At 35.4% G+C, this 144,179-nt stretch overlaps 5 protein-coding genes across 5 annotated transcripts in view; 2 read left to right on the plus strand and 3 right to left on the minus strand.

The window, feature by feature from the left end:
* The window catches only part of LOC113494454 (rhophilin-2), a 103,350-nt gene extending 78,701 nt beyond the window's left edge, over window positions 1–24,649 (minus strand). Inside the window, exon 1 of the mRNA XM_026872792.1 lies at window positions 24,398–24,649. The gene's annotated coding sequence lies outside the window, so the exon portion shown is untranslated. The remainder of the gene's footprint in view (window positions 1–24,397) is intronic.
* Window positions 24,650–27,527: 2,878 nt separating this feature from the next.
* LOC113494456 lies at window positions 27,528–119,818 on the minus strand. The gene is made up of 31 exons (XM_026872794.1): window positions 119,665–119,818; window positions 74,512–74,675; window positions 73,988–74,090; window positions 43,495–43,567; window positions 43,080–43,186; window positions 41,873–42,064; window positions 41,336–41,512; window positions 39,932–40,114; window positions 39,543–39,722; window positions 39,302–39,424; window positions 39,100–39,211; window positions 38,795–38,964; window positions 38,419–38,510; window positions 38,223–38,335; window positions 37,033–38,145; window positions 36,321–36,541; window positions 36,006–36,119; window positions 35,620–35,791; window positions 35,379–35,458; window positions 35,068–35,250; window positions 34,679–34,805; window positions 32,345–32,523; window positions 32,058–32,202; window positions 31,713–31,831; window positions 31,153–31,315; window positions 30,605–30,765; window positions 30,089–30,262; window positions 29,699–29,893; window positions 29,185–29,355; window positions 28,637–28,781; window positions 27,528–28,423 (listed from the first exon to the last, which is right to left on the minus strand). Exons 1-31 carry the CDS (start codon window positions 119,717–119,719, stop codon window positions 28,138–28,140), a joined length of 5,592 nt encoding a protein of 1,863 aa, XP_026728595.1. The 5' UTR covers window positions 119,720–119,818; the 3' UTR covers window positions 27,528–28,137.
* A 3,939-nt stretch (window positions 119,819–123,757) lies between these two features.
* On the minus strand, window positions 123,758–130,588 carry LOC113494457 (cathepsin K-like). The gene is made up of 12 exons (XM_026872795.1): window positions 130,265–130,588; window positions 129,881–129,977; window positions 129,489–129,579; window positions 129,052–129,163; window positions 128,448–128,577; window positions 127,809–127,921; window positions 127,128–127,305; window positions 126,403–126,632; window positions 125,437–125,563; window positions 125,030–125,135; window positions 124,429–124,613; window positions 123,758–123,974 (listed from the first exon to the last, which is right to left on the minus strand). The coding sequence occupies exons 1-12, from the start codon at window positions 130,332–130,334 to the stop codon at window positions 123,791–123,793; spliced, it is 1,623 nt and encodes a 540-aa protein (XP_026728596.1). The 5' UTR covers window positions 130,335–130,588; the 3' UTR covers window positions 123,758–123,790.
* Window positions 130,589–135,435: 4,847 nt separating this feature from the next.
* On the plus strand, window positions 135,436–138,077 carry LOC113493856. The gene is made up of 2 exons (XM_026871888.1): window positions 135,436–135,634; window positions 137,446–138,077. Exons 1-2 carry the CDS (start codon window positions 135,500–135,502, stop codon window positions 137,650–137,652), a joined length of 342 nt encoding a protein of 113 aa, XP_026727689.1. The 5' UTR covers window positions 135,436–135,499; the 3' UTR covers window positions 137,653–138,077.
* Window positions 138,078–138,924: 847 nt separating this feature from the next.
* LOC113493854 (lipase member H-A-like) lies at window positions 138,925–143,522 on the plus strand. The gene is made up of 4 exons (XM_026871886.1): window positions 138,925–139,034; window positions 141,623–141,770; window positions 141,924–142,064; window positions 142,263–143,522. Exons 1-4 carry the CDS (start codon window positions 138,986–138,988, stop codon window positions 142,942–142,944), a joined length of 1,020 nt encoding a protein of 339 aa, XP_026727687.1. The 5' UTR covers window positions 138,925–138,985; the 3' UTR covers window positions 142,945–143,522.
* Window positions 143,523–144,179: the final 657 nt, after the last annotated feature.

The following is a 144,179-nucleotide window of genomic DNA, read 5'->3' on the forward strand; positions in this document are numbered from 1 at the left end:
AGAGTAACTTGGATATTCTGGATTTGTTGTTATGTGTAGTATTTTCATTGTATATTTGAAAATTATGATAGAATGAAGATATATTTGACAAAAAAATCTGATAAGTCTGTCAGACGGATAAAAAAAAGTAATGGATACGTATTTGTCATTTATCTTTAAAACAAAAAATGAAGGGGATACAGTGTATTTGAATCTGGTGTGACGTCACTTACAAGTACGCTTTTACTAGCAAGTGATGTTACTACCATAAATTTCGGCATACTAAGTGCTTTTAATGATGTGATAAAATGGAAAATAGGTAAGTATTCAATAATTTTGGTAAAAATGTCTGACGGGCTACTTAGCTTAATATGTATTGAATTAAAATAATCAGTTTTGTCCCAAATTTACTATAAGGGTAATGTAGATATTTGCCTATTTAGGTAGATACATTGAAAATAATTTTTAAAGAGAAAATAAAATAAATTCCCATTACAATTCTTGTTAGTAAATTAACACCGAGCTTTGGCTTTTTCCAGACTGTCATCATGATGATCTTTTTACATTTTAGTTCCAAAGAGAAATCTTTAGAGACAAAACACAACACAAAAACTTAGTTATCTTTATAAAACATCCGCTGGTCATTGAAAGAACATCAAACGAAGGTTAAAAACAAGGAAACATCGGTATAAACAATTAAACAGGTTTGTCTTTGGCAAGCGATCCGTCCGGTACACTGGCACACAACAGCGTTATCCTGTGTTGTCACCGCGCAATCAAGAAACAGTAAAACAACTCTGACTGTCAACAGAAACCGCGCGACTTACTGGTAACTATAGATAAAGGGTGTTTGTTTTAAGTTGCTGTTGGCTTTTTTTGTTAATTTTTGCCTTTTTCCGTGTCTACATCAAAATATTTCACTTTGTATTTTTTCATTTCTTCTTCTTACCCAGTTTGTGACAGTTTAAAAAATCTAGTAGATGGTGATTTTATTCTAGTACCTCAAGTGTATGGAATTCATAAGCGAATTATAGATGCATATATAGTTTTTCTTTCGGAGTTTTTAGAAAGCTTTGGCAGCTTAGCAGACATTGGCAGACTTGAAGGTTAAGGCAACGAAAAATCAATTCCAATTAAGTACAACGAAAATGACTGTAATTTCTTAATTATAACTGTTCGAATATTTTTTGTTAGTAAGTGGGTGCACTTCTGAGAAAATCTGTTACAATGTATCAATCATCAATGATCATATAGTAAAAGCATTCTTATTACAAAGCACTAAGGTTCATTTTCGTAGTTTCAACTGTCATGCGGTCCAGGGTACGTTGTCCCGGCTAATGAAAGGGTAGTCATATTCCAAACACGCGATGTTTTCGGTATAAGTCACCTGTGACTCATAATTATTCAACAGTAAGTAGATGACACATGAAAGATAAGAGTAATAAAAATCATGAATGAGTAAATCAGATAAAACCGGTCAAGTGCGAGTCGGGCTCGCGACTATGAGGATTCCGTACAAATAAGCTCAAGAAACACAAATGACCAAAAAAATTGTGACCGTAACATAACCGTCGCTCAACTTCGATTTATTTTTAGTAGTAATTTCAACTTTTTAGCTGTCAAATTTCATGATATACAGCCTAGAGACTTACAGACGGAGGACTCTCAGTAATCGGGTATTTCCATTTTTACCCTTTAGGTACAGAATCCTAAAAAGCCGTGTGAATCAATAGTTCATAGAACTTGGTATCTGCACGAATCCAATTTCAAAGAATCCTCTACTTAACTGATTAGCTATTGTGCATATTATCCAAAGCGGAAGAAATCTTAGCGCAATCTACGAATGTATAAATTTAAGCAAAGTCCAGAATCAGGAAACAACACACAGACAGCAAAAGAATACAAAAACAGTCAATCACAGTGAGCCAAATAAAAAATAATGATTTTATTGCGGTGTTTTACAGTTAGCTCAGAGTTAGACATTAATTCATGCGGCCATTCATACATATTAACTTACTAGTGTAGCTCATAAGAACATATGCTTAGTTACGCCGAACAACTGGAGAAAGACTCTTATTATGTTACCGTGTGGTGTGAAAATGGGTATTAGGCGAAACGGCTAAAGAATATGTGCTTTTAAGAGTGTCAAATAAGTTAAATGACAGTTGTAAGAGATCTGCATTGAATGTAATGTCGAGGCCCTTTTGGTTACCTAATCACAGGTTTCTCAGGTTTCTCAGTAGTTTTCTGGATTTGGGCTCACAAAAAGTATGTAAGACCTTAAAATTATATTCGGAAATAAGCTTTATCTACTCTGATATCAGATTTTAATTAAGGAGAAAATCCTTAATTAAAATCTGAAAGCACAAACAAAAAAAAATTGACAAAAGGTTACGCTACTTAAACTACCAGCATATCATCAACATTTACGTTCTTGCAATTACCTATGTTTTCCCCAGTAACTTTCGAACTGTCGTATTTCCAACGTGCACAGCGACACCACGCTCTGATTGAGCGCATTTCTACACGAGGTCGCGCCGCACTGGTTCAAGGCTGTATAATTACAATTAAACGGATTTGTACGCACCGTGTGCGCGTGCGCACCCATTGACATAAGGAAAGTTATGACGACGTTTCGAATGTACGTAGAAAATTAAATTAAAAACCGAGTAGAGATTGTGCTGGTAAATTAAACTACCATAATCGTGTGTATGTGGTAGTGAAAATGGTATATTTTTACTCTAGTACTATTCTAATGCAAAATGCGTCATAACACTCTTTGGTGTTACATATCTATGTAGAAGCAGTAAGTACGATAGAAGATTACACATCTTAATCCTAAGTACTATAGTAAAAGTATGTATTTGATTCAATCTTTTAAGCAATAGACACATTTTGACGAATCAATCAAAAAGTTTTTATTTCAAATAGGCCGTATCTCAGGCACTTTTAAAACGTTACATTACTGACTCTAGTTGCACAGTTCCAAAGTGTCATTCTTATGGAGAAGAACCGGCAAGAAACTCCATAATACTCCGGAATAAACACATAAATGGCATATATACATTGTTGTTAAGTATCTATTACTTAGTTCGTAAACAACCACGTCTTGTATGAATGACAATCAATGAGTGTTCAGTGATTTTAGCCACCAAGATCTTGGCTCAAGATAATGTTGGTGGCGCTGGCGTTGTGACCACAAGGCGGTCAAAAGTATCATGAATAAATTTGACTTCAGTAATACCCAGCCCAAGGCGTTGAATTTCACCAATCGGCAATTAAAAAATCTTCCAAGTTTAGGAGAGGCATTTTCTGGGTAATTTGAAACACAGTGTTTATAAACATAAGGACATTTTCCGAGACAAAAATAAGGGAGTATATGAAGATAATTGAAGATTCATATGAAAGCATTTTTAAAACTATTTTCTATTACTATCTCTAGTTCATGTACTTTCAGGAATAAGTATCAGTTTTTAATGCCGTAACACATTTTACATATTTCAGTCAGTGTATATGAATTCAAAGTTATTTTTAAATCAGGAGGCTTCGTGCGCCTCAGTTTAGTAGTGCGTGACGAAATACAACACTAAAAAGATATCTTTTTGAATCGAAGTTTTTTAAAACGACCTCAGAGTCGCTTCAGTGTTCCGTGCTTACTTGCCTTCCGAAAACGGAATCATGACTCATTTTACTTTTCAGCACATTTTACTTTTTCATGAATTATAATAAAAACTTTTCAAAGCATCAAAAATATAAAATTTAGACTTGATGAAAGTAGTTTTTTTTTCGAATAAAATATTTATTCTGTGTTCTATAGGCCCTTTTAATGCTCGTTCAAATCCTTGAAATGACTTAAGTTGTACATTTATTACAATACATTAAGCTAAACTAATATTTACATTTTTAAAACTATATCAATATAAAAAGAAAAATATGCATTATTTACAAAGCGTCAAAAAAGACATCCTCATCCCTGCCAAAGTAGGGAAACGTGCCCAGAAGGCTGGCTGCATTGCCACGTTGTATGGCAATGCTAATTCTTTGGGCAAAATATAGACCAGCCTTCTGATCACGTGTAGAGTCGACCAAACGCTTTACGAGTTCTTTATATAGAAAATTGAATATTTGAAGAATGTTATGAATATGATAATGTGTGAATTTACTTCTAGGTCTAAAAGCCCAGTTAGTTAAGCTTAGTTAGACCTTCAGAAACTTAAAAAAAAATACAATGACTAAGTAGGAGACATTTAATAAAGAAACGTAAATCCTAAATTTCGCACTTCAAGCAAAAAAATTATCTAAGAAAACTACAATACTCCATTTCCATACCTTCCATCTTTACGAAAGCTAAATATATTCTAGACACGTATTTCTTTCAGCGATCCAAGGTCGTCACACTAGATGCAGCCTTGCGCCTTATCTGTGACGTCACGACCTTGGAACCCCGTGATAACGCCAGAATTTTGAACGGCTATTATATATGCTAATGGCTTGACAAGAGACGGTCGTATTGTTTGGTCGACGTTTATGAAGTAGTTAGTATCTGTGTTCGTGTTACATGCTATCTGACTTGCTGTGCTGTGTTTAAGACCGTCCTTCTAAGTTATTTTGATTGTAGCGCACTGTTAACTAGTCTATGGCCAATCTCGAAATAAGTTTTCATATTTATAGTAATTTACATACACATAAAGTAGAAAGGACAACAAAATGAAAACATTAATAAAAAAACCTCCCTTCCTCAATTTTAAACAGTTTTTGAGATTATTTCGTCTTACCAAGTAAAATATTGAGCTTTATAATATTAAAATCATTGTAAAATTCAACGGTTCCAGGGACAACACCCTTATCGTATAAACCACCTTCATTTTTTAGTGGGCACTAAGGGCAAAGAAAGTAACAAGGGCGGGTTCTAATCACTGAAAATCTGACACCCCCTTTCAGTCAACCCAAAACGGTGTCATAATAATATGATGATTTCCCGTCCAGAAGAAAAGAGGAATCAAATCGATTGCAATCGATTGAAAAATAAGTGAAGTCTGTCGGGAGTACAAGACCGAGATCAGGAACCCGATCATAAAGCCTGTGCTTCAAGGATAAAGACAAGGTCGTTATTAATTGTAGATACTATTTTTTATAGCTAATCAACTATAAATATTTTATTTATTCCTTGAATACCTATTCTTCTAATATATAAAATTCCCGTGTCACGATGTTAGTTACCGTACTCCTTCGAAACGGCTTTACCGATTTTTACCAAATTTTATATGCGTATTCAGTAGGTCTGAGAATCGACTAACATCTATTTTTCATACCCTTAAGTGTTAAGGGTTGCTCACACTAAAAAAAATATTTTTATTTTTTGGACGAAATTGTTTGTTTTAATTTTTTTTTATAATGTGGCATTAAAAATACATATAACTAGAAAAAAAAAAATTCGGCAAAACAAAGTTTGCTGGGTCAGCTAGTATACTGTAAGGATGCAATAACCGTAGTAATAAAACGCTTGGAATATTTAAATCATTCAGCTAAAGTCCGCGACAGTTTCCTTTAAGGATGGTTTTTCCATTTTCCTTAAGATTTTCCGTCTGTAACCTTTTAAAGAATCTTGTTTGACCTTCTCTGTCCTTCGCTGTTTAATTTCGTGATATATTTTCCGTAGGTGATAATGAACTATGTAATCTTTGATACTTGTGAAGTGTATTTCCAGTGTTAAGAGACCCTCGGCATGATCATCATGACTGAGACTAGAAATAGCGAAGCTATAATGCGTAGAGTTTTCTTAGACTCATATTATTTAGGTTTTTGTATCCATCATCATCGGCCTAGCCTTTTCCAAACTATGTTGGGGTCGGCTATCAAACCAACCGGTTTCAGCTAAGTACCAGTGTTTTACAATGACCGACTGCCTATCTGACCTCCTCAACCCAGTTACCTGGGCAACACGATACCCCTTGGCTAGTCTGGTTGTCAGACTTTTCAATCTTCTGACTACCTGTAACGACTGTCAAAGATATAGGAATGACAGCCGGGATCCACAATTTAATGTGCCTTCCGAAACACGGAACACGGTTTCTGTACCCAAAGACTTAAAATTATCAAGTCTATTACTAAGCCCCCGCGATTAACAAAACTCTACGCATTATACATAGTTTCATGGTTCGTTCATCTTAAGGGCATTTAAGGTTACATTAAAACGATTCTGAGACACGATTACAATTTACAATTTATCCTAAGAAACGATTGCGTATAATTTGTATAATTGTTATTCTCAGCCGAATCATTTAACATTCAATTACCCCCATTAGGGACCTCCATTACATCTGTTTACAGTAATTAGGGATCTACTAATTGGTGATTAAAATGTAGTCCAATGTCAGACACAAGGCTTCGTTTGAACCGTTTTATTCGATTACACTCGGCGTTTTGAATCGATACTTTTAATATCGAGAAGACTTACAATGTCGGAGGATATGGTTTCCCCTCAGTGGTAGGCGACTTGCATTTGTTATGTTTCTTAAAATTAAAATAGAAGACAGGAGGCTTAAGAATTACAATTATGAAGAAATATTCCGTCTACTTTCATAAATTTTGAAACATAAGATTACGTAATAAGATTTTTCTATTACGAGCAGCTAAGCTGCAAGTGAACAAGTTAATCGATCGGTTAAGCTACGCTTGATACGGCTGATTCGTGGAAGGGTTACCATCTATGCCTATATCTACTAAGTGGTTGGTACGTGTTGCCCAGGTTGACTGGACAGGACTGGATTGAGGTGTAAGGATTTGCAGTCGCTCCTTGTAAAATATTGGTACTTAGCTGCCAGCATATTAGGAAAAAAGCTAGGATGATGATTTTGATGGATGACTAGTTTCAATATCAAGAAGAAGATGCGAATCATAGTTTTTGCATGCGGCTACGTTTCATTGTAGTGGCAATTACAATATTAGAATGACAAACACAGCTCGCGTGTCTAAGACTTTAACTTCAATACATCATGAGAACTTCTTAAAAAAGCTAAAACATTTGCTGATCTAATGCTGTTATCGGTTCTTTGCCACAATGCGTAAAGACACAACAGCGTAAGGAATTCCAAAGGAGTTAACCCATTGATTGATCAGCCTCTGTTTGTACATTCCATCGCATTATGGTGAACAAGATCCACTCTAAACAGTAATGACTAATGCTAACTGCCATTATCCAGTATTGGAGTCTTCATTTATTCCATCTCAGTATCATTGACGAGGCTTGAAGCAGCAAACTATTCGACTGCAAGAACAGGTCTGCGTGCTGAATTTAGCAGCATCGCTTTGATACTACTTAGATCCTTAGAGCTATTATTTTTTGTGTTGATGTATTTTAGAGTCAAAGTCCTAAAATCGCCTACAAACCTCTGGCGTTTTAAGCAAATGATCATTACTGAATAATTTAGACATGAATTCAGAAAGGCATCAGTGCGAGCCGAAGTTCGAACTTACCACCTATACGTTTAAGTGCGACTGTATTACAAACCATCTACAAAACTTTCACTTATAAAACTTATTGCTGTCATTGCCTGCCTTTAGGAGTCCAAATCTCAATGGACGTTTTTATCATTCATAAGTACCAGTTTGTGTTAAGCCAGTAGCTGCTACTGCTCGACTGAGCACGTGTCACATCGCTCATAAATTACCAGAGAGCGCACGTGCTGACGTAGTTGTATGCCTCATATTATTAACTGATTGTCATTCCGCGGTAGATCGCCGATTACCGCGCTTTTATAATTGTTTTACAATCAGGTTTTTTTCTTCCTCATCGTACAAGATAATTTGTCGTGAAATCGACTTGAGTTAAGATCCGATCGGTAAGTAGTTTGAGAGGACTTTTTTTGTGAGTTGGTAAAGGTTGACAACTTAGCGTACGTCAGACGTATGTTTTTAATCAATAAAAATGATCAGACATTTTAATTTACTTCACTTCATTCTGACTTTTTGACACACGAGTCACAGCAAAAGATACAAATTTATTTCGATAATAGGAAAAAGGTAAAAGGAAAAATAAATTACCTTCTCAATGCGTCTTTACAAATATTGATCAACTTAAATAGGTAAAAGGAGGTTACATAACTACACGATCATACAGTTGCCAACCTAACAAAACAAAACACCACTTATGTCTGAACCCTACATTTAAAATGAGGCCTTTAGACACTAAAACCATAAGTAACCATAACCCCAAGAATGTCCATTGCCCGCACGAGCCACAATGGCCCATTATAAGGAGCAACCATAAGTGTCATGTCTGGTCATATTGACACCATCACATGATACTTTCATTCCATTATGGTACTTGGAAATGAAGTGGTATCTCCGTAGTAACAATCAGGGAATGCGATATTCAATTTCAAATCTTAAGTATTTTTATAGTAGGTTTACTCACGCGTATTTATCGGGACTTCCCGACTAGTTTCGGACCCAACCGGAGTCCTTTATCATGAGCAGACGCGGCGGGATCGCGAGTCGAACTGACTGAGATTAAAATTTAATAAGAATTACGTATTTAAATCCGCCGTCGTTTTAAGCGACTCTGAGAAAAAGAGGTTCTCAATTTGACAGAATGTTTTATTATTAAGTTTGTCAAGTATCACAGACCTAAAAACATAGCAGCCAGATAAAAAAAACAAAAAATATTTTGAGACTCATTTAGTTTTAGAATACAAACTTTTATTCGAATAGGTTTAAATAACTCTTTGAAGTTTTATTTTTATTGTTATGGGTGACCTTAAATTGCATGTAAGCACGTTATGATACCGAAACCTCTCCCATAACATATTTAATGGCGGACTGTTGTTTCTAATCATCCCCAAAAGGCGTTTAAACCGAGAATCACGAACATCCATCACGGTCTCGGCTAACTGTATGCAGGCCACAGTTAGGTGCGAAAGGGACGGCGATACGGATAACTCGCAGGGAAGACAAGGATAGAGATATAAGCGATCAATTTGTGCATGCGCAAGTGGAGTGTGACGTTTCGTTAGGGTTGGTACGTTTAAGTTATTGGTTTCATTTATTTTTATGTTTAAGAATAAATTATAAATTATTGTGACTATCGTTTTATTAGTTAGTATCTATATTAAAAATCGAAACTAAGGTGAAAAATGATTTTTCTAATATGTAAGTGGGCTATTTCTCACCGTCAACACAAAAATGTGTTGTCTTGTTCTTGCCTTGTTCCTATTTTTTGGCGATCTTACTTCATAGGTAAAGAAATCGCAGATACTATAAAGCTATACAGGAGATTTTTATTTGAAAAAAATGCACAGGCTTAAACTTATAAGATCCACAATCCCCAACCATGAGAACACAATTTCGATTCGCACGTCGTCTATCTTCAACAAAAACAAATCAAAAAACCTCGCACGTGACAGCCCTCACGACACTTGATCGTGCATGACGCATCGCGACATACACGCACACAGACACACACACACGCACGACTTCCTGTACATTCTGTGTCCCCTTATACACCTCTTGTTTTATAGGACTTGCTTGAACATCTACAGAACCGAATTAAATCAATACATACGAAAATGGACCTTATGTCTTCAATCATAAGACGGTTGGTAAAATTGCTTGTAGTATGTGGATTGTACTTTAGTTTCTTTGGAAATTACTCGTTTCCTTACAAATTTGTGTATGGATTTTTTTGTGGAGAACCTCAGGAGGTTGTGTTTTGTTTTTTTTAACGGCTGATTTTTATTTTACTTTTGTTTTACCCTATACTTTATTATACTTGTAGATTAACGGTCTTAGAGAACCTTCTCAAATTTCAAGAGTATGGTAACAGACAAATTTTCGAAACAAAAACTATATCAAGTATTTTTGCTGGCAAAAATTATGTTTTAACGTTTAATCGATAAAATTATCGATACTCCGAACAAAAATCGATAACTGAAGTATCAATATCGGGGTTCCAATTCACTGGCTGTTTACTCTTTGTGGAAAACATCAGCATGTTCAGCTGACAATGAAAGTCGGTGCTAATGTCAACAGCTTTCCACACACACAATGCATCGCTTCCCATAATAGACGGTTTATAACTGTTGTTAGTCGCCGAGCTGATCTGTCTGGTTATTGGAAACTTTTCAACTGAGGCTCAAACAAGACGTCTTTTAAGTACCTTTTGATACCTTTGACTGAAATCTCTGAGTACACGTGCCTTCAAACTAGCTTAAAGGTTTTTTGTTTGAACCCTTGTAGATGTCTTCATAACAATTAGTAGTAACAAAATCTTGAAAGTTGTTTCAATTTTTTTTTTTATTTATCAACAAAAACAGACAAAAAACCTCAAATAAGAACTACTGAGCAAAACTTGATGAAATTTTAATCGGATTTAACGATAGCTCTATCACCTTAAATGAAAAAAAAAATCAACAATATCGGTTAAGTCAGTACGAAGCTTTGATGTAACACAAAAAAGACCAATTGAGAAACTGTTACTTTTTAAAAGTTGAAAACAATGGCTGCTTTAGATACTTAACACCATGTTAAATAGAATGCGGAAGAGACACGCCTTTCATGAAGCCGTCTCTTTTTTACAATAACAAAACTTGAGCCGAGAAAACTGATGCCCTTTACCCTACCTATTTTTAATGTAAATACCTAGTTACCTCATTGTATAACCCTCAGAAGAACGTCTTCAGGAAAGTACTCGGTGTTACGTACCGTGGCTGAATCGGCACTGACCCGCCAAGGTCACAGTAAGGTCGCAGACCAACCGTGAAGCGGCGAGACGCGACGAACCTCCTTCGAAAATGTTGTAGAGTTAAAACAGAGACCTCTACTGTGTATATAATTAGTTAAACTTGCGTAATTATTTGATCTTCTTAGGGGATGTCTACTTTTGAAAGTTATTGATTGGGCACAAATATGAAGGCTGTGCTCAAGGTCCATACTTTGAGCACAGCCCTCGTTTTGTTTTAGGTACTAATAAGTGCATTTTCTTACATTTTATGGAACAGCTGACTTTTTACATAGTATTCAAGTCTGTTATGTTGGTAGATACGATTTTTGTTAGTATTTACCCAATAAAATTTACGTAAAGATCTTTAGCTCTCTTGATAATCAGAAGAATATCCAATCAGTCATCTGCAATTTTCGAATGAATATTTTATCGGCAAATCGGTAGTGCATGAGCAGTTTTGTGAATCCCCTACACTACAATCTAATCTAAAAATAGCTTTATCAAACTTAAGTACTGATCACATAACCTTGCAATATTTCAGCCCAAACCTGTCCAAATATCTTCACACGTTCAAGATTGAATGAAGTTCAAAGTTCGAAACAACTGACTGCGTACATCATATGACTTTATGACAATAATAAGTCGGGGCTGTCACGCTCGGCCGCGTCCAATCATGGCGGCCTTGTCAAGCACACGCCATGTTGACAACAGAACTTGGTTATGGGGAAAATATAGTGTCGCGTGACTACTTTAAAGGGAATAAGAAGTTTATGGCAGATAAAAAGTCCGTGTTTCGGAAGGCACGTTAACTTGTAGGTCCCGGCTGTTATTCATACATCTTTGACAGTCGTTACAGGTAGTCAGAACTAGTCTAACTATGGGGTATCGTGTTGCCCAGGTAACTGGGTTGAGGAGGTCAGATAGGCAGTACTTAGTCGAAACCGGTTAGACTGGCCGACCCCAACATAGTTGGGCAAAGGCTAGGCCGATGATAATGGGAAAAAAAATATAGCAAATGTGGTTTCTGCCTGTAGTTAGGATTCAAACACAGTTACACAACAAATTTTGATGCGTGTTAATTCTACAACAAGATTTTATTGTTATGTATTATTACCCTATTTTCGACATGCATACAATTTTATAGTACATGAAAAACCTATAATGTTATTCAGTACACAGTGATTTTATGATTGAGTATTGGAACTTTTACAAGATGACCGTTAAGATAAAAAAAGATTCGTGATAAAAGGACTCATGAAGAGATTAAAAAGTCCAAGTGATTAATTCACATGCTAACTTATTAAATGTGAAGACGTCACTATATTTACTTACTTCGCTTCACGTGGTAAGAGTTATGCAAATGAACATCCTTCGACCTTTGACCATTGGCACACATAATTAAATCTATGTAAATAAATTAATATTTACTGTGATAATAATTATAAAGGTGTTACGCAGAACCCTTGAGCTTTGCCCTGATATAAGAGGAGTGCCTCTATCAGAAATATAATGACAAAGTGTTCAGTATTTTAGTTACCTTTGGAGAGTTTTTATTAAAAAATAACTGAAACAAAAAAACACATACTGTACACTCTTTGAATAAAAGAAGTAAAACTGTTTTAATAAGATGTAGGTTCGTTCCCAACGCAGGCATTTCCCAATGCGCTTTTTATACAAGACAGAGTTATAATATGTATTTTCACTTTCTAAGACACCACTGACAAACGTTGAAGGAAAACATCTTGAGGAAACCTGGATTCCGAATATTTCAGTCTGAAATCGCCAACCCGCAGTGAGCTAACGTGGTGATTAATGCTCAAAACTTTCCCTACACGGGAAGAGGCCTGTGCCCAGACATAGGACGTATTTTTTATTGTTAAGTAAAACCAAACAGATCTCTCTTATATCATAAAACGCTAAGACAGTACAAAAATCAGTAGTTTACTACTGGGACATTTCTATACACAATCTACTCGTTATTTGTAACAAAATTCTCAAATTAGGAGATACGGTCGACTGTTTACAATTTCCCGGGTAACTTTCCAAGATCATTTCTTTTTGCACGTAAACACCCCTAACCACGACAGCATTAACCTTAAAGTAAGTTTATATTGTGGGAGAGAGAGGCCGCTCTACGAAGTGTATAGCGCTATCTCGCTTCGACATTACAAATTCAAATGGTACTTACCTTTTTATTAGTACCTCAGATAAAGATTGCGGAGTTTGGAAGTTGTGTTAACTGGAGCGAGTTTTACCAAATTAGTTGTATGGCCGACGGTTTGTCTAACAACTTAATTAAGGTGCGCGATAACTTGCGTTGATATTTGATTTTGAGGAACAAATTACAAACGTGTTTTATTATATTTTGCAGCTTTTTTTTAAAGCATTCTTATTTATTGGAAGTATTTTAGTTATTATTTGGAGATACTTTACACATATGACTTTGGCAACATTATAACGTTGTGACAGTATTTTGGACAGTCGCCTAATGAGAAATAACACTTATTTCTCAAAACTGTTTAATAAAAAGCAATTATGAAGAGTAAGTCTTGAATTTGCAATATAAAGTAATTAAACAGAAACAAAGAAAAAATAACGATTAAAAACCCTAACCACGTATTTTAGTACTTGGCAAACAAATGCCGTGTCAACACAAAAAATCTCATTAAAATTAAACTTTAATAACAATAACAAGACAGCTCAATAAAAACGTCTTGCAAAATAATAAAAATATGCTAATTCAACAAAATAATCAGTAAAATGCCACTTAAATATGTATGGAGCCATCTTGAAGTTCGTTAATACAAAGAACGTGGTTGAAACTTTTAAATTGTGTTCAAATGATGAACAAAAACTGTGGATCACATCCGCGACCGAGCGAGCATCGGCATCGTTCATAGTTTTTACCTTCCTACTTATGAGTTTTTTTCAGATGTTGATAGCACCTGATAGTTCAAGGATGTGTGACGTCATTTGTCATGTTGCGGAGTTGCCATGTTTAGCAGTTGAAAGATATATTAATTAATAATATAATGATGAGTGAGAGACAGTAAGAAGTAATGACTCTGACTCTGGCCAGTGATTGCGATTGTTTACAAATTCGCTTTAAGAAAAGTTAAGAGAAAAAAAGTATTTTTGTTACCCTTTACAGTCCCAAATCGACATTTTTTTTTCATTTAATCTCAATCCAGTTTTACCCAGCTTTCGACGTTGTGTAAGTAATTCCCCTCACTTTGAGAGCAGCCCGCATCGATGTCCCATCTAACACGATTCTAAACAGTATTTATATCATAGTTTTTTCCCTAAGTTTTGTCGTATTTGAAGGGATGCTACGGCCGACAACTACCTTCTGAAATAAGGCCACCACTGGAATGTATACACTCGACGCGGACTGATATCAGCAACGACAATAGATTTGCTTTAAACGGTGATGGTAGGCTCCCGGTGTCATGGCCACACGTAGCCTTAAAATGCCTTAATTTTCCAGTCATCGATCAAAGCCTATCTAGGTTACGGAGCCATTAAGATGATTATAATAATGAGTAGTAAATGATTCGATTAGAATTTAATTTTCTATTGTTTACGCTTTCGATTGGGTGTCCTATTATCCAGTTTGTAAAGTAACCTCAAAGTTATTAATAAACATTGTCTGAGAAGCTGTTAGGTAATTTTAATAATCAGTTGTTCTAGAACGTAGTAATAATATGAATGTTTTTATCCATACAAATGACATGAAAATGTTTGTATGTTTGTGACGTGGTATTCTCAGGAAGAACTAAACTGATTTAAGACATTGTTTTACCAATAAAAGGCAAAAAAAATATAAGTGTCCTAAGGTTTATTATCCAGAAGTACCATTGAAAGATCTAAGCACGTATTATTTATAGGTAGGTACTTCGATGAAACTTTGACGATTCCTAAAATAAATATTGTTATACCTATTGTATACCGAAAGTATTGCACCAAACACGGTCACGTTTGTGATAATTTATGTTTTGTAACTTATACGATTTTTTTGTTCTTTGCAAACCGCACAACTGTTACCTTGGCAAACGTTCTTACTCAAGTCCAAATATTTAAGGTAAGAAAAGTTGGAACTTTAGAAAAATAGTGTACATACGTATCATTGGATCATTGATTGGCGGAGGCATGAGTCAAGTTACATTATTTTGCCCTCTAACCTGAGAGACCTGATCCGCTTAAACACGTCAAATTGGCAAAAATAATTGTCACTCCTTTATATAAAGTTGTCTAATCGTATGTACTCGTTTTGCTTAAACTATTATTTTCTTTTTTTTTTTGTATTCCGTCGATAACGGAGTTACGCGTTTGAATTGTGCATTTGTTTTAATGCTAAGTAAAGTATCTAGGCCCAGAATACAACAAATTAAAAGGTTTATCAGCTATGTCTTGCCATAATATTGTGCCACAGTGTATTACGAATCTACAATTTTAATTAAATGGCCGACTTCTATGAGAAGTGTTGCCCTACAATGCACAATAAGAGGGTGTTGTTACATAACTATGTGATCTAGTATCGGAGCGTATCTGCAACAATCTCGGTCAACAGTTTCCATCTATTGTAAGTTATCGTACATTTGTATTCGCTTACGTAACTTCCATTGTTGTGTTATGTAATATTAATTTTATGAATTGCTTTGTTGGTGAAAATAAATTTATATTTTTGACTTTAATTTTCTTTTTATATTTTTGTTTAATTTTTTTCTCATCATGTTTGATATTATTTTCTTTTGCAAAGCCCATCTTTATAGGTACATTTTGAATAAAATAATTAAAATATTATTATATCAAATTATCGATTGTCACACATGATTTTGAAAATGGTTTTATTGGAAGCAACTAAATATACAACAAATATTTTAAGCATCGTTTTCTTAAATGAGTAATTTAATTAATTATTTTAATATAGAAAGGGTGTATTAATTAAGATCCATTAAATATAGTAATTATTTTGCGATTGCTAAGAAGATATTTTCTATTTGGACACAGCAGTCAGACATACTTTATTGCTGAGAAAGTACATTTCACATTCCATAAGTCATATTACTGCTTTAAGTACGCCAATAAAATATCATAATAAAATTAATAAATTACATTAATTAGAGAAATTTATAGCCCAGACAACAGTGGTCTTCACTGTAGTGAAAATTGTATGAATCGTGGGGTCAATGGGTTGTGCTGGAGAAAACGGTGACAAACGTGTATAGTCTCGCTGCACCTGTATTTTGAACTTGAAGAAGGATTGTTGGCGATGTGGGAGGGAGATGAAGCACTACCTAGCATAGTTGCGTCTCGGTCGCACAACGATAATTCTCGCTTTAATAGGATTCAGCGAGTTGAGTTGACCCAGCTGAAGGCTGTTCTTAGATACAGTCGTAATATTTTAAAACAATTATTGTGTGTTTGCTTACTAGCTTTCGTTCTCAAATCTTGGTGCTTATTAATACACCATAAAATTGAGGTACCCTTTTTGGGTTAAGAGGTCTTAAACCTATGACTTTATTAGTATTACTATAAAAAAATATTACTTTTGACTTTGACATGAATGAAGATAATTTTTTTGACGTTTTGCAAATTATATTTAGTAAATTAATACTTGTATAAGTCTAGTAATAGTCTACATTTTTGGGTTCGACATCGACATAACAATAACCACTGCTATTTTTTTTTTTCAATGTACAGACAGCACTTTTCTACAATTTTATTATATGTATAGATAATTCCATGCATAATATTTAAAAAATTGTGTACCAACCGTTGTTAGCTCCCGTTATTATCTTCCTCTTTGGTCAGTCTTTCCACAGGTGTAATAAAGTTTATTTATCTTTAATCAAGCGCTATTAAGTTAGGATAAGGTTTGTAAGGAAGCGTGCAGGCTTTGGAAACAATGGCGTCGTGCCGGATGCAACGTATTGTGTTTACAAATCAATCGAGTGAGCGATTACGGTGAACATCTGTGTTATACGAGGGGCTTTGGCTAGTTTTAAACACACCTTTTTATAATAGAAAGATGCAACGCGGCCAAAACATAGAAAGATGGCGCTTTTTTTCGTGAGTCGAATTAAACAACAACTATGATTAAGGACTCTAGTTGGTTCCGAAACTAGTCAAGAAATTCTGATATATATGCTTACTTTATACCAAAGCCCAGTCGAGAAAATGTACATCATTAGATTATATTCTTGTATAATCTAATGATCTACTTGTAATAATAATAATAATAATAATAAATCGTTTATTTGCATTAAACATGGTATACAAAGGTGTTAAATAGGTATATAGTAGGTACAAGCATGTTTAGCTAAGATGAACATAGCACGCAAATTTTTTAGGAAACTAAACTATTTATACATTAACATTTGTAATCCATAAATTCTTTTAAACTATAAAAATTACAATCACTTAACCATTTATATAATGCAATCTTTAATAATCTTATATTTAATACTTTGAATTTACTTGGCATCTTGTTATATATCCGCACACATGTTGCAAGACAATTTTTATTATATTTGGTCAGTCTTGGTAGATCACTCTGTGCTAATCTAAAAGGATCTCGTCTGTTGCGTGGACATATTTCATTTGCAGTTTTAAACAGCTGTATATGCTTAACTACGAATACGCATATTTCGTAAATGTAGATACACGGGAGCGGTAACAAGCCAAGTCTTTTAAACAGTGGTCGACATGTCGGGTTTTAGTCCACAAATTGATCGTATGCACTTTTTTTGAGCAATGAATGCTCTGGTCATGTCGGTGCTATTGCCCCACATTATAACACCGTATCGTAATATCGATTCAACATAGGCGTGATATGATATAAAGGCAGTCTTCATATTGGTAACATTTTTAACTTGCTTGAGTGCGTATACGAATTTATTAATTTTAGTGCTAATATTATCTACATGTAATTTCCAATTAATATCTTTATCTATTATTATACCTAAGAACTTTGTATGCGTTACCTCATTGAGTTTATTTATATTAAGTTTAATGTTATTTTTATTATTATTTGTATTATTGAATTGGATATAGACGGATTTGTTTAGGTTTATTTTTAAACGGTTAACGTCAAGCCAATGTATTAATTTATTGATAGTATTATTAATTTCACGCTCATGATCTGTAATGGTATTTTGTTTTTTATCAGTTGCTACTACAATAGATATGTCATCAGCAAAGAGGATGCATTTGTGTTTGGTTATTTCTGTAATGTCATTTATGTATATAAGGAATAATACTGGGCCAAGCACACTTCCTTGTGGCACGCCGTATTTATTATGTCTATATTCTGAACAGCTACTTGTATTCTAATAATTGTTTGGTTTTCAGACCTCCGAGTTTATTCGACATCATTTCACAAGGTTGTTTGATTGGATTGTCGAATCCAGCGAGCTCAGAAACAAAAGATGATGATGATGATGATGATGATGCCTTTATCCTATTTGCAGAATAAATTATTTCATTTCATTATCTACCCACTGAATTATCGAGAGTCATTGCACGTAGGCACAGAGAATGTAATATTATCCTAAACATTTAAATAACGAATTTCACAAATAAATAATTTAAAGCTCTTCTATAAGCACCTTAGTACTAAAATACTTGTAATTTGTATGTTTTTAAACGTATGCCTTTAAGATAATAATTAATTCTTTTCATGAATTTACACATACCTACATCGCATAAATCGATAACAAAACGTCATTCGTTTTTTGTTAAGTAGAAAAACCAGTAATAAACAATTTTTTGTCTGGATAACATAATTTAAACTATTTGCAACAATTCAAATATAACAAAAAATATACCCTTTATAAAGAAGGCAATATAAACACATGAAATATCCATTTAAAATCATTAATTCAACCTACTACCTACATAATATTATTTTCTATTCTTAGAAAAATCTTAAAGAATAAAATTATAATTTAATGACTTAATTAACTTTTTGTTTGAATTTTGATTGACGGTTATACAACGTTAGTTAGACTACAATCAGATTATAATAATCAACTATGACTGACCAACGTACGACGTCTTAAAACGTTGAATAACATCTTTAAGTCATTATAACAACGTAAATACATTGCTAATTTATTTAATAAACAAAAAGATCAGAAGGTTAGTTTTATTATGTATGTACTGATCGCTTAAAAAACTTTGATGTCCTTTAGATGTAAGATGTAATGCTTAGTAGGCGTACGCGATGGTGTATAAGACAGAACGATAAAATGATGGTTCGTAGCATTATTCATAGCATTTGCTAAATCAAAACTGTTAAGTCGATCAGATAGATTTCCCAAAAATATGAAATAGTTATTTTACATTTTATTATTAAAAAGTTCAAAAGTTAAGATTAAAAGCCCTTAAGATGATAAAATGTATAGTAGGCTCTAGTAATATCACTTGCTGTTAAAAAGCGTACTGGTAAGTGACGTCACACGAAATTTTAAATCAATTCATTTTTGTTTACGAGATCAAAGAAAAAAATACGAAATTTTTTAATTTGTCTGACAGACTAATCAGTTTTCGCCTAAAGAAGCAGCCTGATTGTAGTAGAACTTTTGTCATCTATCTCTGGTATGTCGTCTGCATGTTCGCCAAGTGGTACAAGTCTCTATGCCAAGGTCAGCCGGTTCTACGGCTCTAAGCATTGTTTAATATCACTATAATTGTTTTACTTAACGAACGTTAACTACACATTTAATTTAAAGAGTTTTGATTTGATTTGCCGCCAGGCTAAATGATTGTGTTATTGCTACAGTCAAATGAAGGGCGATTGAAAAAACTTATTTGTTTCTGTTTTTATTTTGGAGGTTTGTTTAGTATTGAAGAAATTAATCCTTATATCGCGGGGGTTTTTACAAACATTTAAGTTATATCCACAAAGACACCCAGACTCAGAATAAGCATTAGTGGATCACACAAGTACTTGTACTACGCGGGGATCGAATCTGCGACACATCATCGAAACGCTTGAAGCGGTAGTCGCTTTTATAGCCAAAAAAAAGTTGACTTTGCCTTAACGAAGTTCCTTAGAATATTCCTCAATTAAATAGAAAACTGTTTATCTTACTTAAGAAAACAGGTTCTTAATAATCAAGTTTTATTGCTTTACTGAAACTTTCTAAAATTTTACACGATATTGACAAAATACGACACCACAGTGTATGAAACATTATTAGTGAACGTTTTTCCCAAGTTATGTGCCGACGTTGCTTGGTCGCGGTGCAATTGTTTTTCATTTCTATTTGCGCAGGAAGATAAGAGGCTTGTTAACTTTTGTTTTTCAGTTTTACATTGACGTAGGTATAATTATCAGGATATTTGCATATTTAGTATTAATCTGGTGTTTATGAATGATTGCAAGCAGAAAATATTGGATAAGTAAATTACTTTTGCAACGATTCCCATGAAATCAGGATAGGTCGTTAAAGAAGTTTGGGATGTTGCAATTGTGATGACAATATTTTCTTTGAAAAGTTGAATTTCCCATTATTTAAAAAAATGAAATGAATGAGTGTTGAAATGAATTTCGTTCCTTTTGATATCATTGAACTCACATTATCTTAAGGTTTACTGTAAGCGTTTACGTTCTAAGAACAATTCGTTATCTGCTGAAAAAAGTATTCTCCAAAATTTCTAGTTCTCTACGTATTCTCAGAGATTCTACTGCAATGTTTTCAGTATTCAAATAAAATTGTTGACTTTCGATCATAAACTGTCACATCGCAGTCTGGTAAAAGTAGTCTGCCTGAAACCACAGACTATCTACGACCACATGTAAGATTAAGATGTAGAACCTAATGCCTTAGAAACTGTGGTCACTTCGCGTGGTCTCCATAATCACTGTGACCACAATTCACCTGACTGTCTTACAATTTAATATTTAAGAAGACTGCATGATTGATAGCTATCCGAGATGTTGGGGTCACTATACCAAAGTTACAGAGTGCGATGTGTCACGGTTTCGATCCCCGCATAGGACAAAATTTGTGTGATTCACGAATGTTTGTCCTAAGTCTGGGTGACTTTCAGCATGTCACTAGAACATTTTTAGCAACCACCGCGTTACAAGGATCAAACTACCAAAAAGTGCACGTGTGACCGAATGATCGGCGCTCTGTTCAGTTTTTCGCATCACCCGCTTTGCTGAAAGGCTCAATGAAATGTTCAGTACGTAAAATATTAAATCAAAGAACATTCAATCAAGTGGCTTGTATGCTCTATTAGATAGCAGCTGTACTCAACTTTTAATCTGGCTATTTTATTGTCTGACGTGGAGTTGAGACCATTAAATAGGTTTTGGCTGAAAGTCGGTAAAATGTTTTTGTAATGCAGCAGTGTATTTTCAATATTAAAGAAGTGATACTTCTACAATCATCAACGCTGAAAGAATTGCTCACAGATATGGGAATGACAAATCAAATTAACGTGACGTTCATCATGAATACCTTTACATATGTCAGTTGTATACCTACTGGTGCTAAGATGTGTGTAGGTTACTATAGGTGAGGAATTACATGCCAATGGTCTGTTTAATAAATGTAGGCCGGTATTTTCCTTGGAATTTTCCAAGATTATATCTATTATAAGTACTTATGAATATTAATCTAGGTATAGCTAAAGAAGACCTGAAAACAGGGAGGACGCATGGGTATGGTTGTATTTGCAGGTATGTAGAATATGGCTAGAAGTATTGTTATTTAAATCAACCGCAAATTTGGAGGCAAGCGACAATGCTTAGTCAGAGCCATGTATTTTTTGAAAATACAACATCAAATAGCAAATACATTATCCTTCACTGAAGTCAGATAACATAGCCTTCGTGTTAATCTACGATGCTACATCCATACCAAATTTCATCATAATCGATCCTCCCGTTTTCGCGTAATAAGACAACAAATATACACATAATTTATAATAGTATTAGTGTAACAACCAAGTACCACGTACGCAGAAAAATGTTGAATAGTTTACGGTGTATCTACTTCGGATACGTACAAGAGAACATAATATTGACAGAGATTTTTAATAACGACGCATTAGACTTCGTTCGACCTGTCTCACCTCTACTGCCACGTGATTCAGATCAACAGCTATACAATCTTTGTATCTATACTAATATTATAAAGCTGAAAAGTTAATTTGTTCGTTTGTTTACTTGAACGCGTAAATCTCGAGAACTACTGATCCGATTTGAAAAATTATTTCATTCTTTGATAGACGAAAACTATTTCACCGATTGTTAAAAATATTGCCTTGTACCTTCATAACCGCGCGGATGAAGTCGCGCGCGATAGCTAGTATGTTATATATCTACTATATATGTATCTCCACGTATGTTTACACAGTAACACGTGTATGCTAAGTGCCTGCTTATAAGCCCTTTGTAAACGAGGCGAGTGATAATCTTGTACGAGATGTGTTAATTAGCACTTGCTATGTGCTGTTTTTTGTGCTTGCCTTGGACCCATAAACAGGACATGTTTTGATACCAAGTATGGTGTTTGGAGGTCGTTGTATTCATGTTTTTTAAGCTTGGGTTTTAGTTGTTTCCAAGGAGGATGTCAGCGAGGCAGATCCAGAGGCGGTGATGGTGGGAAGACATAGATTCGTTCTCAAACCTTATGAGAGAGGCCGGTAAAAGAAGAGTGGCCTTTGCCCGATTGTGACACATTCCAATATTATTATAATAGACAAAAACTTAAGCTAGTTATTCTTCTTTAGACTTCATATGGTTGATGTATTACGTGGTGTCAGAGTTTAGCTGTTAGCTTTTGAAGTGGTATTCACCCTTCAATCAGTCTCACGTGAGTTGGTATCCAAATTGACTGATAGCCGAGTGGTTGAGGTCATCACGCCTAACTCACCACGCGTCGTGTCGCGGGTCCGATCCTCATGTAGGACAAGCGTATGTGTGATCAACGAAAACTTGTTCCGAGTCTGGGTGTCTTTGTGCATGTGAATTGTATGTTTGTGAAACCCCCCAAGGATTAAATTCCTTAGTGGGGCAGTTGCCAAATTATGCCTTTCTTTACTCAAAAACTCTTAGAGAGTTGAACGATACTCAAAAATAGAGAATTTAACCTGTAATTCTAAGATAGACAGTGAAAAAACTAAAACGGAATATATCACAATAGCTCAGCTTATCTCACAGCAATTTAAAGAAACCAATTAAATAAAAATCTAGTTTAGAATCTAGGAAGCTGTGGAAACGTGTTTAATGTTTAAAATGTTGTAACAATTCCATAACGCTGTCTCGATCACGCAAACAAACTATTTACAATTATTTATAGTCCAGTTCGATACATTCTCGTTAAAATCGGCAGATGTTGTTTGCCGGTTTATACCTCGTAAGATTGGCTGAGATTTGGACTTTGGAAATTGTTACTTTAGATGTGATATAGGGGAAGAGGGCGACCAAAGAAATGATGGATGGATATGGCTGTAAAGAGTGTTGCTTGTGAGATGACGGCCGATAGGAAGTTATTGAAGAAGATGACATGTTGCGCCGACCCCAAATAAAATAATTGGGATAAGGGCAGGGGAATGATGATGATGATGATGATGATGATGTGAGTGGTTATTACTCTTAAACTAGAACTAGACTTAAAAAAGAGGAGGCTTGCATTTTTTATGCCTGTTACCTCAGAATTTCGGACTGTATGAACCGATGCTGTAAATTATTTTTAATTTAACGTGAAATAGCTGTCGTTTGTTCCCACAAATTTCATTAAATTGACAAAGATTTTCTATTCAGTAAACAATATTGAGCATTGTTGTGAATAGGAAATCAATTTTGTGAAATAAAATTAACTGTTGAACGCATGACCGAAACAGGCTTTGGGATATACCTTATTGTTTTTTTTTATTGTGGCATTCTATATAAGGTTTGAATTATATGTACTGTACACTAATAAATAATATAAGGTTTATTTATTTATATTTATTTAATTTGGTATTTATCTTTTTATAGTTATATTTCAGACTCCCAGTATTACATAACGTACTGGCCATACTATAATGTGGATAATGATAAAATTGATTATAATTATTTTTAATTATCGGGATAATTTGTTTAAATACACGTAGGTACAGGTTTCAGAAATATTTTGACGTTTTAATAGACTGACTAGATATTTAGTTAAAACTAATTTTCACGTTGAACCTTGATTAGAATTACCGGAATTTAATTGCTTAATAAACGTCTATCACATTCGTAGTGTTTTCGTACAAAAGAATACGAAATTGAATTTACGATATGATCATAATAAAATGAGTTTTTTTTCGTAATACAATGTAAATTACAATAACGGCCATGTTTAATTCATCGAAGGTGTAAGTAAAATGGAAAATTTAAGGTGAATAATAAAATTTTGGATTTATCTCAAAAAAATAATCTATCAGAGACGAAATTAAGTTAAGTCTTTCAGTTATTTCTCAAGACTCGAAGCTGAATACTTCAGCATAAAAAGCCAGTCAAAATATTTTAAATGCCGACATCATTAGGTCCTATTAAGAAGTCGGTTTCAAATAATGATCATAATACAAAATGCTATTAAGTGAGATAAGTAAATAAGTAATGTTTTCAAAAGAGGGTAGGCAGAGGTATGCAGGTCACGCTATCTTAATTACGAGTCATATTAACATAAGCACTGAATCGCTTTAACTTACCAACAGTTATCGCTATTGCCTTCTACTGCGCCATAGCAAACCATGCATTGGGAAAAACACTTCACATCAACACACACGACATCTTTTAGAAACTAAAAAAACATCTAAAACACCACCATTTTGAATAAAAGAAAATAAAAAAACAATTTTCGTGTTTCGAAGTATTTTGACAGTCGAGAAGTAACACGCGTTTTGGCGCGAAAACGCGCGACTCGATACACGTCCGTTGCTGAGCGCAGCGCGCGCTTGACTGAATTGAAAATCTTCGGTTTTCGAACACCTACTGCGATCTTAAGTAAGCATCTCTTTTTATGCATTCGATTGCCGTGTACGGTTTCCATTCCTGGGTTAACAAAGACGCTTCATAATTCTATAGTAAAAAAAACTGTAATGTATATTAATTCTGTTGGAATATTGTTCTGAAATAAAAGTGCAAATCAATCTTGATTGAATCATGGACAAGCGTAGTTCATTGCGTCATTTGCTAGTTTGATAAATGAGTTTTCGCTAAGCTCATGTGTAATGTAATTTGTTTTATAAATATTATAATGTTGGGTAATATCTTGTGACCGTTATGATGAACACTTATTCAAGAAAAGTTGAAGATCTTTAGACAAATGTAGAAATACTTACTTCCCGTAAATTACACAAATACACAGTTTGTCTTTTACTAATGTTCTAAATAAGAAGTATTTGTTATTTGACTATTCAGTTTGTGTCAACTTTTAGTCAGAAAGAATATGGCGAAACCTAAGTATGTTTATAGCTTATACTCATAAACAAAATCAAAAATTTGATTTAATTTATCTAACTTAAAATAGAACCTCTAAATTTATGAAGGTGTGAGTGAAACGTAGAATAAAACAAAGTTGTCTGTTCACAATTTATTTATTAATTTATTTTTGTTTAATGGGACAGAGTAATGTATTTCTTAGGTTTGAAAAAACTATTCGAAGTATCTGATATTTTTAGTATTTTTATTAATATACAATAAGATATGCAATTTTGTTTTTTGATATGCTTAAAATACTTTTTATGCGAATTTAAGGCCATGCTACACCACAACTTGAGTACTAAGTTCAGTAAAACTTGGGTTAACTGTTAGATTGAAATATGGTGCAACTTGACCAAAGGCTGTTCTACACAGGTGCAATTTAAAAATATAACTAATAAAATTTGTATGACAGCTTTAAAAAAAAAATGCAGTTTAAACGCATGATATTTTTATGCAGTAATAATTAAAATTAATTATAAACTAGTCCAGTATTTATATATTACAAAAACACCATCTCTTTCCGCAAAATTGAAAACGAATCCAGTCTCACTTGTAAGTATTTTAAACAAAATTTATATATGTTCAGAATTTACATATTTTGTAAGGCTTCTAACGTTACTCCAGACATCAAAATCGATTTAGTAATTTAGGAGATATAATCGAATTAAACAGAACACCTTTTTCGACAGCGATACGAAATATCCTTCTTATCTTTCTTTAAATTCTACAGAAACTGTAAATTAATTAATGCTAAGACTTCTGTTATCAATTAACTAATTTCCAAACCAATTAATGCAATAAACTAGGAAGACAGTTAAATGTCTGCTCGTTACCTAAACGAGAGTTAAACGCGTGTGAAACGGCAATATGTCTGTCTGTTACTGGCACATTTAATTTCGATATTTTGGTGTCGAATAACATTTAAAACATGCGATACTATTAAACGTAAAAAACGTAACAATTTTCAAATTAAATGTTACAACTATAGGTACTCAGGTTTTAGAAAGTAAACCTTATGATTAAAGACGTAAAGTACTAAATCACTTGGCTTTAGTTTTCCACGGAATCCATATAGTATACAATTTATTCAATATTGAGCTCTATGTTTTTGAGATAAGGTTTTTATTTCCTTTTTTAAGTGAAGTAAATAATATTTTTCAGTAGTTCTCGTATTGGGAGTACGAACATGATTTCAATACAAATTCAAATTAATTTCAAATATGCTTACTTTTTTGTATTACACCTATGTAGTTGATATCCTTTTAATTTAAGTATAGCCAATAATATAAGTTATTTATTAGAGTTATAAGTATTGTTTGAATTTAAAGGTTATGTTATATTTACATAGCTGTATAATATTAAGGTAACTATTTTACTGTTTTTAACCAATGGGAAAAGTGGTAGATTATTTTCAGCTATACTTAAATTGAATCCGCATAAAAAGTGGCCAAAAGGTTTTTCCAAATATTTGTGCGTCATATTAATCTAGCGCAATATTTAAAATCACTTACAATTAGAATTACGACTTTTAAAAATCTAAAATGTACCGACAAACAACTTGACAATCGACTATTTCATAATCGATTAGTTTCGTCAAATTTATTGTAAACGAAAAGAAATGAATAGAAGGTAGTTGATTTGAGCTTGTTCTTTGCTCATGATATTGTGGAAGCAATACGGTGTTATACACAACGAGGCACCAACCCGCTCACACGGCTACTGTTAAAAGGAACTGTCAAGGAAATTGATATAATAAACATAATTGTTATAACAACAAGAAAAAAAAGTACTTAGCCAATCGTGATGACAGTTTATGGAACAAATGACAGCTATTTCAAGTGCGAAGGAAGAAACAGAAAAAAGTCAGACGTTTAAAAACCTCCTCCATTTTGTAGTCGCTTGATATTTACTAAATAAATATGCTATACGCATCGATATTAATATTTTAGCTTTATTTATGGAGCTTAGTAGGTACTCCGTCCATCTTTTTCCGATCTCTCAAGAGGATGCTTTACTTTCTAGAAGTTCAATAAGTTGTCAAAATCGGTACATTTTCCTAATAAACTTACAACTACGCTATTACAATAATAGTTTATCTACATAAAATAACTATTATTTATAAGAGTACTCTAAATTTCTTTGGCGAAGCAATTTTTATTTACAAATTGTAAAAACGGTTTAAAAAAATAATATTTTGAAATTAATCAAAGTGAAGTTTGGCAACGTTTCGAATGCTTTTACTATAATTAAACAGTCTTCAAAGGAAAAAAAATATAAATAAATTATAATTTACTACGACATCTAATTAACAATACATTTTAAAGTCTCATTATTTGTTTTCAAATCCATATTTATATCAATTAATTTTAGTAATTGAGATCGAATTTTATCTTTTTCTTTTACACAAAATCATACTCGCACCATCTCCTCAACAAGTGACATCTACAGGCGAGGACGAATGGCTCACATGCATGGACGACAAACTTTAAGTCACGTGACCATTTAAGTGGTTGCTGTCATCGTTGAAGTAAGTAGAAATGTCACTTGTCTCCACTGCAATTCATATTCTCTGGCCATCTTTTAGTTAATAACAAATATAATACATAATTATTAATAATCGCATGTAAAATAAAACCTTTTTGCATGCGGTAATGTGTAGGTCAATAAAATTGGTAACTCACGCAGCAAAAAAACTGATCGCATTCTTGATAATGCTCCAAAATTTTCATAATCACTCATCAATTCTTACACCCACTTCTCTTTAAAAACTTTTAATAATACTTGACAAACTTGAAGTTCTCTTTTACCATAAAACTTCTAAAATAAGTATAAACAAACATACAACAATGGCCTAACATCCTCTCCCATACACCTCAAATTAGAACTAAAATCATATCACCTCCAGACACCCATTCTCCCCTCCCAAAAGATTACCGCACACAAAAAACCGAAAAATACCCAAAAATTATCTTTCAGTGTCTCTCCTTAGCAACCGATTTACTCGATAAACCCTATTTCTATAATTTTCGATGGGTCCTCTTCGCAGTAGACGTGACACGGCGGCCCTGGTGACAGCTACCTTGTAGCTCTCAGGAGACAAGATGGCGGGCGTCTCGCGCGTGCGTAGGAAGTCTGACGGCTGGTCTGACAACATGGCGTCGATGTCGCCGTTCAACATGGCGACCGTGTCAGACGACGTGTAGTTTGTAACCGGCGTGCACAGGGGAATGGCGTTCGACCATTTTCTGTTTCTGTAACAATATTGATTAATTCGATGAAATTATAAAGTTGTTTACCGGAGTTTCGGTAACCCTTTCGGACAATCCCACTTGACCGGGAGGCAACGCAGCCTCCTGACATCCTTATTATTTCTAAATTGTGTTTTTTCACAAAATAATTCATAGAAAGTAGTACAAATGGCATTGTTACATTTGTTACAATTTAAGAAGAGTCAGTGTACTTACTTCAGGCACCGGAGCATAGGAGCTCCCTTCAGCCGGTACCCTGGCTCGCAGGTGAACGTGATGGTCTCCCCGATCTTGTAGTAGAACTTCACGGACGACATCCTCCCCGATATTGTGGTGCCAGGGTACGTGCACGCTTGAGCACCTGCAAGACAACGTGACGGCGGTCAACTTTAAGGCCTGTATAAGAATAGTATTAATTGAAATAGAAACAAAAGTGTTTGATTTGGCGATCGTGAGTATTATTGTATTATTAGCTAAGTGTTTCTTGTGAGATGACGTCAGATGGAAAGGTATGGACGAAGACGACATATTGTTGTGCCGACCTCAAATAATAATTGGGATTAGGGCATGGGAATGATGATGACGATGATGAGATTCAAGAAGTCAGGTGTTTTGTTTTCAAAAAGTCTCACTATCAAATATAACCAGACATTCTTCCTTATCTGAGAGTCATCTACTTCAAAATTAACTGACTAAGCGTATATACTGAATATTTTCCCATTAGGTTGGATAGTTAGGAGCTGAAACTAAGGTCAGGTACTAACAAGTGGGAGGTTTGTCGCTCCAGCGGCCGCTGTCCTGGCACACGAGTATGGGGCGGCCGTGCAGCGTGTGCTCGGGGTTGCAGTGGAACTGCAGCACGTCGCCCGCGCGGTACGGCGCGCGGCCCAGCACGTAGCCTGACGCGGGCGGCGGCAGCGCCGGACACGACACCTCTGAGGATAGGCACGTAGTGTCAATAGCTGAATATGGTAGATAGAGACGAGAATAATTCGGAATATCGATTGTAGTAATCTGAACTGAATACTTTGATAGCTTCTACCTTAATTTGAGTAACAATATTTTTTTGTTTTGCTTTTGTTTCCCTTTTTTCGCATAGCGAATTGAGAAGTTTTGTGTTAAAATATTGCAGTCTATTTGCGTGTTGTACGGTATCGTAGAGAAGGATACGAAGTTCTTCGATAAAGTCATATCTTATCTATTTCTTAGGAAAAAAAAACTTCACCTATTAGTATTTTTGGCCAGCTTGTAGTTGCAGACATTTTAAATGCCACCTACCTCTACAGACGGGGAAAGGCTTGGCCCACTCGGCGGCGGGCAGGCACACGGTCTCGGGCGCCCCGCGTAGCGCCCAGCCCGGCGCGCACGAGAATGCTGCGCGGCCGCCCACGCCCCGCGACACCACGGCCACGCGTGGGCGACGCTCACCCTCGCCTAGTGCTGTGTCGTGGATCACCTCGCCGCATTCGACACCTGCTCACATAGGAATGTAGGTTCTCAGGACATACCCAGGCGAAGGAAGCAGGCAGAAAAAAAAGAGACTCGGTATTCTATAGTGGATGGTTTTAGATTACTAGAATTGTTGTTAAGACAAAAATTTAAGAACGAAGAGTTGTGATGGAAACTCATCCCTAAACAAGGTATTCCAGAACATTTTGTTACACTTACTTTCACAGACCGGCAGCGGCGCGCTCCAGTTGCCTGACGCCCTGCAGAACAGCGTGTGCGCACCGAGCAGCGCGTTGCCGTTGGCGCAGTGGAAGCGGATCTCTGTGCCCAGCCGAGTGCCCAGACCGCTCGCCACCAAGCCACGACGTATTGGTAGAGGAGGGCAGTGGACGTCTGTCACAGGAAATGATAACAGCATAGCATAAGAATTAATGGGATATCAATGATTTTGGCGGTATGTTTTGTGGTCTTAGAAACAAAGCGTACTTATAAGCTTAGACTTAATAAACCTGGGGAACCTGGTAATAAAATGACTTTACAGAAAATCTTATTTTGCCTGTTAACTACTACATCATCATCAGCCTAGCCTTTCCATTGCTTTCCGAAACTCGGAGGAACTCGTTATATCGTACAGCACGAATCGTTACAAGCATAGCTTAACTTGTGATTGATCATCTTGTACAGTTTTAGCTTACTCCAAGAAATAACATAAACAATACATGTTCACCAGCTCACCTTCCACAATAATTTCGACCTGATGGCTCTGCCTGGCCGGCGTCTCGCACCGGTATATACCGGAGTCTTCCTTGATGGCGTTAATGATGCTGAGCCGGAACTCCAGCGCGCTGTCTCGTCCAGGGTCCGTCGTCCAGCCTTCAGGGTACTTTCGATCCGATCTGAATATAAAAAATGACGCTAAGTGTCAATTATATGTATGTTTTAATATTGTTGGTCCGGTTTCTTAACTTCGGCAATACTTCAAATGTGAGGTTTTCCTATAAATTTATCTCTTAAACTTCGTTATTCGTGAGGTTATTAACCGATTTAGACATAAAATACTTTTAATTTTAGTAGTTTACAGCTGACTTGAAACTTCGTAGCTGTTTTGAAAAAAGTTAGTAATTCGTAGGAATTTCACCGACCTGGACATTCGAAGCAATTCTCAATCTAAGAGGGCATTCGTAGCATTTTGAAGTGGCATTGTCATTAGTAGCATTGTGAAACGAATTCGTCGTTCATGGCATTTTTGGACCGACCTGGACATTCAAATTATAGAAACTTACTCAGGGTCGTTATGTGTGACGTTCCACTTGGGGTTCCCGAACCTCCTCATCCACAAGCACTCCATATGAAGCACAGTCCCGGGGTACACCAACAGCTTACCATCATTCGTCTGCGCGATCGGACCCTGCGAGTGCCTGAATAATATGGTTGGCGGCTTTTCCACTGCAAACGAATTATTTATATTTAACCTATAATACATCGGTTCATTTTATAATACGAAAAGGAAACGTAAGATGAAAGGTACGAAAACCAAGAATGAGGATGTAATAAGTCAAATATTTCTTACGGGATAGAATCGTAAAAAAACTGAGATTATATATCTCAGTTTATAGAAGTATCTTCTAGTAGTGTCTGCATAGATAGCCGAGTGGTATAAGTCACTACGCCCAACCTACTGTGCGCAAAATGGTAACAGTTTGATTCCTGATCCATGGTGATCCTCTTGATCATTGCTGCTTTTACTGAGTAAGCTTCTTTGTCTAAATGTCTTAAATATTGACTAAACTCCGTAGAACCATGAGTAAATGTTTTCGCTAGGTAATATCTTAAAAATACTTACTAGCATAGTCGTTCTGCTGATTGAGGCCAAAGCATGAAGGTTTGACTCCGTCCCAGGAGCCACCGATACACTTTCGAGTCTGTGATCCTATCATTGCATATTTACCGATGTCACTACATCTATAACGATATAAAAATGACGTCAACATATTAAGTAAACATACAGAAATCTTGGAGATAAGGAAAATATTGGATTTAAGGCAAGGAGGAACACAAATATTATTTTATGGTGCTATATGAAATAAAATTCTTCGCTATTAACGTTATAACAAGCCGAAGCCAACCCCAACATAGTTGGGAAAAGGCTAGGCCAATGATGATGGAGGTTATCATTATAAGAACGTACCTCGACGTGATCATAGCTCCAGCGGGAAAGTCGACGACCTCTGTGATCTGCATATCATTATGAAACGCCACGACGTTTGGCTCGTCATTCTCGAAGGTACAGCTGTTATTGTTCATCAACTCTTCGTTTTGGGCTTCTAATTCTTCTGCAATGTAAACCAGAAAAAGGACTAGAAGTTGAATGTGGGACAATTAAATTTACATTGATATATGGAAAACGTTTTTCATGAATTTTGTTATACCTAATAGAAAGACGAGACTTGAAAAGCATGTTACTTTAATGCTTACCGCAGTTAAAACTCTTGCCAACCCAGTTCCCTTGCTCGCAGATCAGTTTCCAAGTCGTCTTCTCTCCCATAATGGAGGCTATGCATCGGAACGTGATCTCCGTGCCATGAGGGTAGCCTTCGACCCCTAGGGAGCTGTTCACTTCAGCCCCGTCCCGGTATATCAGCGTACCCTGGACCCTTCAAGCAATTATTCCACGATACTGAAGTATCGGACAAGTATTTGGAGGTTTTGGCCACTGATAACCATAATTTTAAAGGTTATAGTTATCATGTATTTTTTTTTAATTGCATCGTTATTTATTATTAGGAAAATCTTATAGTAATAATTGAAAAAAAGTATTTTTAATGGTGTAATTATAAGTATTATTTTTACTTCATCAGTGGCCAGCTTAAAAGCTATAAATGTAAGTCGTAAATAATTCCCAAACATTTAAATCCAAAAAGTATTTTCGTTTTTAACACAATAAAACATGCACTATTATTTGAAATCTCAAACAATTAGCAACCAAACTGAAGCTTGGCCAAGACATAAGAAGCCAGGTTACGGCCATACAAATAGCGTTCTTATTAACATATAGTAAAAGTATATTTTTGAACGTTAACTAAGCCCTGCCTTCCGAGGATTTGTACCATGATAATGACCTTAGATCGTCGAAAAATGAGGAAAGTAGTGATGAGCTGGGAGTGACTAAGATCCAATAGATCAGCTGAGAAATAGCCATCGAACGCTGAGTACCCTCTACTTGCTAGAAGAAGTTTTTGAAATAATTAATATTCTGGAAAAGGTATCAAATGGTTCGATCTGAATAACAACACTTTTGTCTAATTCTTTAATCTAGAATAGATAGGGAGATCAACCATCATTATATGAAAGAAAGTTCTAGCATGGACTTTGCATCACCCCAAAATTGGCTACAACATTTCTTGGAGTATATCTTAGTCAAACCCATACCCTGGCCATCAGACATCACCGAAAAATGTTAAAACATGAAGTATTAGTTGATGAGCATGATCATCGATGAAACGAGGTGACGTGAGGAAGTTAAAGAAGCAAAATTTCGAACCTATAAGGCTCTCACCAGGGCTTGGCATCCCTGAACGCCTGGGTTCCCTTCAGTCTTCAGCGAGCAAATAAGAAACGCATATCTTTGCAAACACATTACTTCTTTTTTATCGCGGCTCCGATCATCCTCATGGGATGACAGTGATCTTATGAAGCAAGTTCAGTTTCATTCTTATTTAAAAGTTTTGCATATTTTTGGGGTAGAAACTAAACTTACTTCATGATTTGCTTATCACATTGTACAAGAGCAAACTAAAATAGAAACAAAAACAAAAGAAATTAAATTAATTAAACAACTGCTCCAAAGCGCAAGGATCGAACATGCTGGGTTTATACATTATTAACAGTGACATTATCATTACTTTTAATTCGTTCTGTTGGATCCTTAAACGTGATTTGGATGAGTGAGAAAATAAATAGTAATGCCATGTCTATACATCATATTTTATATTTCAATAATTTTAGTTTTTTTCGCTCTTTTAAGCTCTGTAGGGTCTACTCTAAAATTTACCAAACTTCATTTATGACATTGGGCTTTCAAATTACCCAAATTTTCGTCTAAAGTAATGGAACAATTAATTTGCCTTGAGGTATGCTGAACAAATCTGCTACATTTCATCAAAGATATTATGGTGGATCAATATTTTTGAATTTGCTACGATATTATATGAAGTAACCAATGCAGTACCAACTAACAAGTACAAATATCTATTTACAATCGCTAAATATGACGTAAACTGACATGGCGTTAAACAAAATCACATTGAAGCTACAATGAAAGCGTTTGGACAACTCAAAACAAAAGAAACGCGAATTCCACAAACTAGTGTCATCATAAGATCTCAGCATTATTCATTCAGAGCTAAACACACATTACCTGACTTCTTGAGGATTCCTGCACAAAAAATTACATCATTTAAAACCTTCACAACTGCCATTTAACTAAACTCTTAGTAAACGAGGGTATTACAATTAGGAACTTATTTAAGTCACTCTAGCTTCAAAATGATTCAGATATTTGCTTTTCTACCCGGTCTTCACCGGAGTCACCTTATTCGAAAATTGTCTCATCTAATGTATTTGCTGGTTTACCGCTGTCCTATCTAACATGAAAACGTAATGCTACAGAGTACATATCATAATTAAAAATCCCTATATTTTAAATCTCAAATGGATTGACTTCCTAAAGCTCTACCAAATGATCTATATTATTCTGATAACATGTGCTTAGCTCTTTCTTCTAGTGAATAATCATCATTTCCATGTTACCTCGCAGGTGGTCCGCAGTCGGTGCTGGTGCTGCCGTCTATATCTGGCTCCAGTTCAGAGATGTCCTCACGAACGATGTCTGACCCGCTTTGGAATTCTGAAGTTGGTCGAGGACGGGAAAGGTTTGCTGAAAGTAGAAATGACAGATGCTAAATATCGTAATTTCTCTTGTTTAATTAGTTTTCTTTTTATCCTGAAATACCTAAAAGAACTCTTCATTTTTATCTATTGTCCATTCATAAGATCCTTGTCTACAACTCAATATAACAGTTAGATTCAAGTCTGTTTGACTTCCCTGTAATCAGCCAGTAGTTTTCATTTAATTAAAATACATTTTACCAAGGTTTCTGAAGTAGATGGTTTATCAATCAAAAAGTTATTATACTGACCTAATGGTCTACAGAAATCATGGACGGTTGGCTGCAGTCTTCCTAGGTGGCAGTTCAAAGTGGCTGGCGGTGATCTCCCCATATCACAGGCTATGTTGACCGAAGACGCGTGTGCTACCGTCAGCCCTGCGCGGTAACCAGCCTCGTAGGTAGCGCCGTGAAGCAGTGGAAGTTCGCAAGGTGCTGTAACATTTATATTCCTGGTTTTACAAAAGCTACGAGTACCTTTATTCGTTTTCTTCTGCCGATTCTTTTGCCGAATCGATTCTTCGAGTCAATTCGTAGAAGTGTTTGAATATACTTGGTCTTACCCGCCACACATTCAGGCATGCTTGTGACTGCCCACTCTCCAAGCCAGCAGCGTAAATTGGTCGGTCCTTGCACGTTGTAACTGCGGAAGCAATAACGGAATAATGATAAATCATCAACCTAGCATGTCACAAAAGGTAAGAGGCTAGCCTCTTCCTTAAAATTTTGGGGTCAAGTCCAATCAAATAAACCTTACAGATAAATAGTTCTGATCATATTTTTGTTACTGTAGATGATCTTTACCCATATTCACAGGAGAAGTGGACCACCTGTCCGTTGGGCACGGGGTCGGTCTCGTTCAGCTCCTTCTCGTCCTGCAGGTTGGATCCGAGGACTTGGCTGGCCGTCATCGGATGACCAGCGTCTGCCGCCATGGTATAGATGCCGTACTCAGTGGATGGCACGTGACAGGGTACTGTGGAGGATTTTGATTAAATATTGAAAAATTTCAAGCGGTTTGCCTTGAAAAATACTCTTTTATATAGCCCAGGATGAATTTGCGAGCCTATTTGTTAATTCCATAGTGTAGACTGCAGATAGTTTTAGGCCTGCAGATTCAATGAGGAGACTACGAGCAGAATTTTAACATTTCTTCTAATGAATATGTAGATTTAAACTTCTTTACTTACGTATTTCACATTTAGGTTTCTCTGGTTTCCATCTCCCCCTTACACATTTGGCGGTAGCATTTGGTTCCAAGTTGAGGCCGTAGCCTTTACCACAGGCGACCCGTACTATTGTTCCTAAAATACATTCTCTTTTTTAATATATGTCTCAACTAGATACCATAGTAGCATAAACATGACAATTATGCCAACATATTAACTGTTTAATATTTAGATGCTGGCAATAAAAATATATGAATAAATTTCATATCACTAGGACACTATTTTACCACCATATTATGATGCCATATATGGTCAGTGTAGGTATGTTTTAATTACCTGAACTAAAAGTATTGTTGGGATCCCGTCCATACTTGACAATTTCGATATTAACGTAGGGCTCACTTTCTATAGGCTCACAAGGGCTTTTAGGTCGACCCTTCTTGCCCTTCTCGGTGGTATTCTGTGGACTAGATCCTTCAGCTAAGTCCTTGGCGTCTGTGTCTTGATCATCTCCAGTTGAGGATTGTTGACGTCTTCCACCTTTACCTTCTCTGCCTCTGTAAATGGTAGCTTAAGTTTAAAGACAAGGAGAGTAAAGTTTGCTTTACGGAGCAGCGATTTTTGCAAAATGTCATAACGCCTTTGCGTTTGTTTTTATGCAAGAGAAGTAATTTGATCCTTTACAGGCAAGTGATAATGCAACAAGTTTTAGTACTTCCTCTATCATTATAGACACCACTGTCTGTGTGACAGCGGTCAAAAAAGTAAGAAGTTAGGGAACAGAGGAAAGTAATAACAACTTTTTATTGTATTTGCTCCCTCATTTTTCTACATTATACGCTAGTAGAGTATAACGTCTTTGAAGTGATGAAGTATAAAAAAACCATTTTGAGGGCCTGGATATGAAAACAATATTTATGTTCATACGTGGCGCTATAATGGTGACTCATTAATGATGTCACCATGGAAACGCCACGCTTTAGAAGTATGCTGGAATTTTTTATTTATATACGTAGTAATTGATACTAAATCGATTGTTGTTACTTACGTTTTAGGAATAGTAGCTGTTGTCTGGTTCAGTCTATCAGTTTTCCTGCTTGTCCTCTTTTCGCGTTTGTCCAAAATATTATCGACTTCCGTAGAGTTTGTGTTAGTGTACTGTAAAGGTACCACTGCCATTTCCTTGTTATAATCCTTCACATCTCCTTCATAAATTGATTTAATTGGTATAACTGTCATTTCTTTGCTTTCTTCACTATCTTCTTTACTACGTTTAGTTGTAAGAGGTATTACTTTAAGATTTTCATGTATTTCATTATTTAAATCTCGATTTTCCACTGTTGGTTTAAACGTCCAATTATTTGTATCGAATTCTTCGTTATTTACTCCACGTTTGATTCTCGCTTTAGTTGTCGTTTCTAATGGTATTTTCGTTACTAGATCGACTTTACTTTCATCTCCTTCTAACTCTAAATCCATCTCTTTCTTTAAATCATCATCTTCCATTTCGGAATCGTCATCTTTCTTCATATCCTCATCCGACTCTAAACTAAGGACTTTAAGGGAACCATCTAAGTTTTTACTTGAGAATCGTTTTCTTCGTTTGTCGACATATCTTTCGAAGTATTCATGTTTTAACTTGTTAATGTTTTCTGCGTTATTATCCGTGCTAAGACTGTGGTCTGGAAACATTCCTCCTTTGAGGACAGTAACATGAGATAGTTCATCTTCTCCGTCACCAGAATCTTCATATTCCGATGTCTCCTCATGCCCAACTATATCGTCTTCTTCGGGTTCGTACACGGGTTGGTAGGAATACAACCTATGTCCGACTGGTTCTCCATGCACATTATAAATTGTATACACAGCAGTTGGGAAATTTTCCCCATTATTTTCCCCACTGGTTGCTGGTTCTACTTCTTCATCGAAGTCAAATTTCTTCATGATCTTAAAGTTAGCATGTCTTAGCGTAGGTTTTGATGTTCCATGATTATATTTGTTGTAGAGTTGGTCTAAATATTGTTGGGACGGATCAGTGTGACGACGGAGTCCGTTGTAGTATTGGCGGAGATAAGTCGATCTGCGGTGTCGGATCTCCGGATCTGCGATGGAACGACGTCTGCGGCTCCATCGGATTCGCGGATGTTGATAAAGTGTGCATCTGGAAATTAACAAAGATAATTAATGTTTCATTTAGATATGCTTATTTCTTCCTTGCATTAAATGTAATGGACTCACTTGGGTAGTTCTCTGGGGCTCCAATGTCCACCGACGCACGTAGCTCCTGGTGGGCCCTCAGACAAAACGTATCCCTTTTCACATTCGTACATAATTTGTTTATTATTCACGACCTGTAAATTATTTCATAAAATTTTAACAAAGACTATTAGTCAACGTAGAATGTGAGTTACTGGTAATCGATTTTCGTTATTACCTTCTTAACATAAGGTCGATAATCGTACAAGCCCATGTTGCCAACGAGCAAGACTTTCCCGTTTTCTATGTACCCCGGGAAGGGACAGAACACTGAAACAAATGTACCTAAATTGTAAAAAAAGTGTATTTAATGATCTTTTATCAATTTTAGAATAGAGAATTTACCGTAGCGTAAAACGAAAAAAAAATGATAAGACTACAATTGCAAAAACTTTTTTTCTACTTAGTAAAACCTTTCAGAGTAAGACCATTTTAAATTCTTGACGAAAGAGGAAATCAGTTAAACGAGACTAGTTCAATCTTACAGTAATCCAAAAAATTTCATTGGTTACTATGACGATTCAAGAAATAAAACAAATATAAAATGTTTCTACCTTCGTCGCATTTAGGTGTCTCGCCACTCCACACGCCAAACGAACACACCACGATGGGGTTCCCCTTCAGTTCAAACCCATCCTTACAGCGGAACCTGGCCTTCATACCGTGCTCAGTCTTAGGAGCTATAACCATACCGTTACGAGGAAACTTTGGCATTTTCTTGCACCTGTAAACGAGAATTAAATGATTAAAGTAGAGGCATAGGCAAGAGTATTAAAGCCCTTGTATGTGGTTAGATAAATTCTTGAGCAAATTCAAACAGTCTTACAACGTAGCTGTTTGCTACAAATAATTCTCTCACCTGGCCGGCTGGCACCTCGGGATTTGAGTCCAAGTGCCATTATTGCAAGTTACAGCAGCATTATTAGATGGAAACTCGTAATTCTTCTCACAATCCACCATTATTATTTCACCTGTAATACAAAGACAAAATAATACATTGCAAACTTGAAAACACACTACGTACTTTTATTTCTTGGTATTCCTAAATCATCACGTCTTACCATGCTGCACCATGGTAGAGCTGCCAACAATCTGGGTGTTGGGTTCCTCAGTCGTGTTGTCTCCCGGTTTGGTCTCCACCAGCACCACTCGGCCTTGGGATACGTGGGGCACCACACATGGCGCTGTACAAAGGAAACATTATATTGAGTAGTGCAAGTGCAAAAAAGACGGGTAGTGCACCACCTTGCTTATTTCCACAAGTCTCTTTGAATTTGTGTTTACACTAGTACAGTTACTTACCCAAACACATTGGTAGGGGATGACTCCAAGTGCCATCACTCTGGCATATGGCAGAGCCGTTGCCTTCCATTTTCATCCCATCCTGACATCGGAAGATAATGGACGCGCCGAGCCCAGTGCCAGACGATATGTTCTCTAGCCAACCGTTCCAGAGCTGGCCAGGATGGCCGCAGTTGATTTCTGAAAGACAGGTGAATGCTTAAAGAATTCAGGATATCATTGCAGCGACAGCGTGTTTTAAATGTTTCAGCCACTAGCCATCCTGTTTTAAGACTTAATATATAATTTGTCAAAATTTACTTTTCAACTATGTAAATTAAAGTTTTAAACTTTTGTAAAGTAGGCTATTGAGGTGGGTGACATTATAAAACAAAGTCTTATTACATTACCTTTACACATAGGCTGTGTCCCGGACCACTTCTTGTCGGCGCCGCAGCGCCTCGTAGCGTCGCCCACCAGCCGGTAGCCGTACTTGCACTCGTACGACACGACGGAGTTGTATGCGCATGACGTGTACACCGCCTTGCCGTGGCGCGGCGCCTCCGGCGGCGGGCACTGCACCTGTGTTACCACTAGATGGCGACACGCGTCGCTTTAACAATACCCCACCAAAACATAGATGGCGCTGTTATCAAGATCCAAAATACATACGTGCAAAAACATGCAAAAATAAAACAAAGTTCATTTTTGTTGTACATTTATTTCACTACAGCGTTTAAAGATAGAAATTTACAATAAACATCGACTACTAACATTGCTATATCATCTAATAGTCAGATAGGCAGTTAACGACAATTTTTATCATGGCCACAGAAAGAAACAACTTTTGAAGTTGCGGAAAACGATAGCTTCATAGAATTTGAAGGTGACAACGTTTCTATAATAACATTACTTTTGATATACTACGTAATGTAATGGATGCTCAAACTGTCCCGGCATCTCCTTCTAAGCAGCATTAAAAGGAGAAAAAACAATCAGATTTATCCATTTTTGGGCAAATTTCAGAGGAATTCCCACTTTTGATAAATAACCATCCCATTCGTCCCAAACATTTTACTAAAATTTAGCAAACAATTGAGAACCTCAACTTAAAATAAACTTTCACATAAATTCTCAAATAACCCCAAAAAACTAAACCAAATTGTAAATAATTTCCCAAAACTATCCAATATTGTCTAAACTGCATAAAAATCAATACAAAAAGTGGGATTTCCATATTTTGCGTCATGACAATGAAATTGCTCCGATGATAGCCATGATAATCATTTGTTCAAGCGACATGCGAACTATACCGATGATGTTAGATCAGATCGAGGACCGGTACCATGCAACATTCCAAAATGAAGGACAACACTGAAATCGGCAACTACATTGTCACGAAGCAAGAACACACGAGAATTTGGAAAATTATCTGGATCTTGATGATGAGTCCCTGTTAAATAGTCTATTCATTAAAATATAAATATACATAGAGTTAGAAAGTCATCATAAGTGCATACAGCTAGACGCACATCTTAATTTTTTTTCAATAACACTCGATTTTAAAATAATTAAAAGACGTCCGGTACACCTGTATACCCTTATAATTATTAAACTACGATTTTAAATAGTATCTTAAGCCTTATCGACACATTACAATAGTCTAAAGTTACTGAATCAAGTTGACTGTTTAGCCTGAACCTTCCATCATTACAGTCCACAATTTTTGCCCCATTGAGTTAATTCTTTATCAATTTCAAAACCTAAAAGCGACTCATCATCAAAACGCCTTACAAATATTGTGTTGTACTTACGGACGCAGGTTGGGAGTTCCTTGGGTGCCCATGCGCCGTCGGCCTGGCAGTAGCGTTCTGCCTTGCCCACGAGCTCGAACCCTTGCCCGCATTGGACCACAGCTCGGCAGCCGAAGGTGTGGCAGTCGGCTGTCACCCAGCCGTGGGGGACGTCGCCGGGCTCGCCGCAGGATCGAGCTGGATGAGGAAGGAGGTTTTGTATGTTTATCAATCAGGAAATTCTTGAGATGTATAGAATTTGGTAGTGGACAAAACAATTTAATTAAGTTGTCGACAGATAGATTTAGTTCTACGGCGCAAACAAAAAATTTACGTGATAAATTAAGTGGAAGGTCGTCGAACATCTTCGTTATTAGCACTACTTTGTCAAAAAGTCTATTTTGTCTTAAAAAGTCAAGTTATAATATTCGGAAAGTCTAAATCATCGTTTAAGAAACAGCCTGTCCCAAATTCCGTAACAACACTCGTTCCACACCAAATCAACTACCTTATCCAAGGCATTAATTCTTGCTACCAAATCAAATATGAAGTACTCACGTTCGCAGCTAATATCAGGCCCATACCAGGACGCTTGCCCATCGATAGCCAGGCACTTGGCTCTGGGGAACCCGTTGGTGACGTAGCCAGTATGACAGTTGTACTGAACAGTAGCGTCGAGGTCAAACGTGGCCTGTTCGGGGAGGGCCGAGTGACGAGCGTGTTCAATAGTCGGAGGCTGGAGGCAGTAGACTGTAGGAATAAGATGATAAGTTAGAAAATGATGACGTAGCATCGTGAATTAGTAATGGAAAATTTATTATTAAGTGATGCAAGGGTTTGCTCACGCGTATTTATCGGGATTACCTTAGAAAACAGGCGTGAGTAAATCTTTGCATCAGGGTAGTCAGATAGGAAATGTGGAATCCATCGTTTTTAAAAAATGACAGATGAAAGTGATGGTATATCGTATTTGCAGATTGAAAGATTTCATTTCCACATTTAATATTGGAAACGGAAAAGAACATAATTTAATTAATATTATTGCGAAGAAATAAAAAATACTCAGTTAATAATACCACTAAATCATCAAACATTATTGAGTTTCTCATTTTGTAGTTAGACATTAAAAGTATTACTGAAAACTACGAAAATATTTCAAACTAATAAAATAGACCGCTCGTCGAGTGTAACAGTTTTAATTTTCAGTTATTGGCTACAAGTGACCTCTACAGCCGAAAGCTCTCTCTGGCTGATGAAAAAGTTTTAGGTCAAACAAATATATTGATTGCATGTGAAAAAAGATCGGCTGTTGACCTAACGCAGAGTGCTTTGCAAACTAGCCGAACTTTAGCGATAGAAAAGTGATACATTTTTTATACAACTAAATTGGCTTTGATGTTTTGCTTTCCTGTTCTCTCAGTTAGATGAATTAATATCTGTTGCTTTTGGAAGGAGATACGTGTGCTTTATTTTTATACTTCTTTGCGTTTCTATAAAGGGTTATCTGACTAATTTTGATGGTTGGTACTTTAAGACCGTTTAAGTCCAAAGCGTTGTCAAGTGAAGCAATGGGCATGCAACTTGCAGATTAACTAAGATTTAGAGCTAATTAGTAAGTAGACTATAGTTAAGTCAGATAAAATTCGGACGAGTCGAATTACGAACTCTTTAAGATCTTATCACCAAAATGATAGAGGATATATCACTTTCTTATGGTTAGATGGATAGTGATGGATGTATGGATTATGTATGTATGAATACGTACTGTTCTCCTTGCACGCTGGCGGCTGTCCTGCCCACTTGCCGTCCGCCTGGCAGCTCCGGCTCTGCAGCCCCACCACGTGGTACCCGTGGGGGCAGGAGTACACCGCTCTGAGGGTGAGAGGCAACATTGAGGGGATAAAAGAAATTGATTTTTGGTATTTGATGTCAGCAACCATATTGGTTCGACTAGTGTAAAATTTGTACATTGCGATGTGATACGGCTAATAGTGGGAAATAAATATAGTACCAAATGGAATTTACAAACTTTTAGTTGACTTCGTTTTTACTTCTTTGGTAAATCCTTACGAAAATTAGCCAAGAATTTGAGTGTAAGAGTTCTCGTTCGAGATTCTATATTCCCGTAGGCGGCCGTAAGTGAACTCCTTTGCCCCATCTTTAACTGCATGTGTACTTACTTATCGCCGAAAAGCCTTCCCGTGAGCGTCACCTGTCCGTTATCAGGCTGCGTTAGTTCAGGGCACTCGCGATCTGAAACAAATAAAACACTCATTAGGAAAAAAGAAAAAACCTCTCAACGAGGATTGGACGTGTCATCATAATTTTATAGGTGACCAACTTTTTTACAATTTGTGTTTCCTTGAAAGCTCTACTACTACTCACACTGGGCCGGTTCTCTATTGTAGTACTCTTTAAATAAAAAAAGTATTTCCATTTTACAGGAACACATGCACAGATAGCAGAGTCGCTTTGATCCCCGCGTAAGACAAACGTTTGTGTGATCCAAGAATGCATGTCTTGAGTTTGGGTACCTTTGTGCATGTGACTTCAATATTTTGAAACTCCCCGCGACACAAGGATTAAATCCATTACTGCGGGAGTCGTTAAAAAAACACATAGCACATTAGATTTTTATACATAGCAGATGCTCTCCTCACTAACTTTCAACACAATTAGTATTTGGTAACAGTTAATTCTGGCTTCATCTTCGTAATACTAATTATATTTGAGCATTAATTAATGCCTAAAAGGTATTCGGGATTGATGCGGTCCTTGTCTGGGGGTATTACGACTTAATGGTAACTTGGGAACAATCATTAATTTAGAATCGCATTTATTTGATAATAGGCTTATGGACCATGGATATTACAAAGAAGGCAGGGACGTTAAGATCGTCTTGTATTTTTTTAAACAGAAAGATTTACCCCAATAGTGGTACTATGAATTGAAATATCCCAGCTGGAGTATCTAAGATACTCGTAGTTAAGATCTCAGACAAATACGCGAAAGATATATAAGTAGCAACTGCGCTAGATGTAGCTTAGTCGCATGTGTTTTAATAAATAATGAACGAAATGAGCAAACACAGATTTCAGACTTGCTGTTAAGGGTTCGGTACTCAAAGTGTGAAACGGAATCCTATAAATAAGGTACTATCATTAGACCATTTGTCAAAAACCTGTTTCTCATCAACTATGCTATGATTTTTTTTTACAGATGATATATTTCTGTTGCCACTATAACATCAAAAATCTTAATCGAGGTTAAGCAACCGTAGGTCCACTTCTTTAAAAATCTTATTTTGTTTTTTTTTCGACGGAGACTTCAGTGTCTCGCCTCAAGCGTATTTTGCTACAACTAAAAGAATGTATTCTCTACTCCATTCCAATTGTATCTCACTCTACATCAGCACATTCAATTCGAATGAAACTATTCAATTAAACGGCCACTATACAGGTATTACAGCTCGACAGATTACCGGCTGTTCCAATTTACGTATAATTAATCAGCCAAGCATCAAAGCGTGAAACAATGGGGTGATTAAGGCCCAAATCGGTGACGAACAGCCTCCCGTAATGGACGCCAAGGTATTTACTTATCGCACGGATTTAGATTATCTGGCTTCAATCCAAACTGCTTCAGATCTGAGTAGTCATGTTGTTTTTAATGGATTGTTATAATTAACATCGTACTCAAAGTAATTTAATAAAAACGTTTGCAATAGCTGAATAAATTGTTGATGTCAGAGCTTGCTGGTTTTAGTTTGGTTGATTCAGGTTTATTCAAGAAGAGTCTGACTCTACCCACTTCCACCCCTGAAGAGGCGAGTCCATAGGATTGATCTGCTCTATATTATACAATGTATGTTTGTCACTTTAGAAGGTCTACCAGCACAACTTAAAGTTATATCACCAGAAACATTACTGTAAGAAACTGTGTTAGACACCTAAGACTTCATTTATTTAAAATTTGCAATTATGTATGACTATCAAGTATCATGTCCTCTCATGTGCAAGTGACAAATGTAAGTACATTTTAGTTTTAGCGCCTTTCTAAAGAAGCATGTCAACCGCGTGGCTTACTTTCTGCTATTCACTTATAGTAGGCATCAGTAGTGTTTCATCAGTGAGGCACATTATAATAATTTAACTTCCTTTTAAATAATACACAGTAATAGGTATGCAGTAAGAGGAGCTCGTGGCTAAGGGAGGAGCTCGTGGCTAAGCTATAACCGCATAAGTGATTCGATCACAGGTTAAGCTATGCTTGACGCGGTTGGTCCGTGGATGGGTGACCATCTTTGTCATAACGAGTTCCTCCGTGTTTCGGAAGGCACGTTAAATTGTGGGTCCCGGCTGTTATTCCTACATCTTTGACAGTCGTTACAGATAGTCAGAAGCTGAAAAAAGTCTGACAGCTAGACTAGTCTAACCAAGGGGTATCGTGTTGCCCAGGTAACTGGGTTGAGGAGGTCAGATAGGCAGTCGCTCCTTGTAAAACACTGGTACTTAGCTGAAACCGGTTGGACTGGTAGCCGACCCCAAAATAGTTGGGAAAAGGCTAGGCCGATGATGAATAGGTATGTAGTAAATTGCTGTATTACATTCCAATTTCACGAAAATGAATAAGACTACAGTCATTCAAAAAATAAAAAGTACAATCTGTCATACGCCAAAACACCAAATTACTCTACAAATCTAATTACGAGGGATCATAAAACACAAGAGTCCATTACAGAAAGCGAATAGCTCAGAAACAACAATATAATAACTCAACAGTTGCAGGCAATAAAAAGTTATTTTTCAAAACGCTGCCAGTCCAACTTAAATTATTACGAACACTTGATAATAATTCCACAACGGGTAACACGGCACGAATAAAAACTGACGACCGGGGAAGCTTTAACTAGCTTTTAAAGTTAAACTGCTGTAGTTGTGAGGGAGATAGCGCTATCTACGATGTAGCGCGACGTCTCGCTTTAACAACTACAGAGTTCTTAGTTCAAGATGATATGGTAGAGGATTGTCATAAAAAGTACTTGCAGTGCGAAAATAGAAACGGAGGTAAACTATAAGAGCTTTTTATTCTTAGTTAGAAATGAGGTAGAGTTCACAAGTGAAACCTGCTTTTATTGTGTTGAAGATAAAAGGTGCTTTGTTTTTTTTTAATTGTCTATAGAGAACTTTTTGGTTTAAGAATAATTGTCGGTTGTTGAGATGTAGTAGTTTTTGAATTGAGTACAAATAAAGAGGAAAAAAACAGTTAGTGTTGTATGCTAAAGTATCAAAGGTATGTTTAATTTAAGTCTTCAGACACCATGTTTAATTGGACTCCAGCAAATTGACCCTAATTAACCAATCAAAGAAACAAATTCAATGGCAATATTCGAACACGATTCAGTGTAAATTTTTGATTTTGTGACGAGCATAAAACAATCGAAGACAAAATCTCTGTCAAAACGAAACGAAAACTTAAGCAAGAACTGATGTTTACGGAATGAATAAAATCCTAGGAGCTTGGGTTAAATAGATAGGAAAAGAGCACGAGGATTACTATAAAACGAACGTGAGCATTCAGCCATAAGCTGCTCATGAATAAAACTTAATTTATTCCAATAAATGTGGCAAGACTCCTTTGGACCGTTCACAGTTTATTGAATTCAATTTTAGCATTTCTCTATGAAATCGCATTTCAAATTACTTTAAAGGTGCATTTCGCATGGCTATCGTTTATAACCTTATGCTATTTTGTATAAAGAAAAAAGGCTATTGTTTACAAGGTACAAACTTTGAGCGCTAACGCTGACGAATCACTCAAATGTATTGAAATGGTTCGTCAAAGTCACCTTAATTGAAAAGGAATGTCATTTCCAGAAATTTGAAGTTTTCATATCAAATGATTGTAACATTGTCCAGGCTCTATAGTTGCTTGTATGATACTATGAGCAGAATTTCCATAGTGCAAGGATATTTTAAAACACCGTTTTCCATGGGAAATATCGTTCGATACGTCGCTCTTGTAGAGACAGCTCATATTATAAGGTAGAGTGAAGATCTAAATCCCACGTAGTTTTTCCCTCCTGGTACCAGCGGGGAGCGCCGCCCTGACGAAAGCTCAAGGGATATTAATAGGAGCTTTTAGTATCAAGTGCTTCGAAGCCTATCGCATTTGTATGGGGATCAATAGAAAATCCTTAAATCTAAGGAAACAAAATGTATTTGGATCGAATTTTCCTGGTAGAAAGGGGCAAACCCCCTTCATCTCCATATCATGATTTAAACTTAGGAATTTGCAAAGTATCCCTATTTCGTACCCACAGGGAAGTACCTAACCTTTGCAATTAGAATTAGGTTTTGCCTTAATACAATGTTGTATGGTCGCCATACAACACGTCACGGTAAGATGAAGAAAACTATATTCTTAGTCAGTGACCTCGGAAGCTTAGTTGGAGAAGGAATTAAAGCGTTGAACCAAGAGTTGCAGTTTAAGTCTTGTCTGAGGTTAAAATTGCGCTCTTGTTTAAAAAGAAAAGACTTCCGCACATCGCAATTTAATCCTTGTATCCTGTATGTCGTATTGAATTGCTTACCATTAATTTTTGTGCGCGATAGATTGTCAAAAAATGAATTCACCCAATTCAGTTTAATTTCATAAATACGATTATTTATAGTGACTACTAAAGCGGAAGAGATTTAGTTTGATTAAATGGGCTAATCTCCGCAAAGTATGAACCGAGTTTAATGAGAATTTTGGCAGCCAGGGCAGCTAGTAAATTATAAATTAAACTACGTAACTGTCACACTTCGCGAGAATAATCCCACGTGATTTATGATGGACGGCAAATAAACAACAATATTGTAATACTTTTGATACAAATACAGTTTATGTCATCTAATTTTCCCTTAAAACAAGACAGACAGCTTCAAGTTATTAGATGTTTAATCTAAAACAACTAACAGATATTAATTTTCGCTCCATCATCCATCTCTCGTTTTGCACTCAAATCAGAATGGATCCACGCGGAGTCGCGGCGAGGACTCGAAACAAAGATTTTAATTAAATTGACTGATGGATGGTGAAACATGAAATACTCGTTTATCAACATCCGAATGATGGTATTTCATTTCGTCAGTATTTGTGACTTTGTGTGATTTGTATTTAATACAAGAGAATTTATAAGTTGCCTAGGTAACTCGGTTGAGGAGGTCAGATAGGCAGTCGCTCCTTGTAAAACACTGGTACTCAGCTGAAACCGATTGGACTGGAAGCCGACCCCAACACAGTTGGGAACAGGCCGATAATGATGACAAGAGGATTTACAACTAAATGATTGGAACTTTGATAGTCACATAATAAAAGTAATTAAAAATATCTCAGTTGTTTTGGCTCCAGCCGATGACACCAGCAATGGTATTCGGCATTCAAAATAATACTTAACTTCACATTTTGTCTTTGTCTCTGCTTTTCTATGGTACGAAAAACAAAATTTGAATATACCACGAGAACTCGACAAACAAAGAAAAATAATACCGGAACTCTTAACGGAAACTTGAAAAGATAATTTTGTTTCCTCTAGAAACATTTTCCTCAAAACGAAAAAAAAATGCGTGCCACCCCTAACAACATCATTTTACCGCGGAACCCGAATAAAGTGTTCGTCTTTTTGAAATCTTAAAAATGTTTCAGTAATAGGGCTGCCTCTTATTAATTATCTTGTTTCTGAAAAAAGCTTTTTGGAGTTATACCTTGATATTTATCAAAGAGCCTTCTAAATATATTTATACGTGGGTAGCACTGAAAATAGAACGTGCAAATGAATGGGATTGATTCTAATTGCTTGGTGTATATTTGTGTTGGTTTTAACCTTTTAATGTAAATCGAAAAATATTTGATTTGGACACTTCAGAGGCATTTAGTATCAACTTCGTATTTATGTGATTTTGGGTATGATATTATTATACTTAAAAAGTAATATTATATATAAAACTAGCTGTTGCCCGCGATTTCGTTCCCGTGGGTAGAAGAAGATATAAGTTATGATTTATACCCGTCCTGTTTTTTTCACATTTTCCATTGTATCTTCGCTCCTATTAGTCGCAGCGTGATGGTTTATAGCCTAAAACCTTCCTCGATTAATGGTCTATTCAACATAAAATTGAAAATATTTTTTCAATTTGGACCAGTAGTTCCTGAAACTAGCGCGTTCAAACAAACAAACTCTTCAGCTTTATATATTAGTATAGATATAGATAGATTAGTATAGATATAGAAGTATAGATATAGATGATAGAATTGGTGCATTATCATACACAAATCTTTATTACTAGAACAAAACGGCTTTTAAAATTTAAATCTCATATACTCGTACATATTCCAGTGTCACTGTGTACGTAATCAAACTCTTCCGAAACAGTTCGACTGATTCTCATGAAATTTTGTGTGCATATTGGCTAGGTGTGAGAATCAAACATCTATTTTTCATACTCCCATATTTTAAACATTCCTTAGAACTTATTATGGCAAAACAAGTTTACTGGGACAGTTACTTTCACATATAATTGTACCAAAAACATTGCACAATAAACAAACCACCAGCCCCTCATCCAATCGAGCCTTCTATATAAAAGCATTTGACCCAAAAACAGGTCTGCACAACTCTCCACGCGTTGCTTCACAGACAGTAACAATACAATATCCACTTCAAAATCACGAGTTTTCAAGCTTTAAAAAGGTTTGAACTAGCATTTTTCAGCCTCTGGTCTTGACCTTGGTTTCAAAGGGAGCTCGAGAGCCCTCGGCGCCGGTGTAATGGTACTTGACAGCCTTTTGCTCTACCAGAAGTGTTTTCATGCCGAGTTTTTGGTGGCAGCGCAATAACTGGGACGCTTTCACTTTTTACGTAATTTTTGGGTGGTTATGAGTAGCTTTTTTCGGTATATGGGTCAGAGGGTACTCTATTTTGATTTTATTTTTGGTACTAGGATTTCTGAAGATGGGCTTTTTTAAAAGATTCATGGGATTTTTTCATTCTCGGGTTATGTAGCGGTCTCATTCGTACTAAGATCGGTACACAACACTTGCAAAGTAGATGAAATATTGGAAAGTATTATGATTAACCACGATATTAAAATAGTGTACGTTTCAAAGTCAAATTTTTGCGTAGATAATAATTACAATTTAATAAAATAGAGTCACGAAAACATGTGTGTCAACATTTATCTAAAAAAATATCTGTCAAGTCTAACCAGGAACAACGTTGTCCCATCAAAACCATACCGCATCCGTTATTACATCACTATTTTTCCAAAGTCTAAAACCCTGTGACACAATTTCACACGGCACAAACAGAACCACATTTCATAGGTTTATGCGGACAAAGCCGTGTGGTAAACTAGTTTTAGACGTTACATACATAGGTGTGACGTATTGATGTTCTACCACTGACCTACTGCGATATTTTGCATTGCCTGGGTGAGCTGCCCGCTTTCAGCTTACGAGAGAGCCACGAAACTGGAGACAGGCTTTAAAATGTTTTTGTGTTATTACTTAATAGTTAGAGATGTTGTAACCTGAATTTGCAGGGACAAAATGAAAGATTGAAAAAAAACGAGAGAAATCGAAAATAATTTAACTGTATTTAAATTATCAGATACTTATGGCATTTTTCTATTCACGTTATTTTTTTTGGAAACGAGATATTATTTTTACGTACGTATTTTTTGTTTCAAAAAAATATGCAATTATGCAATTATACACAAAGAGTGAAAGAACTTAACTTAAACGTGACGTAATTTCTAGACTTTAAATATATTTTAAAATTATACATATTTTCCTAAATGTTCAGTTGATTACAAAGATTAACTAATAATATTTTAATCCGACGGATCCGCTATCCAACGGACTGAATAGATTTATTCATTTAAAGATAATCGTCATCCTAATCTAAATAACACAAAAAACTTGTTGACGTTGACGCAATCAGTTTCAATACTCGCATTAATTCCCCTCACTTTTTAGTTATCGCATTCAATTTATGCAACGTCTAGTTTTAAACTTATAAAGTAGTCAGTTAGTTTGAAGTAGACGATGCTAATGGCTCTTTGATTTTGAATAACGAGTTCGGATTTGTGCAACAACTTGAAAACGCTGGAACCGTTGCCACGAAGCAGGTATCTAAGTATTTTTAAATTATGACAAATTGAACATTTCCTGCCAACACTTTTCTCTAAGGCGTAAAACTAAGATGAATCACGTAAATAGAGGACATTAAATCACTCAGTTCAAAGTATCTTGGAAATAAGTTTTATATTGGTTTTTAATTGCAAGCTTATATTATAAGTTATAAAAACACATACAAATTAAGAGCTTCCTTTTACGGAAGTCAGATTGGAAAACCGCAAACTTCGTGAGATTGAGTCGTTTTATTAAGACGCTCCTATGGCCAAATGCAATGGCCATAAGTGCTTCTTATGGTCTTTGGGCCAAGAATTCCAATTCCAGCTGCAAATCAGCAAAACAAAAGAAGGTAGGACTGTTTAAAGGTCAGACCACATCTCTTTCACACATCATCATCATCACTTTTTTATGATTGATACACTAAGAGCCAATAATATTATAGCAAGCATCAAAACTATCTTAAAGAGAAGGTATTTAATCAAAGTTTCTTCAAGACTTGAATGACTTGCTTCTCCTGCGCTAGTTTCGTGGCCCCACCGGACAGCCTTTTAGACCGAGCGCTGAATACAAGCTGACTTTATCCATTCACATGTGTTTTCGCTCCGCCGCCGAGAGTTAGCTCAAAAACTTTTCATAGCACAGTTTTGTCAAGTGACTTATTTTGTGGGAGTTTCATACTCTTTAGAAGCCTATGAGATGAGTTGTATAAGTCAATCTTTCAATCTCGGATGAGGATGGAAAGTCTGGAATCACGACTGTTTATGGAGTTTCTTGAGTATCGGTATCATAGGATACTTTGAAATGTAAATCTTTGATTTATAGTTTTTAAGACGTTTATTTGGAGTACATAAAGATTTTTTACTTTTACTGAACGTTCATAGGTCATTGTGATTGAATGATTTACTATAATTGCATCTGTTAAGGTTTTTTTCACAATTGTATAGGGATTTGTCCTCGAAAAAATTTGCCAATTTTTTAAATTAGGTCATTTTTAAACCTATTTCAAGCCAATACAATTGTCATTTACGAGAAGTAAACGCAAACAAACAATAAACATTATAGATGAAGGCAATCACAATTATTAGGTACAATATACAAAAGTTTTCAAGACGAAATCAAGTACGGAGTCCTTACCAATAATAATAGAATATTGGAAAATAATCCAGTTTTACGATATCAATAAGAACTTTTGTTTCTCATCCAGACAAACTGTCAAACGTCAGTCAAACTTCTGTAGTTACACGTGCTACTGAATTCCTGATAGAATTACAATTCTTTCTTATTTGTAATCGTGTCTCGAACGCAAAACGAACGTTTGTATTTCGCTGACTTAGTATTAGTGTTAAATATTCAAGTCGATACACTTCATTCCGTGTCAAGGGCTTTATTTAATGAGATCTTATCAGCCCGAAATAGACAAATCTTTTGATCTTGAATCGATCTCTTTTAAGTCTGCTGTGATGTTGACTTAGTGAACACAAGTGGAGGATTAATAATTTAGGCAAAACCGCAGTTATACTATCAATTTGACTAGGATCAATCAGTCAGCTATTGTTTAACCTGAGACACACCGAGTTCAATTGTTTTGGCGGGATTTCTTGGTTTCGTTTTCGACGGGAATATGTAGGGGGCTAGTTATTAATTCAAAAAGCATTTACAAATCACTTTTCTAACACTTCAGTCCAGTAGCAATGCTAGATACAACGTCTATCAAAAACTTGATGTTATTATACAAGAGATTCTAATAAAATAAAAATCGCACATGAAACATGTAGATCACATGGAGCATGTGTGATTCAAATCACGTACATCAGGGAATTCAGGATGTCCCCAAAGGGTCGGACACGTGACATTGTTTTTATATTTATTAGCGACGCTCGTGATGGATGGCGCAGGCATGACGCGCGCAGATTCATGTTAGTGCGTAGAAAGAGAAATAAATCCGTGATTCTTTGTGTTTTTGGAGTAATGGAATCCTTTTAGATTTGGAGCAGGCTGCCCGCCGGCAACAGCTAGACATAGTTTCGGAATGTATTAATTAAACAGTGATGAATTTTAGCTGGGCCGAAGATAAGGTATAATATTTCTAGGACTAAGTGAAGAAATTTAAAGAAAATTAAGGGTTTTAATCCAAATAAGAAATATGCATTCATAATATTTGTTACACAAGGATAGGGATTTTGTTATTTGTGATAGATCTGTATTACTACGATGCAGGTACAGAAATCCTGGCCAACTCTCTTCTCTTTACCTGTTCCAAGCAAAGTTAGTGTCGGCTTCTAGTCGCACCTTATACTTGATACTTACCTTAGCATTAAATAAATAAACAAGAAAAAATAAATAAACCAAATTCCTATTTTCCTTTCCGTGAGTAAACACTCAATCAATTCAACCTATCGGGGTCCACTGCTGGACATAGACCTCCCTCAAGCTAATTGAAACGCTCACTTCAATGATAATATCATGACATATTACAACTTGAAATCAATTAAATCTCATATCTCGTAGCGTGACAATCAATCACGGTGTAGCCGTGTTGAGACGTGCAAGTGTTAATGCTGGGCGAGACGGATCCGGCGTCACGTCACCTACGTGTCACGCCCCTCGCGAACGCGTGACGACAAATGACCCCGTGGGGGAGAAACTTCATGACAATTTTGACAAGTTTGATGAAACTTATGATTCTATTGACTTCGTTTGGGTAAAGTTTTTGATTTAGTAGAGGTATACCGTGAGTACTGAGATTAGAGCGATATTTTTGGAGCATTATATAAATTTGCATGATGTCAGAAAGATAAGTAGTTTTATATTATCTTACGTTCTCTTTCTATACTATATGTATGTTAGAATATTGATTAATAGTTTTTTTCCTGTTTATTATAAATCAAATATGTATTGTGATGTAACTAGGAGAGACATATGTTTAGGAATAGTGATTGTTCAAATAACAATAAAAAAGCACTTCTATTTCACCAAGTGGTATTTAATACGTTTAGAAATCTATTTTCTCTACCGACGTCAAATACAATACCACATAAATCAGGCTCTTTATCTAAAACAAAGCCGACATAATCCAGTCCACTAAAGAGCGGTCAACTACAAATCTAGTTAGAACAGGTCCCTAGCCTCAAAGAGGGAAATTTCTAAATGACTACATTTGTAGATCTGTCCCTTAAGCTTCGTTAATCATGTTCGTTTGTAGCGTGTCTCGCGTCACGTACTGTCACTCCGACACGGGTTGTGTCCCCGGACACTAATACTTGGGCTACGGTCGCTACGTACGGCCGCTACGAATGGCTACGAACGGCTACGAACCGGGGCTACGTAGAGGGTCGATCTGCTGACGGTCCCGTAGCTAATCGTGTCGGATTAGACTCAATTACGAGGGATATAAGTTATCTTATTTTCTTTGATGTAAGGATGGAAATAGGTTTGAGTTTTTAAATGGTTTCTACATGTAGGTGTGTGAAAATAAACAAGATTACAAGTGTTTTGTCAAAGAAACAAAGATTTTATTACAAAAATCTGAAGTTATAATATATTTTTAATCTGTACCTAAGTTTTACGTAAACTTATAAACATGGAGCGTCCTGCTACCGACATTAAAAGTTGTAACGTTTGGTGTTAGACCCAAATCTCTTGCGGCTGAAACTTTCAGTTTTAAGATATACATATTTTTGTTTGAATAGCCTGAAAAAATAAACAAAACAAAATAAAGGCTTTCTTATAAAACTAAAACTAAATGGCTTCGTCCAAGAATCCGTAAGGGAATAGACTCCCAGACCTACGTCGACCTACTAGTCTAGACTAGTCTGACTAGTCTGTCTAACTACTGTGCACTGACTAACACAAAAAATTCTGTGAGTGGTGTGTCACTACCGGCTTCATTGATCTGATGAAATATACTGAGTGAAGATTAGTATCATGCTGTCTTTGTTACTGCCATATGGAAAAAAGAGATAAAGAGACATTTTTCAGAATGTCACTTAGGTACTACGGCTCATGCTTTTAACCACAAACCAAACCAAATATAATGTGATGGTAACTTTAATTTTTGTTAAAATTATTATTGTTTCTATAAAGTTTAGGCTGTAACAGCCTTGTAGATCCCTCGACTGAAAAGTCAAAGGTTTCGAGATCCCAAGTTATGCATCGACTTTGTGAAGTTGTATGCGTTTTAGAAATATAAATCACAGCTTCTGCGTTTCGGGAGGCAAGTATAAATGTGTGCATCATCTCTATTCCAATCGGATTGCCGTCCCATGGGGCTATCAGAGTTAGGAAACAGAGAGTGCACCTGTTTTGGCGCATAGGTTTGTCCATTATGATATGTTCTGAGCAGTTGCCTCCTGCGACACTAGCCGCCGTGGCATGGAATCACTCAGGACATTTCTATTAATTCTATAAAGACCAGTTAAGTTAAACAACAAAATGCAAAAGAGAAAAGAATATCTATTTTCAATCCTTAATCTCACTCCGAACACTATATTTACCTTTTAAAACCCTACCAAGGGATTCGTTGCATAAATAAAACAGAAATACGGCTTGTCCCTAAAGGCTAATATACAGAAGGCTGTGCAAAAACACGGGGATATATTGGTAGCGAGCCCGCAGCCGACAGCGCTAACGTAACTGCGAATAATTTATCGAGTAATGCATGCTTAAAAAGATATTAAACGTTGTTTTTAATGTTGCATGCGATTTAAAATGAGGTAATTTTTACCTGTATTTATGAACGGTACAATTATAAATATTTTTCTGAGTTGGACTTCACCTTTTTATTCCATGCTGACTATAAGATTGTATAGGACTTTTTGTAGGCCTTTCTACTTTTCTCTGTTTTTCGGATTATTCTCCGTAAGATTGTTATTTTTGAACCGTACACAATTGGAAGGTTTAGTAACTACTGCTAAATGATATTAACGATTACAAATAAACATTTTGATTTTGAATTGGGACTTGGATCTACGAAATTAAACATCAAATGTGATTGATGCAAGAAGTAGAAGATATACTATGATGTCGACTTACGCTTAAAATTCTCCTATTGTTATTTCTAAAAAATACTTTATTAGGAGACATTTAGACTCAGAACAAGAATTTTTAGATCTTACAAATTTATTTGCCGTGTGAGACAAACTGTCTCTCTGTATGTTTCCGTCACCAAAAAAAGGAGCAAATAGTGAATAGATTCCAGAGCTGCTATCCATTTAGTTTACATGAAAAACTTGGCCAAGTTCGAATGGAATCCAAAGAGGGGTTCCGTATCGGTACGTAGAACAGTTATTGTTACAAAGAAGGTATTATTTTTCCCTGTTTTGGAGAAAATGGTATCGAGAGAGCATTTCACTGCCTTATCTGACTGTATTGGCCAGAAGACCCGGCTTTTGTTCTGATTTCTGGTATACAGATTAAGCAAGAAAAGAACTGACTAATAACCTTTTATTTATTCTTAAGACCGTACTTTTAGCATTTCTAGTTACAACTCCCAGAAACTAGACCTAGTTGTAACATCAGAAATCTAATTTAAATGCTTTTCAATAAACTCTCCGCCATCAGTCGAACAACTAGCAGCCTACCGCCTCGTCTGAAAGTAAAATGAATGCTAGTGATGAAGAGAGCCGCTCTAAACAGCTCTTTCACACTTGCACTAATATTAAAATAATATTTTAAGAACTTTACTATGTTTACTATTTAATAATAATGTTTAAAATTCAAAGTCCTCTTGGAACACGAAAACTAACGTCCTATTAACACCGTGACACTCTTTCAACAACCAACCTTTGAAAGGTTTCCTTATTTCACCAAGGTACCCTAAAACCAAATCTCCTAGTGATTTGTTTCGTAAAAATTTCAAGGTAATGCCTTAAAAGGTTCTCTCATAAGATGGCTTCCAGGAATCTTTCTCTTTGTGTTTTATTTCAGATCTTACAAGTTTTGATGCTATTTGATTATTGAGAAAACTGTATTGGCAACGGACAGGAATTTTTAAAACGGCTGATGTCGGTGAACGACGAAACAGTGAGTATAAAATGGTCAAAAGTGTTTAACGTGCTAACGTCAAAGTGCGGTTACGTAGGTCAAATGCATTTTAATGTATAATTTATTTTAATAATTGTTTTGGACTGTGTGACTGAACACCATTTTGACTCTTACCATAACTTCATGTACTAGGTTTACTCAAAACTCTTTTTAAATTAACTTCATAATATAATAATACATTATGCGGATATGTTTTTAAATTTGACTCCGCCAAAAACACATACATCCTCAAAAATCCTTATCTAGTTATTAAACTAGACAAGTCCAAACATAAGTACTTCGATCTACATGTCGGAGTAATATGTCTAGACATCGACCTACATACAAGAGATTCCATCACCTCCTATCCAAGAATAGAGTCAGGAAGTCCACCCCGGCAAGGGTTGAAAAGGGTCGAAGCATTCCGATCCAATGGCTCGGAGTTTCCAATAAATATCTTTATTCATGGAAAATCTATAAATAAAGGGTATTGGCTCCCATACTTGTGATATTGGAAAGAATAGAGACGGGATTCGCTGTTTGGTTGTTGTTTATCGGTATAAAAGTAGGTTTTATTTACAAACTAGCTTGAGTTTTTATATCAATTGTTTTTGATTCTAAATCTTTCCAAGTCAAAGTTCTTACATCAGGGCTAATTCCACCTCTTACAATTTGTTTGTTGGTATATTTTCCTTATATAGGTTTAGTTAGCCTCTAAAACAAATTTCATTTTTTTTCGATCCTCTAAAGAACACGTCGAGATAGTGTTAATGCAACGATGATGTCATTTCGACGTAAGATCCCCAAAAATTTTGTATACGTATTTTTGATTGGAAAAGATAATGACTTTTCTTTGAATTCTCGTGACAAGAGAACTCATAAGGGGAAGTGGAAAAAGAAAACAAAGAGTTTAAAAAAGTGCAAAAAGAACCGAAACCTCAACTGTTTAAGGAAAAATCTTTCTTTTTATTGAGAAAACTTTTATAGCCGTTCCATTTTAAATCTCAGCGACTTGGCAGCACTTGGCCACTTTGCCAAGTTCGCAACTTGCCCGTACCGAACTTGGCGATACAACATTCTTGCTAAACTTTAACTTTAAAACTCCACTTGCGATCCGAACAGGTGAATTAAGTTTTTATTTTGCTTTTCAAGTTATTTAAGTATTTTCCCGCTAATGAAGTCATACATTTTAATGAACTTTTAAGTAAGTTCTTTCATTAACTGTGATGTTTTTTTACACAATTACCTGAAAAGTAGTTTTATATTTTTCAAGATTCATCTATATTTTTAGGTAAGTTTCTGAATTTCATATAAGTCTTAAGTGTCGATTTTTTTTGTCTTATTTTTGTCTCGGAGTTTCTTTCAATTCTAGCAACACTGTGAGTAACAAAAGTTTTTTTGAAACATATATAAAAATAGCTACCAATTAATTTTACACACTTAAAAGAATCACTTAACCATACCTGTCGCTTTTCCATGTATGGTCCTAGTCTGAGCACCCATTTAGCAAAAGGAGTATGATATAAAATGCAATTTCAGAGAAATGTGTATAATAATAATTATGTTACAACTTAATATTTCGTTGTTTCCAAGTTGCTTCGAGAGGAGAAAATTCACTTTAATTAAATCAAAGAATTTTCTGCCGATTAGATACTAATTATAAAGAGAAATGCAATGAAATACCTGCGAAAAATATTCCAAAAGGGAGAGAAGAAAATGAACCAGAAATATCAAGTTGCATTGCTAATTATTTCCTTAATAAATTCTTGGTGTTTGTTATTAAGACTTTCCTGTGCCAAGCTTACTCTGCGAGTTCTGTTTGCTCTTAATTTGAATTAACAACTCTATTTATTCTTATTTTCCTTCTCCTTTCCGTTCCGTCCCAGTTTTTTGTGGTTTGTGTCTAGTCGGGAATAGTTTCATCCATTTTCTTTTTTTGGAATTCATTTCTACTTCTTTTTTTATACGGCTACAAAATTGCTACAAATTCAGACTCATTTCAGGCAGATGAACTATCCTTTACTGCACCAGAACCACTGTTAGAACACGGTTAGGTTAGGTTAGCCCGGAGCCCTTTTCCATACAAGCTTAAGATAAGATGGAATATGAAGAGGGTATAGACAATGCTACATTAGAAAATAAAACTTTAAAAGTTTAAATGGTTGATAACGCACGTAGAGTCAGTAGAGTCTTTTGGTATGATTTTAAACTACCTGAAAAATGTTTTTTTTTTATTCTGGCACAGCTATGGCATAACTTTTTGACTAGTGACGAGACTTTGACTCGTCATTTTAATTAAGTTTGAGTAATGCGTTAGCACTCGAATAAATAGAACACATCGTCATGGCTATCAAAGAATTTAGTCTAAGAAATAAGTTCCTATAAATTGTTATAATTACGTAACATTAGTCCTCAAACCATTCGCGTTCGTGTTAACATATAAGCTACTTATATTTATATGTGCTGAGCATTCTCTGTAATGAAATACAAGCGAACTCTTGATGCGAGCGACGAAAACTGAGGGCGCCATGATTTGGGATGTCAACAGGATAAAATGGAATATAAATTATATCATTGGAAGTTTTTTTTACATTTTGTTAAGATAAATTATATAATTTGATATCGAATATTTTTTCAGTATGATGGAGTTCTGGCTCCGAAGAGGAATGAAAACTAGCCAAAGCCACGTTAGGTCAGCTTTTTGTTATTTCAGCTTTTTCAATTTGCCTTCTTTGGTTTCTTTTAAACTTTTAAATAAGTTCGACTCATAGACTCATAGTAGGGAAAATTAATAAAAAAGTACAAGAAAAATCTACAAGATAAGTTACTGGAAATTCACAAAAAAACATGATACGGAAATTATCCCGTTATTCTCAAAAATCCTTGTAACTGTGAGTCACCTGCAAAGCAATGACCTATTTTATATTATTTGATTTGTCTCCTGCCCGGGGGCGAGAGTGGGGGGGGGGTGGCATGAGCGGCAGGAGGGGGGACTCCATTGTACAATACATTTGTTGTATTCGAAGTGTTCTGATATTAACTCGGTTAATGTTACGAATTGACTCTGATAGAAATGGTTAGAGTTGACTTTTAGATTGGTTACCTTTTTTTTATTTTGTTATAGGTTTAGACGTCAAATATTTGGGAGAAATAGAAGATAGTGTTTGCTATGATTGGTATGACATAATAATAATAAATAATAGGTAAGTGCCAAAGGTATGGTGCAACTGATGGTAAAATATGGCCAAAAAAGAAACCTAGTTATTTTTTTCTTGAAGTTTCAGAAATATGATAATACGCTATTATAGTTTTTCTGTGATCTGATGATGAGACCTGATATACTCAAATAAGTAGTAAAAAATCTTTCCAAACTATCTAAAAATGTTATCAATTTTGATTTCCGCTTGTCTATTCTACACAGACATTTAGACTAAAACCCAAACATATTACTACGTCTTTTAAAAGTTACGATCCGAAATAAGATGTCATTTGACTTCCTGACGTCACTTCCTAAACTTCCGGCTCTCAGGAAATTCGAGAAACATCTGTGTTAAAGGAAACGGGAAATGGTTTTTCTTAAATTCAAGATAGGATTCTGTATTTGTCGATGCATAAGAAAACATAACTCATTTATGCAGTCGGGTATGAATTAACTCATTTTTAAATCTCAAAAACATTCATGAGTTTATTCTTCTCCATATTTCATCTACGGACCTTTACCTCTCACAAAATAAAACGCTGATAATTTCATCCGCCAGTAACAAACAAGGGTTCATGTTTATCGCAACCCCCTCGCCGCAGTACTACCATTTCATCTTTCCAACCCCTCAATTAATCACAGCAAGGTCGAGAGGATCCGCAGAACAAATTAGTTGACCTTAACGACTGGGCAATAATCTGTTATAAACTACATAATTGTAGAGAAGTTTTTGGCCTATTATGAGGCTGGGCTCTCGTCCTTTGTTCCTGGTCCTTTTATCCGCAATTAAATGTACGATTGTAGAAATAATTCATTTCTATCTCGGCATATCTGCTGGCCTTTTCCGACAATGTAGGTTTATATTCGAAGGGGACAGCAGTATTTTATTCTACCATATTTGATGTTATCTTAATTAAGAGGTAGAAATAAATGGAGAACAAGGTTATGACAATAAAAATAATATTAAATGAAACATGTTACATTTATTTTTCATCAATAATGAATTACATGTGTTTCATATAACGTTTTTCATTAAACAAGATATATTTCATTTTCTTGCGCTCTGATATACAAATATTGTTACCTAATTCAAACATTAGTAAATCATCAATCATCGAACAATTACAGCAAACTAAATATTAACTTAATAAACATTAACTTAACCTCAAAATTCAATACGAATACAAGCTCATTTAATTATGAACTCCACCCACGAATCGATCAACTTGCCAACTTAGTTCAACAGAACCTTTCGTACTGAAGGACCAGAGTACGGTAAATAAACCTTTCAGGCCACCGACCCAATTGCAAGCTAAGTAGAAGAAAGTAGAGCTCTATAACCTAGATAGGAACACGCAATCCTAAATGATAACCACTCGGTTCCAAGTCGTAATTTACAACGAGTCTCTTCCTCTTCCTTGCCATGGCTTTTCCACGAAATTTATGGTCCTTGTATCTTTGTTTAGTTTTACGTTAAATTTTTGCGCTCGGGAAACGAACAGCGCTAAGTGTGGTTTATCACGAAGTTTTCTTTGGGGAAATCCGTTTTAAAATTCTATTGTGTACGGTTTTTAGTGGGTTTTTCTCTTTATTGTGGCTCACAGAGACGTTAAGTGTCGTTGTGAATAGGTTTACAATGGTAAACGTTTTGGTAAATTGTTTTCTAACTGCTGTTCGGGGATATAGCTACGTACTGTATGACATCCATACTAATATAATAAAATTTTAGTGACTCTGGCTTTCTGTTACGCTTTCGCATTTAAGCCTTTAAAGGGATTTAGTTGAAACTGATACGGAATAAGCTTTAGGTCCAAGAATCCATAAAGGCTGTATATTACCACGAATCGGGTAGAGCCGGGGCTCAGGCAAGTAGCCAGTAAATGTACATCATCATCAATATTGACGTTTCAGCAAAATACTCGTATTCAATACCCAAGTGTATGCTATGTTCATATTTGATGATTCTGCAGTCAGTTCTGATTGATGAACTGACCATCAATCTATAATAAAGTATGTTATTATTTTATTCTCAGTGATAATAATAAAATGAATTACATATAATATAGGATACAGTGAAATTTCAAGAGGTTAATCAAAGCCTGTTTACAGGCCAGTACCAGTAATAAGGCTCATGAAACGAAGCGCTGTTTTAAAATAGGCTGAAGAAAAGCAAATTGACAAACATAACGAGCCACCCATCACCATCAAATTGATGACCGTATCAACTGTTGTTATATCTGCAACAGAATATACCATTTCTAGAGATTTCAACTGCCGGACCATCGCGGTTCATGAGGTAGAGCTTTTTGACAGACGAAAAGACAGGCCGACAACGTTGACAGTGGCTTAGCACATAACCAAAAGGATAAAATTTATTACTTATATACTTGTTTGTACTACAAACGTATCGAACAATTAAATAGTATAACTATATAATAATATACTTAATTACTTTAGCAACAAAACTATCACTAATAATTAATTAAAACGCTTTAATTAATTCAGTAGTTGAGCTCGCGTTACAGAGGCGCGTGAATTATATTTATTATGAAATCAGGCCTCCGGGTCATTCTGGTGCTCATTTAAATAGGGTTGCCAAGAATAGTTAGACATTTTCAAGTTTGTTCACTAAAATTTCAAAGTGGAGTTTTTAATGCTTTTTACTTTTTTTATTATGATATAGAAAATCGCCGTATCAAAAACCAGATATGTGCAGCTAAAGATTTGGCCACACTGAGAAAAACGGTTTATGTCATTCGTACCAAAAAATGTCAAACCAACAAAAAAAAACGAAAATAATTAAATTAACGTTAGAACTTTTTACGTTTACACAAAACTTGTGCCACTTACTTTGAATTTTGTGCATAGAAATTGTTTATAAACTTCTTTACATCTCTCAATAAAACAGCAAACATATAAGACTCATATGTACTAAAAGACCAATAAAGACAACCTCAAAGTATTTCATATTTGAATCTTTGACTTCATCTTATGTGAATGCAAAAGGAGAGCTATCGTCTAAATTTGAAATTCTGCATTCATGCGATGCGACTACGCATAGCTTTGCATATCATTGGTATGTCTAGACTTTTCTTAGGTTAAGCGTTGTCTTTTTTTATCTCGAATCTTTTACAGTGATACCTACTTATTCAGGGCTTAAAAAGGAATGGTTTTATTTTTTGGGAGAATGCTAAGTTAAGTTTTGGATTTGCAATTCGTTGAAAAAATGTTTTTTTTCTTTTCCTGAATTCCTGAAAGGGATAGCTAAGAATATTTTTAAATATCTGTTAACAAAAAATGATAGTTTCAAAAAGTATAAAAATTTAACAACCTAAAACTAAAGCTCTTAAATGTGGAGTAAAAAGAGATCCAAAAAATACACAATAAAATGACTTAAAAATCAAAACCTTTTTTATTCCGCAGTCGGGTAAAGACACTCCTACCCATCCCCTTGAAATTACAAGTCGATAGATTTTATTAACATAATTAACGCGAGCCCTCGAATGTCAACTAAATCAAAGAGTAATTTAAAAGGGGTCTAATTCACTCCTTGTAAAATGGACCTCTGCTGAATGGAAATTCCTTAATTATAATTATATTTCAGACCTCCTTTTGTTGAAAGAGGAGGAACTTGTTTTCGTTTCCAATTTAATAAAATTAAGTCTGTTGAAATGGAATGTTTCTACCGCGGTCTTTTCTCTCTTTCATGCAAAAAAATTATACAGGCTCTAATATATTCCCAATTTCAAGACTTGGTACATGAAACTCAAAAAAGGTTCATTAAAAACTAATTCATCCTGAAAATCCAAAATCACTGCTTATTTCGACAGCTATATGCACCTAAAATATTATTATCATTTCGGTGTCCGAAATTTAAAATTAAAGCAAACCAAAATTATTTGAAATTGATCGATATTTTGAAATTAATCAACTACAATCTGTAATATAACGTTTTAAATATACATAAAAAGATTTACCAAAAAAAAACTATTGACACTCCTTATCACCGTTCATCATTTATTATTAAAAATAAGTTTCTAATGTGCAGTGCACAACCCTACACGTGACCCCGTGCATTCTTTATGCCTTCACCACGTACCGCGTCGGAACCTCTTTTGGTTAAAAAACATCTTCCGCGATGTATTTATGGGAGTTCTCATTATACCGGATAACCTACATCCTAACTCCGAGCCACAACTGCGGAGTTTTATACGGAATAGATTTTACAAGAGAAATTGAGAGGAAAATTTGAAATTTCTATTATACTCCCAGGTTTTATCCATTTTAGGGTATAATAATTTTACGAGTACATGAGCTTTTTTGGGGAAATATTTAATTATATTCTAGAATGCATGCAGGCTATTTATTTTTTCGTATTGTTTTTCAGTATTAGACTCTAGACTATCGGTCCACAAAATTTCACAACAATTGGTTAAGTAATTTCGGCGTGAAAGTGAGACAGAAAGACACAAAGAGTCTGAAACATTGTTACTAAGCAACTGAAAACATCCAGATTCCTCTGAAATTTCTAATAACATTAATTTCTCCATTCCCAAACCTTTTCATCACCTTGCTAATCCGTGTGACGAGCACAGTATCTTAAGCCAAGTATAAATATTCAGTGTCAGTATAATCGTGTGATTCGGAGCGAGCGGTCGCGTCGGCCTCGAGTCGTTAGCATAAACCAAGATACCCGCACATGAATTATTCAAAATATATATTTTATATAAAGACGTTATGAGCTATATTTTCTTTATTTCCCCTAACTTATGAAGTTTTGAAGGTTTCTGGTTGTTTCATGTATCTTTGTTGAGTTAAATAAAATTTACGACTTTTTATAATCTTTGACTTGGTTTTGGTGTATTTTTTGGAAGGCGTCAACTTTCAAACACTGAAGTTTCAGAAAACTTACATGAATAAAATTTGTTTTCATTTAGATTTGAGAGCAATTTATATTGTTTCAGCTTTAATATAGCGACTTGTTTTCAAATAATTTAGTTCAGTTAATTAAAACCTTCTTGAAGCATACTCTCGCAAGAGTGTATATCATAACATAAGATCTGAGAGTTTATTAAAACACCGGGTGTTGCTAAATAAGATAGCACCTTATTGCGAACAAAATACAGTTCAAATTACTCTGTTAATTAATATCAGGCAATTAAGCGACGCGAAGAAAGTTTCTCCGTTCACTATTAAAGCTTTGAAAAACTTTGATTTCTGGTCTTTTGAGACGGACTTGTGCACGAAGTCTTTTGAGACTTTTTGAATTTCTAGGAACCCTTTGCTCAAAGTAATGCCTTAGAAACCCTATATACACTAAGAAATATCATCAATACAACTCTTCTTTAAATAAAATTCTTTAAATAAGAAACCTTGAAGGTTTTTCTTAAATTAATAAATGTCCATATTGACATTTGCATACGATGGCTTTAATACTTTTAGGAACTATTACACAGACTTTTAAACTACTCACATCATTTAACACCGGGAATAATCAGATATCAAAAACGTACGGCTAGCTATTAAACACAAACTCGAAGTCATATAACACCAAGAACAACATCTGAATTTAATATAAGAACCATTTGAATACGAAAGCATCAACCACAGTCCGACATTTTAATAGCTCTGTAAATCTACACTTTAATAAATTAGTTCGATCGTCCATTCAAACGCCATGCATTATGCTGTAGAATGTTCAGCAAAAATCCGCTGCAGCATACCCCAATGCCATTAGACGGTTTGGCTGTAAAGCGGTGAAGCGCTGGAGTGATTTATTTGTGCAATAAGCCCGGTCGTTTATTTCAGTGCTGTGGTGACGGCGACACGACTTTTAGTCGTTGAAATGCAGTTTTAAACGATTCCGAAACTGCTGGTTATTTATGTTGTTTTATTACGGAGGCAAATAAATATTATAGTAGTGTTAAATAGAAAAATCAACAATAAAATACGCACGTTACCCACAGCTTAAGCTTTGTGCCACGGTTTACTTCTAATTCTGATGAATACTGCTATTCGTGCAATCTTTGAACAATTTAACTAAAATGTATACCTACAGATAAAATATTCAGTGTCAAAGACATTAAACTCAGATTTTAGTTGAAGTTTGTCAACTCGGTTGTGATGATCAGCTTGATGTTTAGGTTAATTTTGTGACTAGTTTTGTTGCGTAAATTCACCCACACCAACATTTCCCGAATAAGAAAAGTTTGATATTTTATATTTTTTTAGAGTAGACTTATAGTTATAGTTTATAGTTTTACACTTGAGTACGAATACTCAAGTGTAGGTAATAATATAAGCCTATTTCTGAGGCTCCGCAGACTGTAGGCCTGTCACCAGATCTTATTTTGTATGGCACCCTATTAAGTGCCACGAGTCCGACTTGCGTCCAAATCTAACTTGACCGTTTTTATTTTATTACAACTGGCGATATCTGTCATGTCCATGTACCTTTTCAAGCCACTAAATTTCTATTTAAACAAAATTCTATTCGCATCCCGTTACTACTGGTGTTCATTAAAGTGGTTTAGCATAGCGATTGTCAGTCGCAAATCGCACGTAGCCTGCGGTATTTAATTTGCTCAGTTTTGGCACAGAATGATGCTCTGCGGTCTTATATTGGAATTGTAATGGAGTGTATTCTATTTATTTGGGTGCTGCGGTACGCGTAATTGCTAACATTTAATACCTTGGTCAGGTCCGCTTTTGTAGTTTGTGGGTACTGTTTGGTATTACGTTTCTGGATTTAGGTTACATTATGTAGTCGCAAATTGGGAATAATGTTTCTGTAAAGTTTATTTAAAATAATTGGAAAGAAGATGTGTTGGTCCCACGTTGGGTGCCAAATTTATAATTTTTTTCAATTTCTTTTACTTTTTACTTTTACTAGTTTGTTCATTAAGTACCTAGGAGATTTAATTGTGAAACAAATTTTACATATTTAAAAAAAAATGTTGTTTTGGCAAGTTTTCGGAATCTATGAAATTTAAGCTAAAATTCAGATTTAACCTAAAAAATTTAACAATTACGAGAACCAATTTTCTAAACTTTCCAACCTAGCAACTTTGGCCTTAACGCCAAAATATCTCATTAATAAACCAGAACATATCTTGTCTGCTAAAACAACGAAAAAACAATGTCAGGGGCGCGGAATAGAAAATATAAAGAAAAATACACGACGCAAAACCACTTGACCTTAAAAAATGTTTTACGTAAACTAAAAGAGAAATTCTGCTCTAACCCCCATCGGTATTACGTAACTCGCAGTGCGGAGACAATATTTTTGATACTTTGCTGTTAAATGGCATTTGGACAAAGTCGACTGGATATTTTCATAGTATATCACTAAATCGTTATATTTTTTTTTAAGAAATCGGATCCATAATTGTTTAAGAACGGTAATTTATGCGTAATTGCGCACTAACCCGCCATGTCATGGTATCGGCATGTTATGAGGAGGAATGAAAATCATATGGTGAGGAAGGTATTGAGCATGGATGTGGATGGATGTAGGGGAAGAGATTGACGACGAATAGATTACGTCAGATAGAAAGGTATGGAAGAAGAAGACATGTTGCACCGACCCCAAATGATGATGACCCACCGCCACATCAGCTCATGAAAAACCATTCCATTTGGGTCTGAAACTAGTCGAACGATCCCGTTAAATACGCGTGACTAAACCATTCTTAAACATACCCATCGCAAAATTTCCGCTGTCGCGTTGCTACTTAAAGTTAGGTAGTAGCTCCCGCTTCGGGTTATATTGGGTTAGTTATAATTAAACGTAGAAGTTTTGATTAAAGGACACCAAAATGACTAGTTCTTTTGAAACTTTTTCAACGTTCACTTGTTTTGTTAAATTTGTCTTTTGGGTCGTGTAAGTTGAGTTCAAATAAATTTAGGGTTTCCGTGTACCGGAGAGTGAAAATTGTAATGGCTTTATACCGTGCCTTTTATTTTTTTGTAGGTTTCCGTAAATAAATGGTATACGAAATCGTATAACTGACACCAGGCTGAATCTTTTAAAGCGACCAAATTCTCACAGATGAAGTATTTCTCGTATTTCTATTGCGGCTACAGCAAGAAATAATAAAAAAAAAAGGTTTTACGACACCCGCTTCATGCTCATGATAAAAGACTCCTGTTGGGATCAAATCAACTCGGGCGATTCTAATAAATTCTCGTGAGTAAATCGTTATCACATATAAGTATGAATCTGTCTTACGAAAGTTGTTGTTATAGAGTCTTTTAATGGGATTGGGAATTCTGGAGTAATGTTCGAACAAAGAGACTAAAATAGTAGGTGAACCATGAAACATTTATTTTAGATCAGTCAAGAGAAAAACATATTTTACTTAGGTGCTTCAAAATGAACAACGTTATAATGAAAGAAGTCTATAAGCAACGTAAAATACTGTAAACAGAAATGTAAATACTAAATAAATATTTATCTATAATGAATATGCTAAGAGAAACCCCAGACAGACAGACAGGCAGACAGTCTGTTCCATAAATGTGTTATGTCTAGCCTTTACCCGAATAACGTTGTGGCTGTCTTGAGATCTGAGGAGACTGTTCGCCAGGATGACTGCTTTATTTGTACCAATTTATTTATGGAGTATTAGGTTAGTACATTGATAAGACTGGTTGTCAAATGTTTCAAAGACTTGCTAACAATTTGAGTACGTAAGATAAATTAAGAGTAGAAAACTGTTTCAACATCCCAGTATAAGCATACCAACATGATACGATTGTGCTAAGTGACAAATACTGCAATAGATTTCGACAACTTATATAAATACAGCTTTAAATTATGAGTTTGTCCTGATGACGCCAGGATTTCATTATCACTCCGTTATGATGACAACGAAACAAAAGTGAATTTATGAGTATCCAACGGACAAATGTTTTTCAGTCTGCAGGAAAGAAACAATTCGGCAAAGTACAGTAAAAATACACATTAAAGACGCCTAGAAGACAATTTTTTTCAAAGTCTAAAAAAAATTTATAGCCTAAAAGTTAAAGTTCTATCTACGATCGTAAATTGAAATAAGGCTAGAACGAAACATTGGGACAAAGCTGCCGAGTAATAAATACGTCTACAAAATACGAAGGTAATTAGTCTTAGCCGTTGTCTAATCAAGTATTGTGCCCGAATCGTAGAGCTTAAGAGCTCACTAAACTACGAGTAAACAGTTCGTTTAATTACAATTAAATGAAATGCTTTGAGAGGCGAAAGATAATATGTTAATAATGGAACTTTAAGTTGTGGAATTTGTATGACCAAAAGTGCGACATGTAAATTGACATTTTGAATGTCACGGGATTTAGCATGTCACTTCAGCTTCCATAAGAGTCAATCCTCATTACACTTTAAAAGCGGTCACTGAGCAAGGTGCCGCAAAAATCATTAGAAGGCTCTTTCATCCTCGCGACGCTTCAATATTCAATACGTTTATTTCATTCTTTGACGGGCCTGTTGGTTTAGTGGTTAGTGACCCTGACCGCTATACCGGAGGTCGTGGGTTCGATTCCCACCCAGGACAAATGTTTTTGTGATGAGCACGATCATTTGTTCTGTGTCTGGGTGTAATTTATCTATATTATGTATGTATTTAGAACTATATAAGTATGTTTATCAGTTGTCTAGTACTCATAACACAAGCTCTGCTTAATTTGAGACTAGATGGCGTTGTGTGTAAGAATATTAAAAAAAAAATCCATAATGCTAACTTAGGTGGTAGGTATGTATCTACCACCTAACTTAACGTACATATGAATATGGATTCGTTTTTGAGCATAAATACGTACTTGATAAGATTCAAAATTATTTGTAATAATATACAAATTAGAGACGCTACCTGTCGCTGCTTTTGATTTTTAATTGACCCTGGACTAACTATCGTTAAGTGTCAATAAAATTGTCGCTAGGTAGGTACGTAACTTGATAGTCCTGACATATACAGTAAAACATTTGATTTGGTATTATAACAATATTTCTCTTTTAAACGAATACCATGATAACTTTAAAACTGAAATAATATAATATCTTTATGTAGGCTGGCAAAGTTAAATCTACTCAGAAACATCTTAATACGCACGTACCACATAAAAGCTTAATATTAAAATCCTAAATCATAATTATTAATGAGCCAGACTTCAATTAAGATTCCTTGAGAATGAGTTATGTGCTCCACAAGTGGCCGCTACTGTGCGGTATTCATCCAGCTTAGTCAGACGGTATGTAAGCCTAGCGATAATCATATCTCGATGTATATAGTTATACGTAAATGATATATGTGATGAAATGGAGATATATACTACATATACATAAGTTTTCTTTGTTCAATTTCAATGTTACATTATAGGCAACAATGACAACATAATATTATAATGTATAATCTATACTAATATATAAAGCTGAAGAGTTTGTTTGAACGCGCTAATCTCAGGAACTACTGGTCCAAATTGAAAAATTATTTTTGTGTTGAATAGACCATTCATGGAGGAAGGCTTGAGGCTATGAACCATCACGCTGCGACTAATAGGAGCGAAGATGCAATAGAAAATGTGAAAAAAACAGGGCAGTTATAAATCATAACTTATATCTTCTACCCACGGGGACGAAGTCGCGGGCAACAGCTAGTAATATAATATGATATTGGATGCTGGATGCGGCAAGCCGAAAACAGGGCGCTATGGCGCACATTGGGGGAGGCCTATGTCCAGCAGTGGACTACTAAAGGCTGATGATGATGATGATCATATAATGTATTTCACAACTTTCATACAACGACATTAAGTCTTAAACTAAGCAAAGTGATAGCACCGCTGTTTTGGGACTAGATGTCATCATCATGACTAAATGTAAAGCAGATAATTACTGACTTTTAATAAAGAGAAAATGAGCATAAAGTCATGTAAAATATCTTTTAAATCTTTGCGGAAAAAAGGACCAAATATATAACATACCACGTTATGATGATACTTTAAATTCTCCACTCATGTACAAGTTGCGATACACAACGACAGCTTAAACGTTTGTAACTCATTCCAAGTCTTCAAATTAGCTTAAAACTTGTTTGCTCCAACTTAGAGTTTGCTTTAATTAAATTATAATGTTGCAAACTGTCGCCTAAGTGTTCTGTGTATTTAAATATACCGTGATTAAACTTTTAATAGTTCGTTAAAATTACTAAGTTGCATCGCTTAAGAAATTAACAATACTTAAAAAACTTATTTTCGCCGGATCTCTAGTTTTAAAGTGACGTAACTTTGCTCGGATAGTCGAGTGTCGCGGTTTCGATCCCCGCGTAGGACATGCTTGCCTATTCTGAGTGTAGTTGTATTTGTGCATGTGTCTTACGTGTATGTAAAATCCAGGGATGAAATTATAACATTCTTAAGTGCGAGAGACGTTTCTAAACCCAAATTAAAAAATTAATATGACTTATTTTCGTGATCATGGTATGAGCAATGAAATTTGATGCGTACGGTATTTTGCTACCGGTAAGTAGAAAAGAAAAATATAATAATATACAAGTAAAAGCAATTCAACAATAATAAGTATCTAACAGCCAATGAAAAGAAGTATTGTACTACTGAAACCTATGTAACCTGGGATAAACGAACAAATGAATTGACACAAAAGTAAATTCAAGCGTGATCAAAACAGAATGAACTAAAATTATATTGTAATAAGTATGCTTTTACAATGCATACCTAATAATACATTTATAGAATCAGTAAATACAATCCGTAACAAGTGCCATTACCAGAGACACTGTTGCAACTTGTGTCAGTTTCCATGCACACGCCTCCAAGGACCGGAGCTGAATTAATTAGTTGTAATCCTCATATTTATATTACATTAGCTGTGGCTACGACGATGCAATTACATGGAGCGAGGTGTGTATATTGTAATGGCATTGAATTAATGTAGTTGGCTTTTGTTTAGTTTTGAATTGTTGTAAGTAAATGGTCATTCAGGTAAATTAGATTATTCTCTCAGTTTTCTATGACGCATAAAATTGATGCATGATTATATTTTTGCATTTTTGTACCCAGTCCCCAGTGTTGTGAGCCCGACTCACACTTGGCCGTTATTATTCTTGTTGAAACTAAGAATTTGTAAATATCAAGATAGACTATAGGTACGTATTTAATTTTATGATTTCTAAGGAATTCCTTTAAAATGTTCAAACCATAATATAACGGATTTTTTAAATATATTTTATTTTGAGTCATCGTTCATGACGGCACTATTTTGTGTAAGAAGACTTTATGAGCGCGTGAACCGATTACACATAAAAAATGTAATAATGTTTAACTAATAGACGGCCATAAAAATGGTTCTACCAAGTCTTATCATAGTCCAAATCCCTAACACAAAGTATTAAAACTGAACTACCCTACACTTTGCTTCACTTACAGTCCATAAGGACCAATAACGAACAGGAACATTTACAGTCCTATTGTAACCATGACCGGGAATAAAAGTCCAATATTAGTACCAATTCGCGTATATTTGTACCACTTTAAATACGAGATAAGCAATAACAGCTCGTATGCTCTGGGGAATAAGGCGAATAGTCGCGAGAAGGAACCATGCAATTTGTTCGTTGTAACATTGCTAACCTCTTGTGAGTTCACTGTTTTGTTTTGAAACTACATTTGTGTCCTTTTCTCTATTAAGATAGAAATATTTAATGTATTTTACCTTTGAACACATGAGATATAACTACATTTTTATTTTTGTCCCAACATCAAAATAGATCACGTTTTAGGAAAGGCTAGTACCGGATAATCTATAATTTAAGGGAACGCCTAAATTACATAATGTATGCAATATGCAAAGTAATTGTTAAAGAAAACATTTTTTATAGACATTATTAGAATCGTAATAAATTAAAATTAATTTCTACGAATTCCTATCTGTCCTGTCTTGAACCCATAAATTTTCTGTATACTTCTTATAAATATATCCTTCATACAGCAAATTGATACTGGCACACCATCATCATCTTGCTTTTAAACGCGGGGAATTCTGGTACACACCCACCTTAAGGGAGGAAGTGTTTATTTTCAGACTCTTACCGGCTAAACCTAAACCGCCGTGCTACGTCTCCCACACTTAGTCATTTCAATACATAGTACTTAATCATGCATACCAATAACACCTCCTGATTTGACAAAGGTGCTGAAATTAAATTGTCCAGCACAAATCGGTAAAATGGAATTACTTTTGCATCGTTAATGTGCCCACTGACCTGGTTTGATGCAGGACATGCCGCAGGCTCCGTCGCAGAGGCACTTCTTCTTCTTACTCTTGCAGTCTTCGTCAGAAGAGCACTTGCGGAGACATTTTTGACCCTGAGAAGAAAAACTTTGATAAGTAAACTTGTGAAATGAAACTACTTTTACGGATTTTATCGCGGTTTAATTTTAGATTTTAAAAAGTAAACTTGTGTAAAGCTCAAAACATGTAGTATAAAGCTTAGTATTTATAGTCTGAATAAAATTTTGGTATTTTGTACAAAACCACGTAGCGACCTTTTGATTGACCCAGCAGTTTAGAATTTTTTTCTTACTGTCGTATTTATGAAATCATTAGTGTTCTGTGCATTTCCTTTCCTTCATTGTTAGTTTTTCCAGCAATTTCGCAAGTGACACTGTTTTAGTGACCAAGTTAGACATACAGTCAATTTATCGATCTATTGCTGTTACCATCTGCTAAAAATAATTTGACATGCCGACCATTTTTGAGTACCATAACCCAGTCTTCAGTTCTTACCAGCAAGGTGGCCTGCTCCTCATCCCGAGGGCACTGCGCGGAGGGTGAGTTGCGAGGGTTCTTGTAGATCCTGCCGTCATCGTCAGCGTCGGCGCGGCTCTGTTGCGTCGTCTCATCCTCGTCATCATCATCATCAGCTGCTGTCGGGCTGGGCAGGGATGACACTGAAGCAAAGCAAAGATGAAGGTTAAAAATATATAACCTCATTTTTAAAATACGTTAATATTCAGCCAGATCTGGTAAGTTTGGAAATCAATCTGGGCTTATATTATAAAGCTGAAAAGTTTGTTTGTTTGAACGCGCTGAGCTCAGAAACTACAAAGTTCGTTTTAAATATATATGAGTTATTGGACAGTACCAGTTTAGAAATTTAGGAGAGATCCAGTATTTTAAAGGTTTTTTATTTAATAATTTAAAATGACTATCATACTTGCTCCAATTGGTTTTATCACTACACTGAAAGCAACATTTTAACATCAATCATAACAAGACAAAAAATAACTACTTCATACTACAGAATAACCTCTATTCAAAGAAGGGAATTCGAGTTATAACATATAAAGCGTGTCGCCAGCAAATAGTCTCGTACAAACTAAATGACGTGACATATACTTCTCCCAGTTTTCCACTGAAAGTTCTCGGGAATAATATAATGCTTGTTTGCCAAGAAAGCCAGGCATCCAACAATTGCTGCACGCGCCCAACAAAGGCACGTACTTATTCTATCTTCGTTTCGCAGACATAATTGTGCACGAACTGGCTGAGGGTTCTCTAACTAAAAGACTCGATGAGAATTCACCCGACTGGTAAATGCAAAAAGAAAGGGAGTCTGACACTGATGCAGCTTGCTACTGATTTACATTTGAAAGATAGGAACATTCATGGAAGGAGCTGTGTATAAAATGTATTTTATATGCTTGTGTATATCGCGACCAAATGTTACTAATCGATAATCCTAGCTCCTACTAATTATAAACGCGAAGAATCAATTTGTTAGTTAGCTAGTATTACAATGAAGAAGTAAGATTGTGAATCTATGAAGAAGATAATCTCACGAACTACTAAATCGATTTTGAAAATGTCTTTTAACAATCACTCACGTCATTCGTGAGTACTATAAACTAAATATTGAGCAGAAAAATACCGCCCGACGTAGTAGGCACGTGTCAGCCAGTAACGAATAATTTTTTAGAATTATTTCTGACAGAATTCTGACAGGTGACAGGCGGTTTGGAATATAAAAATGTATTTAAAAGAAGTGCTACTTAAATACTAAAACGAAGATCAACTCGACTTATCGTGGCTGTGAAGATAAGTTTTTTTTAATGTATTTATTTCATTAAAATACATATAAATTACATTTTTAAATATATATAAAAACAACATACATTTAAAAATATAAAAAATAGTGTCCAACCGGCAACGGGAACAGGGCCCAAGCTGCCGGTGGTCAGGGCTCCAGAGAGAGGAACCTCCTCACGATGCGCGCCGTGTCCAGAAGTACCGCTTTCTGAATCAAACCCTTGACCCAGACGCCCAACGAGAGCCTCCGAAGATGTTGATCGAGGCTCTTGGCTATTAAGCCATTGGCACTTACGACTATCGGGACAATGATTGCCGAGTCCACCTCCCACAAGTCGACAACCTCGTGAGCTAAATCCAAATATTTCAATTGTTTTTCTTTTTCTGCTTTCACGAGGTTCTCGTCATGGGGGATGGTGATATCAACAATCATTGTCCGACGCTCTGATCGGTCGATCACCACTATATCAGGCTTATTGGCAACAATAGTCCTGTCAGTGATGATAGACCGATCCCAGTACAGTGTGATATGACCACTTTCGAGAACTGGGTCGGGCACATACTTATAGTACGGCACCTCAGATTCCACAAGTTTGTACTTCAGAGCAAGCTGCTGATGGATAATCCTGGCCACTTGGTTATGTCTGTGCAAGTATTCACCGTTAGCAAGACGAGAACATCCCGAAACTATATGTCTCAAGGATTCACCGGAGGAGTGACATGCCCGACAGATGTCAACTGTACCATCCTTAATTATATATTTTCGGTAGTTATTCGTCATGATAACTTCATCCATAATTGCACATACAAACCCTTCGGTTTCTCCAAAGAGATCTCCGAAGCGTAGCCAGGCCACGGACGCTAAGAAATCTACATCGGCCCCGTGAAGGGTCCGATAATAGCGTCCGTGTAGCTCCTTGCTTTGCCATACATCTTTGCGGTCTTTAACGCTCATTACGACAGGTTTGTGCCAGTTCTCTTTACCTAGAGAGAGCGGAGTGAAGGCCTTATCCACTGCCACCACATCTCGGTGCATCCCCACGTTCACTCGGAGGAAATACTCCCTGAGGTTACATACCTCGCGATTATGGAGGGTCTTGGCATTTAGGAAGCCACGACCCCCACACTTTCGCGGGATATATAACCTCATTACCGATGATCGCGGGTGGTGCATTCGATTTGCGGTGAGCAGTGTGCGGACTCTTCTTATTACAATTATTTTAACGTACATTTGTGCTGTATTTTTTCGATGCATCTTTTGGGCATTATTTTAGAGTGATTCTCTAATAAGCATAACTTTTTATTTATTAACCGATAAGCATACAACTAAGTCCAAGTATTTTAATTAAACGCAGGGATAGTGTCAAATGTAATACCTAATATATTTTTTTTATAAGTTCAGCCGTTTTTATGTACGAGTTACACTACTAAATAAATAATATACATATCGAAACGTGCCCAGAAGGCTGGCTGCAATGTCATGTTGAATGGCAATGTTAATTCTCTGAACTCTACTTAGTTTTTATAAAACTTATTCTACAATTAGCTGCAGTTTCTGTCAGACAGCGCAATGCTTGTAGTAGGGGAGCCCACGAGGCTAAATGGGGATTTACTCGAGCGACGTAGAGACCTATTGGGATGCAAAGCTTAGATGATAAGAAGAAAAAAATGTTATATGATAGGTATCTACCTTTACATTGGTGAGGGGATTTGTGGCAATGCTCATAAAATGTCATTTTTCTTAATCTTTCAACCAGACCTGCAGCTAATTCAGTACAAAGTATCTTTACCTCAGAGATATCTTTTCGCCTGAAGGTAATTTACCTTACATTTTCGTGATTACAATAATTAAGGTAAGAAGCACATGTCCCATTGTCTTGTAAATGTAATTTGAGTGGATGACAAAGGATCTTTAATTAGATAATAAGCTCTGGGATTAGAAGAAAGGACCGGCACTATGAACTCTCGAGACAGGTACGTTGATTTTGTTAAAGCAGGATAGAGCGTTATACTGTATAGCGCTGTCTCCTTTCAATATTGATTATGGTTCTAGTTAAAGCTGTCGTAGTACAGGTACTGGAGTAATTACTTTCTCATTTAAATCGATGTCTTTGGCTGTTAGGTGTTCTGGTGTTTTTGTACTTTCTTTTTCGCGCTGCTCTTTTTCAGGTCGATTAGGTTAATCAGTATTCTGGAGTTTCTTTGGCTGAGCATTCGTTAGATAGCTTTTTATTGGACGTTTTCAAAGATTAACACGGAAAATGAGTGTTTGATATTTTTAAAATTATTTATTTTCTTTGTAGAATACTTGAATATTAAAACCTGTTGTACTTAGTCTACATAAATGGTTACTAGTTGAGACATTTATGTACATTTTTTGTAATAATTTTAACACTCAAAAGCCTTCTTTTTTTCGTCTATCGGTGCTTCTCCAATTAGTGAACTCCAACTACTTATTGGTAGCAAAACAGTTCTTCTACGCTATCCATCCGGGTCCAAGATCCAACGTTAATTTACCACCACTCCAATCTCATTCTGATCATAAATACCTCTTACCACACGTCTACATCAATAAATCTATAAGATTACCAATCACGCGAAAACACCTAGTTATTCAGCAGCCCACATGGGAGTAGAACACACCACACGCCATATTGACTGGTCCCAACAGATTAGCTAACTCTGCCTCTGAGTGGGGCATCATTTATTTAAATACAAGTTGGGATGTTTCGGGACAGACCGCGAGGGATTAAACCGTCTCAATAGTTGGGGTTGAGACGATTTTAATATTAGCGATGGGTTAATGCATTGTTTTGATATTAGAATTTATTCTACTACTCCAACGGGTACGACGACCAAGGAAACGATGGATGGATAGACGATATGGCTGCAAAGAGTGTTTCTTGTGAAATGTCAGGTAGAAAGGTATGGAAGAAGAAGACATGTTGCGCCGACCCCAAATAATAAATTGGAGTATGGGCAGGGGAATGATGTGTATGTACTTTCTTAATTATTCTGAGGCTAGATCTACTGATAAAACAGCCAAGGTTAAACATAATGAGAAAACCTGGATGCTAGCAAATATTTGGGCTCATAATGCTCAAATGAAACTCTTCACAATGTAAATGCAATAGCACTGAGCGACATTATATTTTGCTTTTGTTTTTAAATCATTTGTATAATATTCTTTCATTGTACGCCGTTGGCAGTGTCATATGAAATTGGTTAACACTAATTGGCAGGCGTCAGCAACATTTTACCTGCAAAATATCATATCTACCTCTTTTTACGGATCCGCACTCAAAAGGGTAAAAACGGAAACCTATTTGTAGATCTCTGCCGTCTGTTCGTCTGGCCGTTTGTCCATCTGTCACCAGGCTGTACCTCATGAACCTTAATAACTAGACCGTTATGTATGGCTGTTTCAAGAATAATAACAAATGATTATCAAAAGCGAGATTATTTAACTGTTGGTATAGTAATTACGATTAATGTGTAATAAACCATCTCAGAAGGTTAATTCCATCTTCTCGAAAAAGAAGAAAGACCAAGAAACCAGTTACTATCTGCTAGCTGCAGCACATCAGCACCAGTCACAAAGTCCGAATGAAGCCGGATTTGTCTCTCGCAGCAAATTGCGAACTATATTTCAGACGTTTTTGTAGCTCTCTCAGGAGGATTAAAATATGAACATGTTTCACCTTTTTGAGATTACGTTAAAACTAATGAAAGTGCATGTTGCTGTTTTAGGTAATCGTATTTTAAAATTAATGTTGTAATTTTGGTTACGTCTTATGGTTGTAACTTATGATGAGTTTATGGGTCTTTCAATAACGACACTACGGCTTTACTAAAAATAATGCGATTTTGTTTGTTTAAAAACATACATATTTCTGTTTCTTGTTTACATCCAAAAATAATGCTGAGGTTCTGATAAAACTTTAAAAGTGTTTTATGACGCTTGTGATGGTTTGTGACTAAAAATAATAACAAAATAATACCCTAGTGGCATTTGCCGGTGACTTCGCTGACACATCATCTTTTTCAAAAACCCTCTTTTCTTGTAATTCCACCCCCTTCTTATCAAAACCTAATCTATATCTACTGCTGATATGTTTAGCCGTAACGTAACACTTACAATTCCAAAAACACGGAAACTAATATTATAATGCCTAAAATTAATTATGCTGTGAATTAATTAACCCGAACACCAGCACACATTCCCATGCTGATACAGCATTTTCTCATACCATTACAAACGCACCATTTAGGTAAACAAGGTACCCATATTGGCGGGATGAGGATAATTAATCATCAGCTGAGGGGTGATGGCATGTGTGACACTAGAAGGTACCTACTTAACGGTGGAGTGGTAAAGTGCGGAAAATGGGTAGACAGGAAAATGAGTTAATTTGGGGTAAAAATTTGGTTTATTGTAACATGTATGACAAACTGGAGTCATATGTATGCAGTTCAAAGTTACCTGAAAAAGGAGTAACTGAAATAATTTGAAATCAACCTGGTCACGGAAAAGTTTTGATATTGAAATAGAAAGTTAAAAAAAAACCTTTCGTATTTTGCACACAATTTTTTTTCTGGTGTCTAAAATACTGGCCCTTTATCCATATTATATTTCTGCAATTTTAAACTTCATTAGAAAACGCTCAATTGATAATGACTAAGTCACGTGATTAATTAAAGATAAATTTCGTTTCCATACGTTTGTGCTGAGGAGTTGTAGTCTTCCGTTTTCTCATAACACGATTACATTAAATAACACTACTTTCGGGTATCTACATACAATCGTTAATCACTTGACGTGTAAGTATCTGGCATTCATGCTCACATGCCTACAAACAGACTGGTATCGGAAACTTGTGATAATTGTTTTGTGGCGATGACGTGAGGTTACGTGTGACGGCACTCACGCTATCACTTAGGTGTAGGACTGAGAGTCGCGGAGCGGGTAGCTATTTATGTCTTTATTGGTTTTCTAATGTATGGTATTTCGTTGATTTTTGTGATAGGGTACTGATTATGAGAAGAACAACTAATGATGGTTTGCTGATATTGTTGTGATCTGTAGGGACACGGTTATAATTTGGTAGAGAGATTAGGGCAAGGAAATATTAAAAAATAATCCTGTTAAGTTCCAGTCAGAGTTAATCGCTGGCGGTAACTAATTTGTTTCGAATAACGAATTGGTTAGATGACAAATAAAATTTTGTGGATTTCCACAAGCTTATTTTTATTTAGCAGCAACAAAAACACATAATAAGTAAAAATGTTAACTGTCTAGCTATCACGGTCTATGAGATACAGTCCGGTAACAGACGGACTTTGAATAATAAAGTTCCGTTATTACCTCTTGTCAACCACTTCCCTTTCTAATTTTCACCCAATTCTAAAACCTGAAGCAACAATTGAAAAATGCATATTACCCTCGAATGCTACATAATATCCCGACGCTACACAACCCGCGCTCGCCGCCACTCTGGGCGCGGGCTCACGCTCGCGTGCTCATTAGAGCGCACTTTTACCGGAAATTAACTCAATACTGATTGTATAAGCGGAAAGTACTCGGCTAGCTGCCACCGGGGATGCAGGCTGTGGGGAAACTACACGTTAGTGTAGAGTTCTGGTTTAGAAGAATAATACAATTTAGTCCTGCGGTGTAGGTTTTTAACAGTTGGACTTGGGTTTTGGCGCAATTGTATAAAACGTTTCGTCTGAAGTTATCCGAGTAGTTGTTTAGTTTTCTACAAAATTCGTGGAGTATTTGTGAAAAAAAACTATTTACTCCTGACAGACAGTTTTCCAAAAAATATTAGATACGTATTTTTCTTTTATCTCGTAAACAAAAAAAAATAAAGGGGCTGCAGATGATTATAAATCTCGTGTGACGTCATTTACCAGTACGCATTTACTAGCAAGTGACGTTTTAGCCTCATATTATTTTCAGTCTTTTTAACCCTTTTTATGAGACTTGTTTGTATGAAATTCAGTACCTTGACTTTTTAAATAAAATTATACTAGGTTCCAGAATTTTTAAAATAATTAAAACGAATATACAATATAGTACCTTACTTGTAAAATAACTGCTACTGTAAAGTATGTTAATGAGAACATCAAAATTACATTAATACGCAAGAATATTAATACCGATGTATCGTCTGAAATTAATAATTATCTACATATTAAACGTTCCCCGTTTATAATTCTATGTATAAATATATGTTTACACTTAGCTGTATGCTTTAGGGTTGTACAATTTTATTGTTAAATAGTAATAGATAAAATTAAAACAGATCATAATAATATTATCATTTCGAACAACTATAAAACTTCATGAACTTTTAAACTTTTAAACGGACGAGTAGGTTATTCTAGACTAGCCTATCAGGAATATCTATTCATCAAACGCTCTACAATAAACGCTTTAGATAAAAAAAGAAGAACAAACTTCATATGAAAGAATTCGCGTAAAATATAACACCTTTTTATTGTTACGACTCGTCAAAGTTAATTAAAGTGTTTTATAAAAACAAGAGAAACCATTTTGCTGAGTTGCTTAAATATAAAAAAAGCATTAATTGGGGTGAAAAAAGAAGCAAACAATTTATCGATACAAATACAGCACATCCCTATTTGACACGTGTTTGCCATAAGGGATTGCACACACGACCTGTATTCTGGTTGTTTAAATTAAAACTTGGTATTGATATTCTGCGAAACTGCTGAGATTTGTGGATATTTACTATTGTGATATATTTTATGCAACGAATTTCGACGCCAGAGCTGGGTCATATTTTTTAATAACGCTGCAGGATCAAAAAAAGTTTTCAGCACAAAAAAGTAAAATGTAATCCGCCGATGAATAGTTTGTATAGGAATACCAACATGTTTTTATTCAAGTAGTATATGTATATTCGAGTTTTTGTTTCAATCGTGGTTGTGTTCTGGAATCCGACACTGGCGCCAATTCGTGTAGTGGAGGGAGTTGGAACTACGCTCGACCGAGGGTTCACGAAGCAGACAACAAGAGATCGTTACTCGATCTTGATTTGGTTTGGCTTTGAATCGAGAACCGAATTCAAGTCGTGAGAAAATCAAGACCAACATAACATTTGGGAACTTGTGTGTGTATATCTATTATTAATTTTCATTTCATATCATTTTCGTTATTACCATTATTTTATTTGCAGACTGTGATATATTTTCCGATGAGTGATCTAGTCGAAATGGTTGGCGTTTTCTTTTCGATTTGATAGAGATTGGATAAAGTTTCCATGTTTTATTTTCATTTTATGTATAGTATTTTAGAAGTGTGTGTATGTAAATGTATATTTAAGTCTAGAATACTGAGCAATTCTGGTAGTATTAAATACAGTCTAATCAAATTCATAACCTACTATTTTAAGTCGATTAAAAATACATCGTACATAATAATAAACGTATCCACACGCGCATACTAAATCAAGCGTATTGTATCGTCAACTCCCATCGCAGTTTTTGTCGATCGCTGACACATCGCGTGAATGCTCTCACTTATATCAGCTAAACATATGATTAATGTAGACAATAGGTTTCCGCTATGTTCATTACATTGTGTGTTAAATGCTTCCGTAAATATGTTTTGATATGACTAACTTTAACTGTTTTATAACAGACTTTGCTTTTGAAAAGAAAGTGTTAATTTATTTAATCAGTCTTTAAGAGATAATTAGTTCTTTAGTTCTGTATCTTATCAATCAAATTTTAGTGGTTTTTATGGTTCCGTAAAAGCGTAAAAGCAAAAATCTAAAACTTGTCTCCCATTGTCTGTCCGTCCGTCACCAGGTTATATCTGATGAATGACAATGATGAATATAAACAGTTGACATTTTGACAGATGATTTATATTGCAAACGGCAAATACTAAAATAATAATCTAGATCGATCGATTGTCACTGTCATTCATTTGTCAACTGACGGATTTGAACGGCCACACAGAGGTGGCGGCTCTGATTCACATTTGGCCGGTATTTTAGTTCACTAAACTAATCTCAATTTACAAATACTAAGTCAAGTGTTTTATAACGTAATAGTACTCGCAACACAGAAATATCTTTTACAATTTAATAACATTAACTGCTTACTGTCGCTGACTTTTGTAGATATATCAAATTGGAAAACTGAAGACCATTGAAATTGTGTTGAAAACAAACAAGCAATACTAATATTCCCCCATAACTCGCTTTCCGAAAGACAAATACTTACTAATTGCCAACAGTTCACTATGAACTCTTAAATGTGTAACAAATAAACAAACAATACGGTCGTTCTGTGTTGACAACAACTTATTTAATGTTCAAACTTGTTATTTATCACCATCAGAATATTTCTTGGAATTTCTCGACTAGATTCAAACATAATGTAGTAAATCTAGACTTTATTTATGTTTAAGTTATCTTTTTCCTTTTTCCCTGACCTATTTCTAAGATATCTCCCTGATCATTCCATGATTGTCTTTACCGAGCCACCTCCCGAAATACAATGTATGAATGTCATCTCGACATTGCTTAAAAAAAGAGATTTTCCTTTCAAAACGTTGACTATACTCGGAAACTTTAATGGCAGACTTAATTTCTATTTTTTTTCAACCTAAATCTGTAAAATCTGCCAGCCTGGTTTACCATCAGGCAGTTTCTGCTGCATATAAAACAGGTCTAAGTGGACTTTGAAACCGGACTTGTATATCTTCACTATCTTTTTACTGCTAGAGCTTGTGGTCTTTCTCAGTATATGTGATGGGAATTTTGCCTAGCTACTTCTGAATAAGGCATCCAAAATACCAGGACATTACGTTATCCGACAATCAGTCAATGACAGTGTACTCCAGTAAAATGAATTGCAGAGGTGAATAGGAATTCTGCCTTAGAGGATGTCATGAATGTTTTGGTGAATCTGGTGAAACTTTCAAACGTTCCCAACATAACTTGGGTGTGTGTTAATCAGGATTACAAGAAGTTATTGTAATTGTGCTTCCTACAATGTGATATCATCAAATAACATAAGTTGTTATCACTAATCTTGTGTGTTAGTTGCGAGCGCCTGCCAAACTTCATTTTGTTCGGTATCAGTTTAATCCACAGACAATAACTTTGGCTATGTACTAATATTCTCCGAATTTTGAATCTCATTTTGGAAGTTATAGGACCGAATGTATTTCTTATTTCGAGAAATAAAGTTTTTGTTAAAGAAAAAGCGAGTTTTCTTAAAGAGGTGGCGGCTCTGATTCACATTTGGCCGGTATTTTAGTTCACTAATCTAATCTCAATTTACAAATACTAAGTCAAGTTTTTTTTCAAATGTTGTTATATTAAAGTGTATGAACAACTTTGTGAAAAAAAAAACTCATTTCATGTTAAACTGATTCATTTTTATAAAATATTTATTATAAGTTGCAAAAAATAACTTACGATTTTATCTTACATAAATTAATACATTTAATTAATAAAATAAACTTCAATTATATTTATAACTTTCTGCTTACCGCATTGAAGTAATTAGTGTCTTAAACAAATAAATATTTTACGATCATTCGTAACAACGACACGCAAAATATGAAATTACGAAACTATACATAAAAAGTGAATATTCACAAAAAAAGTGTTTTAAGAACTTTGCTATTGTTAGACATTGCAGTTCTTATGAATGGATCTGTGTATGGAATTTAGGTTATATTCCAAGGCAGGCAAAGTGCCAATAAGACATTTTAAGAGTTATACGTGCTTTTATTTTCGTATATCTAAGGGACCAAAAATCGATCTCAGTGGCGTGCACTTGGAGAGGCCTATGTCCAGCAGTGGACTGCGATAGGCTTACGATGATGAAGGGACCATTCGGAACGAAAACGTCGTGAGAAAACGTACCTCTCAAACATATGAATCTAGAGTTCGCAGTAGGTTAGCGTGGTGATCAATGTTCAAATTAAGCCTTTATGGGAAAACTCCTGAGCCCAGCAGTAGAACATTAACAGGCATGTATTATACCCGTAACAAAATTATACTATATTGTGCTTCCTATTTACAAAACCACACATCAAAGTCGCGGGAAGAAGACAAGAATAATTCTCCTTACAACTTGTTTCAATAACCCCAGATGAAGCGATGTAGGTCAAGGCTGGGGGGTCCGGGTGAAGGGCCCAGAACCGGGTGAAGGGCCCGCAAAACCGGGTGAAATATACCAGGATCGCAGCGTGCGGTAACTTGTGAATGACTCGAGAATCAGAGAGGTGCTTATAGTTAAGTGTGAGCTATTCTTTAAGGTGAAACGGGTTAAGTAGTTTTATTGATATCCTTTTTTATGGCCTGAAATTTAGAGGGAATTTTCGGTGACAGGTTTTCTTGCGGGTTTCCTTTGTGGTTGAAGTTTGGTAGAGTAATAAATGTATGAATAAAAAACGGGTCACGACAGGTTTTGTGATCAATTATTTTATCGTCCAAAATGTTAAAGTCATATTCACGTTTATGATAGACAACCATGGATAATTCTTGGTTTAACTGATTATTTGAAAAATCTTGTTTTGTAATTTAAAGAACATTTTCAACCTGGTACGACTCTAAAACAGTAACAATCTTGGATCTGTTAGTCTTTGGTTAAACTAGTCCTAAACCATATTTTGTAATAAGACGGAATGTGTCTAGTTTTTTTTCGAAGCAGCATTTTCACTGTCATAAGCTTCTTATATAACCTTTTCAAAAATACAGCCTAATGTCATGTCATACACGTTGAGGGCAGATTTTATTAAATATGAGGAAGTTTTAAATCACGAGGATACTTCGAGCCCTCCATATACGTTATAATATTAAGTACCCGCCATCATCCCGTATCTGGCACCTGATATGATCAAAACCTGAGTTATATTCTCAAAATGAATAATTGGTTTAAAATATACCTTCCTAACAAAAACAGACTCTATACCATCGACGTAAAGTTGCTTTTGGGATGAGTAAAATATTCGTATCGATTATCGGGGTACAAAATTGTTGGTGTCTAGCGTTTTGTGTAATGGGCTCAATTTAGAAGCAAGTAATACTCAGCAATTCGATGACTTCACACAAATGTTTCATCGGTATAAGTAAGACAAGTTAACTTGGATTAAAGAGTAGGCGATAATAAACTTGTACTGTGATATTCACTCCTTTAAAATCTCACAATCACGAGCAATAACTAAAAGAAAAAGTTTTTTAGAGGATTAACACAATTTCTCTTTATTAAGAAGCGTTTCAAGTCCCTACAGAGTCGAGGGGAGGAGATGATATACTATGGTGATCATAACACTCTATAACAATTACAAAAAGGGTAAAACCTAACAATTACCATAGTTACATGCAGTGACGAAGATATTTCACACAATGCCAGAAGACTCCCACGGCAGGCATTCGTAATACGTTCAGCAAGTATTGTTCGTTTTTGCCACTTCCTGAGTGTTACGAAACCTGTAGGAAACTGTATTGTATCGAGCTAAATCTCCGTAATTTGCTACTTTAAGTATCACAATTTAAGTCTCTAAGTGAATTTGGAGCAGATCTCACTTGAATTGAATCAGCTTGAAATGGTTGCGATATTGTTCGCAATTAGTTTGTAATTTGTAAGAGTTGTCTTCTTTAAATATCTACAGCTCAGCAAAAATAGGGCAATTCCTAAGTAGAAAATGGATATTGATCTCTTAATCATTCTAATGGAATTACAGAAACACATCGCAGTGATGATATTCGTGAGGTTTAGGGTGTCCTGTCACCAGCTTAAAAGGAATAGTGCTGCATCTTTAAAGCTTCTCATATTTTTACTTTAGACACTAAATAATACTGATAAAGTAATTTACGTAGAACAACTTGTATCTCAATACATACTTTATTTGGTAACATAATATATTGCCTTTTGTTTCTCACTATATCTGTCAGTGTTAACGACCAAGCTAGAAGACGCAAAATTTTCTGCAGTTTTAAAATCAAATTTTAGAATGTGATGCATTATTTTTTGATATCTCTGCAGCTTGATCGTAGACTTTGTTTGCATTGACTGACTTATTGGAGCCTTTACAACCCTCTGTAAAGTGTCCTACACATAGTATGGTGTAATAAAGGGCTTATACCATTCCCCTGCAGAACCTAAAGCCTGGTAGACAATTATTATGTTATCTTATGTATATCCAGTCCTGTGAGCCCAGTTAGCGTGTTACCATACAATATTTTTTTATGTAAAGATATTGGATTCTTTGATCCGCATGTTCCGTTCCCAAGCCCTTATTTCCTTGTATTTTTCTTAAACATAAAACAGGAAAGTAAAGATCAACTTTCTTATGCATCAATTTGAAAGCCTATCTTAAAGATACGTTTGTGTGTTCTGTCTTTCCTTTGCATGTTAAAGCTAGCATTCCTACCAACCTGTATAACTAGCTATTTAGCCATCTAGCTATTTTTTTAAGTAATTATTTGATAGACAACAAAGCAATTGCATCAAATAAGTAAGTTTAGTGCTACTGATACCAGATCGCCAACTCTTAATGTAAGATTATTGCGAATGTGGAATAGAAAGGCTGCTCAAAGCTTTGTAGTGCTTTCTTGCTTCCACAATTTCAATAATAATACTACTGTAACAGGTGGTGATAAGATGCAACCCGCAATGAGCTAGCGTGGTGATCAATGCTTAAACCTTCTCTATAGAGGAAGAGGCCTGTGCCCAGCAATAGAACGTATATAGGCTGGTATTAAAGGTGGCAATAGGCCTACATCAGTGTACGGGCACTTCCCTTTCCTCCAAATTCAAGTCCCATAGACAATACTTCATTCGAATTCTGCTCTCCCCGCGATACGGAAATACGGGGCTCGTTAAACGTCATCCATCATGCTTTGCTATGTATTGTGGGTTTTACTACATATGGAAAGTAGAAACAAAAGGGTAAGTGTGGTGTGTCCATGAAATTCGTTAAAGAAAAGTAAGAAAATTTATTATGTTTTGTTTTGTTGTTAGAAGAGTTTATGGCAATGAAATACAGAAATATTATAAAAAATATACAAATATTATACTAGTTTCATACACTAAACGAATATTTACACCCACATAGGTTTAAACATGTGTTACGTAAATATGTACCTAAGTATTCAGCAATTTACCGGAATTTTACATACAAAAATACAATTTACTGCAGTCGTGCTAACTTTAAAAACCAATAATGAATTGTCAAGAAATCGAATAAAACAATACGATTTAATAAAACAGAGTGACAATGTTGAACCCACTTTACGTTTATGCGAAGCAATAAAATTGGTTTAGAGAGCATTACCTCAGGCGATCTCAATGTCTTTATTCACTGTATTGGTTTATTTAATTTCTATTTTCTTTGTGAGTAAGTATTTCGATATTGTATAAAGTTTTTTTCTTAATAGAGTGTACTGTATGTTCCATACTTAGAAAGAGAAAAAAAATACAAGTCGCATTCAGAAACTCCCTTAACACCAACTAATGAAATAGTTTGTTTAGTATCACATTTTATGCCAGTCGCTAAACCGTCATGGATTTTGAGGATAGCCTCTACTTTTGGTCCACGAAAAGTAAAAGAACTGATCATAATTTGACTACTTGCATAAAAAATATTAAAGCTTCGAATCCTGTTATTAAAATACACGCAAATCAGTCATAAACTTTAATGATTACACAAAACGGGAATATATAAGTAATGGATTTAAAAAAAAAGCCCACGTTTTTAAATGTCACTCCATTATTATTTTTTTCAAAATCGGTCTAGCCGTTTAATAGTGAACCTTCTGCTAATTCCCTATCACACAATATACAGCCAACGTTTATCAGCGGCTTTCACAATCGATACCTATGGTTATACTATTTGAATTACCGCGGAACATTTCTGCTAATCATGAAACGTAACTATCATTGATAGCTTATTATTATCTAGGCAAGACTTTACTACTGCCTTCTCAATTGATATTACTAGAAAGCTTACGAAAGTTAATGCTAACCAAATCACTCAAATCTTGATGTGTTGAATATGAGCCATGTGACTAACTAAAAAAGCAATATTTGAATACATAATAATCAATCATAAATTCCCCATTACATTGTATATTAAAGTTCTCAACCACTCAATGTTAGACCTGTGTCTGACTTTAAAACAAATTTCTGTTACTTTTTTGGAAAACTTTGGCCATTATTATCGGTGGGAAAAGGTTTTTCATTTTTGACCTAACATTTCCGTGTCTCTCCATATCTGAATATTTGATTTTCCTTGTCCCTTCAAAACACTTCAATGAATTTGACAAGAAAACGTTCACTTACCCAAAATTAATATTATGATGGTATTTTTTGTTCACCAGAATAGACAATTACAAGAGTCATTATCAGATACAGCGAGCTATAATACCCATAACTATATTCCCAGTGTGGTTATTTGTACAAGTATATAGTTAGCAAGGCTTTCAAATCGTACAGACAACAATAGTAATAAATAGGATTTATTTACCTATATTTGAAGGAAAAAAGCATTTGTATATACGACTCTGGTTTCGGGTAAGATAAAAAAGAATCGTCTCTTTTATTCACACATACACGTCTTCTGCAGGTTTACAGATCATAAACCAAGGATGTTATGTTGTGACAGGATGTAAAGATAGGAGAGAAGCCATATAACAGATACCAGATATAATATTTCCTGTCAGCTACATTTTTGTTGGCTCAGATACAAAATATGTAAAAACAATGTCACAGATTTATCAAAAATGTTAGGCTGAATTGTCAAATGGACTGGACTGATATGTCAAAATCAGTTCAACTGTCGAAAAGGAATGTCTTGCACATAGATTTGATAAATAGGGTATGTGACAAAAATACTGTTCAGTCCATCAATATAATATTAGATTTGATTTTTTCTTTTATTTCGGAAACAAAATATGAATAAGAAACAGTGATTTAAAATCTCGTATTTCGTAACTTAAAGTACGCTTTTTACTAGCAAGTATGTTTTTAAATATGTATTCAATATTTTTTGGAAATCTAGCTGACTGGCTAAACCTATTCGTATTTTTAGATTTAGACCAATAAACAGGGGTTTACTAAATTATTTGATTTTTCAATTCGTGTTATCCCTGGGTTCTCTGGTGTTGCCCATTAAAGTTGGCTATGGAGGTTAGGCATACTTTAAAGGCAGCCACATTGGTTTGAAATCAAAACCTTTTCAACGGAAAATAGATAGGATTTATAAAACAAAAATCGAAGTTTGATTTAAAATTCCTATAGTTTGACGGGTCTATATCCAGGTTTATGACCTTTTCCAATCCGATCGCAGTTTATAACCCAGGGAAAGTAAGACAATGTGACAGTACCACGTTTGACGCCATCTTGAAAACCGTTGTTTGACATTTGTTTTTGTTTCTCCAAGTTGTGTGAACTGTTAGAAGTTTTTGTGGTCGGATGTTGTTCGTAATACCTTCAAGTATTTCCCGAAGGGGTAAGCAGAAGTTTGTTAACGGGTTGAATGAATCCCTGGGTAAGTACACAAAGAATTTAAAGGATTTTTTAAATTTAAAATAAAGAAGTGTATGTAAATACAAAAAAAGTGACGAGTGGTGAGGAAACCTGGATCGTTAATATTCTGATCGCAAGGATATTAGAGTGGTAAAGGTCAACTCCTAATGTGACTCGATTTTTGCGTAGGACAAGTGTTTGAGTCCATGAACGCTTGTATTAAATCTGAATATATTAGTCCATGTGATTTGACTGTGAAACCGTACCTACTAATATTATAAATGCGAATGTTTGTATGTATGGTTGTTTGTTCCTCTTTCACGCAAAGACGACGAAACTTGTTACCAGTATAAACTCATAGGACAGTTTTAATCCCGAATTCATTTTCCCGTGAGATCTTACCTATACCGGGCGGGGTAATTTCATAAATCTTAAACGGGAAATTTCAATCAATATCTTTAAAAGGCTTTATCTACATGCTTAAGCGTGCAAACTGTAGCTTAATACGATAGTAAGACATTAAACGTGGTTCTGCATAAAATACGATGTGGCGAGTATGTAAATGTGCCCCGGGCCTGACCTCAGCTCACACCGTGCCCTAATACTGCAGTACACAGAATATATTACACTAAACTGTGAGACTAGTGTTAAGATTAAACTTGGGTGTTAATGACGACTGATCGTCCAACCACACTAGACCGTAACTTATGAAGTTGTGACGTATTTTTTGTGTCACTTAGGTATAGGTATCAGGTATGAGGGGCTCGTGGCTAAGCTATAACCGCATAAGTGATTCGATCACAGGTTAAGCTATGCTTGACGCGGTTGGTCCGTAGATGGGTGACCATCTTTGTCATAGCGAGTTCTTCCATGTTTCGGAAGGCACGTTAAATTGTGGGTCCCGGCTGTTATTCCTACATCTTTGACAGTCGTAACAGATAGTCAGAAGCTTGAAAAGTCTGACAGCCAGTCTAACCAAGGGGTGTCGTGTTGCCCAGGTAACTGGGTTGAGGAGGTCAGATAGGCAGTCGCTCCTTGTAAAACACAGGTACTCAGCTGAAACCGGTTGGACTGGTAGCCGACCCCAACATAGTTGGGAAAAGGCTAGGCCGATGACTTAGGTATAGGTATCAGCAGGTGGTATAAATAAGTTCATCGTTAAATTCAATACTTTATTAAAAAGAGGTTATTAGAAGTGGTTAATTTAATATTGTAAATCAACGGAGAGCGACAGAAAAATGTAAAAAACCAAATGAAAACACAATTTCTCTTTTTCTTTCATAACTAAAAAGCTTTTCTTTTTAAATTCATAGTGCTTATATGATAATGAAGGTTTTAATAAGAAAATGTCATAATCAGTAATAGTTTCGGCACACCTTATATATTTAATAGATAAAAAACCAACTTAAAAAAACTGTTAAGCAAATTATCTCAATACTCAATACGTTTATTGCATTCCACAGTGTGAACTTAGGTGGTAGGTACACAAGATACATTAGTTTTGGAGTATTGTGGGCCCTGTCGGGCATAACAAAAATAAGAATTTGGAGGAGGGCTATTAATAACATTTTCCGTTTTTACAATTAATAATAATATAGGTTAAGTATTTCTACAATTCTTATCTACATTTGGTTTTGGTATTCATATCAACATTTCTATGTATCTTTCGACAGATACAGATTTCTTGTGAATCGTTAAGTAAACAATGAACTATTAATCTATATTCTCCATAGTATATTTAGACTGACTAGACAATAAGATATAACTAGATTCAATAATAGCTTTGCAAGTAACTCCATGAGAACGCAATTACTTTTTGCTTTTAGAGCTGTGATATTACAAAGCGGTCTAGGTACATTAAAATTAATTATGAGGTTACAACGATATATCATATTAATCTATATACTAATATATAAAGCTGATGAGTTTGTTTGTTTGAACCCGCTAATCTCAGGAACTACTGGTTCAAATTAAACAATTTTTATGTATTGAATAAACCATTCATTGAGGAAGGTTTTAGGATATAAATTATCACGCTGCGACTAATAAGAGCGAAGATACAATAGAAAATGTGGAAAAATTAGGACAGTTATAAATCATAACTCTTCTAACCACGCGGACGAAGTTGCGGGCAACAGCTAGTGTCCCAATATAAGTGTAAATGAAGGCTTTTTCCTAAATAGGGAATGATTAACTCCTGTATTCAATAGAATCCAAGATATGTAACTCATGTTTCTTCACTATCGTTTAATTTATTTCATTACTACTGCTTCACTATAATAATCAAGCCTGAGCATTATAAAGTATTCCTCAATAAATGGGTTTTCTAACGACTAACTGTCTGTGTTTCTGAGATTATCGCGTAAAAACAAACAAACACGTCAGTTTTTTAATGCTTGTTTAGATAGTAGGTAGGTTTGAACCCAACACAGTCACAGGATTGTATTGTACTGTCACCTCTCCGATTGTATATTTAGAGAAAAATATTCCGTATAATGTTTATTCACCCAATTTCCTAAGCTTAGAGTATGTAAGTTGTCTTCTTATAGATCGTTAACATTGACATTCGTTAAAACGGTATTGACAACCAATTTATCATGAAATACTGTCTATTGTCTACCTACTACCTACGAAAATATGTAACGAGGATCAGACAGACAGTCACTTTACATACTACATGGTATTTTGCTGAAACTATTAATAGTACAAGCCATTAACAAACCTTGGGAAATGCTAGTGGTAAAGTTAACACCGTGTGGTCACGATGTTACGATTCCAGCTTTCATATACCATAAATATTAACAACATCTGTTACGCTTCGGTGTTAATGCAGCCGTATAGCTGTTGGTCATTTCTATGTAAATCGGGTCGTCCGTCTAATGCTTACGCCCACCGCTGGGCGTGGGCGGCACTGACGATCGGATCAACACTACATAAAACTTTCGGTGGAGGATAATCTCGTGAATATGTGTTGATGGAGGGTTGCCAGTCGTAAAATATGGCTGAGGATGCGATGTTTCTTATTTTTATAGAGCACGTGTATTTTTAAACAGAGCCTTTTTAGAGTTCCGCACCTAAAGGGTAAAATCGAAACTTTATGAATTATGTAAAGCTGTAGATAAATAGTTGATTTTTTTAACAAATCCAAATTTCGGAAATTTTAGAAACAATTACTCACATCTACATATGAATAGAAATCCAATAGAGAATAGATATTGTTACATAAGAAATAAAAAGAAAACTTCAGTGTATATTAATGACATACTTAACTTTTCGACAAGTGACGTTAGTTCAATATATTTAAGAAATTGTTCAGCACTATCGCTTGGAAAATTGTAACTAGTTTAGCCTTGTCCCTCTGTAAACATTATTGTAGAGAAACAAGCAAGCTACAAAGTAAATTGTTAATTTTAACGCCAGGTTTCAGAATCGGTCTATATGAAAACGTTATTAAACGCCTTTCAAACGGTACACGAAATAAAGCAGACAGCAAACGTAAAGAGACCCTCTTTATCTAGTCTAAAAGAAACCCTATTCCTAATCCAATAAAGTCTACTATTAAATGTGAACAGATACTTATTTCGAACGCTAGGTAAAGTAGAGTCAGTTCAAACAACTTTTGACTTTATCACTTAAATTTTAAAGTTTATTTTCGGTTTTCCCTTACCCGAAGGTCCTAAACACACAACCACACATGGAACAACAGATAAAATACTGGATTTTAATATCCTTATGTACTCAGAATTTCGAAATCGTTTTGTTCTTGTAAAAGGGAGTTTTTGAGCTCCAGTTTGACAGGAGTGTACACAATAGAAGCTTATGACAGACCCCTATTAGAAGAGTATTTATTTATTATGTTTTGTCATATTATAGTATGGGTAAACATATAGATTATTGTAGTCCAGTTTGCTTGTAGAAATACGTGTAGTCTGTAGTAATTTTGTCTGACAAGTTATCGCATTTCATAACAGAGGAATGGAAAATTATATGACAATACAATATATGAACTTTCGTAATTATCTGAAGAATCATGATTAATTATCTTGCCACCAAATGTTTATTAGAAAAACCTTAAAGGAGGAGAACCTTAAAAAAAGGCGTTAATGGAAAAATGTGACATTGAATTTTTTTTTTCAAATCTGTTAAAAACGATTCATAAAATACACGTAACAGCGTGCCTAGTAGGTAATTAGAAGCTTTTATGTATTTATATCAAAGTGTATAGATAGATACAAATACTTTTTCTAGAATAAAACAAGAACTTCTACTGTCTAAATCACCATCCATCAAAAACAATAACCAACTACCCTTAAACATACCAAATCTATTTCTATTATCTAACAGCGTACAATTGTTAGCCAGCAAAACTTACAGAACAGCAATTTGTGGAGTTATCGCACAATTGAGCGCACATTTCCGCGAGATGTCGCTGCAGTCGTTACCCACTAAAGCTACAAAATACAGCCTTCTATTGTCAATGTAATGTACTTAGATGATCTAGAGTTAAGGCTAAGGACACATAAATGGAAAAGGGATTTTGCTTTTAGTAAATGGTTTTGTTAGTTAGTTTGAAAACAATTTTATTAGTAACACACAAAATTTAATAGTAGCGCATATTAATGAAACATTTATTAAAAGTGTTGTAATAAATGATGAAATCATTCAAATGCAGGGAACACGTTCAAATCACTTCATTAATTTTATGATTTGTAATTACGATGAATAAATCATTGACGACACTTTGCTAGACCTATATTAAACTTTATAACATAGATCTATTTATTAATCTAAAACCTCCTGTAAACAATCTCTGAAGGTCCAACGAGTTTCCATGATTCCCTAAGTCACAGTAAAGCGATCTCTTGCAACAAAACAGAGTAATTTGTCCGAACTAGCCGCTCATTGAATGTAAAGTATCGCAGAGAGCTCGCTCGTTAGCTCGCAAATAAATATATACAGTTTAGTTTGACTTGTGTAAGCGATTTGGGGTGGGGCTTCAGTTACAGCGAGCTTGCCGCTTAAGGGATTCTGTTGGTGTGTGGTCCTGCTGTTAGCAAATGTAATATTTTATTAGTTTTATTTATTGGAATAGTGATGATTGTAAGTTTCCATTCAGCTGAAAAAAAGCTTTAAAAAATGTATAGAAAAATGTTTTATACCAAGAATTTTGAATGATCAATAACTCCATGTCCTATCCAAATCAATCTCGCAATAGGTATGCATATCAATCAACGTTAGCTTGAATCCAAACAGACTGCAAATAATGATAAATACCACCCGCATTGGTGCGATTGACAGAAAACTGGGGCAAGTGTATTGTGCACTGAGAACAATTAATTTCAGTTTACTAAAAGCGCCAATATTAAATCGTGTAGAAATATTGCCATTGCTATTATTTTTTACACAATTGACTCTCTTTACTCTATCCCTCTGCCTCGGTCCTACTCTATCGATCTCCCTCTGTCCCTCTGCATTACGACAATATCAACATAAAATAAATAAAAAATATTTACTAAAGGTACTATAGTACCTATCAACAAAATATCAATCTACAGACCAGGTCACAAATTGCATTTTTTTCGCGTGATTTTGGCTTGCAGCCAATACTCAGAACTTCGATTGTTAAATGATTTTCATTCGAAAACTTTATTCGATTCAAGTGAATTGTAAAAAACATTTTAGCGAACCACTTTCTACAGAATACTAAAGCAATCCAATGAAAATTTTGCAACTGCAGGGCTGTTATAGACGTAACTTGCAAGTTATGGAAACTTCGCTTTTGTAGTGGCCTCACTGCAAACGAGCTAGGGACTAGCGGGATTTAGGGTGGGGGCTCAGTGTGAACGAATCCTGAAATATATTGTACTCTGATGACTGGAATGTTAGTCTAGTGGTTAGTGGCATTGACTGCTATGCCGAAGGTCGTGGGTTTCATTCCCACCTAGGACAAATGTTTTTGTGATGAGCACAATCATGTGTTCTGTGTTTGGATGTTATTTGAAATATTTATGTTAAGTTGTCATACTCACTCATCAAACAAGCTTTTCTTAGTTTGAGACTAGATGGCGTTGTGTGAACGTTGTGGAATATTATATTATTATTATATCCTGTAGTTTCGCTCTGAGCCAATCATAGAATAAGACTATTGGTGTTAATTATTTAGTAAATCAGCCTTAATTTAGATTACGAAGGATTGATTAAAGAATGACTCACAGCTAAATCAAGTCATAAGTTTTAAAAGCACATCGTGTAGGCGAGCCACTAAGTGGAGTTACTCGCGCACTAATTCAATCTCACAACCGCGTACACTCAAAGCTCATGGCAAGTTCACAGATCCTTGCTCATAACCCATTAGTCAAAGTTACCCTGACACCCGCCGTCAGTGCGACCACACCCCACTCTCGGACAGAAGTGTCGACCGAAGTGAGCTGAAGTTGGTCGATATTTGAAGCTCTTCACTGAGATCGGAGCTCGCTCGCGTTTAATTTGTTGCTAAGTGCTATCACAATCATCTTGACATCCATTTGCATACGAACTACGTATGATTTGTCATAAGTAAAATGATTTAATATTACTGAATGTGTAACTTTAATGTGGTTGTAGTTTATTGTGTTTTGGGTTACGTAACGAAATTCTAGAAAACTGAGATTTTCAGAAAATGTCTAATAATATTAATATTTTTGAAATGGTTTAGTGTGGTATTTTTTCAGCTTTTATAATAATAGAGGATTGTAGTTTGTCCAATGCTCAGGAATGACTTTCTTTTATAAAGATAGTAAGATCATAGATCGGCAATCCAACACCGTTCACTAATCAATGAATCATTTAATTTCGTGTATTTATTTGTATTTCATATTGATTTGGCAAATCAAAGCAAAGCAAAGTAGTACATTTTGAACGTAACAAAAATATTTGCGGACAGCACCCCGCCCGCCACAACTTATAATAGAAAAACCACGACATCAATGCACAATATGGCACAACTTCATATCAAGGTCCGACCCTGCTACACAATCTCTTATTGAAAACAAATAACGAAAAATACCCATCGGAAATAAAATTACAATAAAACGGTCCAAACTAATTCGGTATTATTATTTGAAATGTAAAGAACTGGCCCGATACCCGGACAGAGATTGTCCCGGTTAGCCCGGCTTATCTGAGCGAATATCCGGACGCGCTGACCCGGGTAATAAGCACCGAAGTGCATTGGATTACAGAGCGACCAATTCTTTGGCGGATCTCCAAAACTGTGTGTTCGGAGAACTTTTCTCTTAAGGTATAAAGATTGAAATTGTCTAGTTTTTGTTACTTGAACATTCTCAGATGGCGTACTAGTTAATAGTATAAAACAATAAAACGAAATAGATAAAGTCCCTACTAGATGTTCTTTCATATGAATATAGTTTAAAAAGAATATTGTATTCCAGCAAATAAGATGCGAAGCAACTGAAAATGGCCAATTGAGAGAAGCCCGTGCGGCATGAATATGACTATATTGATTGTTAAACGTCGCTCAAAGCTTAACTTCTCAATAATACTATTTATAGTTACAAACTGTATAATCTTCCTCTTCTAGGTACCTCTCCAATTAGTCCAGGTTAGCGATCAGCTTGTTATAGTCCTCCTTATCAATAAGCTCTGCGGATCATTTTCTTCTATCTGTGTTTCATCAAATGATGAATTCCTACTCTATCTATCCTACACTCAACTGTATATAACAGATGCCTAATTACACTGACATTTAAAACAAAAGACATCTCTCTAGCCGAACATCACAGTAGCTACGCACCACAAAGACACACAAATTAATAGGTACCTCCTCGACACCGCAGTCACAAATCATTGGCAACAATAACATATACCTTAGCGGCATTCTAACTCTCCCCATACTACCATAAACACTACATCAAGGTCTTGCCAACATACCCGGCTCCACAAGCATACCCGGGTATAACCATAGCAACAGTAAACATCCATGATGTATGCCATGCATGCCTGCACGTGTTTGTTTAGAGCACATCCGCATACGTCACTGTTTCCCGGATATTAACAGTCTATTTGGCACTAAACGCGGGTATCGCCGCATTAGTTATCTTTCAGCTTCGGTTTTATCCGGATAATCGGGTTAATAGGATCGTACTGTAGTGGATGGTGATAGAATTTTCTGTTCACTGTTTTCAAAGAATTTTGGCAACATTTTCCATTCGTTTTATGGAACAATTTAGATTGAGTGCCCTATAAAATTGCATATGAATAATTTTTCTAAATGTCTTTCAGTGACTACCTATTTTGCAACTTTTAGTGGCAAAAAGAAAAAGACAAAGGACAGACTCTTTTGATGAATCTTTCATTAGAAAAAGAGTTATTTCTAAATGAGAACACAGCAAAGCACCCTGTAGACAAAAACCGCCATAGTTTCTCAACAAATTCTTAAAAAATGAGCAAAAAAACATCGTTTTTGGAGGAGAAAATAACGCTCCGGTTAACGCATGCGGCCTCAGGCAATAAATCATAACCAATAAAAAGTATTATAGACCTCTTTGTACCCAAAACCCATTAATTTGAAACCCTTGTTTTATTCGCAACGAAATTAACCGTTAAAATTTTTGATTCCAATGACCTGTTCTGACCAGCTCATTGGTAGGGTTTTGTGGATTAACACATTTATAAACACCAAATTGTATTGAAATTTAATTAATCTGAAAACATTCGGCTTCATACACTTTAATTTTAACAATATTATAGAATCAGTTTCAAGCTGGATTTTGCGGTCTCACGTCAAAAGCAATGGAGTTTAACAAAATGCTTTTAATGCATTTTGTTTCAACTTAAATTTAATTATAATAAGATATGCGTCACAAAATATATTTACATTCAGAATTTTATTTTAGTATTATCTCAAGACATTATTAAACGATGTAACGGTTTACTTACGCGTATTTATCGGTAGCCCGACTACTCGTAGTTTCGGACCCAACCGGAGTCCTTAATCATGAGCAGACGCGGCGGGCCGACTCGCGATCCCGCCGAATCATTCTCACGATAGTTACTATCAAAATATCTCAAGCCATGCTGATAGTTTTATTTTCATTGAAAGACTTCTCTAATCGGAAAGCCGACTGGTTGAGATCACCACGAAATAGCCCCTGAGCGCGACGTGTCATCCACGAACGCTTGTTTTAAGTCTGGGTGTATTTGTGTCTGTGCAACCCCCCACAACCCCTTAATCATGAGATAGCGAAGCTAAGGTAGCGGGGAGTCGAGCGAATGAAACACTAACAAAAAAGTTACCTTATACCCTTAGATTAGATTAGAATATTCTTTATTGTACACCATGGAATTGCAGCAGTGATTCATAATACATACAGTGTTAGGGTACAATGGCGGTCTTATCGCTAAAGGCGATATCTTCCAAAAAACCTTTGGAACTTACCTACCTTTTTAAGAATTATCTACACTTGGCTCCCCTATCTTCTAAGTAATTCACTACTTATTACACAATTTCCAAAAAGCCGTCACGCACCGTAATAGCGTGATAAACTCATTATAAAATATTGCACATTAATTTAATAGCCGGATAAACGGCGGGTCCTGAACGGGTTTAGCTTAATACTGTATTCTCCCGGGGGTGTCGTAAGAAGACCGGATTAAACCTTTATACCGGGATCCGGATAACTTGGATAAAATGTTCAGAAACCGGTATTGGAAGAGTGTCGATATCGAGCGTGGTTAAGAAACCGGTCAAGTGCGAGTCGGACTTGCAATACTGATCGTTCCGTAGACATAGGCCAAAGATTAACAAAATCGGTTGACCGTAAGCCATTAAGATTGTTACAACTGTTGCTTAGTTGCTGCAACAGCAGAAAATTATAATCATGTCTGAAAATGATTTTCATTTTCTGCTGCCGTCACTGTCTAGCTGCCAGGGTTTAGGAGATACAGACCTAGTAACGAACAGACGGACTAATAGCGATGGCTTAGAACTAGAGATCCTCTTATATCTTTTGGGTACCGTATTTAACCGAACCCGAGACATAATATCACTTAAATCAACGTAAAAACTATTAAAAAATCGTCATTCTAGAAACTAGGTCCACTATTCCGATCAATACACGTGTCTAGTAAACTCTTAGTAATAAATAACGTAATATTGAATCCTCTTCAGTCTTCAGTTGACCCCCGTTTACACCTCGATATTGTGAAGAAGCAGTATTGATCATCCAAGCTTGCGTACTATGAGTAAGCGATTCTAGCTCCTAATAGTAGCAGGTTTTTGGGAGTAAAGGTCAGTGATGGCTTATAATTAAGAAAGTTTTAAAGCATAAATTTATATACTGCGTAAATAAGAAAATCGTGTTACCCAGGTAACTGGGCTGAGGAGGTCAGATAGGCAGTCGCTCCTTGTAAAACACTGGTACTTAGCTGAAATCGGTTAGACTGGAAGCTGACCCCAACATAGTTGGGAAAAGGCTAGGCCGATGAGATTGAAGAATGGTTTAGGTCACCTACAGTGCGGTTTCGATCCTAGCGTGGATCACACACACAAGACTCTGTGTGATCTAGAAATGCTTGTCCTTAGCTTGGGTGTCTTTGAGCATATGACTTGAATATTTTTGAAACCCCCGCGACACATGGATTAAATTCCTTATGCGGAAGTATTTTTCAAACGATAAGACCAGGACCGTAATGACTGAATGGTACCATGACATCACAAAACAAGAACAACAGTACAAAAAACCGTGTAGGTTCTTAAAATACATATAGTATGTTATTTCTCAATCAAATATTTAGTATCGGATACAAAACACAATCATTCCGTCTTTCTGTTTCGCAGAACTGGAAATAATTGAATGGGCATTCAACAACACAAGTGATTCAGTACACTGGAATACAAAAGCGATATCTAAGAGACGCTTGCAGACCTTTTAACTTTTGCTTTGACGATTTCGAATATGCAATATTGAATTCTACCTATATTAAAGTTACATGTTGCTTAAAGGATATTATAAAATAAAACTTGTCGAGAACAAGTCTCAGTACAAATATTTTTCTATGTTAACATTTAATAAATGTTGAAAATTATACATAAAAAAACTTTACTACGGCATTAAAGAATGTCTGTTTTACACTTTCGCGCGCGACTGTAAAACAAAATCCGTTTTTCATTAACATAAAAATCGTATTACAAAATCTACGACGATTTTTCATTTTCTGATCTCAACGTAAATTCAAGAGACGAGTATATATTCCTGCCAATTTCGCTTCACAGACGTTATGCTTGAGTGAGCCGGATCGGACCCGGGCGGGCGCCGGTCGTGCCGGACCGGTGACGGACGGGCGCCGGGAGGGACGCCCGGGCGAAACGTAGTCGGCCGGCAAACGAATCGGTCAGTGAATAAAATCCTATTTCACTGAATTTTATCGTTTCATTCTGAGAGTCAACTATCCGAGTATTTGTGCAGAAGTATGACTGGCATTATTATGTTAAGTTCTAAGCCTTCTTCATCTTAAAGATTCTTACACATAATTATGACAAAAAAACTACATGTTAGACATTTTCAATTAAATTTTATGCCTTTTTGTAATTTTAAATGACTCTGAGGGCATATTTTAAAAAAATTAATACGCTTACGCAAAAAGAATACTAATAATGAAAATTACAGGCAAAACCGAAAGATGTAACTCTTATCAATGCTATAATAATATTGAATTAAAATTAAAATGTTTACATACGTTCATGAAGGCATTGTTCTTCTAATTAGTTTAATAGTTTTCATGAAAATAATTACAACCTGGACTAATTCAATGTTATTACGAAGTATTCCAGAGTTGACCTACTGTCACACACTTGTACTATGGCTGCTGAAAACTAGGTGAGCATGAGTTTTATGAAATCGATCCGTTTTTCAGTAAACTCGTATTTCGATCACGAATATTATAATATTACTCAAATATACTACGCGAAGTATTCTAAGATTTTCTTGAGACATTTTCCTCACCAATGACAGTAAAAATTATATTCTGTCTTTGTTTTCAATGGTCCGTTAGAGGAAACTGTTCTATATTATTTTTATAGAATTAACCATATTTAATTTTATATAAATAAATTATGATTTTAGTAAGGTTTTTCCACAGCAGTGAGAAGATATAAAGTCTCGCAAAAAATAGTTTAATAGGCTTGGATTATCATATCATCACATCTAGACATTTGCTAGTCATTTTCTCCTCTGCCTATTGCCTACGCATTCAAATTAGCCTTGATTATGATCACTAATAAAGTGGCCTATTCAGATCTGTTCATGAGATTATCAATTCTCCTTTTATCGGATGCAGTCGGGTAAACATGCCAAGCACTCACATGGAGTGTCATAATGAATAATAAAACCGCGTTAGTTTCAACAGACTATGTAATGTTGTCGGTTAAGTGCTTATAAATTAAGATCGTAAGCTTACAACTTTGCTGGTTAAACAAGGTTGTGAATGGCGAGCGATATCCCATGCAAAGTTTATTTAATGCAGCCCTCCGGAGTGTTTTAACTAAGTTTTAAACGCTAGCATACCGGAAGTACTTACTTATGAAGCAGCATGAATATGAGAATTTGTGATTTTTACGCATTTATCATCCAAGAAAAATGCAATGGAGATTAAAATTAAATATATATAACTAGCTATTCCCCACAGGCCAGTTCGCTCAAATCGAAAATGACCCTACAGGAACTTAAAATCGAGGTGAAAACTATCCTATGCGTTAATCCTGGTCATAAACTGGAAATTTCGTCTCAATCCGTTCAGTGGTTTTTGCATGAAAGAGGAACAAACAGTCATACATTAGAAGAATTAACAATAAACATTGTTGTAAATTACCATTATGTATTTGGTGTTCACAATTTTCCAAAGGTCATGTAGCTTATACAACATCAAGACAAACATCATTTTTTAGAGTTCAATAGATACCCAAAAATGTAAAAACGGAGGCTTCACTGTTTGTCTGTCTGCATGTATGTTCGTCTACCACCTCGCCATGAATCGTGATAGCTAGACAGTCGAAGTGTAATGATGTATTTCTAATGCCGCTATAACATAAAAAAACATGAAATAAGATCAAAGTTAAGCAGCTGATGTCAAGGTCATAAGTTTGTTAGGTGAACATTTTATTTCGCATTGTTTTTGCCCTAGTTGTACCAAAACCCTGACCGTCACAAGTCTAATTCACATTTGATGGATTTTCATTTTTAAAATTTGTCACAAAAATTAATTTGATTTTTTGTATGCCAACCCCTAATTGAATGTACAGAATTGTAAAAACGTTCCGCGATGTGAGCGGCTCATACATATTCAATCGGAATCGTTTCGTCCGCGTGTTAACGCCGTCATTAGAGTATTGGTGATCGAACGTTAAATATTAACCGCGTTTTAATTTCCTGATTCGGCATTGAAGAGTTGCCACGGGTAATGATTTAAATGGAGGTGAATTATTCTGTGGTTATATAACTTTATGTAACGTATTTTGAATAATGGCTACGAGTGGGGTAATGAATGATTTTCCAGAAAGTAGGTAGAAGTAAAGAAAATCAGTTAAATGCGAGATACGTATAATATAAAGTGGCAAGAACATGAAAAAGGATTTTAAAGAAAATATTGGTCACCCATAAAAGTTATGACCGCTTTCGCAGTTGCTAATAGCGACAATAGAAATACATCATCTGTGAAAAATGAAATTGTTTAGCTACGACTAGGACGGCTCCGGGATACGGGTTGGATACGGACCCCAAAATGTGTGAGTCTTACGATTCAAATTGATATCAGCTGATGATCACTTTGTATGGGATGACTTAGTATAGTGACACCTTATTAGAAATAGATGTCCATTTTTCTTGAAAGAAGTTTATTTATACACGTAACCTAAAACACCACGTTAATACGAATAGGTACCTATGTGAAAGTCGATATTTCCAGATTCCAAATTCCTATTCAAGTCCAGGCTTTCATCATTCATCTTCACGATGTTTTCCTTTACCAAATGACATTGGCGTCATAATTATAAAACAACAAAAAAATAAAAAATCACTATGTCTCCACTCCAAAACAACATACTGCTTATCTATCAGGGAATAAATTGCTTTCCTAGACTAATTAAAGTATCAAACATAAAAAAAAACATTTCAAATTAAATTCAATATAAAAATAAAAACCGCGATTGCTACTACAGAGACTAGAGCCAATTAAAATGTAATCGTATTGTTTGTTATCAATTAATATGGAGATATAATGAAGGCATTACTCACGGCTGAAGGATTAGTAACATAGCTGATTGTAGATTTCCCATATTTTTACGTGTGATTATACTAAATTTATTTAAAATTAAGTGTTTTCTTTAAACAGTTAATGTTTTTTTTTTATATGCTTAAAAATGTCTGATTAGAAAAACATAATTTTTGGTAAGTTTGCATCGTTCAAAAACTAGTGGAAAGCATTATTTTTATTTTTCCTATTCAATTGTTATAAATATCCTTCATAGATGTTTAATTAAAAAGGGAGCTAAATAACAACCATTTTAATAAAATCTAAGCCATTAGGCTTTGAGACAAACTAGCAGGTTGCTTCATATCGAGTTCATTGATTAAAAAAATATTAACTGCAAAAGTGCCATTCTATCGGTTGCATGTCAACCTTCAAAGCAGTGAATTACCTTTGTCGCTAAAAAATAAAGTCACAAAAACGGAAAATATCTAGCTCCACTCCATAGCTCAATAAATTCCGTACCTCCGAAGCACAGTACATGTTTATCCCGCAATATGTCACTAATATTGGCGGCACATAAATATACGGGGGCTGGCAGTAATCCAGGTCTATCGATCACCCGGACCGTGTCGCGGACCGCCAGATAACCGGCCGTATCCGGGATATCCGGCCAAGTAAGACCGGTTTATTAATTGGTTCAATTTGAGCCGGATTTTTTTGGGTGTTCAAAGAATTGGGATCGATCGGTTTGGTCTGGTTCGTGAGCCTGGCTCTATCTGTGTATGTCCTTGTGGATTTGGAATATCCTGCCTTCTGTGATAAGTATTATTTTTTTAGCTACAACTTTTAACGCTGAAACTTAAGGAAATCTTTTGGCGGATTTGATCATAATTTATTTTTGATAAGTTTAGCAATTTTTTGATGTTTACTGTCCATAGGAGTTCGGTTATCAGCTACCTACGATTTGCATACCTTAGAATAGCGAACGACGCAACAATTTTTAGCAAATTCTTGCACTAAACTTTGTTTTCTTGTTCCTAGAGGGGTATACAGACACGAAGGCAATCAGACTTAGATCTAGTCATTTTAGTATCACCTGATCCCACGAATGCTTCTTTTTTGGACCAAATCGCACCAGCAATTATTACCATATTATACCTCTTTGCAAAAATTCAACAACACTGGCTTGTTATTGGGAACTTTTTTTACCTCTAAATGATAAATTCCCCAGTACTAGGCACCCTCATTCGTCAATCACGCTGTAACATGCTACACAGTGTAATTGGTACCGCAGGCCGGTACCGAGGTAGGTATAGCACGGGTTTAATTAAAATTCACAGAGAGCCTTCGATATTTGACGCTTATAGATATTTTTGTTTGTTTTTTAGTGAATACGTCATCAAAAAAAATTGAAGATTTTTATTCTTTAACTCTGTTTAAATGGGTAAGTAATAGCTTTTGGTTTTGCTAAAATATATTTTTATACCTACCTGTGCCTAAATATGATCTACAGCTTAAAGTAGTAAGTAGCAAAATTTAAAAAGACAAAATATTTCTCACCTTTTTTTAGTTTCCAATATTTAGTTATTGTAAAAAAATGTACCAAATCTTTTGTATGGAATAGATTGGATCTGTCCAGACAATACAAAAAACTGCAATGCAGCTAGCCTTCTGGTTTGCTACCTTTCCCGACTTTGGCAGGGATGAAAATGTATTTCTTAACGCTCTGGTAATTATCTAAATTCTTAATTTGTATTGATACAGTTTGTAGTATGTTTAATTTCGTTTTAAAAGTGTAAATATTACATTTAGTAAGCAACATGAAAAAATACCTATTTCTATATTTAACTGTACATTTAAAACACCGAGGTAATAATGGTTCATGTCATTACAGCCATTAAAATGACCGAGGGCTGTAACCGCGAACATCCGAAAATATCCGAACACAGCGAACACGCGTCATACGTCCGCTAATTGATACACATAAATACAATTACTGGCAATATTTCGGCGGATAAAATGCGGATATGGGAAAACACAGTAATTTTATTATTATTACAGTTTTAAAATCAATATTAACAGTGTGTTGTAATGCACGGCCATAATGCTGTGCCATAATGTGGTGCTTTCTAGATCGAAGAGTATTGAAACTCTACAAAAACCAATCAAACCAACTGCTTGCTTACGCATCGTCGTCGTAGACTTTTCCCAACTATGTTGGGGTCGGCCGTTCAGTGTTGTACATCCGGGATCCACAATTTAAAGTGCCTCCCAAAACAGGGAGAAACTCAAAAGACATAGATGGTCTAATCAACGGACCGACCTTATCAAACGTAGCTTAACCTGAGATCGATCAACTTGAGCAGTTGTAGGTTAGAATAAATAGAATATCAGCTTACTTACTGCGGACCAAAACGCTTCCACACAATTTTTCCTTCCAATCGCCGGAGGTAACTAATGAGACCTTGCTATAATATCATGAACAAGATCGGAAAATATCCTATTACTGGGCAAAGAACTCTTGTTATCCCACTAATATTATAAAGGCGAAAGTTTGTGAGTGTGTTACTACGCTTGTTACTTCTGAAACGTGAAATTTGGTATCGAGTTAGCTGACATCCTGGATTAACACATAGGCTACGATTTTATACTAGAAAATATCTTGTTTCCTAACCACGCGGTCGAAGTCGCGGGAAACAGCTAGTAAACATTAATCCTTAATTGGGATATTAAATTACATATAACCTAAAAATCCGTTTTCGCTACAGCACTGCATAGCTTTAAATCTTCAATATTAACTTAAGATTTAACTGGCAAGCTCAACGCGAGTAATACTCGTACCTCGAAAAGTGGTATATTTTAAATCTAGACCAGCAAACAGTTTATCAGTCGTCTCCCGTAAATTGAAAGCCTGGGAATGATGTTAGTGACGTATGACGCAGTACATCCGTAGAGTTCGCCATATTGGACAGAATCGATCGCTCTGGAGATTGGTACTGTAACAAGATTTATTCACTGTTGATATGTTAACGACTAGAGCAGATGACATGTGATAGCTTGCAGTCAAATGCTAGTCGAACTCGCGACAGTAAGGGCTACGTGTAAATCGGCTGAAGAAAAACAAATTAACAAGAAAAGATGGTCATCCATGATAATGTAAAGCCGTGGCTTTTTATTTTGTTTTTTGTTTATAACTATTACACGTATGTCACCCGTGTCTAACGTCATGGTCACGGTTCATGGTTAGTGGTAGTCGGAGCCTTAGTAAAGAGTTCCGTTTTAAAGCTTTGGGTATGAAACTCTTAAAAAGAGTAATGCCAAAGTAAGCTATCGCTGATAGGTTTCAAAATTATTCTGTAGAGTAGACATTCATGTCCATCTTCATCCGTATTCATAGTATCTATAAACGCAAAAATAGTTTTGTTGGCCAATGTGTATTACTTTCACGAAGGTATGAGATAAACTGAGACCTCAAGCAATTAAATATTTTACTATTTGTTGCGACTGCCAACATATCTAGAAATTGAAGCCACTCCTGTAGCAAGAGGGTTTTGACCGACAGTCGGATTATTATCGCTTTCGTATTAAAACTTTTGTCTTAACATTAAAAGAAAATATCACACTTAGTTTTCATAAAACCTTTTTCCTCTTTTCCAAAATCAATTCTAATTCACAAAAGCTTCCGCACATCCCTAACACTACTTCATTAGTTAACTAAAAACGAACGAACTAATCCTTGTGCCTAGTTAGTATAACTACATGTAGGGTAATAGTTGGAGTGCAGTAATCAGGGCGACGTCGAGTGAGCACGCACTCACTGAACCCGTGCAATGCGACACATGATTACGAATGGCCGTATTGTTAACCAGCCAATATATTGACCGCGGATATTTTGCGGATATATCGCGGTTATTGATGAATTTTAATTATTGCTGCGGCTATTTATTGATAGTGTTGTTGGGATTTATGAGGTTGGAATGAGAGATGGATGAAAGAGATTGATGGGAATTAGTAGGTGTATAGTTGCTGCGGATGGTAGGGACTGCACTCTGTCACCAGATCAGCTAACAGGATAAGAAGAGCAGGACGCAAAGTCCAAGGTGTGCAATCTAACGAGGATGGCGGATGGATTTGGCTTTTAACACAGAGAGCCGGCCAAATTCACGCAGAGCTAGCATGAGCCATCCCATGACTCTGTCTCAGACATTTGAAGAGGCGAGGTGTTTTTGTCGGTGAGAGTCCGACATAGTCCGAGTGGCCTAAAGTCATTAGCGTTTCAACACGGAAAAAAGCACGTCGTCTGCATGTCAGCATGTCTTTATTAAAAAAACCTAACATCAGCCTATCATCTAGACTTAGGCTATTTCTAAGGTAAGCTACGTCTATTTTAAGTAAACTGATATTTTATTTTTATCATGAAAAAAAATCATGAAATCAGAAATATACAGTTTAATTTGGAAATGAAGCAAATACATCAGGAGTTGCACAGCCAATTACGATATAAAATTTACTCCCTTACTTGTAAATATTACTACGAAAATAAATTCGTTCAACATAAACATCTCCAACGTACAAGTAAATATCAGAAAATATCTACGTATCCGAAATATTTACCACCCGGGTAAACGTTCTCATAAATTAATTTTAATTAAACAAAGTCTGAGTATGATATTTCGATTCCCGGATATCTGTGGATAAATTCCAGGCAGAATGCCCGGCTTGGGAATAATTATATTAAAGCTTTAAGTTCATGTTACCTACGAGCCTTCGCGGAATAAGTAATAGATGCAAAAAGTATTTAATCCATCCTAACTCTGGTTAGATGTTTAAACACGAGTGAAAACAAACTTTTGAACTATGTAGCATAAATAGGCCGGAACAGGGCGGGATTCCTTCCTCTCGTTATAAAGCGCCAATGAGACCTTATAGCATCCTTATTTAGAGTACCCATAAAGAATCCAAACAAGTTTTGTTGATCATCACGTTCAATTCTCAAAAACTATTTTCTAAAACATCGACATCCCACATCATCACCATCATCATCATCTCAGCCTATAGCTGTCCACTGCTGGAAATAGGCCTCTCCATATGTTCTCCAGTGTCTGTCTGTCTCACGGTCTAATTTCCAATATTCCAAAAATGTATGTTTCTTATCCATAATCACCAATTCCCTTATCTTCTCCGTAAATATTCTCCTTAAACATAAGCGTATCATATGAAGACCTCAAGTTGGGGTAATAACTCCGAGACCGCTTAAAGGGGGTGCGAAGTTGTAATAAAATAAACGCTTTCCTCCGCTGTGGGGGGGGGGGGCAGTAACCCCGAATGGGGCTATAACAGTGGACCAAAGATTTCGCGTTTATTACCAACCCTGCAAGCTTGTGTAAAGTATTTGTGTTGCGGTCATTTGAGCCTTTCAGTAGGCTTCATTGAATCGCATAGCTGAATATCGGGTTGTTTGAGGTAAGGAAATGAAAAATATATTTGATCCGTCAATTAAATACATAGAAAACTTTTTGGACAAGAACTTTTTGGTGTATCAGAATAAAAGGCAAAAAAGTGAAACTTAATTGAAGTGCATAAAGTTGAAGATTTCCCGGCGGTCTGAAGCTTCACGCGTCAATTTGAACACTCTTTTTTTTAAACTTAACAAAGAGTTCAAATACTTAAGATTTTACTTCACAGACAACGATATATGTATTAAACTGCAGCTGTACCAAGTTTATTACCTATATATGCCGTAGGTACTGATCCCTAGCGTTTGCCTGCTCACCGGCCTAATCACCTACGGAGATAATAATTCTTACAGTTAGTATATCTTTATCAGCCTACCCTTTTAGCTTTTAGATCTTTTATTTAGCTGTCAGTAAAAACCTAGTCTTAGTAGTAGTCTAGTAAGCTTCTTACAAACCTTCAAAGAATATTGATACAGGTGCCATTAACATTTCTTTTATAAATCACTCCCATTAATCTTCGTTTTTACGTCACTTTAGCATTACGTTAGGTCCCAGGTAATCTATATTTATCCCCCGCCATCTTAGTAAGTCTAGACATTTCAGAAAATACGCTGTTAGGCTAGATATTTAGAATTAAATCTATTTCTTGAGCCAAAATTTCTAGTTTTAGAATTTTGATTGGAAATCGATTATTTTCAACAATTTCATTCATTGCTGATATGCTCTAAAATTATGCATAATGCATAACTACAATTCTTAACAATAGCCGAAAAAGTTACCCTTAAGTGCCATACGTGGATTAGAAAAAGGAAATAACTCAGAGTCAACCTATATAACCGGTTATAAAACCAGTGATCATCACTAGAATAGTCATCGAAATATCAAATAACCCTGTTAAAATCTCTATGCAATACCTATGCAAGCAACAACAGCTTACATCTACAAACGATATATGAAGTTATACATACCTACACTAATCATGTAAAACAGAGCCCAATACAACCTTACATCTACATAACACTATAGCAAGGTAACGAAACTTCTTTTGTGTAACCTCCATTGTTAGCGGTCCTTTGTATCCGATGATTAAATTACTATATTTCACGAGATTTATAACTATCCTCCCATAGTAATCTAGCCATAAAAGACAGGAGAAAAGAACATTTAATAATTGGAAAAAGATCCGTGAACTTAGCACTGAATAGTTAACAATTTCCCGAGAAATTAACTCACAACAAACTAGGAGTCTCCGAACGGTTTGGTCACAATACACCACAGCCATTTAATGAAACAGGTTGAATATTTAAAGGGCTAGTTCCGCTGGTCCTTTAGTCCATAGATTGATCGGGAGCCTTCGGGCCAAATCGATTCGCTAAATAGAGTTCTCTTTAGCGAAAACCCGGAGCGAAATGGGTTGACATCACAAAAGTTTTGGGTCAATTGTCGTTTTACATTGGACTGGAATGGTGGACAAAGAGGGAGGGTGGGCCTCTCACTGGAAAAGGACATCGAAGATTACTTAATCTTGGTTAAAAGAGTATGTGAGAAGATTCATTTGAGATGTGCTTGCTAGATCTTCTTAAGTTGCATTTAAGTGCTAAAAGTGATTAGCAACAGTCAATCATTATGAAACAAAAAATAATACGAGTTTTAAGTAATTGTTAATTTGATTTGTCTCTACCACTTTTAGTGTGTAAGAGTAGTGGTTATTCATGTCTTAAAGTTAGGTTTTTGTTTTATGGTCATAAAACTCCAAAGGCAATTTCTTTTCTTGCTACGGTAACTTTTGTAACAGTACAAGATGTTTAAGGCCAGCACTAAGCCATGATATGTTGAATTGGTCGATTCGAGTTACTCAATCTTTTCAGGTTTCTGAATCTGACTAATCATACCTTCATTAGAAGATACTTACCTCTCCATAATTCTATTAATTTAAATTGCAATCTGATAAACAAAAATTACTATAGACTATCTCACAATATATTATTTTCTATTAAGCCTCTCACATAACTTCACCCAAACTTTTATAAACAACACCGCAGCTTCATATTTCAGCTTTCCAGTTACATAAGCTATAAAAGATAATGATCCTGAACATGCTATGCTTGATAAGTCTATTGGCACCAAGTCAAGCTCATTAGCTGCGCCCACCAGCGTGTAATAAGCCCGTCTAACGAACCACGTGGTAAATCGTTACTTGACACTTTGAACATTTGACTTAGTACTTATGCTACAATTAAGCTCACCCTGTATCACCCTGGATTTAAAGGATGATCACGTAAATGCTCTAAAGCAAGGTCTAGGATGTTAAATCGAGACGAGATTATCCAACTGATTTTATAATTACGTGAAAGTTTGTATGTATGGATGTTTGTTCCTCTTTACTACGAAACCACTGAACGTATTTAGAAGAAACATGGAAGACAGTTTATAACCAGGATTAAGAGATATGATAGTTTATATCCCGATTTTATGGTCCTGTGGGATCATTTTCGATTTGAAGCGGGCGGGCCCGTGGGTTACAGCTATTTGACAATATAATGATTATCTATGTACATAATAATTGTTTTTTTTTATTTTAATCTAGTTGCTAAAAATGTTGCTGTAAGTTAGCAATGATTATTCAATATGTAATAATTTTTATCGTTATATATTTTTTACCGTTTTTTTGTTACAAGTAATGGCGTCAACATAGAAAATAGGGCTTAATTTTTACATTTACTTTAAACAGATATCTTAATTAGGTGTCTACCTTCAATCACTTTTATTTACGATTCTAAACGTTTACGTGGTTCGTAAATGTAAAGTGAGTTTTGCCATTATCTGGTCCGTACTTTTAAATATTTATTAGAGAGTTTACAAAACCGTACTATTTCAATTTATGAGAGGTTTTAAGCTTATTTTATTATGCAGCAATAAAAATAAAAATAGATATAACACCAATTTTTCTTAAAAAATTGCCTAAAGGGCCCTCAAATTATCCAAAAACCAAATCATTTACATTCAAAACAAAACAAGTGACATTAAAACTGGCCAAAACAAAAAACCGAGCACTTTTGTAAAATTCAAAATAAATCCTTCATTCCTCATATGAAACTCGGCCGTTTAAAATGTCACCGTGCACGGGAAAATTGTTTGAATATTGTATGTACCAATTTCCTGTGCTTTTTGTAACTGGCGGGTTTAATAGACTGGTTACTTAGTTAGGTGAGCCAGGGAAACGTTTTCAGAGTTCCCTTGGACCTACATTATTGATGACGTCACGAGAACGCAAAGGTGCTGCGTTTTAATTGGCGCGGAAAATGAGGTTTTCATTTTGATTGCTTTTTGTTGTCACGTTAACGTTGAAGTGTATTTTTTTTATGAAAAGGTTGATTAAAAAGAGGAATTTTTAAGTATCTTTTTGTGTAATGCAGTTTTAAATTAATATATTTTGAGTGATCCTCTTTGCCACATTTTTAATTTAGCCTTACAGACTGGTACATATCCCTCTGAATGGAAAGTCTCTAGAGTAACACCTATCCCTAAAACCAAAAACAAAAGTTGCGTCGAAGAATGCCGCCCAATCGCTATTTTATCCTCCCCAGCCAAGGTCTTCGAAAACATCCTCCACAATGGCATATACGAACAAATGAATAAGTATCTTTGTAACGAGCAGCATGGTTTCAGAAGTAAAAGGTCTGTTGACACAAATCTTCTGACACTTGTTGACTATATCTCGTCTAGTTTAGATCGCGGACGTCAAGTAGACGTACTGTACTTCGACTTCCGGAAGGCATTTGATAGGGTTAACAATGACGCGCTACTAAGGAAGCTTAGCAAAATAGGTTTTTCACCATCTCTCCTCCGCCTGTTTGCAGATTATTTACGTGATCGACAACAGTTTGTTAGGCTAGGTGCGTACGTGTCAGACACCTATAACACACGTTCCGGTGTGAGTCAAGGTTCCATCCTGGGGCCTCTTTTATTTCTTATTATGATCAACGATCTGCCCCAAGTCCTGGTTCATGCAAGATGCCTCTTATACGCTGATGACTTGAAACTGTACTTGGAAATTAAATCAGAACGCGATAGTTTCGCACTACAGCAAGATATCGATGCAATTTACAAGTGGAGCGTTGACAACGAGATGGAGTTTAATCCTTCCAAATGCTTCGCTATGACATTCGGGCGAATAAGGCACCCAGTTAACTTTGAATATCATTTAAACAATACTGCTATCACGAAGTCTACAGCCATGAAAGACCTGGGAGTCACATTTGATCGAAAGCTCACCTTCCACGATCATATGGTCTCGGTAGCTAAACAATCCTACCAAAGGTTAGGCTTTGTTCTTCGCAACTGCCGTGATTTTCATACTGATCATTCTAAGAAAATAGTTTTCAATGCACTCGTACGCAGTAAGCTGGAAACCAGCTCGTGTGTGTGGAATCCACATGAAAGTACCTATGCACTTTTATTAGAAAAAGTCCAAAAGGCCTTCCTTAGGCACCTATATAAGCAAGAATACGGGTACTATCCATATCTCTATCCGACTAAATTCCTACTGGGCTGCCTCGGTTATAACTCGCTGAACGTAAGGCGAGCACGAGATCAGCTTGCAATAGCTTGTAAGACACTCCGTGGTACTATCGATGCTCCTGATCTGCTAAAGGAGCTGGCGCGCTTTTATGTCCCAGATAAATACTGCAGGGGCAAAAAGCACAGACTCTTTGCCGTGCCTGCATGTCGTACGGTGGCACGTGCTAAGTCGCCAATCCCACGCACTCTAGCTGTGCTTAATAATCTCTTGGATCTTAATCCAACAGCTGATCTGTTTGCGGATGTATGGCCGAAGATTTTGTCGGTATGCCTGAAGTACTGTGAGATAAATTTATGAAAGTGTTTTGTTTTTATGTTTTTTTTATTTATATTCTAATTTGTTTAATGTTTAAATTTGTATAATGTATATTTTTTAATTGCTGTAATTGGTTTTTCACCGTTGTAATTGATTAAAAATAAATAAATAAATAAATTGACAGCTGTAATATTGCTACTTTTTCGATATTTGCTTTCAAAGACCTAACGATTGCCTACTTACATATTTATCTGGAAGCAACATTTGAAATCATATTGTAGGTATTGGTTCATGTACAAATCTACTATATCGACTTAAAAAAAATATTTTATGTCCAGAACGCCACGTTAATTTTGAGTGGCAAGGAAAATATCTGCATGGCATATCTATTAAATTACTTATGGCACAATATAAGCTTATGTTTTAGGACTATACGAAGTCTAAAGTACTAAAGTCTAATAAAGCACGAGTTTATTATTATGTAACATTCATCATGATTATGGAGGGCTCCGGTTGGTTCCAAAACTAGTCGAGCAATCCTGATAAATACGTGTGAGTGAACCGTTACATATTGCTTCCTTACGAAAGCTACTATGAAAAATGATCATTTTGTTAGCTCCACTAATGCGTATAGTTTGAAGCATTCCTATGCTGGCCCAGGGGCACTCTCCAAGGTCAGTTCGTTGTTGGTCTCCCGGGATATATAAACCCGGTCCGTGTCGCGACCCCTGAGTTATTGACACTTTAACTTATCATATGTTACACTTTTACAGTAAATCATAGGCGCTTTAGGATTCTCTTCCTTTGTTTGTCAGTAAGAAAAGTTGTTACCGAAAGAAATTTTGTAACAAACTGTATTTTCTTACGCTTTTGTTCTAGGTTTTAAGGTTCAAATTTGCTTGAAGAAGTTCTGAGTAAGAGAAAGACGTGGTTTCCCAATGCTGGTTTATTTGGTACTGTCTTAAAAGAATTATTTCTTTTTAATATTACAATGACACATACACATAGATACATATTCATAAGGAGTTTCACACATAAATAAGGATCTAACACAGCAGCTTTCTTAAATATAAATTTAAAGTTTTCAGCGTTAAAGGTCATCTCTGTTTCCAAAATAAAAATGTGAATCATTCAAAAGGAATAAGCTAGATTTAAAATTAACGTCAAAAGAACCGTTTGGAATTTGGTAAGACATTCTACTTCGATATTAACACCAGCCCCCATAGCCAAAAAAATCTACAATGTCAACGATAATAAACAACGCTCCAATGTACGGAAATGACATTTCGTTTCGATAAATCACGAGACTTTGACCTGTCATTGCCATACATTCAATCGTTTTCCATTGACGTTAAGAGTTCTGAAATTGTCACATATCAAGAGGGAGTTCATATAAGGTATCATTAAAATCCTTTTAACACTGCTTATTTGTTAGGTATGGATGAAGCGAAAGTTTGTCAGTACGGATGGATGTTTGTTACTTTTTTACGCAAAAACCACCGAACGCATTTAGACGAAACTTTGTCCACAGATAGTTTATAACCTGTATTTACACATAGGTTGGTTTTTATCCTGAATTTATGTTCCCGTGGGATAATTTTCAATTTATTGCAGGTGGAGCTGCTAGCAACAGCTAGTTACCTATTAATTCTCAATGGGAGAGTCACTTGTCAAATAAAAATGTCTTTCGGATACACTTGAAGATTTATGAAGATATTTTAAACACATTTTTTGATTCCCTAGTCTAAATTAATCGGTAAATAAGTGAATATTTTACAAAGAAGTGAGTAAAGATCGTTACATGTCGATATTGTATCACTTCATCGGTTATATGCTGCTTACCTAATAATATGAAATGCTATCCCTTCCTTATAAGTATTCCTCGTAAGATATTAGCTATTCGAAGTGATTACGTCACGAGTGGATCTGCTATGACCTACCTATGTGCAGGCTTTATCATTTTATAAAGTTACGTATAGGACTTAATATTTATTTTTGTCTGCGATGACTGACACTGCTAAGTTTTTAAAGTCAGGTTATCGAAAAAGTTTTTTTTGAATTAAATTATTTATTTTCTTGACATTTCTCCTCCCTAACAATAACTTAAGTCAGTAATATTAACTTTTCGAAAGTGACTTAGAAAAGCCTACATAAAATAAATCGTTTTGTGTTTGATCCTGACACACAATATCGTACGTTGGTTCACTTCACGTAGACTACCTATTTTCATTAATTTTTTATTAATATCTTGTATGAGAATCTTTCATGAGACAAATCAATTTTCAATTACGAAATCGTTCGTATGGAAAATTTCGTAATTTTGTAAAGTCTCTCTCATACTTTTTTAGATTTGCCATCAGTTTCCTAATTGTTCAAATTCGTCAATAAATAAGAGATTAGATATGTTTTTGATTCTTCTTTTTTTTCATGGAGCTACTTTCTTAGGCTTAATAATTGAGTATTTATATTTATTTATTGTGCCTTCTTGTTGTCTATTCTGTCTACTATTCCGCTCTATGATATGTTAAGTTCAAAACATAGTATAAGTTTACCTTATTTAGTTACTGCAAGGCGTGTCAGAGCTGACCTAAATATTAATGAAAGCATGAAGTTTAAGTATCTTCACATGACCCTCCTTAAAGTATTCGCCACAGACGAGCAAAGATAAGATAAAAGCCTATATCCTACACACCAACCCACTTCTTTTTTTTTGGTATGGTTGATATTCAACCTGGTGTCAGAGTGTGAAACTGACTGTAAGCCTTTGACGTGCTTATAACACACTCTAAAAAAATCGCAAAATTGATAATAACTTTTAGACATGGCTAAAACCTATCTACCTAAATGTATTGAATCCGTGATTTATCTTTTTGTTACCGATTCCCGAACCGTTTACAATTGAAGTATATAATATAGACTGCTCTGTCTTTTAGACCCTATAAATAATTTGGTATTATGAATGAATTGTCTAAAATCTATATCTAATGAGCAAAAGAATATCCTATAAGGCTTCGCACTTAAAAAAGGTAAAAATACCCTTAAAGATGATTTGCTCGTCTGCCTGGAGATTTAAATGTCACAAGAAAAAACATGTCAATAAAACTTAATGAGTTACGTATTTAATCACCTACATAATTAAAAACGACAACTCTACTGGAAAATTAAATACTTTTTTGTCCAGCAATTTAAAAATCATTCATCCAATTATGACTTAGCAGGTTGGAATATGATACTATGGGTAGCACCCAGTTTCGCCCAATCTTCACATAATTAACATAACTTTGGTTTAGAAATTCAAAAATTCTATTTAGGATGAATAAAATAAAACTTAACACTCTTTTCTTGTGAAATGTTTTGGTCACTCATGTTTGGGATCTAATATTGTAATCAACGTAATAGGCTTGTAAATCGTGTTATCAAAATAAACCTAATAATTTAATTATTTGTTCTTCAAACAGTTCCATCTAAATGGAATTTAAATTTTCATTTGAATATTAAATTTTCAGAGCGTTACGATAAAATAAAAGCTCTACACTGAAAATGTCAGTAGAAAGTGTCAAAAAAATAGCTACAAATCACTTAATATACAAAAAAATATATAACAAAATATTCAAACATTAACAAATGATATTATTATTCAAATATCTTCATAGATAAAATGTTTTCTCAAAAGAACATGATTAATGTTTTCACCCGCAAAAACAAAAGGACCAAAATACGTCCCTCGGGACCGAAAAACACAACAATTTAACTCGGAAAGTAATAAAAAATTACAATTAATATAGCACTTACCAACTGCCAGGGAAATGGCGATTATAACAGCAAATAATACGTTGTATTTCACCATTGTCTCGACACAGGCACTGTGGCTCAAAGGACCATTTTATAGACGCGTCCGTCCTCCGCGGCGGCTCGACGCGATCTGAGGCGTCCCCTCCCTGCAGCGCACAGCCCCGGCCCGGATACACACGGAGAGGAAAACTGAAAAGCGCTCGAAATGGAAACAGCTATTTACTTTATGCGATTGGAAACTTGTCTGATATTAGATTTGAACTTGGTTGGTAATTGAAATTGAAATGGTTTTACGGATTTTTTGGATTTGTGATCTATTTTTGGTTTTGTGTTCTATTTGGATAAAGCTCGGGATAGTCGGAAGTTGCTGGTGGGATATATAACTTTGAAAATGTTTTCTGAATTTTGTGTTTGGGTCGTACTTTTTCGGGATAGAAATAAATGATTGTTTGTTAAAAACTTAGCAGAGAAGGTTATGGACACTTACTTATGCGTCAAATACTTTTTAAAACACATCTATCATTTCCCAAAAACATGTTATTCAATTCGAAACCGTTAAAAGTACTACCTCTAAAGCCCGAATTGGTATCAAATAAATAAATAATGAGGTGTAGGTGTGTAATCCTTAGGAAAACACTAATTACGGCATTTGTAGCAAGCTCATTGTAACAAGCCATGCATAATTCATCGCTGACTTTGTATTTCATTTGTTAAATTACACCCATTTTGTAAATGATACTAGGTATTTACTTATTAATGTCTTTGAGCTTGTTATCAGATGAATTTACGAAAGTCTAAGTATAGCTTCTTCTGATGGAGAAAAGGACTTTTCAAATGTTACTTAGTGAAGGAGACTTCCAGTTTAAAGATAAAATACTTTATTGACGATGCTTTTGTCTAGAATAATTGTCAAATTTTAGAGAAGGTTACATCCCTATTTATTATTTTTATGATTAACCTGAGACTATTTTTAAATAGACACTCTTCATATCTCAAGGACTGGTTTTAGCTTGGAAATAAAACAGTTTCCTTCAAAGCAAGTATTTAAGAAAACCAAGTCAGTCCTTCGATACGAATGTTTATCAGCTGATATCAATATTAAATGATGTAACCACTCACGCGTATTTATCGGGGGTGCCCGACTAGTTTCGGACCCAACCGGAGTCCTTAATCATGAGCAGACGCGGCGGGATCGCTCAGCTGATATCAAGTTTCAAAGGTAAGTCTGCAGCTTTTTTCTTACAAATAGCGAACCGAAATGTTTAGCTTTTTTGCAAATTCTTAAGTAGGTACATTTTCACCAAAATTCTTTTACATTATATTTCTGCCTGTCTGACATGGACTTACATGACCCCGAATACGTAGAAAATGGGTCGAAAATATTCCTACATTTTCGTCTTTAGTTTTTTCTTCATATTTTGAACACGAGTATTAAAATAACTTTGGCTATTAGGATTAAGGATATCTTAAAAGATCCCGGGACGACACCCTTTGCCTCACATTCGAATCTTTAACTAAAACCATTTTAATCGACTTAAAAAGAGTTAGGATATTTTCCGTATTGGATTTAAATCAGAAACTAATCTAACAAAACTCAAGCCGTCATTGTGATCATCTTGCTGTCTCTTTGCTCCAGCGTTCCGTTTATTTAATAACTATTATTTCTTTTGTCTCTAAAATTGATCTCGAATTATTTCCATCAATGCTTGAGGTACTGCTACTATAACGACTACCTGTAAATTTGCATTAAAATATGATCTACCTGTGTTTTAGCTATAGTTACGAGTGTGGATGTCAACTCTTATGCTAAATACTACGTTGTTCTTCTTGCCGTCTACTTTCCAAAGTTTATTAAAATAGCCATACTTAACTTTTATCATAAAATTCGTACAGTTTATACTATATTACGTGGTTATAAATGAAAGTAAGTTTATTCCTGGTTTTTTATATTATTACGAGCTGTGTGTACCAGCAATGTCGCGTGTTTGCCGACAAGAGCATTTAATGTATTGCCTTTAATGAGTTCTACAATTATAACATTGTCGGTAACTTTTATACGTCACTCACAAATGTCACGCGACAAAAATGTATGTCACCTGCTTTTGTAGCTGAGGAATGGGTGTTATTTTAATTTGTTGTTTTGTGTTATGTTAAATAGTTTGACGCCTCAAAATTAGGAGTCGTATTTTTACGGTTGTATACCGACGGGGTAGAATGGAATTGTATTGCTAAGGACTCTACCTCATAAACCGTGATATCTAGATAGTTGCAATTTTTACAGATGATAAAATAAAATTGAGGTGAGCAATTGTGCGGCCATAACTTGGCTAGGTGAAATTTCTTCGTAATTTTATTTATCTTTGGTCTATTAAACTCTAGTAAGTCTGCCTGGCAATTGAGCAGTTTAAATTAAATATTTAAATTACTTTGAATTGAAAACTAAAGTTGAAACTTTAATTTGTATTCAATAATGTCAGCCCATAATGATCCCTCATCTGGGCACAGGCTTTCTAAAATAAAGTAGGTATGAAAAATATTAATATACATAACAAAATTCTTAGTCAAACAGATTCATACGAGGAATTATTAAAATTAAATTCATATGTGTATTCATAATGAAAATGGAAATGTAATTTGCAAATATTTGTTTATGCAAATTGTACCTACACGTAATTTCACGGCTGGTCCTTTTGTACGGGTTGCTAAATACCCTGCCTCATTAGTGTTACGTCATACATACACATGTATAGGAAGTTGTGATAGGAAGAGGAATCTTTTTTCTTTTTTCTTTTTTAGTATAGTGATCTGTGATTTATATTGACTGTATAATTGTACCAAATGTTATGTGTGTTTCGAACATTTATTTTAAATCGTGTTTGCTTGGTTGCGAGTTTGAAAACCTGATTAGATCCGTATATAAGCCAAAGCTCATGTATGATAGAACTTTGACTTAACTTAAACTAAAACCAACTTAAACTATATTCGACAAAGTAATTAATATGACATTTCTTTCTAAGGAAAATTAATGCATTCTCGTTTGATTTTATGAAAAGATACTTATCAGAACATCTAGTACTTAATTAGAATAAACTGCCGAAGATAAAATAAAGCTCTTCGCCCTAAGCCCTTTCTTAATTAAAGGCCTAAAATCAACTAATTTCGTAGACTTATATAAAATCGCGTGAGAGGCCTTACTTATGACATCTTACTATTGTTAACTAGCTCTTACCAGCGACACCGTCCGCTACAAAATGATCCCACGGGAACAGTAAATCGGATAAAAACTATCTTATGTGTTAATCCAGGTTATATAACGGTTTTATAGCTGTCGTCCAAATCCATTCAGTGGCTTTTGCGAGAAAGAGTAAAAATATATACCCTTACAAACTTTCGCGTTAAAATATTAGTAGAATACAGCTCTAGTTTTAAAATGGAGTAATAATATGGTTTTACTTCAAAAGACGTTGTCTTTAGCACCCATATTCCCACATATTGCTGAACATAACATTAACGTCTAAAACGCAATGACAATAACATGTTTTATTTCCAATAAGACTGTTATAGACATCGTATTAAAATGTAATGCCTCTAATAAAATGTGGCTAACCGAAACTTTTATGTAGGCCATTAAAAAGTTTAATAAGTTGATGTTTGAAAATGCCACCAGATGGCGTTCGGCAAGGTAGAAGTAGTTTGTGGAAATGCCAATAGATGGCGGTGATTCAAGTTGTGCTTAAGTTAATGTTTCAGCACGATAGTGCATGAATATTCTAATAGGTGGCGTCAATATAAAAATAGTTTTGATCCAAAAAGAGTAACGGTAATATCAAAATAATAAGTACATAAGTTCAGAGAAAACATTTTGAAATATTATCCAAGAAGTCAACAACATTTGCTTAAAAAGGTGGTTCAATTTTGAAAGCCTGGTTATTGTGTCTGAGTGACTCTATCTTTTGCAATGTCGGGCCACATGCGCCCCGCATTTCTGATAACACTGTCACACCACCTACTTTGCAAACGGCCGCAACGATGATCATCCAGATCAGTAAGGTTTTATTGTTTTAATGTTACTTAATAAAATGAAATAACCAACTCAAAAACACGTGGGATTTATATTAAATATTATTTAAACAATGGGGTAGTACGGCGAGTCGAGCACGAAGCAGTTGTTGTTCTTGGCAGACATGAGGATGTATCCGTCCTCTCCCCAGTCCTCACCCCAGGAGTTCTTCACCAGCCAGTACTCCTCACCGTCACGAACTCCGTACCCGATGACTGTCACTCCGTGGTTCATACCTCCTTCCCAGTCACTAAAGGGAAAGAGGATAAGTGTTTTTATTCAATGGTGTAACTGGCTGTATTTTTATACAGATCTAACACTTTCCAACAGCCGTTTTGTGAGTGCCGTATTTAAAGAGCACAATCGGAACCCTAACAATGGCGGTCTGCTCGTTTTGTCCATCTGTCCGTCCGTCAGCAGACGGTCTCATATAATCCGCTAGTTTTAAGTTTTGATGTTAATTATAACTAATAGGTAACAAATAAACGTATTTTCAAGGATCTTTTATAGAACAGCCAGCATTAAGTGGAATATATTCCTTGAACAGAAACTGAATATCAAAAACTGCAAAAAAGTTTAAAACAGTGAACTTCTAAAAAATCTACCATTCATTAAACTATTATTTTGCCCAAACACAGTTACCTGAAATTTAGTATACATATTATGCCTACGCCATAAAATCCTCATGCACCCAGATGTCTTACCAAGTGAAGTCGTAGTATATTCCGTTAGCGTAGTTCTTCATGAGCGAGCTGGCGTGGATGCCGATGGTGACGGGTCCGTACTTGTAGAGCGCCACCTTGAGTGCGTTCGGGCTGTGCGGGGTGACCTGCGCGAAACCGCGGATCTTGTATGTGGTGGACATGTTCTTGATGCCGCAGTAACCATCCTGACATACAGAAAGACAGGTTCCATCTAGCATAATTATGTATACATTTATACTGTTGTGCAGGTATTTTTTAATGATGACTGGTTGATGATGCCTTGTGCAATGTACATAAATTGTGCTTTAATGTTTAAATTAAAAAATATATTTATTATATTTGTAACTAGTAATAGTCCGAATTTTGTATGATCGCAAATGTCCTTACAACTTTCTCTGAGAACAGTAGAAAAAATAAAATCTGCCTCATTCAGAAATGTTGATATCTGCGGATGATAAATTATTTGCATATTTTCTTTTGGCGAATTAGTCGAATATAATTTTCTTGACGCATAGTTATAGTTAGCAAACAGATTTCATTACGTAGTATTTAATATATGACCAGCTCATTATATTGAGGGCACATAAGGTCCAGAACTTACATTAGCAGTGTAGACTCCGTAGTCCATCTCCGTGGGGATGCCGTGTGTGAGCACGTACTTCATGGCGCCGTCCAGGGTGCCACCGCTGCAGCCCAGGTTGTCATAGCTGAAATACGACAAATAAAAGGGTTGAGCATTAGATACACACAGTTTTAGAGAAGTTTTCGGGTATCTTTGCCACACGAATTAAAGAAAATCTTTCACATGGATTACAAAGTCTCGCTTCTCTAGCACTTGTGCTTACGGGCTTTTCTAGTTAATGAAAATTGACAAAACTTTTTTTTTCAGTCTATTTAAGTTTCTACACTTGTCCAAAAAACCTTATTTCGACCTTACCAAATTACTGAATGTTGCAGAAAAGGTATATCTTAGTCTCCTGGTCTACTTTTAACGCTTTCTCTACTCACCCCCAAGCACAATCGACCAGCGACTGCTCGCTGAGGTCCAGCAGCCTGTCTCCGTTACTCCTGGCGAGGGCTCCCTCAACAGCCGCGGTGGTGGCGAAGGCCCAACAAGAGCCACAGGCATCCTGGTCTGATGAAAAAATGTATATATTTTATGATGCATGTGGCTCCATCCCAAATTCTCTCTTTTGCAAGTAGTAGCAAAAATTTCGAAAATTAGAATTATTAACTAAAATTCAGATGGTTCTGAAATTAATTAATTTTTAACGAAACTGAAGAGTTGCTGTTTAGAGTATTCATAATTTCATATTAAATTAACATAACCTTTAAAAATGAAAGTCGATGAGTTTGACGATCAGGAGTGTAAAAGTTATGAACTAGTTCGTTCAAACTTTGCGAATAAAATCCATTTTAATATTTTATGTTCAATGAAAACCCTTTTCATAACCAATTAGTTTCGAAAAGTCATGAATATTTATGACAACAGTTCGTTTATATTTATAGTTCCAACGTTAAAGTTTTCAGTACTCCATTTATAGATCATTTTCATTTATTCAAAATTAAAAAGCTTCTTTACTTTAAACTTATCAAAAACGTTTACAATTTTTACTTTGTTTCAAGTTGATGCGTTTAAGCTTTTACCAATAAATACATTTTACACCAACACAACAAAGTTAATACATAAAGAATGAGACTGGTCTATCTAGGAGAGAACTATTCCATGACCAGCTGTAACCATGACCGACTGCAACGAGCTATTGTCTATATACAAAGCTGTCTGAATATTATGACGTCCTTCCGACCAATGGGCCGATGACCTAAAAAGGTAGCTAGCTTGGACTGGATGCGAGAGGCGTAGAGATCGGGTGCGGCAGGGGAAGCCTATGTCCAGCAGTCCAGCAGTGGACCTCCATATGCTAAATTGAGGGTTGAGATAAGAAGTAAATATTAACTTAAATAATATCTCACTTTTAACAGGCGTGATAGCTCCCAACACCCTCATGTCGAAGTCTTGAGGCAGCTCCTGCACCAGCTCGTCTACCTCGGTGAGGGTGTGGGGGAACTCCTGCATCTCAGGGTAGGCGTGCTTGGAAGGTCGGGTTCCTGACAATAGCTTCAGCTCCTCATCAGTCCAGTCGGAAAATTTGTTCAGTTCCAGCCTGAAGCCCAAGTTCTGGCGGTTGTGGTTTTCTACCATTCTGGAGGGAATTCAGGTGATTAAGTGACAACTTGAATTGAATGAGGTATCAAGAGATTTTTAGTTACGATTTTACCTTATCAAATGAGAGACTTAATAAATTGATGACTCTAGTTTTTTGGAAAGACAACAGAAAACTGTAGTAATGTTCACTGATATATCATTATTATCACTGGATTTAATAAGTAAAAATCAAAGCTCACCCTAATACGTGTTGGCGAACATAAACAATCTGGATAATTACATAAATGACCGCCATTTTGGTGTCGTTAATTGACAGTTTACTGAAAGCCACACTTTATTTTTGCGTTTTCCGTTAGGCTTACATCGTCATTCATAATAACATTCCTGTATGGTGAAAATTTCTGGAAGCTGTACAACTCTTCTTTTCACTCACGGCTCTTGAGAAAGACAAGTGGAAAAAGAATGGAGAGGCCTTTGTCCAGCAGTGGGACATTCCATGCTTGTAATAATAACATACAACCCTTAACCCTACCTCCAGTTCTTCTCAAAGATCCTCTTCCTCTTGAGATGCTCCTTCTCATGGTAGACCTTGCTGTGGTGGTTCGCGTACATGTCGAAGGCTCTGTCCACATCCTTGGGGATGCTCGGATGGAACAGCTTCATATCCTTCTTGAAGTCTTTACCGATGTAATAGATACCACATTCATCTTCTAGAAATTACCAGAACAGTTTACTTTAATGAATGGTGATGAATTAAATTAATTGTTATATAAGAAAAAATCGTGTCGATGTACGTAATTGAACTTCTCCGAAATGGCTCGACTGATTCTCATGAATTTTTGTGTGTATCAGCTAGCTCTGAGAATAGGCTGAATAGGACAACATCAATTTTTAAAATCCATTTTTTTATTCAAATAACGTTTTCTGTTACATCTAGTTATTATTATACTGTAATGTGATATTGATTATCATTGATTTATTTATTTATTTGCAAAAATTAGGGTACATTACAGTTGTTCAAACTTTACAGTTTAGTCCTTATACACATTTCATCGTATTCACAGTATGCAAGTTTAACATAGTGCTAAAATTTACTAAAATTACAATCGTATTAAGTACATTATTGTCATGTCAAATTATAGGTATAAATCGCATAACTAAATATTCGATAAAGCATAACTTCTAACGATATCTAATAAGCTCATCGTCTTACCGTCTTCAACGGTGACATCGTCCTCGTCGACCGTGTCCTTGAAGTCGAAGTAATTGGTGATGACGTGTCCAGTAACTTCGCCAATAATGAAGTTGTACTCCTTGGTAACCTCTCTGGAAAGACAACTTATATTAGGGAAAACCCAACAAAGGTTGGCCCTACATTTTGTACAACACACCAAATTTTCAAATTAATGAACTTGTGGTACAAGAACTTAATTAAAACCGCTTTTTATACTTGACCATTTTTTTTTAAACTTTGAATTTGGGTAGTAGGCTCTAAAACTAAAGTTATTCTGTCGCTGTGATATATTTTTTTAGAAACAAAAATTTGGTTCGTGCTGATTGAGATGGATTGCCGTCCCATCGGGATATGAGAGTCAGGTAAAAGATAGCACATGTGTTGGCACAAACTGTAACTAACGCATAGACTACTACTACTAAAGTACTGATGGACTTAGACGATACTCGGTACACAGATAGTTTTTAACCATAATGAACACATAGGATAGTTTTCATCCCGATTTTTGTTCCCGTGGCATCAATTTGTAGTGTTGGGTTAATTTGTTAGTAATATTTTGAATGGGAACTAGAAAAAGAGCAATAAAAAATTTGAAAACTTGATAGAAGTAGTACTAACTGTACAGGAATATCGACGCCCTCCTTCGTCTTGAACACGTAGAGCGTGGTCTCCCGCACCAGCCGGTCCTCGTACGCCTCGCTGCTGCTCCAGATGTCCACCACCTTGTCGTAGATCCTCATCGATTGACCTTGAATCATAATTTGATACTAAACTACCACTACGGCTTCTAAATAACTTTCACATTGTGCTTTAGAAAAGCTTAGTTTTGTTTTTTTTTTTTCAATTGATTAAAATGGAACACCGTAATCATACTCCAATGTCTGACCGTGTATACCTAAGCTATATCTCATTAACCGTAACAGACATACAGTGTAAATTTTCACAAGTGTGTTTTGTTGCCGGTTTAAGAAAAAATAAAAGTTGAAGAGCAACTTTTGATGGGGGATCAATTTCCTTTGCATATTGGATAGTCTATTTTTCTACTTAATCGGACCTATTTTTACCAATTGACGTATGCAGTACTTACATGACCAAAAAATAGCTATCCAATTATTTTTCAACAATTTGCTGCATAAAACAAAAACAAAACAATAAATTGTGTTCTAAAATATGGTTTAAATATTCAGTTAAAATTAATAATATTTTACATACTCAAACTTACCAGTATAGTTCAACTCGGAGACGTCGGGTAGGAAGTCATACTGCTCATCCTCGTCGCTGGTCTCGTAGCAGACCTGCTCATTGGTCACCTCCTCAGTGGTCACCGGGTGAATCTAACAAACGAATTGAAACTGCTTAGATAAATACTTCGAACGAATATCTTGACATCTACCACTGGAGTTGTGATAACGACTATCGTTCTCACAAGCAAAATATTACTAGTTTGAGAGGTGTCGGTAGATCTATTTTTTTCCCTGACTGATGACCGAAATAACAAGAAAAAGTAGAAGGAGGGGAAATGCGGAACGAGGGTGACTTTTAGTTCAAAAAAATTTATGAAAACCTAAATCGACTGCAAGGAGATGGTGATCGATAGAATTGTGATTAATCGATCAAAATGCGTATGCGTAGGACCATAAAAAAAGAAGTTTGCCTTACCGAGAATACATTGCCGGTGTCTCCATAGTAATACTTCTTGACATTTCCTCCGTAGAAGTCTATGCGGGAACGATTTGTTTCACTATTGTACCTGAGGATGACAAAAACGTTATTAAATATCTCAAAAACTGCATAAATATCATCACTTAATTTTTTTCACATTTTTTTTAATAAACTGTGTTCTAAAGATCCCATTTGGAAAAGGCCGCGACTGTTTCCTCTAGAAATCTGTATTTTTTGTGGTTTCTGGCCAGTTTTACAATTATCATAATTAAAACTTTTCCATATGCATTCAAACTCATCAGAATGTAACAGAAATTGAATTAGAATACAATATATTTTTTTTACTTGGCTATAGAGGCTGGTATTAATACAGAAGAGGAATGACTTACCAAATTTCAAAGGGTTCTTTTAACGTTGATTTAAAGTCTAGCTTCTCCCCTTTAAAGTGGTATACTGATGGCCAGACAATCTCATATTCTTCGTCCTCTGTAACAAAAAAATAGTCCCAAAATAAATGTAGGTAAGTGTCGCTGTTTTATAGCAGCAAGTCTGTAGAGGTTCATAAAAGCTATCGAAAAATAATTACTGATCAAATATAATAAATGACACGAGATAAGGTAACGAAATCCATCTGGATAATAAATATTTATGAGGCTAGCAAATAATAATGTATACCTCGTAAAAAGAAACAAAAAAGAATTTCTAGAAGCTCCAGATGCAGCCTTTCAAAGCTAAGGTGTCAAAGACACACAAACTTATTAAAATTTACTTACTTAATAAAGTGTATCCAAACGATAAATTAAAAAAGAAGTACAAAACGAAAAAGGCGGGAAGCGCCGCCATTTTGTTCGCTCAGTGACGGATTGACACACATATTGCGAAATTCCACACATTTTATAGAGAAATAGTTTCATTTAGGCTTGTTACACACTGTAGCTTTTTAGAGTAGATTATCAAAAAAAAACTGTTCACGTTTTCCGTACATGTCGATGTTTGTTACAACATCATAACAGCAAATAAATTTGCAAAAAGCAAAGATCAAAGATAGGTAATAAAAACAGAAGCGAGACAAGTTCCTAACCACTCACTTAAACTTAATTATCATAAAATTATCCTCCAATTTCTGTACTATATTTACACTAATCATTTGTTTCCTTAAGAAATAAACGGAGCAAAACTTTTCACGTCGGCTTAATACAAGACTATTCCAATAGGGGTTTTAACTCTCCGAGGAATTCCTTTTGCTGGCAATTCTTTTAAGGAGCCCAGTTGTATTCGAAGTATTTGTGACGAGAGCATGATCATCATGACATCTGTCACAATAGTGTAGAGGCATTTACCTATCTATGATCTATTGACAATACCACATTTAAAACGAGCTTATCTGACAATTTTTAAAGGGTTTTGAACTTTTGAACGACGACAGTAAAGTATCAGTCACATTTTGTTTTCTCTTCTTTATCCAATCTGTGCACAGACCCTTAGATCATTAACCTAATTTAAATTCGATAAACAGGGATTTGATTAACGAGATTTCAACTTAATAATTCAGTTTTTTTGCAGTTAATCACTGAACTGATTATTTTTATGACATTAACTAGATATGATTAGAATATAGTTGTACCGTGTAGATTATACAGTTATTACATAACATATTCGATTAGTAACATATTGTTACTATGGTCTAAGGTCTACTACCACTAGCCTGGTCAGACATTAGATATCAGGTTATGAAGATGTAAGATAGAAGGTTTTCAATCGGATCAATAGAGCACGCCCGATCTTGTACTGCTCTGCCCCTATTAATCATGGCAAGGTGGTATATATAATTATATCATGGAAACTCGATACATGGGTTATCTAACGCTGAGAGTTTTTTTAATACCTGTAGTTCTTTCAAACATAGAAGCTCTTCAGCATTAAAATATTAATATGGGTTAAACAACTCACAAAAATCATTTTCTTATTATATTCACACGATTTATTCTTTAGTGTTACTTAAAGCTGATCACCACATAATATCGCAGTTAATTTCTAACCCGCAACAGAATCCGCGGGCAAAACTAGCATGGGCTAAAGAAAAATAAATTGGTGTTTGTCAAATAAATTTAGATGTTTTTATTTGTTAAATTAATTGACATCTTTTTTTACCGTAACAACGGTTGCTTTACCTCGATCTTCAGTTCATGTTTCTTGTTATAACGTCAACAGGAATACATCATTCCTAAAAAAACTGTCATACTATCACGGTTCATGAGATACAGCCTGATAACAGACCGACTGACAAGATTGCCTCAGTAACATAATTTAGTTTTATCCTTTGGAACGCAACCCTTTGATTCTGAACAAATCTATATAGACCATAACACGTGATATAGACCTGCAGTGCCTAATCGGTAGCTACTAAGTCTAGTATAAAACTCTCACTGGCCTGCCTTTTCCAAACTATGTTGGGGTCGGCTTCCAGTCTAACCGGATTCAGCTTATTACCAGTGTTTTACAAGGAGCGACTGCCTATCTGACCTCCTCAACCCAGTAACCTGAGCAACACGATACCCCTTGGTTAGACTGGTTGTCAGACTTTTGAAGGTTCCGACTACCTGTAACGACTGTCAAAGATGTATGAATAACAGCCAGACTGCCCGGGACCCACAATTTAACGTGTCTTCCGAAAGTGGTACATAGCCATATAGTATCTAGTATATAGCTCTATACTACCATAATCACTTCTTACTTCACATCCGCGCAAACAATTCTAACATTTCATGTCGATCTTGTCAAACACACGTTTACAACAGAATTGCGATATGATCACGCTACTTATAAACATGGGTGTAGACAGCTCATTACATCTCAAGGTTCAAACTTAATGATCTTGTGTTTTCGGAGACAGTTTTGAGGTTAACCCACTTACTATGAAAACTAACTATTGGACTGTTTACAGTGTGGAAGCGAGTCGGGGATTCTTATTCGTAGAGCGCCATCTCTCTTACTCAATAGCACTCTCTTGTTTTAAGATACCAGAGTGCAGGTTGATAAAGTGGATTAGTCAATGTAATATTCAAAATTGGAAAGTTATACTCAGATGTTCAGTAATTAATCTTGTCTGTTGGTGAAAGGCTGCAATTAATCAAAGAAGATCCTAGTATCCAAATAAATTATTGGATAATTGATTATCAATCACAGATCTGAGTTATGAAGCTTTTTATATATAATTGTTTAGTTATTATACTTACCGCTGTCTTAAAGACCGTCACTGATCAAAAATCTGTCCCTATTATAGGTGAAAATGATCATACTATCCTACTCCTACTATTAACAACGCGAAGGTTTATATGTATGGATATTTGTTCGTTTTAATGCAAAAACCACTGAACGGACTTAGACGAAACTTCCTGTAGGATAGTTTTATCCCGATTTGTGAGAGTGGGATTATTTTCAATTTGCCCACGCACGCAGGCGAGGTAGTGCAAAATAAAATGCAAAAACAAATAGTCTTTAACACCGTTTGGTCAGTAGCTTGCATAATAATATGCAATAACTATGAAACAAATAATAAAGCATGTCGTAGTGGCCTAACAATTTCCTTTACAAGAGTTACCCAGATAGAACAATGCGACATCTTGAAAGTTATATCTTCAGTGTGACCTCTTCATACATCGTATTAAATGACTTGACGACTGTCAAATGTCAACGTTGGAGAGTTAGGACCAACGGGTGTCACAAGCTTGTGGTTTGTAGTTGGGGTACATGGTCAGGGGCTCCGTGAGACGAATAGTAAAAATCATAAAGAACACTCTTGGAAGAAGATCGTTTTTAAATCTGTACTCTATACTTTTTTAATATATGAAGCTGAAGATTTGTTTGTTTGTTTGAGCGCGCTAATCTCAGGAACTACTAGTTCAAATTGAAAAAATATTTTTATGTTGAATAGACCATTCATCGAGGAAGGTTTAAGGCTATATTCCATCACGCTGCGACTAATAGGAGCAAAGATACAATGAAAAATGTGGAAAAAAAACGTGAAATGTGTATAAATCATAACTTATATCTTCTGACCACGCGGACGAAGTCGCGGGCAACAGCTAGCCTTATATAATATTGTTATTTAGATTTAGAAAGCGAATGCCTCTATATAGGAACTTAATAAATCTACAAAAATAGAAACAGATTTGGGAAAAAAAACCCCATGCTTCGGCCATTATAAATAGCAGATTCGGGGCCCTGACTTGCAACGAGACATACCCATACATTGACATCAATGATTGTGGAACTGTCACTTGAGTAGGCTGTAATTAGGCTATAATGACCAATACTCAATGTTACCAAATATGACCCGATTATCACAGTATTACAGCTATCGTAACAGTTTGGATTTTCCAACGGATGTCACATAAACTACGTATTTGCATGTAAAACACTCTATAATTTGCTGCCAATTGTTTCTATATCATCACCCCTGTTATGTTGAAATAGGTGAGCAGTGCTTGTTGCGTAATCAATGACTTAGTATTTGATGCTAACTTAGTAGGTTGATAGTACATTTAAGTGGTAGTCGAGTATATGTGTGTGTGTGTGTGTGTCAATTGATTGCTACAGGTTCGTTAAACTGGAGGTAATTGATTATTTATTTTCGTATATAATTCTTTGTGTCATAAAAAATCAGTTAGGTATAATTTTTATGCTACTGAAAAACACAACATGTTTTAGTGTCAACTCAACATTGTTGTGTGTAAGATATTCATTTTGAAACAAAAAAAAATTAAAAACGATTAACTTTTATCCTTTATTTTAATAGCCTATACTAGCTAAGCTTAAATTTATTAATATCGATTTAGTGGTTTAATATAACAGGAAAATGCAGACAGGCAGATAAAATCTGCTTTTATTCCTGGTCATGGCACAAAGGACTTAAGGATGGATCTATTGATAAAAAACCTTTCAATTTTCAAATAGTGATGTAGCACTAAATAACAGTATAAATCTCAAAAAATAGTTAATATTTGAAAAATTTATAAAGAAGTCATTAAACTTCACAAACAGGTACATGTTCGTGAATCATCTGACACAGATTGCGCGTGCGCATTTGTTTACGATCTCCAAAACAGACAACATTGACATTGTAGGTACTAACGTTTTGTATGACTCGCAGCCTCATTAATACCGCTCTTTATAAAATTAGGATGTGGTCACAAAGAAGGCTGTTAAGGTTATCAATACGAAATAAAGGAAATTAAAACGTGAAATAAAGGTCATTTCTGTCCCATACAAATTAGATCAAGTTTGGCTCAGTTCTTTTAATTTGAAGTCGGTTGCATGTTTTTCTTGATAAAACAATGTTATTTTTTGTTATATAAGTGTCAGTATTACAGCATTTGTGATTTTTTTTTGTCTAGCTAGCATAATTCATGAGTTACAACGTGATGACGGATGGACCGTTAAAGTTTATTTGTAACGACGTGTCAACTAGTATTCCGTGTGGCGCTAACAATAAAAATATCTAGAATATTCCATTCAAAAAATCTGTATGAAATCTTTTTTTCCTCTAGCCCACTGTATCCCACAGCTGGGCAAAGGCCTCTCCCAAATCCTTTCACGACTCTATATTCTGGGCCGCATGGAACCAGCCCGCGCGGTAAGCGTTGAGGTCGTCTCGCCACCACTTCCTAGCTCTGAAATCAATTATATTAAGAACTAGCTGTTGGCCCCGACTTCGTCTGCGTGGTTTGGTTAGGTTAGTTAGAAATAAGTTAAGAATATTTGAATGGAAGCAATCGAAAATGAATATTTTTCCCCGTTTTTGCTACATTTTCCATTATATCTTTGCTCCTATTAGTTGCAGCGTGATGTTATGTAGCCTAAAACCTAAAACGATGAAAGGTCTATTAAAAACAAAAAGATTTCTTCAATTTGAACCAGTAGTTCCTGAGATTAGCGCGTTTAAACAAACAAACTCTTCAGCTTTATATTATTAGTATAGATTTGCGTCATGATGTTCGCCGCTCTACATGTATATACGAGCAAAGATAACGGGATTTACAGCTGATCGTCCACATCGGATGTGTGTCGTGTGCTGCGTATTTAAACTACAACAAACTTTATTCCGCATTAAAATGTACCGAGACGCCAACATGAATATTTTGGTGAGTACTTTTTGTTTATTATGATCTAGTTTTCATATCAGACGGGTCATCACATGACTCCTCCCATTTTGGGTTATGCGGAAGGTAAAAGGTAAGTCTTTTACTGACTTAACCCCACAGATATTCCTTCTTTTGCCCTTTGTGCAATGGAGCTGTGGTAGCTCTTTCCGCTGCCGGCAGGCATCAGTCATAAAGGGCTCCACATGTCTCTGATATGTGTGTCTGACAAACAAAACTGTTTTTTTGTCAAGTTATTGTTCTAGTAAAGTTATTAGCATTGTTCTAGATTTCGACTTAAATAACAATAACATCAGGATGAAAACCCAATTGTGCAAAAGTATTGGTAAAATCGCGTAGTTCAACTTGAAAATGTCTTATTTTCGATTAAAGATCAAATGATCATTCTGCTAACAATCGCAGCTCGAAGAACTCTTTTATTGAATAAAATGTTTTTTAGGAAATTCCCCATAAAAACTGATGTAGTTATCTCCATTTAAAACAAACATTCTATAAACATAAATTCATAAAACAGTTTTTTTTTTATTATTTATCAAATAATAAGTAACAAACCAGTAGAAGCAGGATAAATACGTTATGTATGTATAGGTACCTAATTAATTATTTTTAAAGTTATTATTTTCGTTATCAATTAAACACCTCACTTTATTTCGTTTAGGGATTACCAGATGAATTATTAAAGTTTTCCTTTAACCTTTGTAGGAAGTAATAATAGCTTTGTAATAAAAATAATTATTCGTTCGTATAGAGATATTTGAATAAAACCATTTGCAATACAAATAACATTAAAAACCCTTCGAAGTAAATAAATAAAAGCCAAATACATTAAAAGAAAAAAAACGAAAAGCTTTATAACTGGACAACACCAATCATTTTACATGTGTACCTAACTACTAAATTTAATTACAAACTTACAAAAATTTACTTAATTATTGCCTAATCACATAAGCCTAAATAAATATGTGAACAATGCAACTTAATCATGTAGATTCATGGAAATCCGTCAGTTTTCGTGTGAACCTTGTATTGTGTCTAATTATTGCAACTATTCAATTAATTATATCCAAGGTTCGGATCAACTGCTGCAGGGATCATGGGGCAATAATAAAGTAATTATTTAATTTGTACAACATTATGTTTTACTAGCTGTTGCCCGCGACTTCATCCGCGTGGTTAGAAGATGCTTTATACCTGCCCTGATTTTTTCCACATTTTCCATTGTATCTTCGCTCCTATTAGTCGCAGCGTGATGGTATATAGCCTAACACCTTCCTCGATGAATGGTCTATTTAATACAAAAAAAAAATGAAAAAGATCTTTTCAATTTGAACCAACAGTTCCTGAGATTAGCGCGTTCAAACAAACAAACCAACTCTTCAGCTTTATATATTAATAAGTATAGAGTATAGATATAGATATAGATAGTGTAATTTCTGGGTACAGGCAGCACATTACATAAATCAATTAATTTATACTTTAAAACTATAAAATCGAAAAACTTTTTTTAATATGAACAATATATTTTTGTAAGACTCATTTTCTTCTGGGGTCTGGTATCTAGCCGGGATACGTGAGGTCGTGAGTTCGATATTTTGGTTCCACCCAGGACAAATGTTTGTGTTATGAGTACGGTATCGTTGCATGTTTGAATGTATTTTTTATAACGTACATGTATAAATAAATATGTAGGTATGTTTATCAGTTATCTAGTACACATAATTCTGTATATTATGACTAGATGGCGATGTGTGAGAGTTATGGAATATTAATAAAATATTTATATTTAATTCCAGCTATTCCTAACCATCATAACGGCGTCTCTTCAGCTGGTATCACCAGCTCCCACCCACATGCAGGAGTTCGAGATGTTGATGCTGAACCAGCTCAACAAGTCCTGGTACAAACCAAAGCCACCCCATGAGTACCCCTTGAAGGGAGAGTACCCTTGCGAGGGAGGGATCTGCAGGACCGAGACCAGGAGAAGACTGTTTAAAGACTGAAGATCAGTTATTCTAGATTAACAAATACGTGTTAATATATTTAAGAGGCTCGGCTGTATGCAAGAATAATGAACGAAAATATAAATGTCATGATGTTTATTTAATTGTCAAATGTGAGAGGAAGCAAGAAGATTGAAGTTAGTAGAGCTGAAAAAAAAAGTTATTTTTGACTTACATAATTGTCCCTTTCAATGGGCACTGAGACAATTCTCCTAACCTCCTAATAATAAAAACGGCCTATTTAAAATGCCTCTCTCATGAATTCAAGTGAAAACAATAGTTTAACATACCATAATACCGTCTTCGATAACCAGTTATCTACTTTTGGTAAGTTTTCTAGTTCATGTGACGTTTAATTCTACACTTAAGATTTACTGTACGCAAAACCTGTTGAAGTAATTTTAATTAAATTAATTTTCTTGAAATTTTCTTTAATATTTTATCCTCTCACATGTGTAAGTAATTCAATCATTTTGGGATTTTAAGGCGTTAGTTGGTAAGTATAAATCAAGCATAAAGCATTAAAAAACGCAGTACTTAGGTAGCTCTAACTTCAAACAAGAAATTTAAATCAAACGCTAAATTGACTTTCAAAAGCGCAGTCTTCATTAAAACCTTGGTAATGTCAGACAGAGTAGAGCGAGCGGCTGACCCGAGCAACCTTTAACGAAACTTGCACGAATAGCTCTGTGCCCTATATAAACACAGAAAAAGCGAACAAGCCTTGATCTGATAGAAAGTAAAAAATATTTTTTAGAACTAAATGTTGTACAAGAAGTTTTAATTCTAGAAGGTAATAAAATGAAATGAAGAATAAAAAATCTCAACAATATTAGGGTTTTTTTTTTTGCGTAATGCCATCAAAAAATCTACACAAATACAGATTTCCTCTCTTAGAAAGATCGCTTCTTGGTCCACGATCCCTTTAAAAACCTCTGATATCAATTAACCACGTCACAATTAAAATAATAATTACCTAAAATTATAAACACTATCTTCTTAGATAATCGCGAAATTCTTAAGGTTTTCACAATATCTCCGCTCGTTTTAAAGCATCCAGCCAGTTTGAAATTGGCTGTATAAGTGCGCGGCCGTCGCCTCAAGTGATAACAAAAATTACGCGCAAAAACTAGTATGAAAAGTCAAAAATATTTTCTTTATTACAAAGTGAAAGAAAAGTTGACAGCTTTTGTTATATTGAGAAGGAAATATTAAATAATAATTAATTAAAATTCGATTACTGATTGTAAATTTTGAATCAGCGGTGAAAATGCTGAACTTTGTGTTTTGTGCCATTACTTTTTTAAGTATTGTGCCCGATTATAGTTGTGTTATGGATTCCAGAGCTGAGTTTGGATACCCGGCTGGTTTGATGTCTAATTGTAAGTATGAAGAAAGCACGAAATATAATTTAGAACGATGCTGTCTTGGTGAATAAAATTTTTGATTCTTCCACACGTCAATTACCAAGACGTCAAATGTCGCAGGTTTGATCCCCGATGTGACAATACATTTATTTAAAAGTATCAAAAATTGTCGACAGTTTTTTTGTTTAATAAGATCAAGCTTTGCGCTATAGGAGCATGCAGAAGACGAATGAAACCAAAAAGCTCAATAAGTAAGTTAAAAAAAAGGAAAATGAATTAGAGGCAAAAATTTAAATCAACAAACCAAGGTTATCCACCATTTCTATCCCACACTACATGCTCACACTCCTCAATTTGTATTATAAGAAACCTGACAATCAATAGACAATGAGTGGCTGGACGCCAATTTATTGACTATGGTACTACAAAAAATATAAGGTTAACATTGGTTTCTTGGGAGAATCCTTTTAATTGTTTCATAAGTTAGATGGGTGATTAATTTGTATTGTAAATATAGTTTTGGGTTGGTTCAAAGTGCAAAAGTAAGACCCGTTGTTCACAATGCAACAACCAGTCTCAATTCAAGTCTAGTCCAATCGTTTAGAGTAAAGAAGTTGCAAACATACACACACACACACATCCTTAAGATATTAATCGGATAACTATAGAATATTAATAAATGAAATACAAAGAAAATGGAAGCTTCAAGCCATAAATTACGGATTAAAATCTCTTTACACAAAATTACCCTTTAATAACACAATAATCTCCATAGCGTCGTGTCAGCTAAGCAGTTATTTGAAATCAATTTAAATGATACATGTAGCTAATAAGTTATATTACACGGCATTAAGTTATTAAAGAGTGGAAACTTAATGAGTAAGACATGTGATTATATTATAATCTTCGTGGTCTAATAGATACTGGTTTAGGATGTGAATTGCGATATATATCCGCAGACCACAATCACCGCTCAATGATACACTCTTGCAGTGTTTTTCGTAAAACATTGCTCCACGCTAGATTGGACTGGGTTAGGACATTTCTTTTGAATGGCCTTCAAAGTCTTCAAACTTATTTTTTACTTGGTATTTACCTAGAATCTAAATCTAGTAGTGGTTGCAAAGTATAACTGGTGTCTTCTACACCTTGCGTAATTTGATTTAGTTCTCCTAGCTGTTGTTTTCTAGTTTAATTTGTTGCGTATTGTCTAAAACCATTGTACTTAATAAGCATTATACAAAAATTTAATGCCATTTATGTATCTTGAGTATTCTTTTTAAAATGAGAGATCCAGAAGTCTTGTAAAAGGTGACGGTTTTCTGTTTAAAGTGATAACGTATTTTCTTTGACTATTTCTCAACTTCAAATAAATACGTTTGTCCCTGAACCTTGCTTAACAATGAACCTTTCTATATAAATCACAAGCCCAAATAAAGTCTAATGTTATTCAAAGGATTGATTGTCGTAAGTAGCGGCATTGGACTCAATGCATCGAACAGGAAAGTAACAACATTTTGAGTGAATTTTGGAAGACATTTGTCATTGATTTGTTGAACGTATTTCGGGTACAAACTACTTATTTCTTAAATCTTTATCCTTCCTTTTAAAACTCCATTCATAATTGCACTGACTTGTTGGTGTAGTGATTAGTGGCCCTGACTGCTAAGGTCGTGGTTTTGGATTCGATTCCCGCCCAGGTTTTGAGTGAGGAGCAGATTCATTTTTTTCTGAGTCTGGGTATAATTCAAATATATTCTGTAAGTATTAAGAAGTAAAAGTATGTTTATCAGTTCTAAAGATTTTTTTTAGTTTTTTTTTAGAGATCTCGTCTAAACCGGTGTTTCGTCTTCTCTGTCTTCCTTTACAACATGGTCAAGAAGAAAACACAATTTTTATTGCATTTTCATCACAGTCTGTTTTCCTAATGTTTTCTTTGTTAATTTATCTCCTCGGTATGTTAAGCCCTATGTTTAAGCCATTCCTTTCCACAAGCCGTAGTGACAGGACTGTTGTGCAGGTTGCCGCATGCGGTAATGTGTCATACTTAATAGCGTCAATCTTGCTAAATGAGTTATGCAGGAAACCTGGGTTAATGGCGTAGTTTCTGGGTCTGTCTGTATAAATTGTTATGCATTTTATGAATCTGGTAACTTGTACCTTAATGAATATGAAACTTAAATGTTTATGACATATAATGGTTTAGCATTACGGTTTTTTTTCTTAATTTAGTCTAGTTATAATCAACTAGTTTTGTGTCGGTTATATCGCGTTTCCAAGAGAACTCTTCAAAAGTTCGGTATAAAAACTATCCTATGTTCTTTCTCAAGGTCAACTCTATCTCTGTACCAAATTTCATTAAAATCAGTTCAGTGGTTTAGACGTGAAAGCGTAACAGACAGACAGACAGAGCTACTTTCGCATTTATAATATTATAGTACGGATTTGATAGGTTTATAATTATTCTTCATTCTATCTTTAGCACAATTCTAGATATTGAGATGTAGTAATTGATACTCTTCCATGACAATCGGATTTCCATATCCCATTTTCCGAATACCAAATTCCGCACAAACTTAAACAAACAAACTTCTTCTTGCCAGGTCCTGGATCCACAAAACCAGCGCTCATCCCCAAGAGCCAGCTGAAGTACCTGTCATTCGTGGTCCAGGGCAACGGGAGGACCAGGCAGAAGTACTCCTACTGGAACGCCAAGAACATCGCCAAAGATCCCAGAATTAACTTTAAAAGGTTAATATTTAGCGCTGTTAATTTTTTTAATTTCTCGAAAGCTCAATTCGTGACAAATTATCAGACCATCACTTGTGCGCAAATATTTCAATTTATATCTCAATTACATATTGATCAATGGTTTATGCTTAAAAAAATATGTGTGTATTCCAGGAAAACTCTTCTAGTGGCCATCGGTTACCTGGACAGCCCGAACCTGCCGATATCCGCGATGTTTGCCAATGAGTACGAAGAGCGGGGATACAACGTCATCCTCGTCGACTATCAGAGATTTGCCACCGTACACTACCATCTGTAAGTAAAACAACAAGCAAAATAATCATTTTTTAGAGTAGGATACGAAATCGCAAATTACCTACTTTTTTGAGTCTTAGAATAAGCAAATTTAGATTTAAAAGTTCGGAGAGAGTTAGAGATTAAAGCCAGATACACACTAATTTCAGTTTCCCTTTGCCAATCTTGCCACTAATACGGTTTTAACTATCCTTGCAGGGCAACCCGCCTCATGCGACCAGTGGGCATGCACGTCGCTGAAGTTTTAGTCCAACTCACACAAAACGGTCTAGACCCATCAAAACTAGAACTCCTAGGTTTTAGCCTAGGCTGCCACACAGCCAGCTTCATAGCCAGACACTACCAAACCATGACCGGTCGAAACATTTCCACTCTAACCGCTTTGGAACCTTCAGGACCATGTTTTCGGAACTTAGGACCGAATGATAGACTGGACGCGTCTAACGCAGACTTCGTTCAAGTCATACATACGAATATCGACGGCTACGGCATGGCTACTCCCATGGGACACATAGACTTCTACGTCAACGGTGGGGAGTACCAACCTTCGGACATCGGCTTTTATCCTTGCACAACGACATGCAGCCACTTCAGAATCCTCCCACTCTGGGTTTCAGCTATCAAAAACCCTAAAAAGTTTATCGGGATGAAATGTAAGGATATTCAGCAAGCGAGAGATTCTGATTGCTATAGTAATGTGCCTTTAGAAACTATAGTCATGGGACTGGGTATAGATAGAAGTAAGAGGGGTATATTCTATTTGGCTACGAGTAAAGAGTATCCCTACTATTTGGGCGCAAAAGGTTTGAAACCGGAGTACGTGTATTGGAAGACGTTGACAGATATTAATGATGGGGATGAAGTGGAAATATATACGTAGGGTGAGGTCAGGCTGTGGGTGAAGCCTTTTCAGTATTAATTGTATTTGATAAATAGATATCGTGTGGAGAAGTTCCAATTGCCTATTGACTTTTAGGACATCTGAGGCACAAGAGGTAATTGCATATAATTGTTTTGAAAAAATGATTGCGTTTAGCATTTTGCTCTGGAACGATTTGATCTAGTTAATCTCCAATGAAAAAACAACTCTATTCCTAAAAGTATAAAAGTGAAATTACATGAATATAAAATCGCGGTGTCGGCTGTGCAGTAATGTACTGAGCCTATCTCACAGTAACATTATAGATGAACATTGTGATATGGAGACAAACGCAGATGTTGACAACATTCCTCACGTGTACTATGAAACATATTATTATAACAAAATGTTGAGAGTAATGTGTATAATTTTTTATCTAAGTAAAACGAAGGATCTATGAAATGTTTTGCCATCTGAAAACATGTCTTTAAAAGAAAGCATATTTGGCTGCGATTAATAAAATATTCTTAGTCCTTTTTCCACATGTTGCGAAGGACAAGATTTGTTACGAGTCAGTTCCTAAGTTCTACAGTAATGCTGTTAATATAATTAATATACCTAAGTAGAAATAAAAAAGGGATCCCACGAGCAGAGATAAAGTAATGAAAAATATTTTTTCTTTAGAAGAAAATAAAAAAACTTTCCAACTTTTTTTTTTCAAACTCAATATGCGGTATCCCTCGCAATGATTTATTGACTTTTAAGATACTCGCAAACATCGAAATCATTTTGGACATACAGAAGTTAAGTTAAAAAACCGCAACGTTTTTAAGCAACAGCTTAAAAACTAAGTCCTATTCTCAGTACATAAATTAATTTTACATTATTTATCCTATTAACTTTTAAACAGTAGTTAAGTAGGCATTCAAAATAGGGTTTTTCTTGGAAAATAAGCTAACGTCTTGTGCAAGAAATAATTTTAAGTCGCTCTGAAGGTTCGGAGCACTTTGTTTTGTTAAAAAAATGGTTGCAACAGATTAAATTCCATTTTTCTTCATTCACAGGGCTAAGAGCCAAGGCCAGAGTAGTTCCAAAAGGTTTTTAGTTTTAAAGTTTAGTTCCCTCACTGGATTTTACATTGACCTAGAAAGCGCAAAATGGATCTATGACTTGAAGTGTTCAAATTCATATTTTTTTAAGAAATGCATTAATTTATTGATGTGATTATAGGTAGATATTTAAGTAGAAAATGAAAT

The sequence above is a fragment of the Trichoplusia ni genome, chromosome 5 (assembly GCF_003590095.1).
Source record: "Trichoplusia ni isolate ovarian cell line Hi5 chromosome 5, tn1, whole genome shotgun sequence".
Taxonomy (NCBI): Eukaryota; Metazoa; Arthropoda; class Insecta; order Lepidoptera; family Noctuidae; genus Trichoplusia; species Trichoplusia ni.

Coding starts and splice junctions, on each gene's coding strand:
- LOC113494456 (XM_026872794.1), bottom strand. CDS start 119,719: ATGGTGAAATACAACGTATTATTTGCTGTTATAATCGCCATTTCCCTG. Junction 74,676..119,664: donor CGCCATTTCCCTGGCAGTTG/GTAAGTGCTATA, acceptor GCTTTGCTTCAG/TGTCATCCCTGCCCAGCCCG. Junction 32,524..34,678: donor GACTGCGGACCACCTGCGAG/GTAACATGGAAA, acceptor AATTGCTTGAAG/GGTCCAGGGTACGCTGATAT.
- LOC113494457 (XM_026872795.1), bottom strand. CDS start 130,334: ATGGCGGCGCTTCCCGCCTTTTTCGTTTTGTACTTCTTTTTTAATTTA. Junction 129,580..129,880: donor AAAGAACCCTTTGAAATTTG/GTAAGTCATTCC, acceptor TGTCATCCTCAG/GTACAATAGTGAAACAAATC. Junction 128,578..129,051: donor CTCCGAGTTGAACTATACTG/GTAAGTTTGAGT, acceptor TTATGATTCAAG/GTCAATCGATGAGGATCTAC.
- LOC113493856 (XM_026871888.1), top strand. CDS start 135,500: ATGTATATACGAGCAAAGATAACGGGATTTACAGCTGATCGTCCACAT. Junction 135,635..137,445: donor ACGCCAACATGAATATTTTG/GTGAGTACTTTT, acceptor ATTTAATTCCAG/CTATTCCTAACCATCATAAC.
- LOC113493854 (XM_026871886.1), top strand. CDS start 138,986: ATGGATTCCAGAGCTGAGTTTGGATACCCGGCTGGTTTGATGTCTAAT. Junction 139,035..141,622: donor GGCTGGTTTGATGTCTAATT/GTAAGTATGAAG, acceptor TCTTCTTGCCAG/GTCCTGGATCCACAAAACCA. Junction 142,065..142,262: donor GCCACCGTACACTACCATCT/GTAAGTAAAACA, acceptor CTATCCTTGCAG/GGCAACCCGCCTCATGCGAC.